The sequence below is a fragment of the Perca flavescens genome, chromosome 2, assembly GCF_004354835.1.
Source record: "Perca flavescens isolate YP-PL-M2 chromosome 2, PFLA_1.0, whole genome shotgun sequence".
NCBI classification, from domain to species: domain Eukaryota; kingdom Metazoa; phylum Chordata; class Actinopteri; order Perciformes; family Percidae; genus Perca; species Perca flavescens.
The window spans coordinates 42,046,612-42,169,322 of NC_041332.1; the positions used below are offsets into that span (position 1 = coordinate 42,046,612).

At 40.6% G+C, this 122,711-nt stretch overlaps 3 protein-coding genes across 5 annotated transcripts; all 3 read left to right on the forward strand.

Annotated features, from left to right (window-relative positions):
* Positions 1–1,621: 1,621 nt before the first annotated feature.
* LOC114547148 (ras and Rab interactor 2) lies at positions 1,622–67,672 on the forward strand. The gene is given in 14 exon segments (XM_028566384.1): positions 1,622–2,000; positions 21,100–21,271; positions 36,071–36,165; positions 37,029–37,227; positions 38,958–39,072; positions 42,973–43,045; positions 44,763–44,854; positions 51,044–51,585; positions 51,588–52,461; positions 57,393–57,475; positions 58,520–58,745; positions 58,991–59,122; positions 64,438–64,601; positions 66,306–67,672. Coding segments are annotated over 13 exon segments (2,991 nt in total). The 5' UTR covers positions 1,622–2,000; positions 21,100–21,202; the 3' UTR covers positions 66,633–67,672.
* Positions 67,673–89,272: 21,600 nt separating this feature from the next.
* Positions 89,273–97,151, forward strand: LOC114572880 (CD209 antigen-like protein E). 3 transcript variants are annotated; one of them, XM_028604663.1, is made up of 6 exons: positions 89,273–89,706; positions 93,407–93,490; positions 94,381–94,464; positions 95,523–95,665; positions 95,899–95,999; positions 96,723–97,151. In XM_028604663.1, exons 1-6 carry the CDS (start codon positions 89,595–89,597, stop codon positions 96,868–96,870), a joined length of 672 nt encoding a protein of 223 aa, XP_028460464.1. In that variant the 5' UTR covers positions 89,273–89,594; the 3' UTR covers positions 96,871–97,151. The 3 variants fall into 3 exon arrangements, with proteins under 3 accessions (XP_028460464.1, XP_028460471.1, XP_028460477.1); XM_028604670.1 differs by having other exon boundaries at positions 95,541–95,665; XM_028604676.1 differs by lacking the exon at positions 95,899–95,999 and having other exon boundaries at positions 96,723–96,846.
* A 10,392-nt stretch (positions 97,152–107,543) lies between these two features.
* Positions 107,544–116,810, forward strand: LOC114547614 (NACHT, LRR and PYD domains-containing protein 12). The gene is made up of 9 exons (XM_028566886.1): positions 107,544–107,854; positions 108,518–110,147; positions 110,531–110,875; positions 111,705–111,872; positions 111,967–112,137; positions 112,306–112,521; positions 114,008–114,181; positions 115,700–115,873; positions 116,350–116,810. The coding sequence occupies exons 2-9, from the start codon at positions 108,535–108,537 to the stop codon at positions 116,363–116,365; spliced, it is 2,877 nt and encodes a 958-aa protein (XP_028422687.1). The 5' UTR covers positions 107,544–107,854; positions 108,518–108,534; the 3' UTR covers positions 116,366–116,810.
* The last annotated feature ends 5,901 nt before the right edge of the window (positions 116,811–122,711 follow it).

Here is a 122,711-nt window from a genome sequence, read left to right on the forward strand (position 1 = left end):
ATTATGGCAAAGGGCAGGGGACATGCAGCTCGTCATATGTTTCCCCAACATATATGCGCCAATAAAAGAAAATAGAAATACATGAATCCATTTAGATTTCAAAAGCAATAATTGCATGAAAACATGTTGTTGACGAGTCTCGAAGATTGAGACCGAGTCAAGTCTGAAGTCTTTTGGGTCGAGTCACGAGTCAAGTCTGAAGTCAGCTGTTAGTGCGACTCGAGTCCGAGTCTCAGACTTGAGTCCCCATCTCTGCTTTACACACAAATCCCTTCACCACATCTTTATGAGCTGTTCGCTGGACTGACCACTTCATCATTCACTTCCTTATTTTGACAGAAAATGCCTTAAACTGATTAATCAATTATTAGTCTTGCTTTGCCAGACCTTCCTCCACAGCGTTGGACAGATAGTCTAGCTAGCTGTCTGGATTTACCCTGCAGAGATCTGAGGAGCAGTTAACCATAGTCCTCACAAATCCACCGGAGGTTAGAACGCCAACATAAAAGAAGAGAAATCCGGTCGAAAAAAAGGACATAGGCCTACCGCAGAATTTCCGGCGGCAACGGGGCAATCCCGGAAGGGGAACGTCGTGGATATAAACTAATCAATTATGAAAATAGTTGCCGATTAATTTAGTAGTTTACAACTAATCTATTAATCTTTGCAGCTCTAATTTACAGTGCCAATTATAATTTAAAATGACTGTGTCTGTAACATTCTGACAATCATGGGGTGCATGCGATAAAGTAGATATAGTCCATCAAGTCTGACGCGTGTTAATACTAATGTCTAATAGATCAGTTGACAACATTGCAGGCTCTTCTTAAGGTTCTAAAGAGACAAAACAAGTGCCATGCTGAAGGAGAAGAAATACCAACCATGGGGATTCTTCACAATATGGTGACCCAACACTGGACCTATCAATACTTTCAACAACAATGGGTCATTTGACCATAACAATGAACCCACAGATAATTATCAATCACCTCAGCAGTTTCCATAAAAGGCATGTTAGCACGATTCAGCTTTTTTTTGTCTTACTGCCAGCCCAGCAATATAACTGTGTTGGTTCACCCTATCGCTGCCAACACCACTGCAGGCAGGCCGCTACTTTCTGCTTTTTCTGACCCCAAGGGACCAAATACATCTATATGGCTATAATTACTTATATTTACCATTGATAAAGCCATTAGCTACAACTTAGAGACATAAGACATCATTTAATGTCTTATGCATTGTAGGCTACTTTTAGGTAACCTATTTTTGACGTTAGTTCATCAACCCACATCAATTAACAGGTAGGCCTATATCAATATTTATGTCATATTTAATAATACAATTATTTTATTTAGGCTTTATATAGGCTATTTAACATACTGTGCATTTCTGTAATATTTCTACAGCAGACCTATTATTAAACTTTCTATGCAATAATAGGTTAATTATAGGGCTACTTTAGCCAGTTTTAGCTAAACTAACTTTAACGTCAGCTAGTTTTAGCTAAACTAACTTTAGCTAGTTTTAGTTAGTGATTCCACCGCAGATCTATTTTTTTCTATGTGGCAACTCTGTAATAATAGGGCATGCATATTAGTTATTAGTTAGCCTAATTGCTTATGAACAGTGACAACACAAAAATGCTAATGAAAACTTCTAGTGTCGTCATTTGACGTTAATGGCTAAATGAAAAGTCAAGGTAAACATATCAGCCAATCAGGCAGAGGCGTCATATTACCGCTGCTCTCCTCCTCCGGGTCTGTCACAGCTCGGTGCTGCCGAGACCCAGTCCCGGTCTCTCTGTCTCTTAAAATCTGTTTCTGTCTCTGTCCGACATTAAACCATGTTACCGACCGAGTCCGGGGACAGTGAGGTTCCTCGGTACTACTCGAAAACCAAACTAAACGACGCAACGCAGCGGCCATGACGTTTCCCCGCGGAGCATAAGCAGACTACAACACCGATTTACTCTAGGCTACTGAAGAGGAAACGACTTTAAGGTGAGTAAAAGTAGTCTTTCTGCAGAGCTAGACTGGTTGACTCTTGACCATCATTTGTGGTTAACCAGCAGGAATGTCACGAAGTGTTTGTACTGACTCCAACTTTGATGAAAGTTTTCTGCAGGGTTTCTGTTGTCTGTCTGTATAGTCACGCAGTGGAATACCTGGCTAAAACTAATGTTACTGTTTGTTCTGGAATTGTAGGAAAGTGGAATATACTGATTTTATAATCCATAGTAGCAGGGACTACAAAACGTTGGAAAAGCTGCAAATTCCTAATTCCACTCCATGTAATGGATGATATAGCACATTGTTTTGATATCCAGATATAGTAGAATGTACAGCAACATACAGATGAATAAAAATGTCTGGTGTGAGGAAACTTTTCGTAAAACCAAACTCAGTTTTGCTTTCAGTAGCTACGTGTGGAGAGTCGTGGACAGGGCCGGCCCTGACCCATTTGGTGCCCTAGGCAAGATTTTAGATGGGGCCCCTTTGCATCGCAGCCATTTCTTTTTTTTTTTTAAAGAGCTTCATTATGTTTTTACAAATTACAAGTTATAAATTAGACCTACAGTAGGCTACATGTCAACATAATCAAAATATAATACAATTACAAAGATTTAACTAATGAAACAAAATGTGAAAACTGAGCTTAAGGTGTGTCCAGTGCATAGAGCCTCTCATAAAGCGCATAGAGTTTCCACCCCCAATCATTGTGTTCATACACTCCACAAAGAAAGCTTTATGTCTTTTAAGGTCGTTTTTATTTTAGAAACATACAGTCTTGACATGGGTACAGAGAGACCGAAACATTAGTATTTTCCAAAAAATAATTTTTTGTTGTTGGAAAAAAAAACCCACAAAAACAGTATTAAAGAAACAATGCTGTGTCTCCAGGCAACCCAGAAAATAGGGCCCGATATAGGCTATCTAGTTCTGTTGTTGTTGGAGTGCCCATGGTGCCCCTATATGGATGGATAGCGCCCACAGCACTTGCCTATTACTGCCTATGCTATGGGCCGGCCCTGGTCACGAAGCTGGAAGCTTTGGGAGTTTTCTGCATGTTGAGTTATACAGATGGAAAGTTACCCCCCCTCTTATCTGTAGCAAGCGTATTTATTTATTTAATGGTGCTTGCTTAAATGGTGGCTCCACTAGTCCTGCAGAAGCATTGCTGAACCTGCACATGGCAGCTGCATTTCTTTTAAAGTTCAGTTAAAGGTCAGGTAAGACTGTGCTACTTATTAAGCCCAAATACCGCAAGCATTTTCTGACAATATCAAGCTTCTCCTAAAAGTACATACAGGTGCATGGCTATACATCACACACATTTTAGACAGGGACTTCAAAGTATTTTCTCCTGGCAATACGACTTCCATGTGTCTCTAAAAACACCAGTTTTATATCAATTTAGGGACTGTACAAAAATGTGTGTGTGTGTGTGTGTGTGTGTGTGTGTGTGTGTGTGTGTGTGTGTGTGTGTGTGTGTGTGTGTGTGTGTGTGTGTGTGTGTGTGTGTGTGTGTGTGTGGAGATCTTTTAAATCTGTTATATTTTAAGTATTCCAAGACCCTCCCACGTTATACAATTGTTTTCATAGGTGTAACTGAAATAGGCAAAGCATAAATAATTACAAGACGCACCCCAACCTACATTATAAAAGAAATCTGTGCTGAAAATGAATGCATCAATAAAATACCATCCCTTGCTCTCCCAGAAATTCAGGCTATCCTCCGTTCAGCAAAAATACATACAGTCCCTTACTTGTTTATTTCCCAGGTATTACTCCACTATCAGGGCCCTAAGTTATAAGAACACAACATGTTGCAGCATCACTGATCACTGATAGCGGATCGTTTTTCCTTCAGAAGTATGTAATGCCCATCTGAACCCAAACAGAACACAACATGCTCTGCTGCAGCTCAGTTCTTATCCCTCTCTGTTCCTTCTAAATGAGCAGTGAGTTGAAGTTTATCAATGTAATAAAGGGGCCAATTTCCTCATTTAAGCTGCTTTGGAATCTGTTAAAGAGATTAGTTTAACTGCAAAACCGAGGATTCCTGGCACAAAGAGCCATGTTACACGCTGCTTTGTGGAAATGAATCAGCTGTAAGGGAGAAAAAGGGCCGTCCACACTAGGGGTGGGAGATATTGACAAAAATGAATATCTCGATATTTTTTTTCAATATCGATATTCAGACGATATTTTTTGAAATCCTTCTAGAAGTTTAAAGAAGCCCTGTTCGGAGGCTATTTCGGTGGTTCTCTTGGGAAAATGTACAAGCAAGATGAAATCGTAACAATAAACAAAGGGCTCTGTTCTGTAACATATTGCTCACAACCATGTCCTTATTGGAAGCAGTCCTGGAGCTGGGACAGGGCCGGGTCAGACTAGGTTCTGATAGTACTTCTACTGGGCTGTATAGTCCTTCTGACCGGGATGTATGCTGGGATCAGGAGTTGGATGTGACCTGACTGGCCCAGGTGAGGGAGAGGAGCAGTTGTGTATCTTTCTTGATGTTAGAGTAACATGGTCTAGTGTGTTCTTCCCTCTAGTAACACAATCTACATGCTGGGAGAAAGCTGGAGGGGAACAGACTTTAAGGACGCCTTGTTAAAGTCTCCTGTATCCCGTATCCAGGTGATTGCGCTGCAGTTTGTTCACTATGGTTAGCAGTGAACCAAACTTGTGCTAACGTTAGCATCGGGGGCTATGTAGACGGCAGTGTGCTGTTTTCATAGTAAATAAAATGGTCAGTATATTACCAATAGGGCTCCAGGTCAGGTGAGCCGTGCTGGGCAACGATCCTGCAGTTGGTACTCCATTCATTGTGCCCAAAAATGCAGTCCTCCGCCTCTGGTCTTGCCGGAGTTATTTTCTCATTCTGCCGGTAGACCGCCGACAACAACCTGGAGGGCTCCGTCAGGCTTTTTCCTCCGGGATGTTATGAGCCGCCTGGAAGCGCCGACAACAACCTGGTATCATGGTCCTGTATTGATTAGTTCAGTGTGTTTTCCTGGTCCTGGATGTTAGTTCAGTGTGTTGTATCGTGGTCCTGTATTGATTAGTTCAGTGTGTTGTATCGTGGTCCTGTATTGATTAGTTCAGTGTGTTGTATCGTGGTCCTGTATTGATTAGTTCAGTGTGTTGTATCGTGGTCCTGTATTGATTAGTTCAGTGTGGTTGTATTGATTAGGTCCTGTATTGATTAGTTCAGTGTGTTGTATCGTGGTCCTGTATTGATTAGTTCAGTGTGGCTGTACGTACTTGTATAAATATACACCGACAGGAGAGCCGCTGCACAATCGTGCACCGCCATCTTTGTTGACATGAGTGAACGTCATAACGCGCAAGGTAAGAACTAGTAGCAGCTTACTTTTGTGCGGGACGATCATGATTTTGTACAAAAAATACAGTCAAACAAACCCCTACAGTATTAAAATCACTACATACAATTGTTTAGAAGGTTATAGTGTGTGTTATTTGTTTTCTCTTTAACTTCCTTCAGCTCTTTTCATGTTTGGGGGGTCGGATTGTACAAATTATGAAATATTCAATATCCCAATTTTGCATATCGTCCAGACAACAATTTGGATATTATCGTCTAAACGATATATTGCCCACCTCTAGTCCACACCAACAACCATAAATATAATGATAACTATAAATCTATAGTTTTAAAACTCGTCCTAACTCAAGTGGATGGCGGAGTCCACACCACAACTATAACGACGACGACAGTGGAGAACGATATCGTTGGGATCACTTTCAAAACAATTTGAAACACTTGTCAACCGAATTATCTGAAGTTCGGTATAAAAACTCATGCGAATAAAGCTGAGTGTGAAAGTGTGTTTCCATCCAACAGCTTTAAAGCGAATAAAAACCTGTTGCGTAATGACGTCACATGCTGTTTTGCGATTAATTTGGTATATCGAATTGATTTGAGACATTTTAAGGTGTTTCCATTCATTTTCACACTGAATCGCACAACATTCAAGCAAACTTTTGCGAACAAAGTTTTGCTAGACAGAAGTAGTAGTTGTTAATATTAGAAGCCAAGGAAGCTCCGATGGGCCTTTGGCCGAGGATCTGATCCAGCTCATCAAAAAGGTGGAACTCTCCTTTTATTTTCACTCCGGCACCGCTGCGAGACAACTCTCTTTTTTGTATGTATCGCTGTTTGAGCACCTTCCATTTACTCCGGAGGATGTCCCACGGCTTGTCCTAACCTTTGTTGGCCATTTCCTTCGAGATAAATTATGGCATTTCTTAGATTTTTGCTATCTAAAATAGCCGTTATATTTTGCTCGTAAATTAAATTCAAAAAGTCTCTTGTGTCCTCGCTAGTCCGCTTACATCTGTCTTTGACACCTGTCATGTGTGCAAACAGAGTGGAAATACTGGGCGGAAATGGACTACAACTTCTTCTTCTTCGTTTTGTGGCGGGTTGCAACCATAAAATGACCTAAAACTTAATCGCAATTCATTAATTTATTCGGCAAATAACGTTTCCATCAGTGTTTATCGCATAAGCCGTATATCGATCAAGAGAAAATCCAATGAGACTGAACGTATTTCATTTGAGTCGATATTCATGAAATTCTATCGAATTTTACTGTTTCCATAAGGCATTTTTCAATCGATATCACTTAATTCGGATAAAACGTGTGGATGGAAACATAGCTATAGACAGCCAATCAAAATAAAAAAGTTTACAACGATGACACGGCGGAGAGAGACACTGCGGAGACATTTGTTTTTACACCGGTGAATACATTATTTATATATATATATATATTGAGACTGAAGCTTATAATAATGGATATTTAAATGCTAAATCACTTAACTTTGCAAATATGAAGAAAAAACCAAACGAGGAAAGGTTCTGCTAAGTTCAGAATGTTTAATATCTTTCAGAACAACAGCAGCAACAGTTTGGCTTATTTAGTCCTGCTGAAGGCTGCTGAAACGACTAGAAACTGTCTGACTTTAGAGCAGATTTTTGTCACCGTCCCCAGCTGCTGTCGCCTGCTCTCGTCTACTTTACAGGCGAGGAGCAGTTCATCTCCAACGAGCCGAGAGTTCAGTTCATCTCCAACGAGCCGAGAGTTCAGTTCATCTCCAACGAGCCGAGAGTTCAGTTCATCTCCAACGAGCCGAGAGTTCAGTCGGCGGCAGGGCAGTCGGGACTCACCCGGAAATGGCGAGCGGAGCGAGGTGACTAGAGTCTCAAAATCTGACGAAAATCTTCTAAACTGACCTTTGTTGAGCTGAAATGAAGACCGATTCAGCAACTGCATCACGGCCTATTTCTCGCTTAAAATGTTTTCAGAAACATGTTTCAGTGAACTATTTTAGTACAATATGAGATCGTATTATGAACGGCCGCCATGACAGTCTGGCTCTCAATATCCGGAGAAAACAAACCCATGTGACGCGTTCGTCCAATCAGCTGCCGGTGTTCATTACTTGGGCAACAATACAGAGTAGCGCCGCCTGCTGTTATGTAGACGTATTACGTTTCTCAGCCGCCACATGAAGTAAACAAACACAGCTGCGTTAATTTCTTTAATTTTTTTTAACGAGTTAAATATTAAAAAATTAACGCAAAAATTAACGTGTTAATGTTGACAGCCCTAATATATATATATATATATATATATATATATATATATATATATATATATATATATATATATATATATATATATTATAATATAATATAATATAATATAGTGGTTGTGACTTTTCCCTTCGGTGGGGCTACAATCCTAAAAGTATTTCTAGTGTCACAGAAACCACAGAGAGTGAATCTTGTATTTTAGGTGTGATTATCATTAGAGGTGTTGAAATTAATCAAATAATCGATGCATCACATCATAGACATGGACAATGCTGCATCAATAATCGGCCGGCTCATAATCGATTATTTCTGTTTACAATTTAATGTAGGCCTAACAACATTACTGTTTACATATTCTGTTATGTTTTGCACATTCAGGAAGTGCCATGTGCTCAGTGCTGTATAGTTTTATGTATCCAATTTATTTAGTATTAGAGCACTGCAGAATGTTTTGTTTTTGAAGCTATGAATTAAATATCCTATATGGCTTCAATAGAAAAATCTATTTCACGCATCGTGATGCACCGTGATGCATCGAGATATTGAATCGCTGACATGTTAATCGTAATCGAATCGGGAGATCCGTGAAGATTCAAACCTCTAATTATCATACTGTGGTGTTTTTGTTCCCGTGCTCAACTCAGATCTGACCCCGCCCGCCCGCTCTCATCCCCGGCTCTCTGCAGCGCTGTGCGCCTGGAGAAGGCAGCGGTGTCGGCGCCCCGGGGACCTCCGCTCAGACTTTTTTTGGCTTATAAAATGTACCCAAATTCACAAATATGTAGGTTATTACTACAGACATTCCTGTAATCGTACGCTGGAACGTCTGCTGTATGTATGTATGTATTATCAGCTGGAGCGTGCAGTGCGTGCTTGGCGTCGCTGTTTGCAGAACATTGTCGCTCAGCAGTGTGGATGCTCACATCTTCGTAGTTCTAGTCATGTTTACAGTTATCGCTCTTGGTGTGGATGGCCCTTAACTAAGCTGATAGTGTTTTTGGTCCACAGTGACCTAAAAAGACAGTTACTGTTGCCGTCTGCTTTCATTTAGGCGCTTTTTATGTTCTCGTCCTAGTGGGATGTTTCAGATTTTTCTGCTTTAAACGTCTGGGGTTTCTGTGATTTTTACAAACGTATGTTTTAAAGTAAACTCCCGTCAACCACTTCTCTCTCAACGTTCAAGGCAAAAGCGAAGAACTTCCCAGGTTTATGAGAAATGATGTCATCTCGGCTGGACAAGCAAGCAGCTACTCAGGTTACCGGTGTAAGAGTAAACTGTCCCTGTGGGGGATGTTAACACTGAATGCTTTCACAGGAGCAACACTGGTGTCTGCTGTAATCCTGCAGCAGGCCATGAAATCAAACACTCGGTTTAGCTGCAGAAACCTCCGACTGGAGCTCTGCTTTTCCTATTTCTGCTAGCTAAACTAAAAATCCGCTTTATGCGTTCATTCAGACCAAGTCGGTGAGCTATGTATCCGCCAAAAGCCTTATTGAAATTAATAGTGTAATTGGACAATATGGCTTCTTTCATCCCTGCCGCATGTCAGGATTTAGGGTGTGGGTTAGTTGCAGACGATGCCAGATTTACCACATATGGGGCCCTTGGGATAAAATGAGCTGCAAAAATGTTTTTTAAAATTTCAATTTCATATTTTTGTATAATTTTCTCACTTCTATTTTGAATGAACATGTTTTAAAGCTATAGTGCGTAGTTTCTGTCAATGGGGAATTCTAAGTAATGACAACAAAACTGTCCACATGATACAAGCCTTCCGTGATTGCGCACCGCCCCCACCCCTCCTCCACACAGTTGCTAGTAAACAAGGAGGACACAGAGGATTAAAAAAACATGATGGACTCTTCAGAAGAGGTCATTACGTATCTTAGCTCCTGCATTGCAGGTGCTATTCTTCCTGAGGTCCTTACAACTCACTTGAAAATGTGGCAATGCAATAATAAATACATATAAAATCATAAACAATAAAAAATAAAAATTGTAAGACAAAAACTAAACATACACATACACATAATTTCATGACACAACTCATATAAAATAACAAAATACACACACATAAGACAAGGACAGACACACACAGCTCCACCAGTGCAGTCATCAGGAATTCCTTACATTTAGGTTGAAAACATTTTTAAGACCGGTATATCCACGTACTACCGTCACATAACATCTCTTGTGTACCGTTTCATACCATTGGCGCTGCTTAAAATGTGCTATCTTTAGAGGATCTTTGATGTAACCATGGAGTCTGTGAGTTTGCTTCAGGCTACACCTTGAGCCCTGTTTTTTGCCTATTTGTTTACAGTTTGGCATTTGCTCCATGCTGCATTATCTACTATCAGTTCCTGTTTGCTCTGTAACCACGGAAACCAACAGCAATCACTGGATTACTTTTGATACTGAAGAATGCATCAAAACATGATTATAAGGAAAGATCTGATGCTAAAAAAAAGCATTCGTTTTTTTTAGAGATGCACCGATTACAACTTTCTAGACCGATTCAGATTTCCGATTTTCATTGAGTTAGGCCAGCCGATACCAATTTTAGCCGATTCCGATAAAATATTTTCTAACCACTTTACAGCACACACAAATATTTATTTATTTTCTATCTTTTCTTTAATAGAACATTTTGCATAAAACATTTTTTGAACAGATAATGGATCACTATAAAATAGAACTATTTATTCTACTTCGTTTAAGAATGCTTGATTCTGATTGGCTGGGAGGAGGGCATTAACCCGGCATATTGCCCGCTGTGTATTGCCCGCTGACTGAGCACAGCGTCATCAAATAGTAGATCAATACGCCGCTTGTATTTTTTTTCTATCACAGAAATTTCAAACATGAGGTCCATTGTAAAAATAAACCTTGTTTAAAAAAGTTTCTAAAACGTGTCTGAAATCTATCAGAGGGTCAGTCGATAGGCCTACATAGTTTTGCAAGCGAGATACAATGTAGCAACTACCTTATTAAACTAACGTTAGTGATCAGATGCAGCCTTGTGTGGTTGCTATAGAAACTATTAACGTTAGCTACAGTTGACCTACAGTTGAGCTAACATTATTCGCTGTAGGCTAGCTAGTTCTAAATATTACAATGTCTTTAAAATGGACAAATTCATTGTCAGTTTTAATATATTTGGAGTAGGGAAGACATTTGTGGACTAGTTGAAGAGCGACGAGGATGACATGACAAAAGAAAAAGACAAGGCCCAGGGTACCCGTTTCCGAGATCTGACAGATGAGGAGCTGCTTACAATTGAAGACGGGGCCCTGGAATCAAACACAAAAAAGGCAACTGCCTTTGCTATGAAGGTTTTCACCGAGTGGAAGAACCAGCAGAAGGATAGACTGACAGTGACAACTGACCCGGACACCTGCAGCGCAGAAGAACTAAACGATTTGTTAAGACGTTTTTATGCTACAGTTCAAAGCGTAGTAGGCAAGCCATACAGTGAGCCTCACTGAACCGTCTTTTCTCAAGGTTCAATTTCTATGCGGACAGTGAGTTTACCACCAGCAACAAGGTTTTCAAATCCATAATAAAAACACATCGAAAGAATGGCCAAGACAAGGCGAAACACCATCCCCACGTCACTGAGGCTGACCTGAAATGGCTGCGTGAATCCACAGCTCTCTCCCCGGACACCCCGTTAGGTTTCCAAAGTTTGGTTTGACCTCCAGCTTTGCTTGGCGAGGCAAGGCAGGGAGGGGCACTTGGGAACTGACTGCGTCCTCATTCGCCATAAAAGTGGATGACGCCGGGGACGAATACGTTAGTTTGTCGTTCAATCTGGAGACGAAGAACCACAAACATTCAAATGACCCAAACAAGGAAAACCTCCGAGGCGTAATGTACGCGGAGCCAGGCAACCCCAGATGTCCAGTCCTGAGTTTCAAAAAATATCTCGCCAGACGTCCGCCGGGTGTCACCGCCTTCTACCTCCATCCACTGAAGGATCCCAAACCACATCTCTGGTACTCCACACAGCCAAAGGGGAAGAACTACCTGGGGGACATGCTTCCACGATTGTCCAAAGCAGCTGGTCCGACCACCAGATACACCAACCACAGTCTTAGAAGCACGGCTGGAGTCCAGACAGATCAGGTCTGTTACGGGACACAGGTGAGCCTAAGCCTAGGTTATAAATTCATTGTGGTAATAATAACCTGAAGCCTACTGCAAATGTTCATTTTTTATTAGTTTTTTTGCAGGTGTGAATCCAGCCTCAAAAGCTACTGGGCCCCATCCAACACGGACAAAAAAGTTTGGAGTCGGGTGTTGTTCTCACCCCAGCAGGCCTCCACAGCAAGCATCTCTCCCCCTCAAGCTGTCAATCCTCTCAGCCTACCTCGTCCGATTCATCTTTCCCTATGCCCTTCAATATGTCCCATTTTACAATCAATGGGAATGTCCAGTTTATTACACATAAATGAATCAATAACGTCAGTGTACGGGCAGGATGTTATGAGCCTCCTGGAAGGCTCTCGTAACGCCTGTGTTGTATCGTGGTCCTGTATTGATTAGTTCAGCGTGGCTGTACTTGTATAAATAAACACCGACAGGAGAGCTAGTAGCCGCTGCACAATTGCACGCCGCCATCTTTGTTGACATTAGTGAATGTGTAGCGTTCCAGTGCGTGTTATGAAGTTTTTTTCCCAAGTAATTTAAATACTCAATAATGTCAATTTGCACATCGTTAACACAACAATGACGATATTATCGTAAATGATATATATCGGCCACCCCTATAACAGACGTTCATTAATCAAAAAGTTATGCACTAAAGCTTTAAGTGGCCGTTAGGTCTAGAAAAGCGCAATATAAATGCAGTACATTTACGTCTGTAAAACTGAGTTTCTCCACAGAGTCATGCAAAAGCACCACTTTAAATCTTGTATTTACCAGAAATGTGCCCGTAAGTTTCTCGGAAATAAATAAATTCAGAATGAGATGCACCGATAGACCGGCCAGTGACCAGAATTGGCCGGTTTTCATGTGCTCGGCCATTACCGGCGACCAGCAGGTCATATGCCGATTTCATGCCGGTCAATGCTACAATTAACTGACAACATAAGTTATACGAGTTACAGTTCTCAAGGACCCACAGCACTCAACTTTTCCGCCGTGTGTGGCGCGTACCCGCTCACAGTGTACGGCCTTATCTGCTAATGTTAGCTGCCGACCGTTACCTTGAAACCATTCAGCAAATAGACGGTACTGTAGGGTCATTTAACGTCACCGCTCATTTTACACACAGTTTAACAACAACACACTGAGTGAACATCGCTAGCTACGTTTTTCATGTTGGTTGGGAAACGGTTTTAAAACCGTAACGTTAATACAGCGTGTTGGAGGAATACAACGTTCTCCTGCAACGGGAGTCAGAGGCAGAGGGGCCGTCACAGCAGCGTTAGCTAACCTTAGCTTCTTGTCTCATCGGGGATCTGATAAACAGTAAATTCATCAAAGTCCGTGCGCCCAATACTATTTTCCATTAAACTGTAGCCGTCAAATTTCACGGGACCCACGTGAGTACGGATTTCATGTTGCGGCTTTCGTCGGTTTATCCATAGACAGTATATAAGAATGGACCAACAGACCTCGTTGCTCTGGACGGAGACCAGTGAAGGATATTAGAAGCACTTTTCCGGTGATCGGAAATGTGACGTGAGCATTGTGTCTGAAAGTTGTAAGTCTTCTGGTAGCTGTGCCAAGAGAAATCTCAATCATTCCCAATCTTACAGAGACGGAGAGCGTAGGTATATGCAAGGAGATAACATGGGCACAGGCTAATTATTGCTAACTAACATGCTAGTTAACATTAGTAATTAAACCTAAACAGCTTATGTAAATCGAAACTGACTGCAAGCTTATCCTGTACTATACGGTAGCCTAATTTCTCTACTATGTGACCCAATCGTTAGCCTATTTTTATAAAAGCGTCTGCTACGGAGCCATAATGTGAGATACAAGGTCATGGAGCCTTTTATACATTGTCGTGTTTCTTTAGAACTAAACAACGGACAAATAGTCTTTAAACGCTTCAGATGTAAAGTTATTCACTGTCAAGTGACGTCAAAATGAATGCTAGTCAGTGGAATGCTAACGGGAGGTGATGGCTCTGTAGCATCAAAATGGCGCCATAGGAGGTTTGAGTTCTGAAGCGAAGCTTACCCCCTTGGGTTTATCACTTATTTAGTGAAGTAGTACTCGCCCTGTTGTTTATTTGGTTGCCATGACTTCGCGAGTGATGACGTCCTGTCACTGTCCAGTTGCTCTGCTCACCCTAGGGGGAGAAAGAGCGGATTACAGTTTGCTTGAGTTCAGTAGACGGTTCTATGACTTTATTACTTTTCATAAACAGCCGAAGGAGCGGTGCGCGGTGTACATGGCGGAAACCCTGTTGTGCGTCTGCCCTATTTCTGATACCGTGGTGCTGGAAATTTTATTTTAAAAATGTGATTTTGGGTTTTTGGTGTTGTCACTCCACGTCCTACTTTTTCCTTGCAGGTGTTGCATATTGCAAACTTGTTATCTTCTGCACACACGCTGAAGAATTTCCAAACAGCTGACATGTTGCAGGTTAATTCACCAGGTTCCCTACATGTGCGAGAATAGCGCTAACACATGCTTCACACTGTGAGCGGGTACGCGCCACACACGGCGGAAAAGTTGAGTGCTGTGGGTCCTTGAGAACTGTAACTCGTATAACTTATGTTGTCAGTTAATTGTAGCATTGACCGGCATGAAATCTGCATATGACCTGCTGGTCGCCGGTAATGGCCGAGCACATGAAAACCGGCCAATTCTGGTCACTGGCCGGTCTATCGGTGCATCTCATTCTGAATTTATTTATTTCCGAGAAACTTACGGGCACATTTCTGGTAAATACAAGATTTAAAGTGGTGCTTTTGCATGACTCTGTGGAGAAACTCAGTTTTACAGACGCTCTCCTGTCGGTGTTTATTTATACAAGTACAGCCACGTTGAACTAATCAATACAGGACCACGATACAACACAGGCGTTACGAGAGCCTTCCAGGAGGGTCATAACATCCTGGAGGACATAGCCTGACCGCGCGCTCCAGGTTGTTGTCGGAGCTAGCCCGCCGAGCTAACTACCGGCAGGATGAGAAAATAATTCCAGAGGCGGAGCGGAGGACTGCATTTTTGTGCACAATGAATGGAGTACCGACCGTAGGATCGTTGCCCAGCACGGCTCACCTGATCTGGAGCCCTGTCGGTAATATACAGGTCATTTTATTTCCCACAAAAACAGCACACTGCCGTCTACATAGCCCCCGATGCTAACGTTAGCACAAGTTTGGCTCACTGCTAACCATAGTGAACAAACTGCAGCGCGATCACCTGGAGGGGATACATATTATAGCAGGGGACTTTAACTAGCATTTTCCAGCATGTAGATTGTGTTACTAGAGGGAAGAACACACAAGACCATGTAGCATACTCTAACATTAAGAAAGCACACAGAACTACGTCTCTCCCTCACCTGGGCCAGTCAGATCACATAAACTACTCCTGATCCCAGCATAAATCCCGGTCAGAAGGACTATCAGAACCTGACCTGATACTGCCTCATCTGTCTCATCTCCAGGACTGCTTCCACTAAGGACATGGTTGTGTGCAATATGTTACAGAACAGAGCCCTTTGTTATTATTATGATTTAATCTTGCTTGTATGCTGCACAATTTACATTACAGCAGAGGTGAACAAATGAATGTTTACTCAGAGTTCAATGTTCCTATACTACTTCAATTAGTATAGTATTAGTATTTTGTCTTTGAATTGTTTTTACTTGAATACTTAAATTTAAAGAATTATTTTAAAGAAAATAAATAAGAACTGTTTTCATTCAACATTGTGCCCATTATCATCATCAGTGATTAAGTAACTCAGACTTTTTAAAAACACATTTTTAAAGGATATCGTCTAATTATCGTTATTGTCAAAATCTGAAAAAATATTGAGATATTATTTTTTGTCCATATCGCCCACCCCTAGTCTGTTACATTCAAGCCGTTGCCAAATGAGTTGCTACAGAGCTAATTAAGACTATCAGCTCCACACAACTCTCTCTGGATTTCTCAGTATGGCTATGGTCAGAAGATTGTGGCATTTGGCGACTTTCCCGCGCAGAAACTCGAGTGAAGGTAATGACCTCTTCTGAAGAGTCCATCATGTTTTTTTAATCCTCCGTGTCCTCCTTGGCTAGTAGTAACATTGTGGAGGACGGTTGGGGGCGCATGCACGATCACAAAGGCTTGTATCATATGGACGTAGTTTTGTTGTCATTACTTAGAATTCCTCATGGGGGAAAGAGAAACAACGCACTATAGCTTTAAAGCGCACAGATCTGTCGATTAGTCGGGAAAAAAAATCAAATGAGGGTTAGTCGACTAAGAATTTCTTTAGTGGAGCACAGCCCTAGATTTGGTTGATTTTGTGCTTTAGTGGTGCATATTCACAGGGAGGGTTGGGGCTGCAGGGCATGTTGCCTGGTTGGTTATCCAGTCTCAGTTACAGCCAGGCTTGGGCCAAAGTCATTTAAATCCACTTACCGCTGTGTGTTTACCCTTTGCTTGTCTTTCATATCTCCTCCATGACTCAACAATAACAAGCACTGGTATAATCTTGGTAATCAGACTATTTTCTGTCCTTTTTGGAAGCTCCCACCCTATCAGCCTTTTAAATCTCAAAAACAAAAGTTATGTGGAGACATTTCCCACCTCCTCCCTGGGCTGGATCCACAGTCCTGGTACTCATTTAAAGGGGAGTAGCCCAGAGACAACAGCCCAGGCTTTTCTCAGTTGACCTTTTAGTGTGGAAAGTTGGTGCTGGGCGGTGCTGGTGCCTGTTTCTCACCATGATTTAGTCCAGTGGCACTGCTATTATAGACGAAGTTTGATTTGTTTGATGGTAGTTTTTGAGCGTTTTGCTACTGCAAGACTCCTGAAGCTGTGATTAGAGGTTAGGCTGGTGGTCAGGATGGTGTTTGACTGACAGACGGTTCATTAACATTTCATGGAAAAAAAAATTGAAGTAATCCTAACCTTCTGTCCTTGAGTGAAGAAAAGCCATGAGTTTGTAGATTCCTTCTCTAACCAGCACAACATGGGGCAGTCGGTTCAGCTGAACTTACAGAGAACCGCTGACCCAAATTCTGCTGCGCACACACACACACACACACACACACACACACACACACACACACACACACACACACACACACACGTGTGTAGCTGTTTTTAAGGAATAGCCTTGCTGCTTTAAGTAAGTAAAGTAAATAACCAAAGTGAGTGTATTCATATCAAATACACTCCTTTCATCCCTCCCTTTGTCCTGTGGACACACATACAGACGCATATGCACACACACACACACACACACACACACACACACACACACACGTGTGTAGCTGTTTTTAAGGAATAGCCTTGCTGCTTTAAGTAAGTAAAGTAAATAACCAAAGTGAGTGTATTCATATCAAATACACTCCTTTCATCCCTCCCTTTGTCCTGTGGACACACATACAGACGCATATGCACACACACACACACACACACACACACACACACACACACACACACACACACACACACACACACACACACACACACACACACACACACACACCATCATCTGGTTTGCCTCAGGGCAATAACATGACCCACGTGTGGGAGTTCTTTTCTGCAGCTGCCTGCAGCTCGCTCTTCTGACGGCAGCATGGAGCCCTGTTAGCCTAACAATCTTCACTGGATCTCAGAACAGACACATGAAGCACACATAGTTATCAGCAAAAGAAAAATACAGTTGTATCACTTTTTCAATTTGAGCATGATGCCTTCTCTCAGTAAATAAATAAAAGTCTAATTTGTGTGTGTTTTTAAGAAGCCCTTTTTATTAATTTTTGGCCATTTTAGGCCTTTATTTTTATAGGACAGCTGAAGGCATTAAAAAGGGAGAGAGAGGGGGAATGGCATGCAGTAAAGGACGGCAGGTCTGGGTCTAACCTGTAGCCACTATGTTGAGGAGCAAACCTCTACAGTATATACAGTATGGACTCCAGACAGGCTCATGAGGTCTGAAATAAAGCCAGGAGCTAGGCCGTGAAGAACCTTAAAGGTGATAACACCTACAGTACAGAGGCCATGGTTGGATGTGGTACCTTAAAGCCTGGCAGTTCAGCTTTTTCTGTTGAAGATGTAATATTAAATATTTCTTAGGTAATTTATGCATTATTGCCACAGCTTCCCATGAAAATAGACCATCGGTCTATGTAGCATGTGCAGCAAACATTGAACCACACAAATCTGCATGTGATGCCACCGATGCCACCATAATATGCTTGCCAACTGAGGACTGATTGCTGATTGGTTGAAAGTCTTATCATAGTGTGCCATCAACAGTCAAATAATGTTGTACGGACCAAAGTACGGAGTGTGGATTGGTAGCTGGAGGGATGCCAGTTCACCTCCTGGGCACTGCCAAGGTGCTCTTGAGCAAGGTACCATGCCTCATTTATGCATGAATAGTTCCTGAACGTGTGTGTGTATATTTCAGGTCTGTGTGTAATGATATCAAATAGTGTAAATTGTAATTCCCCAACTGGGGATCAATACAAAGTATAAATGAAATTAAATTAAAAGAGCCCTTACTTTTCAGGGTGCCTGGGTAGCTCACTTGGTAGAGCAGGCGCCCATATATAGAGGTTTACTCCTCAACGCAGCGGCCGCAGGTTCGACTCCGCCCTGCGGCCCTTTGCTGCATGTCATTCCCCCCTCTCTCTCCCCTTTCATGTCTCCAGCTGTCCTATATAAATAAAGGCCTGAAATGCCCCAAAAATAATCTTAAAAAAAAATAAGAGCCTTTACTTTTCTATTATGGTTGCTAATAGATTACATTAGTGCTAGAAACTAGTAAAATGTTTCTTGTGTGTGCAGTCCGCCCTTTAAATAAACATTAAAGGAATTGTTCACCATTTAAGGAGAAGTACTTAAGGAGGTTTTCTTGCCGAGATGGATGTCAATCTTCTCGTGTAACTCTCGGCAATTGAGCCAACAAGGAAATTTCCTAAAATGTTGAACTACTGCTTTAATTAGTGCCACTTTCTAAATACTGCAGGCACCCATTAGAAAGGGGTTGTAAAGCCTAATTACCTGTGAATTAGTAGTTAGTAAATCCTTTACTAAGGCTGGGTGAGTTGTAAGCCACTAAAAAGAAAAAGAAATATTGGAAATTGATCATAAATCAAAGCTAAATATAATGTTTTAATGATACCGAAGAAGTGCCAATAACAACTCCCATGTCTGTGTCCACTGCCATCAAACACTGAAGCTATTCATTAGCACTGCTAAAAGGACAGCACCGCCTCACAGCTAGCGTGACACCCACTGGGAGAAAACTAGGGTCCCACCATTAGAGAGGGCTTTAAAAACAACAATGTTACAAGGCTTAATGAAGTCCCGCTGTCGCTCTCTTTTATTATTATTATTGTTATTATTGTTATTATGCAAAACACAATGAGGTCTGTGTATGTATGTGGGGGCGGGGGTCTCCTACTGTGTCTCTTTTTGAGCTGGATAATTTATTAACACGTCTGCATGTCTTGACATTTAACTGTGGCTGTAAAATCTTTTATACTGTATGCTAGTTCATACCATTTGAATGTCTTCATAATGTTTGTCTGTGTTTTTAGCTTATGAACAGTCTCTGTGCTGCAGAGCCAGGGGGCCTGGTTGCGGCTGTAAGCAGTCCAAAAAAAGTGCTGCCGCGAGGGACTAAACACTGAGAGATTAATAACACGCTGTGACGCGCTGAAGATCCGGTTTCAGTGATTTTATTCCTTCAATAAAATACAACTAGTACTGCAGTTACCAAATGTAAAGTTACTTTGTGAATCATATAAGTGCGTTAGTGGGATAGTGCGGCCAACAGAAAGTGTTCGCTCCCAGGCTCGCCCCCCTCTCTGTCAAAACTCCCAAAAACCCAGGCGAACAGTTGAAGCAAACCAATATACAGTTATCACTTCCGCTCAAACCAATATGAACACCCCCACCTCCTACAATATCAGTGCATAATATAATAATAATATAAATGAGACCATAAACTAAAATACAGGAGAAACATGTGACTCCTACAGGCTTGTCTGTGGTTCTGTGAGGGAGGGGCGCATGCTCAGATTTGCCTTTGTTTACTTGCAGCTGAAGCACACACACACACACACACACATACACACACACTGGGGCCGCACAATTAATCGCAATTGTATCGAAATCGCAATATGGACTAGTGCTGCAGAGACGAAAGAAAGAAAACATCTTTGTTTGGTATAGATCCTCGCAAAAATCACACTATAATCATTTTCATTTCTTTCAATGTTTATTTTCAATGAAAATGACAATAATGATACAAAAACGATCATTCCCTCCAATATCGTGAATCATATCAGTCAAAATAATAATAATTAGATACTTTCCTCATATCGTGCAGCCCTAACACACACACACACACACACTTGACTTAATGACACTGACTAAGGAAAAAATTGTTACACTTTGATTTCAGTGTTTTGTGGTGGGTTTCAGGACATTCCCACAGTTGGTTTTGCCAAAGATTCTCTATAACATAAAATAGCACATGCCAAGGTCTTGTGGATGGATGAAAAGCTGTTTGTATAATTAAGTTTTATTTTCTTTTGCTAACATTAGATATTTACACGGCCAAAAGCCATATTTAGCATTCCGAAAATTGGTTTTGTTAGGGCGTTTGCAAGGACTGTGAACCCTTTGCCAGGAGCGGAAGGGTTGTCCTAATAGTTGTTGCCTGGCTGGAGAGAAAGGGGGGAGACAGTGACGCAAAAAAAGGAGGAGGAGGGTGGAGGGACAAATAGACACAGATAGAGGAATAGACCGAGAGATAAACCGAAGAGCCAAAGCCCTAAAACCTTCTTTTGTGGTGGGAAAGAAGGGCAGCTGTGCTGACAAACTGAGGACAAGATGGAAAATGAATTATGTACTGTATGTATGAGTACATGGGAACAAAATATAGCAAAAAGTGAGCGTGAAATGTGAGAAAAGGGAGGAAACCGGAGAGACAGGTAATGAGAGGACAGAGGTTCAGGCCAAAAATAAGCTGAGGATTGGACAGAGATAAAAAAAGGATTGAGGCAATTATCTGAAATGAAGGGGCAAGGGAAAAGGGGGGAGGGTGGGTTAAGACAGAGGAGGCAGGAAAACGAAAGGAGGAGAAGAAGAGGTGGTTGTGTAGAAAGAAAGAAGAGACGGAGGGAGAGGAGGAAGAGTCACAATGAAAGCATTCCAGCAGACCAGCACCTCCATATTACCGGCTGTGGCCAAAGCAGGAATTTCCTCTGGTCGCACCACAGCTGAAGTGTCTGGACTGAAACGTATTTTTTGACCCACAGAGCCCTGGCCCCTGCAGACGCTGTCCCAGACATTGGCACACACACACACACACACACACACCCAGACGTAAGAGTTACCCAGTCCTGTGGACAGGAAGACAACATGGCCTCCGGCTCCCCGCCCAGGAATCCTCCCAGCGGCCTCACAGACAGGAGCGGTAGCTTCTTTAAGGTAAGGACTGATAGATGGATGACTTAGCATGACTTTTCTAAACACCACTTAGAAATATATAAACCACGTCTCTTCCTGTGTACCAAATGTGTTTTTGTTGGGAAAGGCTGAAACAAAACTCACAAACGTTGGGTTGAATCACTGGCGTTACACTGCCACTAGTCCGGCATCGCCAGACCCGTCTCGCTGCGGGGCAAGGTCTGGCAACAGGAGCATACACTCGGTCAGGGGTTGTTTGCCCTTTTTATTTTTTTTTTTTTTTTTTTTTTGTTTATTTAAATAGGGACAGATACAAAAAACATAGATTATTACATAAATAACAATCCGATGCCTGTATCACAGTGTTTATAGCGATGGCTAATTGGCAACACCTGTCCCTTTTAAACCAATCACAATCGTCTTGGGCGATGCTAAGCTCTGGACGCAGTGGGCGGTGCTACAATATTAAATGAAGTTAACCATTGACACAATACAGTAACGTGAGCTATTTCAATTAGCTGGATACATGGTTAAACCTCATTTGCTCTTGCCAGTGTATCGCCATTGTATATTTTGTCAATAGGAAATTCATCCTCCCGATCGGTCCCAAAACGTCCCTGTTAGAGAGAAAAAGCCGTAAACGTATTCTTTGTAAATCTTTACGATCATTACCCGAAAGAACCAAGCAGGCCTGCCTTGTTGCACGATCCAGGTTTTCTTCAGAACTTGCCATTTTCAGCGTGTAGCGTTGCTCAGAGGTTCCGGTCAATGTTCCTCGATGCGACCGGAGTTTAACGTAAACACAAAGAAAGCGGAAGGTGATAATATGAATATTGACGAATGATAAACGGACCTAACGCCTTCATTTTCTTCACGTTTCAGTAGTTGCCTTTGCCCTTTTAACTCTGGGAGTATAGTTTTTATCAGTTGTTTGGTTAAACAAAAATGTTCCTGATTATACTGTACAGTGTGCTTAAATTACCAAAATGAAAATTTGAGGTCTGTGTCTCTCAGGAACTTTTTCTTACGCATTATAAAGAGAATTGATAGATAACTGCTCTCTGGACTATTTTATCCTGTTGGGGGTTTGTCCTTGCCTCAAATTCTCACATTATTAGTTCTGACTGAACACTTGTCTTTTATATTTTCAGGAAATGTTATATAGTATTGATTGATAAAAAAAACAACATAAAAGTGGAGTTGCGTTGCGACAGTTTTCCTTCTCTTTCTGCCATGTATTGAAGGAGTGCTGGACGCGAGGAAGGCCAGCTGCACTTGTTGGCAGCCTGACAAACCCACTCAGAGGAGTAATAAAACTCTCCTTTCTCGCTCTCTCTCTTTCTCTTTCTCTCTCTCTGGCTCAGTATCTCTCTGCCCCTTTTCATCTCTGTCTCTTTTGTTTCCTTTTCTTCCATGATCACTCACTAAACACATACTTACACATTGTCATCCCGCACAACATCCCCCGCTCACACGCCGAAATAATTAAAGCTATAGGGTGTAGTTTCTGTCTCCCCCATGAGGAATTCTAAGTAATGACAACAAAACTGTCGGCGCGTCCACATGATACAAGCCTTCCGTGATCGCGCACCGACCCCAACCCCTCCTCCACGCAGTTGCTAGTAGCCTAAAAGAACATGTAGGATTAAGAGAACGTGATGGACTCATCACATTATCTTCACTTGAGTTTCGCCGGACGCCACAATCTTCAGAACATAGCCATACTGAGAAATCCAGAGAGAGTTGTGTGGAGCTGATAGTCTTGATTAGCTCTGTAGCAACTCATTTGGCAATGCCTTGAATGTAACAGATGTTCATTAATGTAAAAAAGTTACGCACTAAAAGCTTTAACAATTAACCAGAACTTTTTTCATGCAGTCTGAGATGTTATATTCTTGATTCATTATGACACTCTGTTGCCTTAATTCTTGAAAAAGGTCTATTTCTAGGGAAGTAATGAGCTAAAGCTTTCTCTCTGGTGTGCTGCTTGAATCATGTCCTGGCAGGACTAAATAATGCATACACACCATAGTCTGAATCAGTGTGTGAGCCCTGTTCACTGTTGCCCTGAAGGGGAAGCTTACCGATAATAAGGTAGGGATAGACCGATTATCGGCCCTGGTCGATTATCTGCCTGTTTTTTGGCAATTTGCAGATTATCTGTAACGGCGTTGTATTTGCCTGATAACCGATGAAGTTAATGAATTAAAAACGTGCACTACTTGGGCTCGGCTACAGCTCTGTGTCTGTCCCTCTGCTTCAGTTTTCACTCACCACTGAGTCTGACTTAATGTCCCGCCCACAACACTCTGACTCTCTTTGACTGTGTGTTATGTTGAAAGTTTTTTAATTTATTAAATAATTGCTTAAAGCATTTAAACAAAGTTTTTTGTGTTGGACTTTTTAACATCATTCAAATCTTAATTTTTACTTACAGATTTTATTTTGACAGTAAATGCTAGAGCCTGACCGCTAAAGGATTTTTAAGGCCGATATCGATAAAAGTATTTGGTGATTTAAAAGTCTGATATATATATTATTTTATTTTATTTTTTTATCCAGAAATACGTAACAAAACATAAACAGATTTCCACAATAACAACAAAAAAATCAAAGAGTGCAGCCAACAGGGAGGTTGTAGAGCGCCCTCTGGTGGACAAGCTATGCAATGCCAACACTCATAACATGGTTGAAATGTGTTTAGTCCGTTTTTATTTTTTTAAATATTCATTTATCGGCCATTATAAATGCTGATACCGATAGTTTGGAAAATGCCTAATATCGGCCCGCCGATATATCAGTCTGGCTCTAGTAAATGCATATCAGTTCCAACCACGGTTATCGGTTCATTAACTACTTATAATTGGTATCGGCCTTGAAAAACCAGTATGAGTCGATCCCTATAATAAGGTAGACTGTTCACCTGGACTGACACTATTACATTTGACCTCTCAGCTGCTCAGCAGACTGCTGGCACTGAACAGATGGCTTTCAACTGCATGTACCAACAACCATTCTCTGCAGTTCATTGACAATTTTAACATTTTCTGGGACCGCAGACATCTTTTTAAAGCAGATGGCCTCTTCCTTAACAAGCCAGGAGTAAAGCTGTTCACCTCTAGCCTACTTCACTTTCTGCACCACCCATCTACTCCCTCGGTCAAGGGCACGAGACAAGATAAATCAACACAAACAAAACAAGAGGAAGACGCAACAAAGTGCGGCAGTAATCCACCACAGCCCCCACCTGAGCAAGGATTTGACCATGGGAGACCACAGAGCGGAGACAAGAAATCTCAACCCCCCCCTTTCACCTGTCCAACACTCCTCAAACCCCCTTACCAATCCCGACGAGGACCCATCGCCCTCCCCATTCCAAGGGACACCAAAGAGCGGAGATGAGAAATCCTAACCCCGCCTTCTCACCCGTCCAACACTCCTCAAACTCCTTTAACAACCATGACGCCTTTGAGGACGTCTTTGAGGATGAGTCGCTCTCCCCTCTTTCCCCCATCCCCATGTTGGAGTTCACTGACCAGATGAAGCAGCTGGTGAATGCTGGAACCAAGTATGCCCCCCTTCCTTCTCCCATCATTCGCCACCGGCCAAAAGTAAAATGCCAGGCACCTCTGCCCCCTCAAGGGCGGCAGCTAACTCCTTCTCCCCAAACTGATAAGGATGCTTGTGTGCAAAATGCAGTAAGCATTAACTGATATGGACCGGGTCCAGGCTGCATGACTCTTTCCAAGACAAGCCTGGGCCCTGCGTATTAGATTCTTCCACAATTTATGATGTGATAGGTAAGAGAAAAAGAATAACGAATAAGCACTTAACGGCAAACTTTGCAAACTTAGCATCCATTCATCGTCAGCCACAGTCTGTCACAAAAAATGAAAACACACTAACACTAGCCCTACTAAACGTTAGGTCTGTGGCAGGAAAATCATTTTTAATCAATGATTTTATTATTAAGCATAATCTTGATTTTATGTTTTTAACTGAAACCTGGTTGGACCATAATAACAGTGCTGCTGTTCTCATTGAGTCAGCCCCCCCTAACTTCAGTTGTATGAGTGAGAATAGAGTGAATAAGAAAGGAGGTGGAGTCGCCATTTTGTTTAATGACTCATTCCAATGTACGCAAATATCTTACGGAAGATTTTTTGAAGATGTGGCTCTTCAGCTAAGATCCTCCCCTCAAGCTCTACTTCTAAATATCTACATCTGTATTAACTTTGACCGTGTAATTATTGCTGGTGATTTTAACATTCATGTTGACAACCCCCAGGACCGAGGGACCAAAGAACTATGTTGTGTTTTTGAGAGCTATGGACTGACTCAGCATGTGACACAGCCCACGCACAATAAGGGGCACACTCTGGACTTGATTATCTCCAAGGGTCTGAACATTTCCAAGGTTGTGGTGACTGATGTTGCTCTCTCTGATCATTCCTGTGTTTTCTTTAACGGCACTATCTCTGTGCCCAAAAGTGTTCAAACAAAGTTAATCAGAAAACAGTATATCACTGAAAACACCAGTGAATCATTCATTCAGCTTTTCTCCTCTACACCCACTCTCACTGGGGCCTCAGTCACTGAGCTTGTAGATAATTTCAACTGTAAAATTACGAATGTTATTGATGCTATTGCTCCCACTAAGGTCAAAGCTGTCTCTGGTAAGGAAAGACCTCCATGGAGAAATTTTATAGTGGTGAGAACAGAAAAAAAGAGTCTCTGGTTGGCGAAAATCTAATCTCCAGGTCCATTATAACATCTATAAAGAGAGACTTTGCATTTATAATCTGGAACTAAGGAATGCAAGGCGGTCCTTTTTCTCTGACATCATCGCCAGAAACAATAATAATTCACATGCTTTGTTTGCTACTGTTGATAGATTAACCAACCCTCCAGTGCCAATAGCATCTGAACTGTTGTCTACCAAGCATGCAATGACTTTGCCTCCTTCTTCACAGACAAAATTCAGAAAATTAGACAAACAGTCAGTGCTTCCATATCAAGTACAGGATATGTGTTGTCACAGTGTGCACGCAAAACAAATTCCAATATGACACAATTTCATACGATCAACCATAACAACCTGGAAGACATTATACAACATCTGAAAACCTCCTCCTGTTGCCTTGATATTCTACCAACGGGTGTTTTCAAAAGTGTTTCGAATTGTTTGGCTTCTGATCTTCTACAGATTGTAAACACATCTCTGCTCTCAGGTATCTTCCCACAGGCCCTGAAAACTGCAGTCATCAAGCCACTCCTAAAAAGAACAATCTAGACACGACACTAATGAGCAACTATAGGCCGATATCAAACCTTCCATTTTTAAGTGAAATCATAGAAAAAGCGTTTTTCCAACAACTCAACCTTTTCTTATCACTAAACAACAGTTTTGATGCCTTCCAGTCAGGTTTTCGACCACACCACAGCACTGAGACGGCTCTTGTTAAAGTCTTTAATGACATCCACTTCAACACAGATAGTGGCAAAATTTCAGTCTTGTTATTACTTGATCTCATTGCTGCATTTGATAGGAGAATGAAGAAAAAACTGAGGTGGTGGTTTTTGGAGCAAAAGAGGAACGATTAAAGGTCAGCACTCAGCTTCAAACGACAATGTTAAAAACAGACAAAGCCAGAAATCTTGGTGTAGTCATGGACTCAGACTTGAATTTTAAAAGCCACATTAACATAATTACAAAATCAGCCTATTATCACCTTAAAAATATATCAAGGGTTAAAGGACTTATGTCTCAGCAGGATCTGGAAAAACTTGTCCATGCTTTTATCTTCAGTAGACTTGACTACTGTAACGGTGTCTTTACAGGTCTCCCTAAAAAATCAGGCAGCTGATTCAGAACGCTGCTGCTCGAGTCCTCACTAAAACCAAGAAAGTGGATCACATCACTCCAGTTCTGAAGTCTCTACACTGGCTTCCAATGCCTCAAAGAATTGATTTCAAAATACTTTTACTGGTTTATAAATCACTAAACGGTTTAGGAACAAAATACATTTCTGATCTGCTACTACATTATGACCCACCCAGACCTCTCAGGTGGTCCGGGACAGGTCTACTTGTTGTCCCCAGAGTCAGAACTAAACAGGGAGAAGCAGCGTTCAGTTTTTATGCTCCACATATCTGGAACAAACTCCCAGAAACCTGTAGGTCCGCTGCAACTCTGTTCTTTTAAATCCAGACTGAAGACATTTTTAATGTTGCCTTTCTTTAAATAACCTATTTTTAACTGCTCTTTCTTTACAATTCTTATACTGCACTGATTATTTTATTCTTGTCTTTTAATGATGTTAAATTGTTTTTAATTGTTTTCTAATTGTTTTTTAATATTTCATGTAAAGCACTTTGAATTGCCTTGTTGCTGAAATGTGCTATACAAATAAAGCTGCCTTGCCTTGCTCAAGATTCTATCTTTTATCATTTGCAAGTTCTTCATTCATGCCATTTAGAGGCTCCAGAAAAAGCAGAAACCATTCCAGCTCCTGCAGGGTTCAATAACAACACTTTTAGTCGAATAACACATCATGTTATTTCATCACTGCAATCGATCCTCATGGAAAGTACTTACACATTTTTTTTTCTGCTGCATGTTTTGTCTCACATCGCCAAAAAAAGGGTCTTATTGTTTTGAAAAATAATATCTGATGTTGAGCTGCACATGATTTGCAAGTTGCCATCACTATTACGCCATGAATAATTGGATTTACTGCATTTAAAGGTGACCTATTGTATAGCATTTTCAGGTTCATGCTTGTATTTTGTGTTTGTATTCGAACATGTTTACATGCTTTGATGTTCAGAAAACACTTGTACTGCCCATGGCTGCTGCACCTGTATTCACCCCATAGACTGTAAATATTCACTCTCTGTATGAGACGCTCCAGCCCCCTCCCGAAAAAACCAAGTCTGCTCTGATTGGTCAGATTCCATATCAGCGTTCCTGTTGTTGCTGCCTGTCTCCGTACAGTCGGTGGTTTACAGCAGCACTTTCTACCATGAAAAAAATCCAATAAAGGCTTATAAACCAAATATGACCTGACCGGACACGTTTCAGCAGCAGTGTGACCCGAAATTGGGGAGAAATTAACAACATAGGCAGCCAAGATTACAGGTTTCCCTGCCGTTAGCACGCAGCTACTATAAGTTTGCAGTGCACAGTAATAGAATATAGCAACACTTTTACTGTCAAAAATTGCAGATAAAGGCTTTTAAACCAAATACTACTACTACTACTACTACTACTACTACTATGACCAGAGATTGGGGAGAAATTAACAACACTGGGAGCCAAGATTACATATTTCACTGCAAAAACAAAACAAAAAACCTGTCCAGTCCTGCCTGGCTGGAGCAGATGAGGAATCCTAGCAGACCGGCTCGGTGTAACCTGGCACTGAGCCGAGAGTAGAAAAAACTGTTGTAACCAGAGCGTTCAGAACAGTTGAAATTCTGAACGTTTTAGCTCACAGAGATTTCTCTAAAATACATTTACCTCATTATTTGAAGCTCTGGCCACATTCAGCATCAAAATCTGACATAACATTATGGATGTGACAGAAAATACAGAAAAGCATAATAGTTCACCTTTAACTGCACACTGGGAAAAAAATACTATAACTCTGTCAATACAGTGCTCCTTACAAATCATTATTATTACTATTATTGTTAAATTAGCAGCCTAATCTTTTTCTGTCCATCTCTCCCTCATGACTAATGTGGATTACAAAGGCGCACAGAAGTCAATGTTATACTGTGGTACATATAGATTGCAGTACGTATGCAAAGCAGCTACAGCCTCGTTCATTGCCTGCCTCAGCAATGGACAAGAGATCTCATTTCAGAGTAAAATTCTTGCTCTTCTGTAAAAAGCAAGAGACCTAAAACCTTTGACGCACGCTATGCCTCGGTAGACGTTTACAGCTTTCACCTGGCTGCATCTTCTTAGTTCATTCAGGTTGTTTGACAAATTCAGTGTTCTGCTCAGATGAACAAATGAAACCCACTTTCAAAGCTAAAACACACCGACTTGGACCGATGTCAACAGTGAACTAAAAACAACCATTGAAAGTTGTCTCACTATTAATTTCCAGGTTTGTCGTTTTTTCCGTCCTCACTAACCCTGTGAAAGCGTTCAGTATGTGTCTGTGTGTAAAAAACCAAACACATAGTTTCCCATTGACTCCATCCATGGCTTTAACAGAAGTCCATGCAGATAATCACTTACAGCTTAAAGGAGCTGAATAAATAACCCCTCTGGTGTGTGTCTAGGCCTGCACAATTAATCACGATTTTATTGCAAAATGGACTAGTGCAATATCCAAATCACAGGGGGGGGGGCAATATTTGTTTAAGGCAAAATATGTGTCAAACCATTCTGAATTAAATATTGTGGTGCTGCAGAGACGTCCTCGCCTACAAATCCTATCTGACAGACTAAAGAAAACATCTTTGTTTGGTACAGATCCTCGCAAAAATCACTTTTTAAAATTTTTAAATTTTTCATTGCAAATGAGAATAATGATACAATAGTTATCATTCCCTCTAATATCCTCAATCATATCGCTATCACAATATCAGTCAAAAATAATCACAACTAGATATTTTCCTCATATTGTGCGGCTCCGTGTTATGCAGAGTGAGTGAAATTAATTGAATGGAAACTAACCAGATGGGTGAAGTAAGAGATCTTCATAAAAGTCAGTAAAGCCCAGTGTTTTGTTGTTGAGTGCTTCCCTGGATGTCCGTCATTTTTCCCTCTAAAAGTGATAAATAGTGTGAAAATAAGGCCTGCATGGGCGCCGCCATTGAAGCTCTGCAAGGCACTGTGGCCAGAGCCAGTCACTCAGCCACTCTGACCTTCATTTTATAGCTCAGGAATTTCCCATGTCTTCTCTTCTGGCTCCATTCCCCTATTTTCATTCATATAATCCATGGCCCATCTCTTAACAGAAGGTAATAACCAGTGGTGGAAGAAGTATTCAGACCCTTTACTTATGTAAAAGTACCAATACCACACTGTAAAAATACTCTGTTAGAGTAAAAGTCCCGCATTGAAAATGTTTCTTAAGTAAAAGTATGTAAGTGTCATCAGGAAAATGCATTTAAAGTATTACAAGTAAAAGTACTCAACGCAGAAAAATCACATTTTAGAAACTGGAAACGATCCAGTCAGTTGTGTCAATCAATTCAGTGTTTAATCTGCTAGTCATATCAGATAGACATGTAGGCCTATATATTTTTGAGTAGTGTATAATAAAACCATATTTTATAGGGCTGGACAATTAATCGAAAATTGATCGACATCAAAATTCTGAAGCTGTTACTGACGTATCTTTCTCATGACAATAATTTTGATAATTGATTTCTGTTGATAGGCCTACTTTCTCCTTAAAAACTTTCTACCGCGTGTCCGAAATGAACACTCGCCAGTCTGTTAACTTTCTAAAGCAGGCACAATCGCTTGTTTGCTAAGAGTCGGGTCGGTGATTGTGAATGACTGATTGTGTGAAGGTGTTCACGAGATAGATACCAACCTTTCGTGAACTTGTGAATTTCGCCAGCCGTCTTCTCTCCTTGATGGAGACAGACGCTGTGTGCAAAGTGGGATCGATGGTGTTTTAAGCCTCCACCATCGCCTTACAGGCACTAACCCTCACCGTAACCTTAAACATAACAATTGCAGCGGTGCCTGGAAGGTGATGTTTGTGGGCTAAAAACACCAAACACCGCATGGTGGGAGGAGCTGTGTGTGTGTGTGTATGTGAGCGAGACACAAGTGACAGAGCGACGGAGGAGAGCAGGGAAAGGAAATGCAGAAGAACGTATTTTAAATAGCGTTTAAAAAAAAATAAATAACGAAACGCAATGTGCGGCAGCCGGTGTTGATAGTGAGGCGGACCGCCACACAATAGTCTATGTGTGGGAAACACTGTAGCAAGTGACTGACCTATCTGGGCGCGTTTTGAGATGCCTGATGAAGTTCGACATTGTTGATCTGGCATCATTTATCTTGGTGCCACACACCTTGCATGTAGTTGTTAGCTTACTGCCACCGTTTACGAAGTTATTGTAAGCAAAACTTATGAAAAAAGGCACAACTCCGGGAGGACTTGTGTCGCCATCCTCAATGCATTTTTTGACACGTAGGCATAGCGCATGCGTTACGTTTAGGGTTGGGTATCGTTTTTTTTTTTTCGATTCCGGTGCTAAATCGATACTTTTAAAACGGTGCCGGTGCCTAAACGGTGCCTGAACCGGTACTTTTCAATAAAGTTAAAAAAAAAATAAGGGTAGTAAACAACAGTCAGTGACTTGTTTATTGCTAAGGCCATGGTCAAAATTAAAGATTTAATAATAATGTAATAACTATAACAATAACTTATCACCAGTAAATTGCTGTTGAACCCCAGATGGGAAAAGGGTATTTTACAATTACTGTGAATGCACCACGAGGCTACCTGTTTTAAGTGAATCTGTGTTGTTTAATTCCGACAATGGCAGCTGCAAGTGAACGCACCGTCTGTGTTGTTTAATTCCGACAACGGCAGCTGCGAGTGAACGCACCGTCTGTGTTGTTTAATTCCGACCATATAAACATACTGTATATCTATGAATTGCGACAACGGCAGCTGCTGCGCTGCAGAGCAGACTGTTACATCCCGCTGTTGAAGTCCTCCACAGTGAAATACAGTCACACTTTACACTGTTTAACGTTAGCTGTCAGCATTTTAACCGTGATTAATCCAGCTGCTAGCTAAAGGTAGGCTAACATTACATGCTGTCAGGTGTAGTGTAAAGTTGAGCACCAAAATGAGGCACCGAAACTTTTGTTCTTATTCGGTCTCGTTACTACCGTTTACGTCGGCACCGGTTCCCTATTGGCACCGAGTTTCGGTACCCAACCCTAGTTACGTTGCACATTATGGCAAAGGGCAGGGGTCACGCAGGTCATCATACCCCAACATTTATGCAGCAATAAAAGAAAACAGAAATACATGAATAAATGTAGATTTAAAAAGCAATAATTGCATGAACAGGTTGTTGACAAGTCTCGAAGCTCGAGTCCGAGTCAACTCTGAAGTCTTTTGGGTCGAGTCGCAAGTCAAATCTGAAGTCAGCTTTTTGTGCGACTTAAGTGCAACTCGAGTCTGAGTCTCATATATATCCCCATATTCTCCTACCATTCTAGGGCTGCAAGTAACAAGTATTTTCATTGTCGATTAATCAGTCTATTTTCTGGATTAATAGTTTAGTTGTTTGGTCTATAAAATGTCAGAAAATGGTGAAAAATGTGGACCAGTGTTTCCCAAAGCCCAAAATGACGTCCCCAAATTTTGTCCACCACTCAAAGATATTTAGTTTACTGTCACAGAGGAGTGAAGAAACTAGAGAAATATTCACATTTAAGAAGCTGGAATTAGAGAATTGTTACTTTTTTTAATAAGAAATGACTCAAATGGATTAGGCTAATCGATAATCAAAATAGTTGGTGATTAAATAGTTGGCAACTAATCTTTGCAGCTAGACTGGGTAAACCCAGCCCGATCTGCCGGCGATTTGATTTCTCCCTGCAGCTCAGGCTGGAAACCTGTACATTTATCTATCCTGCTTCCATTTTAAATTTGCGGGAACCAATCACAAACTGGCTTATCCACCTTGTGCGCTATTGGCGGGTTTAACACGATGACAATAGAGAAGCGACCAAGCAGCTTTTTGTTTACATTCAACATGGCGGCCACCGAGGCGCAGCACTCCATGGCAACAACCCGTTGATGACGTTGTCGCTGCCACGTCACCCAGATCTTTGGTCTGATTGGTTGAAGGACTATCCAATGGCATACAGAGTCATTTCAACTATGCCTGTTGATCACGCCTCTTGTGCAGTAGAAAATACAGAGCAGACTCCCCAGTCTAATGTTCAGGCTTAAAAGATTGAGCTTGGTCTGGACTACTTTGCAGCTCTATTCCATTTATCAAATTGTTACAAACATTAGTTAGCGGGGGTGGTTGCCTGTTTGCCTGATTGGTAATCCAGCTTTGCCTCTTTCTCTGTATGACTCGTGGAAGTCCAGCTGCGTAAATTTCAGTACCCACATGAGCACTTTAAAAACGTTTGTTCCAAATGGTACAATTAAATTAGCACTTTGTAACCCAAAAGCTAACCTCTCTCAACAGCTTGTAGGATCTCTGTAGTTAAAACTGACACTTTGGCTGATTGTAGCATCTAGGTTTAGACAAGGCAAGGCAGGGCAGCTTTATCTGTATAGCACATTTCAGCAACAGGACAATTCAAAGTGCTTTACATAAAATATTAAAGAGCAGTTAAATAAATAAATAAAATAAAACAAAAACATAAAATGCAACAATAAAAGTTATAGTGCAGTATAAGAAATGAACAATTGTTTAAAGAACGGCAGCATCAGAAAGAAAGGTCTTCAGCCTTTGATTTAAAAAGAACTGAGAGTTGCAGTGGACCTGCAGTTTTCTGGGAGTTTGTTTGCATTAAAACTGGCCGCTGCTTCCCCCTGTTTAGTTCTGACTCTGGGGACAGAAAGCAGACCTGACCCAGGCGAGGTCTGGGTGGTTCATAGTGTAGCAGCAGGTCAGAAATGTATTTTGGCCCTAAACTGTTCAGTGCTTTAATACACCAACACAAGTATTTTGAAATCAATTGTTTGAGGGACAGTAAGCGAGTGTAAAGTCGTCAGAACTGGAGTGATGTGGTCCACTTTCTTAGTGTCAGTGAGGACTGGATCAGCAGCGTTCTGAATCAGCTGCAGCTGTCTGATTGATTTTTGTTTTTTAGGGAGACCTGTAAAGACACTGTTAACGGTTCTTCGCTGCTTTTGACAGGAAGAATAACACTTACTCTGTCCCATCCGGTGCTGGTCAGTTGTCTGGACTCTAATAGCTATCCCTGTCTTCGCCACGGTTCAAATTGAGCATCCCCAGTCTGTGTTTGAACTGTGCAGTTTTCAGTTCTCCAGGAACACTGGAGCTAACTTGCCGACTTGTGTCATACGGTAGAGTTTGGATCTGACACAAAGCTATGGGGAGTCTGAGGCTTTAACTGAGCTTGCTCCACTTAGTCCTGCAGGGGGTGACTGTGGTCTGGCCTGGAGCCCAGCTGGTGGAGGAAAGTTTGGAAAAGGATGCCTCCTGCTGGTTAAAATGCATTGCTTCAGGTGCAGAAACTTTTTTTTTTTGGTTTACCGCCAAACAACTGTGATCATAAGAAATGGACATACTTTCCCTTGATTGCCTCAGATTTCTGCTCCTCATTGTGTTGTACTCTGTGGCCAAATGCAACAATATAAAGCTTAAAAAAGGGCCAAAGACACCATCTTGATTTTAAGATTGTTTGACCCAGATCATCAGAGTATAGCCTTCACAACATCTGCACAGGCACACATGTTGGAGGAGGCTCTAGATCCACAATGGGGAATGAGAGAATGTGGAAAATGGTGGGGAAAAAACAAAGCAACATGAAAGCAACTACTTGTTAAAAGTTGTCATGCAACTGAGCAGTTTTTCAATTATATTTTGAAGGTGTCCTTTTTTGGGGAGAATTACATATAACTGCTGATTTAGGAATCAATTCTGCCAGAATGCCTTCTTATATATTTCATTACTCTACATCAGAGGTTTCCAACTGTGAGTAGGAGAGTTGAAGAGGGAAGGGGCACAACAGTCAGAGAGGCAATGATGCTGCATGAGGGGAAAGGGACAGGCGCATGCAGGTGTTCTACAAACAACAGGAAGTTACTTATTGTAGTTTTGCCCACTGATTAGGCTCACTTACCAACACGGTCAGCAGTTTCCAGCAGCAGCAAAGACGGTGTGTCACACAGAGCTCATCGAGGCAATTAAGTTACTTGAACAAGATTGCTGCAATTTGTATGCAAAAACACAGTCCTTCTTTCATAACTCAGTCAAATTTGTATACACAGACAATCACACACATATTTTCAGATTCTGTGTGACTTGCACTTCCCGAGGATACCATGATCTCCATTGCGTACATTGGGGATAATCATCCATAAAGCCCCTTAGAAATTTTAGAAAAAAAGACACCTTAACTAACTTCAGAAGTTGCCTGAATTACCGTATTAAAGTACTCCAGTGACAGATGTCTGTACACTGCAAACAGGAACTTCTAATAGCTAATTTGGCATACTTTTTCTGTTGTTGATTTGCCAAAAAGTAAACAAATAGAGGCTAAAAAAAACTGGGCTCAAATTGTAGTCCACAGCTAACTAACCACAGTCATACTTCCTGTTCACGTTCTCCTTTTTTTTTTCTAAAATCAGAACCAAATGTTGAGCCATTGGGCATTTTTTTGGTATGCTTTGTGAGGTTGGTATGAGGGATTGTGAAACACATTCCATATCTGGGTCATCATTATTTCAGTCCCAAAATAGCTGTGGTCTAAAACTAAATATAGTACAAAGTTGTGTCTTGTTAGAAATTGCATTCTCAGCTGGGACTTGGGCAAAGAGTTATGTGAATCTAGTCTCTGCAGTACGACAGAAATTTTCATCTCACTCTGAATGTTGAGACATTTTTTGACAATGCTTTCCCTTCCGTGTTTCCTGCCTATAGGAAATCATGTTCACGCACAGGAAAACCATTATCCTGCCCTTTGTTGCAGCTGTGACCAGTACAGTCCCTTTGTCTCCCAGTTTCTTATGTTTAAGTAATGCTGTCGGTTTCGTTTACTGCCGTTCCCCCTCCTCTTCTCCTTTTTCTATTCCCTCACCAGTCAAAGCCTCTCATCCTGTCTTCTTCCAGCTGATTGACACATTTGCGTTGGAGATCGGGGAGCTGAAGAGAGAGATGGTCCAGACCTCTCCAACAGTCGACAAAGAGCCCATGGATCTACAAGGGTGAGACTGTTTTCCACACATGTTCTCAAAAGGTTCCTCAACCTGACTAGTCTAGTCTTTTGTTTCCTATCATTTCTTTAAATGCTATTTTGATGAGCGTCATGTATTTTTTTTTTTCCATCAGCTTGTTGCTGCATTGTATTTAAGGTTGGGCATTGCTTTATAAGAGGGCCAAATTTCCGCCTAGGTAGGTTTGGGTGGTGGATGGTTTAAACAAACACAAACAAAGGAGAGTGGGGTTCCAGTCCTGTTTTGAAAGTAAAAGTAAGGGCCGATCTCTAGCTCACCTAGTAGAGTGCGCGCCCCACGTAGGCTGATTTTAACAATTCAGATTCTAATTCCGACTCTTTCTTTTGATTCCGGTTCTTATCAATTCTGATTCTTTGAGGGGTGGGGTTGAAACTGTTCAAATGCTTATTTCACAGATAAAAGGAACATTTTATTTTGATTGTATGGTGATTTACAGTTTTACCGGGCTTCTTCAATGTTAAATAAAGCCACACTTTAGTGCGCCGCTTACCGTGCTCCATGGCTGCAACACAGCAAGCGCCTGGAAATATGGCGGTCGCAACGGAAACCAAAACTTGCGCAAAGTTTTCCAAACGATTCCAATAAAAGGATTCCATTGGAATCGTAATTATTATTATTTTTTTTTTTTTAAGATCAACTTTTTTGGAATCGTAATTTTTGAAATGATTCCAAGTTGGAACCGGTTCTCGATGCCCAATCCTAGTTGTATTACATTCTGTTACATCTGTTTCCTTTCAACAGTATTTATAAAACGGCTCCACACGTTGGCTCTGATTCTCACCAGCAGATGGCAAAAGTGTTTCACTCTCTGTCTTTCTGCACTTCTCTGCCAGGCTGGAGAGCGAAGTAGGTGGCGTTTACCTGCAGTCCCCCCACTGTGGCGGGGTGGGGGGGGAAAGGGATTCTGGATACGACTCTTTGCGAAGGAGGATGAGCGTGTTGGACAGGCTGACTCAAACTCACCCGGTGTGGCTGCTGCTGGCAGTCAGTGAAGAGGAGGCCTGTCGCATACTGCTCAAACAGCCTCCCGGGGTGAGGGTCGGGAAGACTTGTGTATAGGGCTGAACGATTTGGGGGGAGGGAATCTAATCGAGATTTTTCTGCCAGAAATTGCGATTGCGATTTGATTTGTGATATTTATAGCTATAGTTTAATAAACACTGTGTAACAGATAAAGCATGTCATGGAGCATTATAACATGAGACACCATCAAAACTGCTCTATGTTCTTATGCAAGGATGAGAACATAGATATGAGTTTCCAGCAATAAGTGTTTTTCTTTTAATAAGCGTAGAACATTGAACAGTCAAACACACAACATGTATCACCAAAGCTAAAGTTCCAATAAAAAACATATCAGTACTTTCCTGTAAACTAAAATTTGTGATATGCCTCAGTTCAACAGCAGCATCTACATATTGCACCTTCTACAATAATATTAAAGTGCTCATATTATGCTCATTTTCAGGTTCATAATTGTATTTGGAGGTTATATCAGAATAGGTTTATGTGGTTTAATTTTCAAAAAACACCATATTTTTGTTGTACTGCACATTGCTGCAGCTCCTCTTTTCACCCTGTGTGTTGAGCTCTCTGTTTTAGCTACAGAGTGAGACATCTCACTTTTGTTCCATCTTTGTTGGGAGTTGCACATGCGCAGTAGCTCGGTAAGGACTACTAGCCAGTCAGAAGCAGAGTATGAGGGCGTGCCATGCTAGCAGCTAGGCGAGCATTATAACGTGTGTTCCAAAGTGACCACGTTTGTCTCTGAAGTAAAGGCTGGACTACAATAGAGCTGTTTGGAGCAGTTGGTGAACAGTGTTTTCTGTTGGAGATGGGAAGTCCCTTTGGGGGGACTTTTCACTTTGTAAACCTACAACATGCACAAGACAGATATATAACACAATAAAGGAAAGGGCAAAAGCCAAAATGCATAATATGAGCACTTTAATAAAGTAATAAAAAAAAAAAATCCACTGAAAATAGGACATGTTACATATCACAATCTGTGGTATGTAACATTATTCCAGTCTTTTTCTTGTGAAAAAACATTAAATATAATAACAAAAAGAGAAATAATAAATGTTAAAACAAATGTTACACCAAACATTTAACTAAATATCGCACATTCGATTAATCGCGGTCTTCACGATTAGCTAATCGCATTCTTTCAAATCTCCATTTCGATTCAAAACGATTAATTGTTCAGCCCTACTTGTGTGTGAATGTGTCTTATTTAAATATTATCTATTGCAGTGGCTCTCAACCTGGAGGTCGGGACCCCATTGGGGTCGCGAGATAATTTCTGGGGGTCGCCAGATGGTGGGGGGGGGGGGGGGGGGCGGAGAACAAAAAGTTTGGTACATTTCATGTATTATATTCTGAGCTTCATTTGTAAATCAGGAGGTCCTGGAACACAGAAAGGGGTCAGGGGGGAGAGAAAAAGTCACAAAGGCAACACAAATCCACAGAGCCTGGAGCACATTGGACCAGGCTAGGTGTTAGCTGCTAAAAGTAAACTGTCATTAAAACTAAAGCATTCTTTGTTTACATGTATTAATCAGAGCATTTACAATATTCACTCAAAATCAGCAGGGGAAGGCGTGTAGAAACCGCTGGTTTGCAGCTTTTTCTCTCTTCGCCGAGGGAGGTGGGAGATTGCAAACACCAACCGCATTATTCTGGGGGGGTCGTGACTCGAAAAGGTTCAGAACCACTGATCTATTGTATGATATTTCATGACTTCCGATTCCATGGTGCAGGTGTTCCTGGTCAGGAAGTCAGGCGCTCTGCAGAGAAAGGTTCTGTGTGTGCGTCTGAAGGAGGATCAGTCAGGAACTCCCATCAGCCACTTCCCTGTCAGAGAGAGCCAGTACAGTAAGTAACGTTTGTTACTTGTTTTTTACTGACAGCACTCAGAGTGACAGTTGGGTGGGGTCCATCTAGACCAGGATATAATCATTTAGGAGACTGTCCTCCCTTAAAGGGAAATTTCACCGCTGGAAAGCTGAATATATCTTTAAATTGTGTCACTTATGTAGTAGAAATGTGAAAAGAAAATTGAAATTGGTGCATTTTAGGCCAAGATAAGCCAGAAAATGTGTTTTTGGCTCATATGAAAGGAAAGACACCAAATCCCAGAATGCACTTGCTTTGCTGCTGTATGAGGCCACTCCCAAGCCACGCCTACCCTTTACAGACAGACAGTGAGACTATCAACTCAACAAGTGTGTTTTATTGTCATAACCAGCAGTTAGCAGTTAGTTGGATACAAATCACCCCATTTCTGCAACAGGCAGTCCGGGGTAACACAGCCCACCTCCACTAGTAGTCTTACCCCGGCAGGCTGGATTGTTCACAGCAATATTTCCACAACAACAAAAACACAGCACAGCAGTCTCTGAACTCGCGTTGGGAGTTTGGTTGAAGTTGGATGTAGTCCAGTTTGTTTAATGAGCGGACACTTGCAAGCAGGATTGGTGGAACAGGTGGCCGACTAGCGTTAGCTTTCCACCGGCACACTCGTTCAACGCTCCCCACTGATGAGGTCTCCTCACCGGCCAGAGGAATCAAGCACCACCGCTGGTCTCCGTGCAGGCAAAGCTCACGTAGTGTGTCGAGTATTGCGTCCGTAATAAAGTGTCCTGCATATTCTCCGATGTGTTCCAATGTATCCCGGTGGTACACATGTGTGGTAGTTTGAATGCACATAATTGTTGTTCTAAAATTTCCGTCGGGATGAACAGTTTCTGCTCCTGCTGAGAAGCTAAGCGAGGATTCAAGATGGCTGACACTCGTTTTTTCCTCGGCAATCTCCGGAAAAAGCCGACAGTCCAACCCCCTCTGGGCTATGCGGAAGAGGCTCCTAATACAGGCATACAGACTGTAGTCTTTTGCCTCTGGGCAAAAAAGCCTCAGATGACGCAAAACTCGTCATTTTGCGTCATCTGAGGTTTTTTTCCAGACCCACAATACAGAAATCTCCCCTCTCAGGGGGACATGAGGGAGGGAAGCATGGTCATTCAAAAATACTACCAGGTTTCTACTGATACAAAGCTTAATGCTAATTGGTGTAGTTTCCCTTTAAGTTGTTTGCTCAAGCAGCAATTACGACCTATATTTACGTTTTATAGTGGCAGTAGTAGTTCTGACGGGAGCAAAGCAAGAAGTAAGGTGACGAAGTATAAGAGGGCCAAATTTCCGCCTAGGTAGGTTTGGATGGTGGATGGTTTAAACAAACACAAACAAAGGAGAGTGGGGTTCCAGTCCTGTTTTGAAAATAAAAGTAAGGGCCGATCTCTAGCTCACCTAGTAGAGTGTGCGCCCCACGTAGGTTGATAGTCTGAAGTCTGATTTTCCGAGGTCAAAGTCAGAAACACGCCCCCCTGACCTCGGCAACCACAGAGTACCCCAAGCTCAAAATCCAACATGGATGCTCCATGCATCAACAGTACTGAAAGCTGTAGTAACATACACTTATAAACACTTCTGTCTTATTTGTGTCTCACCAAATCAGTCGGACACACAGTTCTGTCCAACTTCTGTGGATCATATGTTGCGACGCTGTTTGTATCTCTATCTATTATATTTACTGTCTTGTCATAAGATAAATGCTGGAATACTTTTACATATCACAGATTGTTCAAAGAAATGTCCTATTTTCTGTCAATTTTCTTTTTTTTTACTTAATTTAACTTGATTGTAGAAGATGCAATATGTAGCTACAAAAAATAATTGCAAATCGAATCATATCTCAATATGTGGCAGAATTTTTTTTTATTTATTTCCCAAATTGTTCAGCCCTATCCTGCACTGTGCTGTGCTTCAGTATTGGGACTCGTTGTGGAGCTGTGACAGTGCCAAAGTGTGATGACACACCAGCTGTGGGTTTTCCCTGCTGAAATGACAGCACACATGGGAGGGAGGAAGGAAGGCAGCTAGGGAGGGGAGTGCCTTTGGCCTGCTTTGGCCTTTAGATGTGAATCAGCTGCTCTCCACTTGGCCTCTCATACTCACTGCTGTGTGTTAAGTAGCCTCGTGCACGAACAGTTTGATACAATACAAATCACCAGTCCTTAAGTCACATTGCTCATAAACAAGCACAACTCTGCCTAAATATTACATTTGGAAGGGTATATGGTCTTTGTGGTGGCTTTATGTAGAAACTAAAAGCTGAAAGAAAGTGCTGCAAATTCATATCCGACATCCTAGAAGTCTCAGATTAGCCAGCTCCAAAGTAAGGCAAAGGTATTGATACTGATAGTAAAGAGCAGTTGTTGATGTAACGGGGTTTAAAACCTGGTACTAATGTCTGTACCAAAATCTCACTGCAATACGTCCAATAGTAGTGTAGAATAATCTAACTCCGATGTCAAGGAGAGTGATGGTAGGCAGACTCAGCAGACATCTTGAGTTCCCAGAGGTGACCATTTACACACACAGTGCTCTCCATTACATGAAATCAGGACGAATGCTAAAACAAAATTCAAGGAACATATATCAGGAAACTTAACTGTGACAAATGAAACAAACAGCAAATTCTTTTGGCAGTGCGACCTTCTTCTCTCCTGGCATAAGGAGCAAATGACTTATACATGGTGTTTAATTCACACCTAGGCTGCTTCAGCCAGTACCATTACATCGAAGGTTGAACTACACAGTAACCTGAATACAAGGAATTCCACTGACATTCCCCGACTCATTTACAAGCTCATGCACACAACTAAATGGCTGTCTTGACTTGACTTACTTGACACTGAGCTTCCTTGGGTGCTGAGCAAAACACCTGTCATGACATAGTTGCATCCCGGAGCAATGCTAAAGTATACGCATCATTTGCTAACAGCTATCTATTTGGGATTAGGCTATTTCCAGCAACAAAAACATTTCCGGTCATTCGGAAAAGTCACATCGCTGAAGCTTATAACATCTCCGGTCTCTGCCGTCTCACGTTCTTCATCTCTTCTTGAATGTACTGCTGTACCCAGCATGCCCTACGGCAGTGTAAAAGATAAAAGGAGTCCCCTCTCAATGCATTACACAGTGTGATCATAACTCACTACTAATAAAAATGTCGTAGATCTCAAGAGCTCACACTCAACACTGCACTTCCTTGGGTCCTCAGCATCGAAATGAACGGTTGTCCAGAAAATCGAAGGACAGATAGACAGACAGAAAGAGACCCCTTTACTTTTAGTTTGAAAATTTGTGTAGTAAAAACGCTTTGGCCAGAAGGGCAGGAAGCCAGTAATATTACCCAATGGTGCTTGGGCCTGCCGTAAGTGGTGGTTGTAGCCCCACCCCTGAAAGTAGCAGGCCCAATCTCCAATGCAGTTATATTGTTACTTACCTTCTTTATTGATATATATAGCAAGTATATACAGTATCTTTGCTTGTGCTATAATATCTTGCTACTGTTTGAAAGTGTAGAAAGTTACTGATCAGTTGCTGAACAGCATTAAACAGGGGCTTATAAACTGTAGAAATCAAGAGATATAAACAGTATTGTATTTGTTCACTTTAAAAAGATGCACTGAATTTTTTTTGCGATCAAATTGTAACATATATGTTTACAAAGGTGACACTTTTCACTGCAGCTTGATTGAACAGACCCAACATTACTATTCATCGTGACTAAAATCAATAAAACGTCCTCATAAAATGACTTAAGTGACAGATTAAAAGTTCCAAATGCAAATGCCCTGTAAGCGACTACATCTAACTGAGTTGCAGTCTATGAAAGGTAATTTAGTCTGTACACCTTTCCTTTGTTCGCAGCCTTTTCTCTTGAGGAATCTGGGATCAGCTTTGCAGATCTGTTTCGCCTGGTGGCTTTCTACTGTATTAGCAGGTAAACAACCAAATTTGTTTTTCTCTTTATCCATCCATCCTTCACATCTGCAGCTTCTCCTGTGTTTTGTTCTGTAAAGAGAGTGTGATTCTAGAGTGGAAACTCCACGGATGCAAACAATGTTTGTTGAGTAAGCACTCCGCTCTCAGCGCCCAAGTCTCTCACTTCTTGTTTTATCTTGTGCCAGCTTGGGAGACCCAGACATACACAGGACTTAAAACAACAGACACAGGAAATAGATGGAAATTGTGCTGCAAGCAATACCCACCCCAACACTCATTCATCTAGAGAGATGACTGCAAATCAAACACTCCCCCTACATTTTTTGAGCTGAATAAAATTTTACATTCTCAATCTCAACCAGGGGCAATTTCAACCAAAAAAAAGGGCTTCATAGGTTTGGTACTACAAAATATATACATATTACAATAAACACAAGAATACTCATTCAGTTTTAACCTATATTTTATTGATCACTGCACATAAATAATATACCCTCTTTGGGGACAAAGGTTGAGTTAAAAATATATGAAAATATTTGCCACGATTAGGGGGGCCAGAGGGTGGTCGAGACTTCATATTTCGGGTGGCACGGTGATTTAATTTTCTGAATTAATTTTCTGAATTCACCAGACTTACTAGCTGTTTATTATTTGCCTTTACCCACTTAGTCATTGTATCCACATTATTTATCACAAATCTGAAGTTGCAAGTCATTCAAAATGCTGCCGCTAGAATACTGACAAAGGCCAAGAGGAGAGAACATATTTCTCCAATTCTGAGATCTGTGCACTGGCTTTTGGTTACATTTTAAAATTGATTTAAAGGCCCTATGTTACTATATTTTGTTTAAGTCATGTATTGGTCTGGCTAGCCTGGAAATCCAGACCCAAATCTGAAAGATTAAGGTTCTGGCATTGAGTAATGGAAATGGCCCAACTCGAGGGGCGGCACCAAGCATGCATTTGAAAATCTCACTGCACGCAATTGGATAACACTACGACCAATCACAACAATACATGGGGTGACGTATCCAGAGCCCCATACGCTTAGTTACCAGCAGAGCTAACTGTTAGATTAAACTGTCATCATCTGTTTAGCTCGCCTCTGGCCCGCCTATATCAGATACACCGATGTGATTGGTGCAGCTCGGCTACTGCTAACAGTTTACGTTTATTTCATATGTCATCAATGTATAATTTACAAGGGCATGGTTCATGAGCATCATTACTCAATGCCAGAGTGACTCGCTGAGCAAATTCATTCAGTTGTGCTCTCGCAAGAACTCTGGATTTCCAGGGTATGGTCTGGGCCCAAAATATGTTGCAAATATTTGCGGAGTACAAGCTGGGTAGGTTTCTCAGATCAGCAGGGACTGGTCAGTTAGTGGTGCCCAGAGTTCAATCCAAGTGTGGTGAAATGGCTTTTAGCCATTACGCTACCCACTGCTGGATACAGCTCCCCTTGGAACTACAGTAAATGCCCAAACTCAAAGTTAAAGACTGTTCTCTTTTCTTCAGCTTTTAATTAAATTAAATGGCCTCTGTGTGTGAGAAGGTGCTATATATAGATAAACTTGCCCTGCCTTATAACCCTGACCATAATTCATTTGATGACTATGGCAGCTCCTTTTTTTGCTTCTTGTTTTAACTCTTTCTCATGTTGTGTTTCTTATATATATTGTATCTCTAATGTTTATATCTGTTTCTTTACCTAGGGATGTCCTGCCTTTCACACTCAAACTCCCAGAGGCCATTGCATCTGCTAAGACTCAGAAAGAACTGGAGGAGGTGGCTCAGCTTGGAGCAGGTAACCTCATTTATTATTTTATTGTTTGTAGTTCTGTAGTAGCACACAGCTTAAATGACTATACTGGTGCTTTTGCAAGTTTGAACTATAAATCAGATATAAGTTACTGCTTAGCATTTTTCCAAGAATTCTACAGTTTGTAGATAGATTTCTCACCGTTGAGGCAGCTATTGTTTACATTAATTTTCACACTGGTAAAAGTGGGAAATGAAAGGTAATCCATCATAAGGAAAACATATTTTCTTTTGTCAAACTTCAAGGACTGGTTTAACATGTTAGGAATTTAGATCAGAAGATCATGAGATGAGAAGCTTAAGGTTGCTTGTGCCTTAACTACAGAGCTGGAGATAGGAGGTGATTAGCCTAGCTTAGCATTAAGACTTGAAGTAGGGGGACACAGCTAGCCTGGACCTTTAAAAAATATGCCTACCAGCACCTCTAAAGCTATAAATAACACTTTGTATTTTAGTTAGTTAATACCCAAAAGAAATAGTGGTTTTAGGGGGAGTTTGGTTGGTACCAATGTGTCTATACAGAAACCTATACTAAAACCTGCTCTCACTGACCTTATCTGGCAACCCACGCTATAGGAGACACTCAGTTATCAATAAATCATCATAGATCAATACATTTTTTCATCAAGAAATTGTTACAAATTGCCATTTGCAATGTTTTTGTACACAAATTAAACAACTTGTCAATAAGTAAGCTTCACAGGTGCTGGTAGGAGGATTTGTGAACAGCTCCAGCTCTGTAATGAAAACGTTGCCGCAGAAAAATTTGTGATATTGATCTTCTCAATAGACAGAGAGAGTGCAGCGGTGAGTGAGCAAGATAGAGAGTGAATGAAGAGAGGGAGCGCTGTACAAAGCATTAATCAGAGCAATAAAAGACTCTTTTGTCATTGTTTTGCAGCAATTATATTCTAAAACACAAATAAACACCCACACCGCAGAACAGTGCCACATTGTTGGATTCTGAGAGAATGCAGCGCTTCAACCTGTCTGTTTCTGTGTGAGTTAGACATGCGTTGATATGAGACGCTGAGGGGCAAAGCGGCGGTGGGGAATAAGAACGGGCTGCAAACCCTGCACGCTGTTATTGGCTGGCGGTTACAGACACACATGGGACCCAAAGGCTCTTTGTACCGGCCCATAAACGTCCCGCATACAGCAAAATATAAGAGAAAATGCAGGCAGAGGGCAGGGTCTGTGCAGATATAGACACTGCCACATTCCAATGGGTCATAAGTGATGATTGAGAGGGATTACTTTTGTATTAGTCTATACATAGTTTTTTTAGGAAACAACTGCATATTATACCTTTATACATTGTCATTAAGTAATGTAGTTATAGTATATTAAAGTACCACTACTTTAATATACTCCACTCTCTTTAACCTAGTGGTGCCACGGTGCAAGCAAATAGAGTTAAAAGGGGGCAGTAATTGTGTTCACAGGTTTTATTTATTTTTCTTTGCTGACTATTCAGTCAAGTTATTGTATTCTCAGCTCCTGTGAATCTGCATTGAGTCATCTTCCTTCAGTAGAAGCCTACGACATAGCTTAGTGCTTAGTGTCGGGAGAAGGGAGTGGCGAGTGGAAAGCTACAGTAGGTTGAGTGCTTTCTACTCGCATACCATCACACCACATTCAGATGTACTGTATAAAAAACACACAAGGCTGTTATATTTGCATGGTGGAATCCCTCTGAATGGGAGTGGGTGTGTGCCTTCAGTGTGATGGCTTTGATGCTTTTAGGAGAGATAGCCGGTTTGTTAGCCTCTCTAAGCTAACTTATACAGTCATTAGGGGAAACTCCCTTTCTCCACTGGAAAGCTTCTATTTAAAGACAAAAAGCAGATTCTCGTTGCGGAATCTGGGCACGCACATGTGAAACACAAACACATGTTACAACCAGCTCCAGAGACATTTGAATATTTGAAATTTGCAACTAATTTACCTTCCCAGAGGGTGTGGAGCGTTTATTATGCTAGAAAGGCACATGCTTACTTACTTATTAACTGCTGTTGTTGAACATAAAATCAATTTCTCATGAGAGTAAGATGAAACAGTTTCTTTAGCCAAACTAGCAGCGTGACTAGAGTATTGGATTGATTTTCATTAAATAGCATATTCTAGAGATATTCATGTAGCCCTCGGGATTTTGACTGATTCCTTAAAGGCAGGGTTGGTAATGTTGAAAAGCTAGCAAGATTTAAAAGTAGCATCTCCTCGGAGCTCCATCTAACCCCTCCCCCTGCCCTCGGCACTCCGACCCACACACAGGTCTACGTGCACGAGCACCGCTGCTTCAGAGCAGAGCGGAGAAAGGACCGCTGTTTCACTTCATGTCTCATTTACCGGTAGGCAATCACCTAATAGTATCATACACAGTGTTTAAAACAAACATGAAAAGGTGGAGACCACAGATGTTTGCTCAACCAAATCCAATTTATTGTAATAAACAAAGATAAACGTGCAATCAGTTAATCGGTAATGTGTGTAATGTATGGATGTGTGTAGTTGTATCAAGGCTAGAAGTAACTAAACCCAAAAGCCAAACAAACCAAGCAGCCTTGAGGAGGGAGAGAGCAAGAGTGACTGACCTGGCACTCCTATTTGTGGACATGCGAGCAATCAGTTGACCCAGGTGTCCATCATCCAACATGGCATCATGACTTTGCGTAAACATACACGCCACTTTCCTAAAGCCAAATGGCGTGTTATCTCTACAGTGCATTTTCACCACGTGTATGTCTACGCTGTATACAGCAGATGTAAACATACCCACCACGTGGTGTCGCCACGTTGCGTGTTATCGCGAGAACGCGACGTACTATCGCGAGAACGTCACACGCCTGTTAAAAAAAAAATTAAAAAATGGTTGGGTTTAGGAAAAGAACACAGGGAAAGGCTTTAGTGACAAAAATAAATGTAAGTTTATCTAGAATCAGATATGCTATAAAATACCAACATGAGATAATAATATAGAATGAGCTGAAAATGTTAGATAGTACTGAAATATATAAATGTATATGTGTGTATTTATATATGAATAAAAGCTAACATTATATAAGTAGGAGCTATTCATAAGTGCAGAAGTTGCGTTGTAGCATCAGGATACCTTATTGCCACATGGTTATATTGCACAGTAGAAATAAATAAGCCTCGACATTTGTATTGCACATTGCCCCCCTGATTATTGTTACATGCCATTTCCAGAGTTCAGTCTTTTAGTGCGTATTCTGGGTAATCTGTAGCGCCTGCCTGATGGGAGAAGCTCAAACAACCCATGTCCAGGGTGAGTAGTGTCCTTGACAATGTTCTTAGCCCTTTTCACACAGCGGGTCTAATTGAGGTGTTCAAGTGATGTGCCCACAATTTCCTCTGCTGTTTTCACGACACACTGCAGCGCTTTTTTGGTGGCTTTGGTACAGCTACTGTACCAGGCTGTCAGGCAGTTTGTCATGGTGCTCTCTGTCGTACACCTATAGAAGTTTACCAGCAGCTTCTGGGAGAGGTTAGCTCTTTTCAGCCGTCTCAGGAAGTAGAGGTGTTGTTGTGCTTTACCTACTGCTGCCGAGGCATTGTCAGCCCAGGAGAGGCCCTCTGTGACGGTAACTCCCAGAAACTTTAAGCTCTTTGGACATCAGCTGCCCTGATGGTTACAGGACTGTGAGTGGACTTTTTGGTGGTCCTAAAGTCCACGATGATCTCTTAGGTGTTTGTAGGTTTTTAGACCAGGTTGTTGATGTCGCACCGTTGTCAGGTTATGCACCTCCTCTCTGTATGCAGTTTCATTGTTGTTTGATATTAGCCTGATGATAGTCGTGTCGTCTGCAAATTTCACGATGATGTTCGATTTGTGGGTGGGTTGACAGTCATGGGTGACATGGGTGCATAGAGGAGGTGGCTCAGCACACAACCCTGCGGCACAGCGGTGCTCAGGGCGAGGATGGAAGATGTGTGCCTATTCATCCTGACATACTGTGGGCGGCTAGTGAGAAAATCCAGAATCCAGTTACATGTGGAAGCGGTTATTCCTAGTGTATGAAGTTTGCTGATCAGCTGGCTTGGTACGATGGTGTTCAATGCCGAGCTGTAGTCAACCAAGGGCATTGAGGACCAATGATTTTCACCCGGCCTGTAAGTGGCCGGCCTTTATTTGTTCGTGCTGGTCACAAACAATATGTATTATTTGAGACCAGCTTTGAGCTGAGAATTTATTGGATGATCTCTTTCAATCAAATATCAAAGACAAATGTTAACATCAAAGGGACCAGTACTCCTCTTTGTAGAATTAGAGTACCCTACAGTACCCTACAGTATGTTGAGGTCAGTCAGTATTAAATAAAGTGCTATTTGGAGGGGGGCTGCCTGCTGCAGTCTTGCTCTGCAGACAGACAGACAGTGTCAGGTGGCTCACATGGACCAGTAAGAATGCCACAGACACATTTCAGTCTCCAGACGCCGAGGTATTATAAGACATTTAAAACTGCTGGACCCGGCTCCTTTACTGCCCCAGGACTGCAAGAGGAACCTTTCCATCAGTCATCACTGGGCTTCTGCTGCAATCACTGCATAGATATTCTGAAGTGGCATGATTTGTTGCTTGTTACAGTTTGATTAAATCAGTGGTTCCCAACCTGGGGTCCGGGCACCCCTAGGGGGGCGGCAAAGATCACAGGGGGGGGCGCAAGTCTTTATCTGGTTTGAGGTTGAGGTAAAGAAAACTATATATTTTGTTGTATCCTCGTTTTTCCTGCCGCCAAGGCATCACTATTTTATGAATGAAACATGTAGGAGAAACGTAAAAGTGCTGATAACTCCTTTGTATCAAAAAAGAAAGTAAGGCTCTATCTCGAGAGTTACCTCAACTTCGGTTTCGGGGGGGCTCAGCTTTTCTTAGACATGAGTAGGGGGGGCGCCAAAGAAAAAAGGTTGGGAACCACTGGATTAAATCACATTCATAAACAAATTCATGGTATTTAGTATAGTAGAATCTTTCACTTTAAGTAGGTAATACAGCTGAGTGTGTTAGCATGAGGGCTGTATTGCCAAATAGCTGAAAACAATGGAATGATTTAGTAGAACAGCACACAGGAACATCAAAGTGGGAGCACATGTCCTCCACTGTTAAGGGACAATTGCACTTTCAATAAAAAAGAAGAGAGGCACAAAATCATAAATAAGGTTTGCCTTACTAAATAGCTTTATTTAACAACTGAAAATTGTCCTAAAACTACTCAGTTTGGGAAGTTACAGGACAGCACAATATAGAAGTAAGAGAGTGGACAACAGAGCAGGAAGGAGTGGAGGAACTGGAAATGCGTGCCGTGTGTTGTGTTTAGTGCCCTCCCACTCTGTGATTAGCATGGGCGACTCCCTCTCTGTGTCTCTGGGTGTGCGCCGGCACCCTGTGAACCAGAGCCTAAAGACACGGAGCTGGACTCACTGCGCTTCTGTCCCCAGCAAGAGAAAAGACACAACTAAGCAGAAAGAGGAAAACTTTGAAGAAACGCCTGAATTGTTGGTGAGATTGTAATTGAGAATGCTCTCTTTGTTCTTTTTCATCTATTCTTTAACTGTTATTTTTCATTTAAAGACTCGTAGTCTCGCATTACCAGACCTATCTAGCGCTGCAGTGTGGTCTGGCTACACAACCTATCTATTTTGGGATTGGGGGGGGGGACGCTCTGGCTTGTTTGTATTTCTTTAAACCAATCACAACTGCCCTAGGCGTTGCTAAGCTCCGATAGCAGAGCTAGTGAGAGGGGAAGAACATCGCACCGGATGTCAGGCTTTATCCCAGCAATGTCCATTCGTTGAGCCAGACTAGAAGAGTCGAGGACATGCCCTTTTTTGAAATGTCCAGGGAGGTTGTTGTTAAAAAGTTAATCTAACGGAGAAAAGGAGCGCTTCTTTTTGGTGGTTGTTGTAAAAAGTCTAACAAGGTGCTCTTTGGTGCAGGGGTGATCCAACCAGCCAGTAAGAACAGTGTGAGAACCAAGGCACTCTGTGTTGCAGAAAAAGTTTAGAAGCCTTTATTGAGGCAGTTTATGCGTAGCAAAATGTGTGTGTTGTGGCACACGGGCCTTCTTAAGGGTGACTACTTTTTTTATGCTTTTCTGATGCAATAAGTTAGTTAATGTTTGCCTCTGAATGTTTCTGTGTCTCTGTATTACAGGCTTCTGGGACTCTGCCCTTTGTAGCCAGCGTCGCTCTTCCCCCCGTCCCTGTCGCCCTCTGAGCCGTACCCTGAGCCCCCAGCCAACTAACAGGAACAGGAAGGCCGAGGGCTCAGAGCACAGACACCCCGGGGCTCACTGCGACAGCGCACCTCCAACTCTGCGGTCCCGCTCTCCTCCGGCTTCCTTCCATCAGGAGAGAAGACATTCGGGGGGCCGTCTGTGCTTCGTCAACCCCCTGTTCCTCCAGACTCATCATCACCACCACCACCGCCGCCGCCGCTGTGAGGGCCGCCCACCGTCTCCTAACAACCTAGAGAATGCCGGGAAATCGTCTGTGACGCCGTTAAACAGCAGCCAAGGTAGCGAGCAGCACGCGGACAAGATCAAACTGAGCGGCAAATTACGGCCCCCTCCCCTCGCCCTCCTCCCCCCCGCTCAATGCCGCGCCGGCGCCCTGCCCCACCTCCGCCTGGACCTCCAGCCGCCACCACCAGACCCAAGAGCATGCCAGAGGCCGCCACTGTGTCTACGAGGCAACAACAGCAGTCCCCCAGCAGGCGCCCAGCACCCGCTCGACCACCAATGGGTGCCAAGCATAGCAGCCCGTCCAAATCGGCCACCTCACCAATCCCTGTGCCTTCGAACCCGCCACCTCCAAGGCCTAAGAAGCCTGATCTTGAAGCTCACCGTTGCCACATTGCCCTGGACGACGAGACCATCGCCAAGGCTCTGTCCCGGGCCAAGCTTCCACCATGCCAGCCCCCGCCTGCTGTCCCCGCTGAAGCACTACTGGAGAACAACGCTGGGAGTCCGTCCACCCCCAAGGAGAGGGGACGCCAGCGGCTCAGTGACATGAGCATGTCTACCTCGTCCTCTGACTCATTGGAATATTCCCAGTCTCCTGGATTCTCCCTGGGCCTGGCCCAGAGCCCGTCCCGACACCTTAATCATCAGGACAGAGTGGAGGACAGCAGCGAAGACGATGAGGACGGGGAAGAAGATGAGGACGAAGACTACGGCGTAGGTTTGGAGACGGACCTAGAAATGCACCTTCGCCCGTCCTTAAAAGCGCGACGGCGAAGGGTTGGCGTGAGCCTCGGCGGCGGCTCTTTCATCCTCCCCAGGGCCCTGAAGGGACGCTTCCGCAAGATGAGCGGCATGCTCAGCTCCTTCATGACCCCGGAGAGACGGGCGGTGAAAAGGATCGCTGAGCTGTCCAGGGACAAAAGCTCATATTTTGGCTCCCTGGTGCAGGACTACATCAGCTTTGTTCAGGAGAACCGAGGCTGTCACACGTCAGGGGTGGATTTTCTGCAGACTCTCAGGCAGTTCATGACGCAGATGAAGGCGTACCTGCGCCAGAGCTCCGAACTGGACCCGCCTCTAGAGTCACTCATACCTGAGGACCAGATCGGTAAGTGGGCCAAAAAGCTTGCGAATCTTTAAAACCACGAAGTTGAATGCACTTTTTAAGATTTGTTGTTCGCACGGTGGGATTGCGTGCCTTGTGAAACCTCTGCTTGCATGTGTGGGCACGTGTTTGGGATGTTTTAGTCATATCCGATGTCCGACAGCATTCACGTCTCTAAATGGTGTTCTTCAAGCATAATTTGAGACGTAAAGCCGCTTTAGTGTGGCTCGAGAAATGGATTTCAAAATGACTTCATTCATTGACAATGTTCAGTGAGGGCCCAGGCTTGTCATTGTGTCTGGAATCAGACGTACCAGTTGGAGTTTTCCATATTAGCCTTCCTCATTACTAGTGTTGAGTTACAGAAATGCCAGTGTGCTGTGCTGTGAGTTATTCTTGGCTTCTGTTGGTTGGCATGAGCTCACAGTGCAGTTGAATCTTATTTTAAAAGGCAGAAATTTAATTTAATTGTATTAAATTAAATTTGTATTTAGGACTGCTTGGTATTTAACCACAGTTCGGTGCCTACCTAAATGTGTCCGTACCACTGAATACTGAGAGCTGGCAGCAAACATTTGGTCAGCTTCGTAATTGCGTAGTCTATCTGGCTATTTTATTGACTCATAATGCCTGTATGGCTGTTTGTGTTTGGACAACATTCAACATTTTAGAACTTTTGGCTTATTTATTTTATTTATTTATTTATAGCTTTTATTTTGAACATGTAAATACAATACAACATCCAAAGAAAATAGTAATGTAAAAAAAAGAACATTTAAAAAATAAAACATAATTTCTTGTACTTAAAGACCTATTTACACATTCAAAAAGGAGTAGGAAGAAGTAAAACGTATGTACTCCTACCCCTTTATACCCTTTCTTTCCTATTAAATGTGTTAATAATATAATATAATAATAATATTATAATAATAAGTCAACAGATATCAAAAAAAAATTTAATTAATGGAAATTCATATATTTACCTATAAACAATAATTATAATAAATACTACACATTGTTCAATGTAAGCCCAATATAGAATATGGAATATAGTTTCTTTGAACATCTTTTTAAATTGGAATATGTTTGGACATCGCTTTAATTCATTACTTAGTGTGTTCCACAATTTAGTGCCGCTGACAGATAGACAGAAACTTTTACATGAAAAAAAAGGTATTGTTTTGTTATTAGTTCTGAAAGTCAGGTAACTTATTGGCAGTAATATCACAAGCAATTCTAATGAGCCCTATTTATATTCATTGGATAGTATCACAGTTGTTTACATGCTCCATTAAGGTCATAATGGTTGTAAAAATAAAGTTTGCAGACATTAGCAGCTCTATCAAAGGGACGTTTTTTTCCAATCAGATTATTGTGGACTTGAGTGTTTGCATGAATATGTGAGTATGTCTTTGCACTCGTCTCCCGTCCCTTGTTCATTGTAAACAACAACAGCAAAGCCTTGTTCCGAGACAGAGAAGTGATCCATTCTGGTTGTGCTAACAGACCACAGATATGCACATAAAGCGTCTCACGCTCACAAATGTTCCCTTTGGAGAGGGGAACTGTGAAGAAATGTAAACGTGGTTTTTATACAGCGCTCGTGGAAGTAAACATAATGTTTAGATACGTATGTATGTAGATAAGATATGTATAGATTAGATAGATCGATTTAGCTGAGCTGGAATTCTGAGCTCTGTTACATTTTTAGACGGTGAGAGGGGTGTCCAAATTTCAGCTATTCCTTCTTCCCTGGAAAACAAAACAAAACTGAGAACTACCATGAGACAGTGTGGCTGACGTCATGCTACAATCCCACAGAATATGTGTGGTGACGTTATGGCTGAAGGTCTGACATCTTTGGAAAGAAATGTTGAACTTTTGCAGTAAAATGGAAGCTAGGTGTCCAAACTTTATGTATTTGTAGAAACTATGACAATTAACTGTTTGTATATGAGGTCAAGAGGTAGAATGATTAACAATTGGATGTTTGTAGAGGGAGGGTTTACAACTGGCAAAACACACCCTAACTTATTGCCGCCACTGATGTCTGGATAAGAACAAACACAGAGAGGAAGAGGAAAAGGCTGTCGTTTCTGGGATGTAAATCACAAAACGGCACATATTTAAAGATTGCTTTTGTGTACATTACTTTAAGGTTTTTCTCTTTAGTTTTTAGTGTATGTGCTTGCAGGTGTTTACTGTATGTTGTTGTCTGTGCGTATATGCTGTTTATCACAGACTCTCCTACAGAGTATTGCTTTTGAGGGAAGCGTTTGACCAGGCTGTAGTCTAGATAAAGCCCAATAACAAACATTGCTCAATATACAAAGGAAATGAGCCTTTCTGGAGGGAATCAGGAAGTTCGCAGTCAGAATGTGTGTGTGTGTGTGTGTGTGTGTGTGTGTGTGTGTGTGTGTGTGTGTGTGTGTGTGTGTGTGTGTGTGTGTGTGTGTGTGTGTGTGTGTGTGTGTCTCTCTATGTGCCTATGTGTAAGTAAGAAATGAAGTACTGTAAGAAAGTAAGTAAAATGTATTTATAAAGCACTTTTTACACTTAAAAATTACAAAGTGCTTTACATAAAACATGCAAGATGATTCATATTAAAACACAGTACACACATAAAAAATAAAGTGCTGACAGGTCAATCAAAAGTCTGCTTTAAGAGCAGACCGTAAGGGTGGGGCCAGAGCATTCCACTGTGTGGGTGCTGCATACTCAAAAGATCAATCCACATGGGTCTTAAGCCGGGTGGGGGGAATGGTCAATAGATTTAAGTTGGACACACTCCAGTGTGTCCAACTGTGTGCCATTAACAGCCTCTGTAGCTCTCCTTGTGTACTCCTTGTGTAAGGATCTATCTGATTCATCCAGTTTCGGGGAACACCTCAGGCCTTCCCTTGTTCTTGATTTCAGATTTATTAGTCTTAGCAGTGTGCGATATGGAACTGCCAAACCCTTACCTCAGACAACCCACAACACTGCAGTGAAAGTGCAACACATTCCCCCTGTGCTCCTCTGACTCACCATAAAGTCAGACATATTTCCACAAGATCAGGATTCTTGTATGTGCTTGCTAACTTGTTTAACGCTGCTAAACATGCATTGGGTTCTTCTGTGTAGCTCATTGCATAAGCACCGCCTGGGGGCTGGGGATGCCTGTGCATGAATAGATGTGCCAGTGCTGCCAGTGAACAATAAGACACAATTGTGTGAATGCAACATGCTGTACATATTTGAGGTAGGCAGGGAATTATTTGAAGCCTATGTACGTAGGTTCAAGGTACAGATGGAGCCATTGTAGAGGTCCAAGTGCAACCTTTTACAGCACGTTAGCTGAATGAATGGTGGACTTATGGATAGGGTTCCAAGTTGGATTTGCCGAGGTCAAACTTAAGGCTGAGACTCTAACAAATCTGTCACGCTTTAACTTTGACTTTAAAGATCACATGCTAAACATTCAGGTAGCCCATTATCTAAATAGCAAATATGTAATCTGGTAAGACCTCTTTGAATGTCAGATTTGAATGTTGAGGTTAGTTATTTATTACTTTTGTTGCTCAAAGTTGTTGAAAGCCAGGAGTCAGAAACAATTGCGATTTGATTCGTTGCATTTCAATGAAATACTGTACCATTCAGGAAACCTATGCAGGATAAATGGACACAGGAAACTCTCAGTGACTGCTACTGTTGGTCCTATGCAGGTTTGGTGTCTGGTGTCTGTGTTTGAGTTCCGTTTTCTCAATAATTACTTGGACCTATTTTAATCAAATGAAACTATATACTGTATGCAAATCCTTTTCAAGAATTTAGAGACACAGACAAGGTAGGGAAGTCCAAAAATATTAATAGATGGACTGACACATTGTTTGTTGTTGTTTTTTTCATTGACAATTGACGTTGGGTTTATTGACAGTAAGAAAAATATAAAAGAAAGCCTGCCTTATGTTTTAACAGGCACATGATCACTTTACTGATATGCTCTGTAAAGCTGCAAAGATTGATCGATTTGTCAACTATTATATTAATCAGCAACTATTTTGATAATTGATGAATTGGTCTGAGTAATCTTATTAATCTTTTCTTAAAACTCTGATTCCAGCTTCTTAAAAGTGAATATTTTCTAGTTTCTTCTCTCCTCTGTGACAGTAAACTGAATATCTTTGAGTTGTGGACAAAACAAGACATTTGAGGACGTTATCATGGGCTTTGGGAACTGATCAACGTTTTTTCACCATTTTCAAACATTTCATAGACCAAACAACCAATCTATTGATCGAGAAAACAATCGACAGATTAATTGACAATGAAAATAAATGTTAGTTGCAGCCCTAATGCTCTGTAACTGCATTTGCAGTGGCATAAAAAGGGACATGTTTAGGATTATTAAGTGCATTAAAGTGTACTTAATACACCTTGACCCCAGCAAAATCCAGTAGGGTTCATGATTGGCTGATGGGATTTAAATTCTCCGGAGTTTAATCTGGTCTGGGATGGCCTGTCAGCTGAATTTGTAAAACTATTGAATGTCATTTATTATGTGATAAAATTTCTAGATTCCCAAACTTTTTCATGTCAAGGACCCTGAAACTGACAAAATCTTTGACCCCAGACCCCCATCTGATCTGATCTGACCAAAATAGTCATACATTCTGTCATTGTGTTACTGAAGGATGGATTAATAGTGAAATTTATTATACCCCTTTTTGCTGGGGACCCCCTGAAAATCTTTCAAGGACCCATGGGGGTTCCCACACCACACTTTGAAAACCACTGCTCTAAAGATGACCAAACAGAGTGCTTTGACTTCCTTTATTTGCAGCGATTGTGCTATTAACACTTAGAGTAGCTGAAAGAATAGTTTCAGTTTTGTGTGATGTGTCCTGTCATTGGTCTTACACAGTAGGCAATGATGCCCTTTTCCTCTCCTACAGACCAGGTGCTAGAGAAGGCCATGCACAAGTGTGTCCTGAAGCCTCTGAAGAGTGTGATCGAGGTGGCTTTACATGACTTCCAGGTAAGAGATACGTTGAATCTTGTTATCCTGCAAGGTTACTGGTTGGATGTTAAAGATGGTCGACTGTGTCTCTGCCAGCGGTGGAAGAAGTATTCAGATCCTTTACTTAAAGCAACACCAAAGATTCTTTTGTACCTTAAAATAATGTTTCCAAAATCGTTTCAGTGGTTCATCAACTCGTAACAGGGTGAACGGCACTTCTGCATTCGCTTTGCGGCCCTCTATCGGCTATAACCGCAGTATGCAAGTTTGCTTCTTAAATGTGAATCTGTTCTAGTTTCTTCTCTCCTCTGTGACAGTAAACTAAATATCTTTGAGTTGTGGACAAAACAAGACATTTGAGGACGTCCTCTTGGGCTTTGGGAAACACTGATCAACATTTCTTACCATTTTCTGACATTTTATAGACCAAACAACTAATCCATTAATCGAGAAAATAATCCATTTATGAATCGACAATGAAAATAATCGTCAGTTTCAGCCCTAAATATTTGAATTTAAAAACAAGAAATCACATCCCTAGAAGAGGAGACAAGACACATTAAAGATAAAGACATAATCTGGTCTGTTATGATCTGGTCGACTGGGTAAATTAACCTTACCGTTAGTCTCACTTTGCCAGACCTTCCTCCACAGTGCTGCGGAGGAAGGTCTGCCTTCTCCACACAGCATTCCGTGATGGGAGAAAAACGTGCTCTGGTTTATTGGCATTTCTTTGAACCAATCACAATCGTCATGTGTACGTTTAAAAGTTGTTTTAGTCATACAACAGAAAATTCAGGTTGGACAGATAGTCTAGCTAGCTGTCTGGATTTACCCTGCAGAGATCTGAGGAGCAGTTAACCATAGTCCTCACCAATCCACCGGAGGTTAGAACGCCAACACAAAGAAAGCAGAAGGAAACGGACATCCGGCCAAAAAGAGGGACATCCGGTAGAACGAGAGCAATCCCAGGAGTGGAACGTGGTCGATACACAGTAGACTACGATCTGGTCGACTGGGTAAATTAACCTTAGCGTTAACTCTGTGTGTTGTTGTCTGCAGGTGAGCAGTGGAGCTCTGCAGCAGCTGAGAGAGAACCTGGCCCTGGCTAAGACCAAGAGGCCCCAGGAGTTAGGGGTGGACGGAGCTGTGCCTCCTGACCCCATGGCTATAGAGAAGATCCGCCACAAGTTCCTAAACATGAGGAAGATGTACTCCCCTGAGAAAAAGGTGTCATTGCTGCTGCGTGTGTGTAAACTCATCTACACCATCATGCAGGATAACTCAGGTATGGAGAAGTCTTTTGTTTACCCTGCATATGACAGGAAGCCTACAGCTTATATAGTTTATATATAAGCGAGGGTGTAAATTTCAATGGACACACACACACACAAATCCCGTTAGTAGTAAGTAGACCTTAGTCTAGGTTTTTCTTTTGGAATATAAGACGTTGAAACACATTCTTCAGTCTTAGTTTATGATTGTGACCTGTGTTACCATCACACCCACTGCTCTTTGTCTGCTTCCTACCAGGGAGGATGTACGGTGCCGATGACTTCCTGCCCATGCTGACTTATGTGGTGGCTCAGTGTGACATGCCTCAGCTGGACACAGACATCCAGTACATGATGGAGCTGCTGGACCCATCTCTGCTGCAAGGAGAGGGTAGGTCCTGTTGGTTTGCTCCTAGTCTCGCATTGCCAGACCTATCTCCACAGCGCTGTGGAGTAAGGTCTGGCCCCTCCACAGATACATTCCTCGATAAGAGAAAAAACGGTCAGGGGTCGTTTGTATTTCTTTAAATCAATCACAATTGGTCCGGAGACTTGCATCTCTGACTGACTGTAAAAAAAAAAAAAAAAAAAAAACCTTGGGATGCAAATAAGGTGGCTCTGAATAATAGTAAAACATTGCACCCCACAAAGGAAAACGCCACATAAAATATTAAATTAAGTTAACTGTTCACACAATACAGTAACGTGAACTATTTAAATTAGCTTGATACATGATGGCTAAACATCCTTTGGTCTTACCAGTGTATCGTTGTGTGTATTTTGTCCATATTCAGTCCCAAAACGTCCCAGTTAGAGAGTAAATGGTGTAAACATATTCTTTGTAAATCTTTACAATCATTCCCCGAAAGAACCAAGCAGGCCTGCCTTGTTGCACGATCCAATTTTCTTTCAAAACTTTCCATTTTTAGCGTTTAACGTTAGCTTGCTAGCGCTGAGGTTCCAGATGATGGTCCTCGGAGTGTCAGGAGTTTAGAACGGCAACACAACGAAAGCGGAAGGTGAGGGACATCCGCTGGAACCTCTGGCGGCGCTATCCGGTTAATAAACGGTTGTCGATCCAAAGTAATTAGCTCCATGTCAGTCTTCCATGGCCTTCTTGGTAAATAACATACTTGAAAAGAAAACATACGATATACAGTGAGAACAATATCACATCATTTGGCCTTTACCCCTCCTAACTGTGCATCAAGTACAGATATAGGCTTCTTTAGCTTAGCTTAACTTACCATACAGAGACTTTAGCAGGGGGAAACAGCTAGCCTGGTTTTCTATAAAGTTCACAAATAAGACTAATAAAAGCTCTCTAAGTTGTATCTTGTTTGTAACCTGTATGTTAAAAGTGTCAAAATGTCAATTTGTGATTTTAAGGTGAAATACATGCTGTACCTCTATTATTTAGCTATTATTTGATTGTGCGACATAGAATAGTGTAGAGTGCTGAAATAGTTTCACGACATAAAACCACAAATTGTTATTTTTACAAACACACAATATGTAAGTTAGTGAGCTTTAGAGGTGTTGGAAGGTGTGTTTTTGAACTAGCTTTTTCCAGTGTCTTTGCTAGGCTACGCTAACCACAAGCTAACTGCAGCTCCGTACTTTACACACAGACATGAGATCCACATTGATCTTCTAATCTCACTCTCAGAAAGACAGCGAATATGTGTATTTCCTAAAAATGTTGAACTATTCCCCCCTAAAACTTACAGTTAGGCCCAACCATAATAAGGAAATGGGACAAAGGGGAAACCCGACACTGTTCTTGTACCTGTATAGTTCATGTGAAACTGGAGGGGATAGACTCATTGTAAATACTGGAACAGACTCCTGAGCTGCAGACAAAGAAGTGGAAGCGCTGCTGGGTCTTTTGTTGTGTTTACCTACAGACAAAAATCCAAGGACTGCGTAGGAGTTGGGCAAAATTTAAATGCCTTTATGGCAATGCATTTTCAAATGACCAACGTGTTTCGACTCACGTCTTCATCAGGGTCATTGGCTATCTCAGGCTCCTGAGCTGTTTCGGTTTTCATATGGTGATTCCCTCCACAAGATACATAATGTTTGATATTTCCTTCATGAGGTTAGGCAGATTACAGTGTGCTGTGAGGTTTATGTGCATTCCAGCCTGTTATATAACTCGGTCAGTGGAAGGTCTGCCCAGGAGGAAGCACTTAACTCAACAGAAGGCACACCTCCAGTTGAATGGGGGGGTCACTTATTAGAAGTCTTTACCATTAGAGTAATTTCTTTCCAACAGTTGTAGTGATCAACACTGGGTAATGTAAATGATATATGGATGCACCATATTCCTTCTGTTGCTTCTTAAAACTCCTAAAATCACAATGTTTCTATAAAAAATAATAATAATTACTGTGTAATGTCAAAGGCACCGCTTGTCATGACAAATACACTGATAATTATCACCAAACTCGTGCGCAACTCCTTCCATTATTCAGTGTTTTCCCTAGGATTTTGGAATACTTATACTTATACGTATTTGGCATTTCCCCTTAAGAAAATGCTGTTATTTTCAATAAAAAAATAAAAATAAAATCATTTTGGACTATTATTATTACCATATCTGTGTCTAAAATGTTCAAAAAGGTAGATCGGATAATAAATAAATAACACTCAAAAAGCTTAAAGAGAGAGACCGAGACCAACTACAATCATTAGATCAGACAAAAGTCATTTGGTTAGTTTTGATGCTCACATTGATTTTACATTTATTTGGGTTAGGTGGTGCAAACCTGCTTGGGTGCTGTGCCTAAGCCTTACAATGTTAGAGAAACCCCTGACAGAGCATTCAAATTCCTATTTCATCAATTGCAATAGTCATTTGAACAAATTAATATTATTCTTGCTTGCTTGTCATCTCATTTCTGTCAGCCCAGTTTGAGCTTTTCCACTGGCTATGTGATCGTTTTGAGGCTTGCTTTGGAAGCAAAGCTACAAGTGGCACTTACAGCATAACAGCCCAAAGAGTCATAAAGTCAACTCAGTAATTTCAGTTTCACAGCAATTTCTATTTAAAGTTGGCTAACCTTGATCCCTATAAGCTGCTGGTCATATCAGACTAAGTAAAACCCCTGTATTGAGTGTATTGAATTGAGCACATTCTCTTGCTTCTTAATTCAACTTTTCATTTGTAAGAGGAAGAATGTTATTTCATAAATGAAAGTTACATAGTCTCACTCTCAGGATTTACTGAGCACGTACAGGTCAGTATGACACACAAACTAATGTGTGACTCACAAGACGTGATTACTACTGCAGTATTACGGTCCACATCCATTGTAAGATATTTCTACTAGCACATGCTGCTGAAAGAAATGCAAGATACAAGATTTCTTTTTTTATTTCTGGAAGTCATTTTCACCTGTCTTCAAGCATTCAGGAAGGTTCCGTGAGAGAAACCTAGACATAGGAAGTAATGTACTTTTGACATTGGTAGGAAATTCCAGTCAGTGTTTGATTTGAATGGGCTGGAGCAGGTTCAGAGGAAAAAGGAGGCTGCCCCCTCCCAGAATGAAATATTTTCCTTCCTTCAGCGTCAACCTGTCTGGCACGTACAGTTAGCTCATTGTGGATTGCTCAAATGTATGTAGTGTGTATCCTAGAGCTTCAGTTAATAATAAAAAATCCCATACGTCATCAGAGCCAAGCCTGTAACATTCTACATGTATTTGATTGTAATAGAGCATCTTTGTTAACACTAATTATTATATTTAGGAGGGCTAACGTTAGCCAGCTATCTCTATGTTTCCCATTGTTGTCAGGAGGTGTGTAACGTGAATGGTGTAGGTGGAGAGAGCTAGCAGTTAGCCGTTTAGCTCAGTCGACAGACAACTGAACGGAGATTCTAATCTACGCTGACCATCGACCATACAATGCCAGGTCTCCGCAGCGCTATATTTACTAATCATACATGAGCAGTAGTATATATAGCATAACCTGCATAATCTAGCTCACCCAGTAAGAGATGTCATCCCCCATCTCTCTCCCACCATTCCTGTCTATCCACTGTCATTATCTAATGAAGGAAAAAAGTCAGAAAAAATAATCTTTAAAAAAAATAACGTGCAGGGCGGCCTAAAGGTGATATACCTACATTTTAAGTGCATAGAATACAAAGCTATTAAAATAATAATTGTTGGCATGTTTTTATAAATCATCTTTTAATGTTAAACATACATATGTGGCACAGGGAATCCTTTGGATGAACTGTATCTGTGGGTGGCTACCTTAGTGACTACCTTACCTGTAGGCCTATCATTATTGCCCCCCAAATAGGCTGATATATGTTTGCTAATAATATGTAGGATTCATGTGAAGACATTTTAAATTTTGAAAAAAACTTAATGAAAAAATTGGTGGCCCCCACTGCACTAACTCTGAGGACCCCCTAGGGGTCCCGGACGCGTTATTATGGATCCCACATAACTTCTAGGTAAGACCCGCCTTACGAAGCAGCTCGATTGGTTGGTGTTGGGCATTGACCTCGAGTAGTTAAGGTTAGGATAGCCAATTGGTCAGGGGATAGGACCTGAACAAATCGAGTTACGTTACCTTGCGTAAGCATGGACGCCTGGCCAATAGTAGTGTGTGAATGCTATTGAAGGGTGGGTCTTGCTATAGCAGTTGCGTGGGTCCCATAATAACGCGTCCCAGACCCCCCTGTTGAAGATCTCTGCATTAGTGGCTACTGACTAGCTTACCTATAGGCCAGTAAGCCTATTTTGGGTCATATCTTTTTCACAAACAGGGATTTATCTTTGCTAATAATATGTTGGATTCATGGATTCATTTCCATTAAAAAAAAAAAAAAAAAAAAGACACTTTCTGAAAAATTATCAAATAATGATTGCAGTTGCAGTTTACCCCCCAGTGATGGTCAGTGATAGCTACTGTTAATGTTGCGGCTTTTATAGCTTAATCGTCATGATTTATGTGTCGGACCTGCCCCGTTTGGACGTGTATCAGGATGTAGCAGCTGTCTCGGACCAAACGGGGGCTTGAGTGGAGCTATGGCAGCTGATGGACAGAGCCATGATCCAATGGGAGAGCAGTAACAAGGAAAACTGATGCGCACCTTTTTAGATAAAAAACATCAGACAGTCAGCATTACGTAATGTGTTTTATTTTATTTTGTGGAAGATGGGTTATGGTGGGGTAGGTTGTGGCTCCCTCTGTTGGGATGTGTTTGGTGTGCTGGTTGTGGGTACCTATAATTAAACCCCACCGGTGTAGCTGTTTTGTTTGAAATTGCCTGAGAAACACGCTGAAGAAGGGCGTCCTGCCCCGAAATGTCCAAAAAAGTATTAATTGAAATGCTGTCCTCATTGCGTTTATTTATTATTATCCCATTAAGCACCCAGCACCCAAAGTCTCCAAAGTTTCAATGTGAGTTGAATGCATTAGGTCTAATTTTTTATAGTGGGATTTGCAATGCCCGCCCCATTACCCTAAATAGAACTGGCACCAAAAGTCTGACACCAACGCAAATGTGATGACGTATGATTTGTTCTTCTTTCGAAGATTCCTTGTTACAAAGAAGGAAGTGTTCACTTCTTGATATATACATGAGTAATGTCAGCTGCTTTCTTTTCTAGATAAGTAGCTCTGTTTCTGTTTCTTTTTCTTCATCCATCCTCAAACATCTCCCCCTGCTTTCTACCCCTCCAGGGGGCTACTACTTGACCAGCGCGTACGGAGCCATGTCCCTCATCAGGAACTTCCAGGAGGAGCAGGCGGCCCGGGTCCTGAGCTCTGAGGCCAGGAACACTCTGCACCAGTGGCACCAAAGGCGCACCACCCAGCGCACGGCGCCAACTGTGGACGACTTTCAGGTATCACGCCTGACCTGAACCCACCTTGAACATCCAGGCAGTGAGTCTAAGTGCTACCAATTCCAAATAAATCTCAACTTCTCCATTCAGCATTGGAAAGATGCATGAAAAGGAGCTGTGTCCCCGCCCCTCCCTCGTCAGAGAAAAGGACTACGTCTACAGTTTCTACTAACATCACAGCATGTTTTGGTAGAAAGCACCCTCTAGTGGAACATTTAAACACTGCATGCCATTTCTTGGTGGTTATAACTCAGTGATGTTGACAGGTATTCAGTGTAGTGAGTCACCTGGACCCACAGGTGGTCATTTGAATGGGTCCCAGTACTTACATTTTTCTTCCATCCTCTAAGAACTTGCCCGAAATACAATTTAAGCCGTCTTGAAATGAATGTGGAGCGTCCCACATTTCAAATCTTAGTTTAAAGCTACCTCGGCCTCTAAAGGCTTTGGTGACATTTGAAGAATAATGTATGATTGTTCAATGGTCCTAAAAGGCCAGATGGTCAGTTTAGCCCCAGATGGCTCAATTTATCAAATTCAGCCACATGAAGACTTTTTTTGCATTCTTACATTCTTACAAATTTAATTTGGAATGAGACGCAGGATCCTGAAATAGATAGATAGAAGCAGCTCCTGTGGGTAACATGCTAAGGCAATCAGCAACACAACTTCTAGAAACTTCATACAATTGAGACATACATGCATTTACGCTCTGTGCAGACTGAAGCAGCAGGTGGGAGACAGAGAGTGTCTCGGGTCTAGTGTGTGTGTGTGTGTGTGTGTGTGTGTGTGTGTGTGTGTGTGTGTGTGTGTGTGTGTGTGTGTGTGTGTGTGTGTGTGTGTGTGTGTGTGTGTGTGTGTGTGTGTGTGTGTGTGTGTGTGTGTGTGTGTGTGTGGCATTACAATTGCATGACATTGCCTTGGCTTATCTCTGCCCTGTGTTGAATTGAACCCTGTTCATTAACAAAGGAAACTGTATTAACCAGACTCTGCTGAACCTCACTGCATTGAGCAGGAATGGTGTTTCTCTAAGAGCTGAATGAGACAAAGACACTGGATCTGTGCTGTAAAACTAAAAGGAATACAAGACTTTATTCAGTTCAACCTCTAAACTGTTTAATACACAAAAAACCCATTCGGGAAACATGCCATCCTGTTTTCTCATCCATTGAGGAAGTCTAACCTCTAATTTGCCTGTATTTGTTGGAAATGTGCTTGGGGTAATCTATAATTCTGTTGCAGTTTCAACCTTCCTTCTTCTTTGTGGGCTGACTCGCGGATTTCCACTTTCTTTCTTTCTGTCATTAATGTCTTAGTGTGTGTGTGTGTGTGTAAGTTCCTTTTCACCTTTTGGGGACCTTTTTTAAGTGATTGTGTGTGTGTGTACGTTGTCAAGGAGGTATTTTTCTTGCGGTGTTGATGTTTCTTTTTTTGATTTCTATGATTTGATTTGTGAAATGTAGCATTATCAGAGGAAAAAATAGGGTGCGTGTGGGCGCATTGGAAAGTGAGTTTACAGCGTCTTTTTGGATTTAAAAGCGCCGGAGACGCAGGACGCGTACTTAGCAACATCACTGATAACTGCATGTTTTTTTTCTTTCTGCCTGCGTGCTTGACTCATCAGTAATGCCTCTTTGATTCATGGTGGACATTTCAGTCTGTGCTGCCAAATGCTAACACAGGGCTTTTTGTTTGCCTATGTAGAACTATCTCCGCGTAGCCCTGCAGGAAGTGGACACAGGCTGCACGGCCAAAACCCTGATCGTCCACCCTTACACGACCACAGAGGAGGTCTGCTCACTCTGCGCTTACAAGTTCAAGATCCCAGACCCCGACACCTACGCACTGTTTCTGGTCACTGGGGACACCCGGCAGCAGCTCGCCCCGGACACGCACCCTCAACGAATCAAAGCCGAGCTCCACAGCCGGCCCCGTGCACAGATCTTCCACTTTGTCTTCAGGAAGGTACCTAACCTTAACCTCTGTATCCCTGCCCTCATGAACAATGGGAACTGCCTTCAAGTTGAATAGAGCAGGAGAACGTGACAGCTTGCTGCACTCGATCCTAAACAACAGTTATGTTTCGTGGTAATCTGCTGATGCTCGTTTCTTAGAAAACATTTGACACTGTCTGAACGGAACAAAAAAACCAAGCTGTATGTTGATGCAGATGTAAAATGTCTTTGATCAAATATGATACCATGCAAATGATATATATATACATTTTTTTTATGAGGAACCATTAATTAATAATTGGCCCACCTATCTACAGCTAGGGGAGACCGTGATAAGCCCTATTTCAACAAACGGTGGCGTATCCCTTTAAGTCAAAAAGCCTAACGGGACAGCTACGTAGCATAACAACGTATGCAGAGCGGATGCTTCAACACTAAACTTTCAAAATAATCAATAAAACTTTCTTCACCAGGCATGAGAGCAGCGCGTAAGTGGTGCGTATGCATCGCGTAAATATATTTTTAAGTGTTTGCCCTTTTATACAAAATGACCTACAAAACTACCGATATAATGACTGTCAATAAGCATATTGTCAGTTTTGGTTTTTAGAGTTCTTTAATTTATATTTATTGTTCCTGTCACCTGCATCCTTTGAGAATAGCTGACGATAGATTGACGTTTCACAGCGCTGTGCCGGGTCCAAAAACTGGAGAAACAACCATCCCAAAGCAAAAGCTCCCGGTGTCTCCTGGGTGTAGCCAGTTAAAAGCAATGTTGTTATTATATTAGACGGCACACACGCTCCACGAACAGTCCGCATACTTGTGCAATGTAGCCAACACATAAAGAGTGGTAAGTTGTAAGTTTAGTTCAAGTTATCAACAGTTCAACCGTTTAGAGAATCCATTTGGCCCTTGTCTGGGTTTTTCTTAAGTGGTATGCTGAGCGGAAATTGTCAGGTATTGTATAGAGGCTGGTTTTGCAGGATTTGTATTAAGTTTTATATGGAAGTGAAAAGTTTTTCATATGGTTGGACATGTGTACCATCCTTAAAGTGCTCATATTATGCTCATTTTCAGTTTTAATTGTATTGTATTTAGAGGTTATATCAGAATAGGTTTACATGCTTTAATTTAAAAAAAAAAAAAAAAAACATTTTGTTGTACTGCACATTGTTGCAGCTCCTCTTTTCACCCCGTGTGTTGAGCTCTCTGTTTTAGCTACAGAGTGAGACATCTCACTTCTGTTCCATCTTTGTTGGGAGTCGCACATGCTCAGTACCTAGGTAAGGACTACTAGCCAGTCAGAAGCAGAGTATGAGAGCTTGTCCTGACAGTACCTAGGTAAGGACTACTAGCCAGTCAGAAGCAGAGTATGAGAGCTTGTCCTGACAGTACCTAGGTAAGGACTACTAGCCAGTCAGAAGCAGAGTATGAGAGCTTGTCCTGACAGTACCTAGGTAAGGACTACTAGCCAGTCAGAAGCAGAGTATGAGAGCTTGCCTTGACAGTACCTAGGTAAGGACTACTAGCCAGTCAGAAGCAGAGTATGAGGGCGTGCCATGCTAGCAGCTAGGTGAGCATTATAACGTGTGTTCCAAAGTGACCACGTTTGTCTCTGAAGTAAAGGCTGGACTACAATAGAGCTGTTTGGAGCAGTTTGTGAACAGTGTTTTCTGTTGGAGATGGTAAGGCCCTTTGGGGGGGACTTTGGGCTTTTTCACTTTTTAAACTTATAACATGCACAAAAAAGATATATAACACAATAAAGGAAAGGGAAAAAGCCAAAAAGCATAATATGAGCACTTTAAAGCAGTGGTCATACGGTTTAATATTGCCTTTAATGTAACTAATGTTTGCCTTAGTTGCTGTTATCCCAGGTGCCTTCCAAAGGAATTGAACATACTGTATGCTACTGAAAGTTTTCAGCTGTCATCCAGTGATTCACAGCTTTCATCAAAATGACCCAGAAAAGAACCTCATGCTCAAATGTTGATTTAATAAGTAAAATGAACTATTGTAAAATTTTAGATTGTTTTTATATTGCTCTTGTGTTTAATTTTCTACAATTGCTGGCCAATTGTAGCTTGTATGCCTGTGTAGAAATATTTTTGTATTCAAATGTTTCCTTTTTTCATCACTAAAGATTTGTATTCAGATTTAATATTTCTGTACTGGACTCAATAGTGGACTTGGATTTATGCCAGTTATTTCTGAAAAGTCAATTTAAAACAACACTGTTTCTATTATTTTTTATGGAAAGCTCAAAAACTGATGGTGGAAATATATATAATTCTCTCCAACTGACTCCGACATTATACTATTTTGCTACATTATTTTCTAAGACAAAGTGACATTTCTTAGGCCTAATATTAGATTTCTTTGTGGCACAATATTACCCTGGCAGCACAGGAACAGTAAGATTGTACTTGATCTCTAGATTGAATCCAGCAGCCCATAAAAAAAACAACTAGTCACAAATATTTCAATCCACAAACATACAAAATAAATTTAACATGATTTAACGGTTTTATCAGAACCTACTACAGGGGTCTAAACATAAGGTGGTAAGGGAATATTTGTGGAGCTTTTTGTGGTTTGATGTATAAAGTCAAATGAACTACTTGTTGTTGTGGGTTTTCTTCTTTTGGTTCGGCCTGCTATGAGTAACTCAATAACCACTTATAGGCTCGTAGGAGCCAAACACTGAGACACAGCAGACTAAACTTTGCTTTGACTGGTCAATAATAATAATAAAAAGAAATGGGAGTCCTTATAACAGTTGCTAAGTGAAACAGCTGTCCGTGTGAAGTTGCTGCTGGTGCAGAGATGCTCTCTGTATCTCTCTTGCAGTAAGAATCCTTCCAGTGCAGATCCTCCTGGCCGTGTGGCGCTTCAGTCGCGCCGCGCTCCACTTTATTCCTACGGGTGACATCAAGCGACTTTAACGCGCCCGCAAAGCATCCCGGGAAGGCAGTGCTGCATTTGAAAAAATGAAAAATGCAGCAGAGAAGCTGGATACAGCTTTGATATTATTGGTATTTTTAGCCCAATAATCGCTGTTTTAATCAACATTTATTCACCAGATCTTATCACGGTTTATATGTATTTCTTTTAATGATATTATTTCGGTCTATTTCGGCCAGGGAAGCTGGATTGCTTTGTTTTTTATTGATATTTTTAAAACTATAACGCTACATCTTTCAACATGTATTTAGCTGTTATCATGGTATGCATTTCTTTATTTTAATAATATTATTTCGGTCTTATTACCGGTGAAATATTACAGTAAATAAGACAGAACAGTAAGCTACGATATGAGCCGAGCTGGGCGCATTCAAAGCCGATGTCCCACGATGCAATGCGGGCATTCATTCACAGAATCAGACGGCGATCAGCGGGTCTATATCGCTTCAATGTAACGTAAGGGATCATGTAGAGGTTTGTTATAGCGACTACAACAACGACGGGGTGATCAGGACCCCGACGCCAATCTTCTTCTAGCGGATCGATTGATAGCTCTCCTCCGGAGGGAACAGAACTGCGTCCATGGCAACGCTCTGCTATGCATGGCAACGGTGTGTTATACATAGCAACGGTCTGTTATCAAGAAAATAACAGACCGCATTGTACATTAGAATATAAGCAAGCCATGTAATAAATATATATAATCAGTAGTTTTGTCCCCAGCAACAACACGTTGCTCAGTTTTGTTCCAGTAAGTTATGCATCGTAATAACGTTTAAAAAAAATCAGCTGAAGACTCCAGAAGTGACGTCGTAATTACTGCTCGGCGGATAGAAAAGATACAAATACATAATATTCGTAAAATTGATGTTTTTTTCTAACGTTGTATTTGAGGAGTTAAACAATAAAGATAGCATCAATAATAAAATACAGTTTCATGTATTTGTCTCATGTATTGTGTGCTCGGCCGGCCGGCCGGCGGCATCAATCTGAAACGGAATGAAGCCCAGTCACGGCAGACAGCAGAAAGAGGAGCCGAACACATCCTCCCACCCACCCCGGAAGAACTACAAGGGCTCAAGCTTTGTAACAGATTCTGGGACGTGTCTATAGTGGGAGTTGTAGTTTTTAAATATATTGATATATTTCTCATAAGTAGAAGTTGGAAGTGTAGAATTTCAGATACACCCTGGGTTTTTCTGGGATGGGGAACACACTGGTGTCATCAGATTTTAAAAATAGAATCGTTAAATAGGTGAAAATAGCTTATTACCATATTTGACAGTGCTCACAGTGGATAAACTTTGGTGACCATATCTACATGATAGCTGAGGTCCAGAGCTTTCTATAACAGCTGGTTTTATGTGTGTAGAACCTTCTGTTGCTAAATGACATCAGCTGAAGACTCCGGAAGTGACGTAGTAATTACCACTCAGCGGATAGAAAAGATTGCTGCACATAAAAAAATAAAACAAATTGCTGTACGTTGTATGTGAGAATTTATACAATAAAAATACCAATAATGAAAAAATTGTGTTTTATGCTAAGCACTTTGATTTGCCTTGTCGCAGAAAAATACTAGGCCTATATAAACAAACTACAGTTGAGTGTTTAGAACTACAGCCTAATGGCTTGTTTGACTAATGGGCATTTCATTTTTCATTTCATTTCTTTATTTATTTAAACAGGGACAATGTACAATATACATTAACCTTAGACAGGAGAAATGCATTATATCAGGTTGTAGCACATGTGCTAGTTTCCACCTGTAGTCCCTGGGCAGGCTGATGTCAACAAATTTAATTTAATAAACACATTTATCCTAAAACCAAAATTCAAATGAGCATTAAAATGATCCCACCCTTCATTAATCCTCAGCATTCATTTACTAATACACTCCCACATACACATCAATTACTATACATTATGTGAGCATGTTTGTTTTAAAAGAAGCCATTTTATGGCCCGATATGATTTGTTTTGACTTGTAGGCTACTGTTGTGAAAAACAAAAAATAAACTACTTACAAAGAGAAGCATTTTTCATTTGCATGCATAGTTATTTAAAAACGCAATTTTCTAATTTTGCAGTTGATGAATGTTAATAGCAAAGACTAAAGGTGAAAAAACAACATGAGGATATTTTGTGTGGGTGGGACTTAATTTGATTTAACATCACACTGCATTATTAGTTGTTTTAAATAACTGACTTTTTAAAAATAATTTATGGTAGGCCTATCATATTAATTATTATTCAGAAGATGATCCTCATATCAATCACCGTGGTTACAGCTTGTAGCTATAACCTTTGTAGCCTTTACTGAGACTACCTTTTCAAAATTAAGAAGGGGCTATGAAGCCTTTTAAGCAGATTTCTGCTGAGGTTTTTGTTCACAGAGATGTATAGCTTTGTATGGGTATGTGTACACAAACATGTGTTTTGGCATTTTTGGTACACTTCTACCTCAGCCTACTGCACACAGACACAAGTACTTTTGCATATTCCGCTAAAATAGAGATCAGAATGTGGTGCCATACCAACAATCTCATTCAACCATTTCACAAAATGAGGAGTTTCATTCATTCATTCATTAATTTCATTTATTTGTATAGCACAAGTAAACACAACAGAAGTTGACCACTGTGCTTCACATAACAAGAGTCAGGAAAGATAATAGAATAAAACATCCTTCATACAGCAGAAAACATAAATAAAAATAAGAATTTAGAGAAATGCACGCTCCAAGAGATAAAACTTTAGTTTGAGTTTAAACTCATATAAAGAGGACAGCGATCTCAAGGAGACGGGAGACTATTCCACAGCCTAGGACCAACAACAGCGAAGGCTCGGTCTCCTCTTGACTTTAGACGCGAGCGTGGCTGGGACAGATTATAGTTGCTCGTGGAGTTGGTGGTGACATGGGTCAGAGGGTATCAGAGGTCATAAATGATGAACCAATCAATCGGCTCTGCTCCTATAGGCAGCTTGGTGTGTGTATACAACACCTTTGGCTGGAAGGCCCGTGTTGAAAGTGTGTCTTATCATTTAGAGCAGACACTCACAGTGAATCAGAGGGTTTATGTTATACAAGGCTGCATTACAGAGCATTTTAATATGTCAGCAATATCTAAAAATATCTCATTTAAAGCTTACTATTCAGGGAGCACAGATATTATGGTCTGATCAATCTTTATTCTCCATGCCAAGCTCTTATCCTCTGGCAGAAGAAATGGGTATCCTAATGTAAACTAAATAATTCAAAACTATAGCCCTAATTGGGACCTACCTCAATTAAAACTTTAAATAATGTTGCTTGAGGCTGCAGGGAATAGCTTCATGATATGATGCATATAGGGTTGTGTGCTCACTGTTTGTGAAAGATGAGCAATAGATTGTGGCTGTGTGATGTGCTTCAATCTGACTACATATCACTTTGTTTATTTGTTTTATCGTAAGTATGTCATCTGTATGATAAAACAATATGTCAAGTATTATTTGTGAAGCATTTGAACTCAAGGCAAATATCCCTCTGGGGACAATAAAGTATAGCTTGCAAAATGGTCCCTATGATATGTGAAAATTAAAACCTTGTCATAGGACTATAGCAAACACATTGTTGTAAAGGTCTCAACCTGGAGAGGAACATATGTCAGTCTGAAGAGGATACATTACTCCTGCTTTGAAATATTGACCTCTGAACCTTGAACCCAGTCCATGTTTGAAGGCCTGTCATTTAGCAACAGAAGGTTCTACACACATAAAACCAGCTGTTATAGAAAGCTCTGGACCTCAGCTATCATGTAGATATGGTCACCAAAGTTTATCCACTGTGAGCACTGTCAAATATGGTAATAAGCTATTTTCACCTATTTAACGATTCTATTTTTAAAATCTGATGACACCAGTGTGTTCCCCATCCCAGAAAAACCCCATGGTGTATCCGAAATTCTACACTTCCAACTTCTACTTATGAGAAATATATCAATATATTTAAAAACTACAACTCCCACTATAGACACGTCCCAGAATCTGTTACAAAGCTTGAGCCCTTGTAGTTCTTCCGGGGTGGGTGGGAGGATGTGTTCGGCTCCTCTTTCTGCTGTCTGCCGTGACTGGGCTTCATTCCGTTTCAGATTGATGCCGCCGGCCGGCCGGCCGAGCACACAATACATGAGACAAATACATGAAACTGTATTTTATTATTGATGCTATCTTTATTGTTTAACTCCTCAAATACAACGTTAGAAAAAAACATCAATTTTACGAATATTATGTATTTGTATCTTTTCTATCCGCCGAGCAGTAATTACGACGTCACTTCTGGAGTCTTCAGCTGATTTTTTTAAACGTTATTACGATGCATAACTTACTGGAACAAAACTGAGCAACGTGTTGTTGCTGGGGACAAAACTACTGATTATATATATTTATTACATGGCTTGCTTATATTCTAATGTACAATGCGGTCTGTTATTTTCTTGATAACAGACCGTTGCTATGTATAACACACCGTTGCCATGCATAGCAGAGCGTTGCCATGGACGCAGTTCTGTTCCCTCCGGAGGAGAGCTATCAATCGATCCGCTAGAAGAAGATTGGCGTCGGGGTCCTGATCACCCCGTCGTTGTTGTAGTCGCTATAACAACGCTCTACATGATCCCTTACGTACATTGAAGCGATATAGACCCGCTGATCGCCGTCTGATTCTGTGAATGAATGCCCGCATTGCATCGTGGGACATCGGCTTTGAATGCGCCCAGCTCGGCTCATATCGTAGCTTACTGTTCTGTCTTATTTACTGTAATATTTCACCGGTAATAAGACCGAAATAATATTATTAAAATAAAGAAATGCATACCATGATAACAGCTAAATACATGTTGAAAGATGTAGCGTTATAGTTTTAAAAATATCAATAAAAAACAAAGCAATCCAGCTTCCCTGGCCGAAATAGACCGAAATAATATCATTAAAAGAAATACATATAAACCGTGATAAGATCTGGTGAATAAATGTTGATTAAAACAGCGATTATTGGGCTAAAAATACCAATAATATCAAAGCTGTATCCAGCTTCTCTGCTGCAGCCGAGTGGCAGAAAGTTTCGTGATGGGATTACGTAAGATGCTTCTCATTGAAATACATTAGTATAAAAAACGTGACCCCAACACGAAAATCTTCACAATTACGTAATGGTATCACGTTCTAATAGATTTAATTTCGTAATGCCATCACGAACTGACGTGAGACTGGGTTGCGTTATGACGCCACGACACCACGCTTCAGTCGTGTCGCAAAAATGGATCTTCACTGTTACACATACTTTGTGGCATGTACAGGGCAACACGGCTTATACTTTTGGATCATAAGTCCTATGTTTTCTTTAGTTCAAATTAACACTTAAAGGTTAAGGAAATAGCACAATTTCCTTCAACGTATTCCTGAGAGAGCCTCCTCTCAGAGCTGTGTATTAGGAATACTTCTTACTTCCTACTTCTTTGATTATAGCCATTTGAAAGTGGCCCAAACAATAAACTCACATATTTACAATAAGGTATTGTGTAATTTGCTATGTTCCAACTAGCTGAAAAGCTTCCTGGAACTGTCAGTGAGTTATTAAGCATCCAACTAGCCTTTCTGCAGTCCCTGTGATAAGTGATAATATATTTGACGGCATAATGGCGGGTTCTAAACACACCATGTCATAAATCTGTAGTGTTGAACTCCTACTGACCCCAGTTCACTATACTGCCTCTTGAGTCTTTCTCTAACTTGGGTTCATTTAAAGAGTTTTAGCTAAAGGCACAATGTGTGACCTGGTAAAGCATCTTAAATGAATTGCACAGTTTTAGGACAGCTCTAACCGTGTTGGATGAGGAAGTCAATAACAGTGAGACAAATTATTTAAAATATTAAAGCATTCTCAGTGCAACTTCTTATTCCAAGTATTTAGCATGCAAATTACAAATTAAATCCCTAAACCTGACTGAGATATACTTAGCCTATATAAGCATATAAGGGAGCTCCTCTATTGCTAAGTGTTCAGTTCATTACATTTGAGATGTTTTATATCTTACCAGGTGCAATTCAAAACAAACCATATCGCAACATATGACTCCAAATTTGTCACAGCCTTTGTTCAGACAGAAAATCCTAGTAACATACACAACGTAGTACAAAACATGGTGCGATACGTATCACCAATTGGTTTGCTGATACTTTGGGTCGATTTTGGAGGGGGAAAGTATGAAGGTCTTATGGTCTATATCTGGAATTAAGCAATGCTGTCCGAACACTCAAAGAGGCTATGGTTTGTATTATGAATTAATTTATGTTTTGCATGTTTACATTGATATGCTTTAAAGCAGGGGTCTTCAACATTTTTCAATCCGAGGACCTCTTAACTGAAAGAGAGACAGATCAGGGACCCCCTACTACATATATTGTATAAAATGAAGTTGCATATTAAACTGGGCATACAATAAAGTGTAGTGCAGCCTAAAGCCTTTATACATACATTTTACTGCATAAAATACTAAACTATTAAAATAGCCAATAATTGTTTGATTTTATAAATTATCTTTTAATGTTAAAACATACACAGTGTGGCACAGTGAATCCTTAGAGTGTATCTGTGGATGGCCTTAGTGACTACCTATCCTTACCTATAGCCCAGTAAGCAGTGGGGATTTATTTCAATCAGGAGAGACTTTGTTTGCAGATATGCAAAGATATTTATTGTACAACTGTATGATATTGAATGTACAAAGTCTTTTGGAGATTGGACTCCATTGAAATAATCTTCTTAAAGGGGTAGGGAATAGGAACATAACCCCCCGATGGAGCCCAGACACTGGTGGCGGCGGTGAAGAGACCAGAGACCGGACCGAAGAGGCAACGGAGCAGTCAGCCGGAGAAACACAACTACCGGAGGAGGCAGGGGAGGAGGCAGGGGAGGAGGCAGGGGAGGAGGCAGGGGAGGAGGAGGGTCGAGCGCTTTGCCTGAAACGACAGCTGACAGCACAAGGAGAGAACAGATTGAAAGCAGAGTTGTAAGGCTGTGATTGGCCCTTGAATCTCGTGGCCGAGTCTGATTGGTTTAACTGACACGTCACTTCTTGAACAGCTGATTTGATTTAAGAATGAGTAGTGATTGGGGTAATGACGTCATCCTGAAAGAATTTGCGCTGAGCTTCTTATTTGGTAGTACTATTTAGGATTCATGTTACTGTAAGACTTTTTAATTTTTGAAAAAACTTTCACAAATTAACAATAATTTGGAGGCCCCCTGCATTGACAACCTGAGGACTGAGATCCTTGCTGTATCGTATTGTGGGGGAGGCAGCATGTGAATGTGCCGGCCAGTAGTTATCTGTCTGTCAATCTGGGGGGCGGAGCTTCTGTAACTAACTTCCAATCATCAGAAAAGTGGAAAGACGACCCAAAACGGCTTATTATAGTTTTATTTTGTTTCTGTCGACTTTGAATGAAGTCTATTTTACGATGCTAAAATTACAGTTTATTTCTATGGAGGGTGGTGGGTTTAGCGAACGCAATTTCAATGTTTTTATGTTTTAAAAAAAAAAAAGGATCTTACTCTTTAACAGAAAGGTCAACTTCCTTAGAAATGCTTTCCATAATGTCTGTGAGACAAGCATCTAGCAACATTGTTGTGGATGCTCCTTGCAACCTCTCTGAACTTTTGAGAGGGCGGGGGAGACGACTCTCTCCAGTATTTTGAATTTCTACTGCAGTAACTATTTTAAACACTAGCTGTCAGTATTACATATTGCACCTTTAGAGCACAACACACACACACACACACACAAACTTAAATGGTGGCAGTTCATGACACCTTCATTTTCTTCTGCCTATAACTTCTACACAACTTGTAGAGGTCTATGATCCTTGGGTACCAGCACTGCTCCCAACTTGTATCCTGCCTACACCGCCAAATGTGCCGCATGTGCTTGGCACCACCCTGACCACACTCACATTATCGATGTTATCACGTGCGTCTGAGTTTCTGTCCACCTTCACACACCTATCTGAAACCTAACTTTCTTGGTGAGGGCTGGCTTGGCATATATATCCTCAGACATGCTGTTTTCTCACTTCATCTATTCTAACTCCATTCTGCTCGGACCAGTCCCACACGATTTTAGCATTTGTTTAACCATAGCCCTAGTGAACAGGGAAGTAACAGGAGGTCACGGAGTCACATGGGTTTTATTAAAGGGAAGAAAGGAAGGAAATCACTGGGCCATGACGCAGCATTATTTAATGAGGTGAAAATGCAAAGCACTAAGCCACCATAACACCCCATCATTTATCTGAAGTTCAAAGTTCAACTTCAAACACTTTATAGTCATTGTGTTGCACAATGAGATAACTTTGTGACAGCCCAAGGGTGCGCTAAAAGGGATAAAATACATGTTCGATAGTACTGGAACAATTAAATAAATATAAATAAGACTAATAATCTTTTTTTCATCTCACCCTTGTTCAACTCGTATTCACTGTATGTCCAACTACTTAAAATTGTGGCAGTGTAAAATCAGTATCTATTGTTGGATAATACACCAACTACACTGATAGGGTTAGTGTCTTTTTTCTGTCTTTTAGTAAATCAGAACAGAAACTGCATGTGGTCATACATTTTTACAAGACAACTTCCTTAAAGTGTGGGATCTATATATCTATATTTTATCTAATAGGATATAAAAAAGAACATTAACAGAGCAATATTATTAATAATAGAAAATGCAAGGGAGGCCAAAAGCCTAAAAGGCTTACCAAGGCTCCCCACGTTTTAGCGAAAAACATTTTCAAATAATAATTTCAAATACAACTAATTAGTTGTCAATCATTTTTTTGTTTCAATTAAAAAAACAGAAAAAGAAAAAAAATCTTTTTAATAAAATAGTAAATCCATATAAATGAAAATAAAAGAACAAAGACTAAACTTCAGTTTTCAGTTTAAAGGTGCACTTTGAGTTCCTGCAAGGTTTCAGTGCGATTTCATTTTTGTCTCAAATTGTAGGTATCTCTCCTTGATCCGCTAGCTGCCTGGCCCCTGAACACACCGTGAAACAGTGTTGTCTCGGGAGACCACACAGGGGTCCTAAAATGCACCAAAATACAACAAACCACGTTCCAGCCAATCACCAACAAGATGTTTGGGGGAGGGGGTGGGGGTTAGTGACAGTCAGTTAGTCATGACAGTTACGGAAACATGGAGGGGGCGAGCTTGCTCTGTTTTGTTTGAAATTTACTTGGAACGTCAACAGAAGTGACCGTGCAGGAACTCATAGTGCACCTTTAATTTTATTTATAGTGTCAAATCATAACATAATTTATCTTAGGACACTTTACAGATAGAGTAGGTCCAGACCACCCTTACAAAGACCCAACAATTCCCACAAGATCAAGCATTTGGTGTGAGAGTGGCGAGGAAAAATTCCTTCTAACTATCTATCCATCCATCCATCCATCCATCCATTGTTAGCAGTGATGGTTTAAGATATTTTGCAACATGTCACAAAACTGAATGGGAATCACCATCATGCAGCTGCAAGGCCTAACAGGTAAAAGTGGTCACCTAAAATAATTCATCCCACAAGCTCTCAGTTTCCTGTTAAACAGAGAATCACATGCATGAATATGTTGCCATGTGTGTTACTATTTTTGTTACTTTGTCTGAGTACAGTTCAGAGCGATACTTTTGGCACACTCACTCTCAAGACATTGGGACATTGAGGACCAAACTCTACAGACAATACAGCTGAACATCATGGATCAACAGATGGATATCTATGTCAATGAAGAGGGACCATTTGGTTATTCTGGCAAAAGGAAGAGTTTGGCAAAAAGTTCGGAAAATATTTATGAAAGTCTGGAGCCAAACAGAACTGGACCTGTACTCTCAGGTAAGGAACACATGCAATAATAGGATGTTGACTGCAGGTTCTTGCGAATGTGTGGACATTCTTTATACACAAATACAGAAAAGATCATATTTTCTAAAACAAAGACTAACCTCTTGGTACAATAATGTGGAGGGTCAAGAGAGTGGAGGAAAGTCTGGTTTGCTGCAGGGTTAGGGTTCAAAATTAACGTTTTCATCCACCAGCCAAATGGCTAGTAAATGTTCAATTTTTACCAGCCACTCAATAGATTACAATGTTTTTTTTGGCTGGTGAGTGAAGCAAATCGACCAGCCACTTGCATATTTTACCAGCATTTGGTTGGTAAATGGTGCTAATTTTGAATACTGCATGTTCAGCTCATACAGAAAATGAGCTGAACAAAGTTGTCACACATCTGGTGAGAGTGCAGTGCTTTTCTACGCTGTGACATGAGCCTGTAAATGAAAAATGAAGTTGTTCAATTTTATTAATTAAGTGGCCGGAACGCTGGCTAGCCGCTTAGCTAGCTTGCTTGCTAGGGGGCTCAGTTCTCAGTTCAGCATCATCTGTATTAGAGAAATAATCACTTTATCAGATGTTTAAAGTTTTTTGTGATTGTTGCGGGCAAAAAATCCTTGATTATGCGTCACGTTTTCTTAAAAAATGCGATGGAATATGCGGGATATTTATGCAATTTTATGCAATGAAATTGCGGGAACTTGCAAAAATTGTGTGAAGCATAATCACACAAGAGCAGCCATTTTCCCCTGTTGCCATGGGAACGTTATGAAGTAACGTAATTACGCGACATGAAAATCATCGAAAAGCAGGGTGTTGGTTGTTTTTTTTTCTCTTTTTCATCAAACCGCAATTTTTGCAAGTTCCCGCAATTTCATTGCATAAAATTGCATAAATATCCTGCATATTTCATCGCATTTTTCAACTTATTTTTCAAGATATATGTGACTTTTTTTGGAACGAAAATGTGGAGATCATGAAATGATGCAAGCCCCGCATGCAATTCATGTGGCGAAAGTGCGGCGTATTTGAAAAATGCGGCCACCGCATAAATATGCAGACTTTGGCTGATTATGCATTGAATTATGCGATCGCATAATCACGTTTTTCTGGAGGGACTGATATACAAGTACAACTATGTGTAACCCCTGTCCCCTTCAAAGATTGCTCTAGAGAATTGTTTTTTAATTTATTGTCCCCTCCCCCAACTGTTAAATTACGCCCATGGCTGTGACATAAAATGTCTATTGGGAAAAAGCTGTGTAGCAGTGCTTTGTGCTAAATGCTATAGTCAGCATGCAAATATGCTTAAAATTACTTAAAAATACTTCTCAGTTTAATGTGTTAGCATGCCAACACTTGCTATTTAGCATTAAACACAAAGTGCAGCTGAGGCTGATATGGGAATGGCAAAGTAATGGGAACTGTGGAACAAACACATGACAAATACCGACTTGTCCCTTCAGTTGCTGAAGATGTGAAGAAGAGTTCCTGCAGAGCTGCTGCTGTGTGTCTGGGTGTGCTGTGGCTTCTCCTTCTGACTGGACTCCTAACTCTGGTTGGCCTATGTGAGAGTACTATGTTAGCGTGTTGATTAAACACTAAGCAGGTGGTGCTGGTTGGTAGCGTTTCTTTATTTGATTGATTTCCCTATTTCAACGTGTGGCGTATCCCTTTAATCACCACCTAATCATCTTCTGCATGATTAAGCAACCCGACCGCCAACAGTTCAGTCAGTGTTTCAGGTGTGTTATGCTAGCACAGTTAAGCTCAGTGGCAGATCTAAGTGAAGCCAAACCATCTGGAACTCCCCCCCCCCCCGTTTGCTATTGCTGTCCGTAGTGTAGGTCATAAAGCCTGCCCCCTCCATGTTAGCCGATGGGATATAGGCCTAACTGAAAATCAAAGTACATCAAATACGTTGTTCCCAAAGATGTTTTCTGTCATTTTAGGTAGTAGTAGGTAGGTGTTATCACGCTGATGTTTGTTCAAGTTTTCATTTTTCTGCTAAGTTTGTATTTTATCTCATGATTGGTCGGGCGTGTCTATGGGCGGGACTTAGATACAGCTCCACCACCCAACCACCACCGCACAGACTCTGGCTCCAAAATTACAAAACAGCATGGATGGTTTTTTCCAAGTTTGTATCCGTGTGGAAGCACCAGAGACACAAAATAACACGATCAGATCCCAGAAAAAGTGATTTTTTTTTTTCACAAAATTGTCGCTGCGTTTTCACAAATTCAACAACACAGCCTTTTGAATTTGTTTTGATTTGTGCTTATGACTGGCTTCTTCTCCATGGCAGCAGTGGCTGCGGATCATTGGTACTGTAGCATTTAACCGTCGAGGCTCATGGGTATTGTAGTATTGTAGTATTTAGCGGCCGAGGTAACTTTATTGTAGAGTCTGCTGTAACACATTTATAACCTGTCTGCTACACTCTATAGAACATTTCCATCCAAACCAACCAAGATTATTTTTTCAAGATTTTTTCCATTTTGAAACAGATGAGTATAACAAACGAGGATGGGTGTATTTCAGTGGTAGTTTCTATCATGTTTCTTCTACCAAGAAATCCTGGCAAGGAAGCAGAGATGTCGTGTGAACAAAGGTGCAGACCTGGTGATTATCAACAGCAGAGAAGAACAGGTAACGTGTGTGTGTGTGTGTGTGTGTGTGTGTGTGTGTGTGTGTGTGTGTGTGTGTGTGTGTGTGTGTGTGTGTGTGTGAGACTCTGTGTTTAAGAGATGTAGTGAGAGAAAGATAAAAAAAAAATGATTGCAGTGTCAGGCAGAATGAAACTGTTGTCCTGCATTGCCAGACCTTCCTCCACAGCGCTGCAAAGGAAGGTCTGGCTAGTCCACACAGCATTCCGGGATAGGAGAAAAATGTGCTCTGGTTTTATTTATTACTCTCTAATTGTAATACTGCGAATGATTACAGTGTATTTAAATAGAAGCTTAAACCCTCCATTATTCAAATGATCACCAGTAGATAATACAAGAGAAATTTAGGACAAATAAAATGACTGACGTAACATTAGTCATTAAATAAAACACAGCAACATGTGGCTTTGTTCAGAATAGTGAACTGCAGTGGGGGTTGCTTATGTGATGATATCAGCCCTTTTGAGCCATTTAGACACGGAACAATATATCAACATATCAACAACTGTCACGACAATATATGCTATGTTGAAATGCAAAATGTCATCACTCTTGAGGTGATGAATCCAAATGTTCAGTAAGCTGGGACCACAAAGCAGAAGTGTACCACAACAAAGTAAAATGTCTTTTTCAAATAGTTACTTTAGATGATGGTTATCAGTTATGCTTAAGCTGTTGCCAAAACTCTTTTTGTCAGGTATTTTATCTCTTACACCAGTGCTTTTCCTCCCCTCCATCTGTCTCCTGCAAGGGTCAAACATTATAACCAAGACAAGGAGAAAGAAGAAGAAGATTTAAAACCTAATCTTCAACACCAAACACACCAAACTTTGATCTACCTATCTATCTATCTCGACAAAAGTCTCGCATTGACAGACCTTCCTCCACAGCACTGCCAAGGAGGGTCTGGCTAGTCCACACAGCATTCTGGGATGGGAGAAAAACGTGCTCTGGTTTATTGGCTTATTATCTGGTTTATTTCTTTAAACCAATCACAATTGTCTTGTGCGGCGCTAAGCCCCAGACACAATGACGGTGTCTCTGATAAATAGTCTCAGGAAGGAACTAGTTTTGGTGGAACATGTGTACGTTCAAAAGTAGTTTTAGTCGTGCAACAGAAAACTCAGATTGGACAGATAGTCTAGCTAGCTGTCTGGATTTACCCTGCAGAGATCTGAGGAGCAGTTAACCATAGTCCTCACAAATCCACCGGAGGTTAGAACGCCAACACAAAGGAAGAGGAAGGTAACAGACATCCGGCCAAAATGAGGAACATCCGGTGGAATTTCCAGCGGAAGTGGAACGTCGTGGATATACACTATAGTTATGTTGATGTCTTTTTCTCTGTTTCTCTTCCGTGTCAATAAGGAATTGATGAAACGGTTCCCAAAGCCCCTGTGGATTGGACTGACTGATGGAGAGACAGGGAGATGGAAATGGGTGGATGGGACTCTGCTGACCCAAAGGTTCACTAACTGTCATCATCATTAACTGTTCTGTTGTCATGCTGCACTGTTGACGCCCACTTTCCAATTCACTCCCTTTATTCAGCTTCCTTCCATAATTATGGATGTCTAACAATTAAAAACAGTTAAATATTGTGTTCACTTGTGTGTTATTAACCCACCAACCTCTCTAACCATTACAACATTTTAGGATCCCCTTGAAAACGAGACAATGCATCTCAAGAGTTAATCGTAAAATTAAAATGGATATTTTACTGATAAAGCCCATAAGACGTATAGCTTCTTTTACTCAAATCACGCACATGATTAAACCTTACATTTTTATTTCTTTCAATTGAAGGAAACATTTTTAGTCAATGTTAGGTTGAAATGTAATTTGCTATTACATTATAAAATGCTTAATTCAAATTAAATGTTTTGTTTTTGTTTTCAGCTACTGGATTTGTTCTGCACTAAATGGGCATATGATGAGAGACGAAGACTGTGCAGAAATATCTAACCATTTATTTAACATCTGGAATGATGACCTGTGTAACTCTGAAAAATTCTGGATTTGTGAGATGACATTGCTTCTATAACTCAGCATCCAAACCTACAAGACAAAGATATAAAAACAGGTAGATACTCTGCAGCTAAAACTGCCAAGACAGCCTAACATAATGCTATGCAAGCTACCATAACCCTAACCCTAACTGTACAGGGAAAGTGTCTCATTAACATACATGGACATAAATGTCCAGCTTAGTTCACTGCTATGAATGTTGAATTTGATGACTGATGAATAGGGATAATACACTCAACTCACAAATCAATAAATATGTTAATGAAATATTCTATGATTTGTTACTTTACTTTGCTCAAGAATGTATTGAATATGATAAAATCCATAATTCTTCCATCTCTAATACTTTTATAATCAATTTCCAGCATGCTAGAAACTGTGCTTAGAAATATAGGAAATATTGGATAGGATAGAACAACACAATGTAAGCCCGCTAAATAAATTAGTTTTGCTTGTTTTCATTTTAAACAAATTGTGTATATCCGAATACAATACACATTTTCTATAAGGCTCAGCCTGCCACTTTAAAAAAAAAAATGAATTCCATTGCTGGTTCCATGGTATCATAGCCTGGGAAAACCCTGACGAACTTAACTTAATTTTCCTTAGGTCATTTCACGTTGGATATTTAAAATGCTTAAATTGAAGACAAAAAAACCAACAAAGAAATAAAGTGAAATACAATACGCATGAACTGTCAGATCAGGTCTCTTTGAATAAGAAAATTAGTCTTGCATTGTCAGCCTTATCTCCACAGTGCTGTGGAGTAAAGGCCTTTTTATGCTTCTGCGTAGAATCGATGGCATACCCCCGCAGACCCCTCTGCGTCTACGCCGGACCCTACGCCGTAGCCTGACGTGCACCTCTCGAAAAATTTAACTACAGGTCTCGCGTCTCTCGGCCGTGTCTTGGTAGCGTTGCATTTCCCCCCCGACTCATTTCCTGGTTCTCCTTCTCCATAAACAAGATGAAATCAGCGAGATAGTTAACTTCTCCTGCTCCAGATCTCCCACCGTGGTCAGAAAAAACACAGGGGAGACACTTTGGTTCTCTCACTATGATTCTAGAGTTGCTACTCACTCCGAAGCTAATCGCCGTCACTCTCTCACTGCTTCCTCGCTCTAACACACTCCCCACACACACACACACACACACACACACACACACATATGCATGCCGGCTCGACCATAAAACAGCCTTAAGGTCTGGCAACACCACACACCAAGCATAGCGTAAATTCTGGCCGATCACGGAGTCAAGCTCGGCTATTATCTCAGCTCATAGCTGAAAGTTCCTAAGCCAGCACACCAGCTGATGGCTCAGCTGATTCCCTTTTTTGATTGGATTTCCAAATAGCGCGCTCTATTTAAACTGCTTTTCTTGCTCCGTGGGCTCGGGGGGCGGCCCAGTCCTGTCCGCCCTGTCTGGCATCCAGTCACAGCTCGCTGGCATTCATTCCAGGATCGAAATCTTGGAGTCCGGCGCGAAATCAGCCGCCCCGCTTCAGTCTACCTCCACCGCTGGACCTAATGGATGAAGTCAAGTCATTCCAGCGACGGGACCGCATTCCCTCGGAGAACGCTGGGAAGTGCAGTTCCAAAGCACAAGTAGACTTTTATATTTCGCAAATCGTTCTAGTTGACGACGTTTCCGACCACACTTGAAAGCAGCTTTATTTCACAGGAGAGAAAGAAAAGAGACGAGCGTGACATAGCGAATGCTTTGTTGTTTGCAGGAAACATTCAGCTGTTGCGCAGATTCCCGGGCAGTTCGGTGCATGTGTTTTGAAGTTCTCGTGTTAGCGATAAAGGCAGTGATGTTCTCTGTTCACTGTACGAGATTCTCACACCGCCTCATAATATAGCTGAAAACGCACCGTAATTCTAGCAGGGGGTTCCTGCCAAAGCCCCCAGGACCAGCATCGTGTCTTGAAGCAACCATGGGCTTAGCGGCCAGTGGTGTAATTGCACCTTCTGACAACCCGCTGGCCCAGAATGACTTTTCCCATAGAAAGTATTTCACGTTTTTTTTTTGGTGGAGGGGGGATGCATCTGCTTACCAGTCTTAGATCTTACTCTTGGATGGTCCTTTTTCAAACCATCATATTGTTTAAAATAAATAGATAAATAAAAACTGCTATGCAGGCTCATATGATGGTTCTCCTGAGTTCCTGTAGCTGTAATTATGGTTATAATGGCTTTGGATTATCATGTTTACTATGCATCCAAGCGCTGATGCATCATAAGATCCGGTGGATTTGTGAGGACTATGGTTAACTACTCCTCAGATCTTTGCAGGGTAAATCCAGACAGCTAGCTAGAATATCTGTCCAATCTGCATTTTCTGTTGCACGACTAAAACTACTTCTGAAGGTCCACATGTTCCACCAAAACAAGTTCCTTCCTGAGACTATTTAGCAGAGGCACCGTGGCTCCGTCCTGCGCTTAGCACCGGCAAAGATGATTGTGATTGGTTTAAAGAAATAAACCAGATAATAAGCCAATAAACCAGAGCACGTTTTTCTCCCATCCCAGAATGCTGTGTGGACTAGCCAGACCCTCCTTGGCAGTGCTGTGGAGGAAGGTCTGTCAATGCGAGACTTTTGTCGAGACAGATAGATAGATCAAAGTTTGGTGTGTTTGGTGTTGAAGATTAGGTTTTAAATCTTCTTCTTCTTTCTCCTTGTCTTGGTTATAATGTTTGACCCTTGCAGGAGACAGATGGAGGGGAGGAAAAGCACTGGTGTAAGAGATAAAATACCTGACAAAAAGAGTTTTGGCAACAGCTTAAGCATAACTGATAACCATCATCTAAAGTAACTATTTGAAAAAGACATTTTACTTTGTTGTGGTACACTTCTGCTTTGTGGTCCCAGCTTACTGAACATTTGGATTCATCACCTCAAGAGTGATGACATTTTGCATTTCAACATAGCATATATTGTCGTGACAGTTGTTGATATGTTGATATATTGTTCCGTGTCTAAATGGCTCAAAAGGGCTGATATCATCACATAAGCAACCCCCACTGCAGTTCACTATTCTGAACAAAGCCACATGTTGCTGCGTTTTTATTTAATGACTAATGTAATGTTACGTCAGTCATTTTATTTGTCCTAAATTTCTCTTGTATTATCTACTGGTGATCATTTGAATAATGGAGGGTTTAAGCTTCACACTGTGCCAGATGGAATTTCTATTTAAATACACTGTAATCATTCGCAGTATTACAATTAGAGAGTAATGCAGCAAGATTTACATATGTAGTTGTGTAGTATTTCCTGTGGCAACCCTCAGGACTCAGTATTGGGCCCAAAACTGTTCATCCTCTATCTTAATGACATTTGTAAAGTATCAAATTTACTAAAATGTATTGTTTTTGCAGATTTTTTTTGTTATGGGGATGACTTACAGCACATCTTCATTCGAATAAGTTATCTTTAAACTTGAACAAAACTAAAATTATGTTTTTTGGAAATTGCACAATAAAAACAGATGTAGTAATCCATAATGAAAAATTGTAAAGAGTCTATGAAAACAAGTCGTACTTGACCACAAGCTGTGCTGGAAGACCCACATTAAATATCTGTGCACTAAGATGGCCAAGAGCATTGGAATGTTCAGTAAAACTACATATATCTTGAACCCGAAATCATTACATACTCATTATGAGATACCGCATGCTTATTTTGTCATATCTGTTCTATTGTGTGGAAATTTGGGGAAATACCTACAAGAGCACCTTACAAAAGATTTTCACATTGCAAAAAAGAGCAATCCGGATAATAAATCACGCAGGGTATCATGGGCACACCAATCATATACTTTTAAATTCACAATCATTGGAATTTTTGGACATTGTCAAATTGGCCCGATAACATACAAACATGATTTAAGGAAAGAGACAGGGGACATCATCTAAGTGGTACATGTATGTTTAAACAACCTCTTGTGTAACTACTCTTAAAAGCATGTGTATTTCAGTTTGTGGGGTGACCTTGTGGAATGGACTGAACAGTGAAATCAAACAGAGCCATAATATTATTATTAGGGCTGTCAATCGATTAAAAAAAATTAACTAATTAATTGCACAATTTGCTGTAATTAATCGCGATTAATCGCTTTTTTAAATTGAGACTGAAGCTTATAATAATGGATATTGAAATGCTAAATCACTTAACTTTGCAAATATGAAGAAAAAACCAAACAAGGAAAGGTTCTGCTAAGTTCAGAATGTTTAATATCTTTCAGAACAACAGCAGCAACAGTTTGGCTTTTTTAGTCCTGCTGAAGGCTGCTGAAACGACTAGAAACTGTCTGACTTGAGAGCAGATTTTTGTCACCGTCGCCTGCTGCTGTCGCCTGAGGAGCAGTCTACTTTACAGGCGAGGAGCAGTTCATCTCCAACGAGCCGAGAGTTCAGTTCATCTCCAACGAGCCGAGAGTTCAGTTCATCTCCAACGAGCCGAGAGTTCAGTTCATCTCCAACGAGCCGAGAGTTCAGTCGGCGGCAGGACAGTCGGGACTCACCCGGAAATGGCGAGCGGAGCGAGGTGACTAGAGTCTCAAAATCTGACGAAAATCTTCTAAACTGACCTTTGTTGAGCTGAAATGAAGACCGATTCAGCAACTGCATCATTTGTGCCTATTCATGCCTATTTCTCGCTTAAAATGTTTTCAGAAACATGTTTCAGTGAACTATCTTAGTACAATATGAGATCGTATTCTGAACGGCCGCCATGACAGTCTGGCTTTGGATTTACGGAGAAAACAAACCCATGTGACGCGTTCGTCCAATCAGCTGCCGGTTTTCATTACTTGGGCAACAATACAGAGTAGCGCCGCCTGCTGTTATGGAGACGTATTACGTTTCTCAGCCGCCACATGAAGTAAACAAACACAGCTGCGTTAATTTCGTTAATTTTTTGTAACAAGTTAAATATTAAAAAATTAACGCCTTAATTTTGACAGCCCTAATTATTATATTACATAATATTATATAGTTCAAAAATGGATTAAAGAAAGCAGTACTTGACTAACACAGAAAGGAGAACTGAATATAGGAACTGAAATGTGATGTAAGTGTATAGTTGTATGTTGTCAGTATTGGGGTAAGTGTAAGTGTCGTATGACCTCACCATAAATAAAAAATCAAACATTGAAGAAGCAAAGGATGAAAGGATGGTTCTGCTCAGTTCATCTGTAGAAGTTCATTCATAATTCAAAACAAGAAGAAGAATTGCGTAAAATCTCTTGTTTCAAATGGGAAAGACTAAGAATATTTCAAAATGAAGTCTCAGTCAGGGGACAACGAGGAAGAGGAAGAAGAAGAAACTTGTGCAAAGAGACACATACAAAAGAAGAAGTGGATTACACATCCGTGTCCTTCTGAGAAAAAACTGGGGACTCACTATCACACAATTGTCATTGTTCAGTTAGTTGGTAAAACATGGCGAGGTTTGTCCATCGAGAGCAATTGGAGATTACTGACTATGTAAACCTTCCTGAACCATCAGCCAGGAGTGTTGGCCAGGACGGGGGAGAGACTGCTGCCGGGTCTGGTGAGACAGAGAACTCTAACATTTTAACGTTTACCCTAAAAAGCAATATGGATAAACATTTTAATTTCAAATGTACATTTTAGAGTTTCAAGAAAAAGTGTAAAAAGAAAAAAGCCACGGAAGAATACATTTCTCCATATTTGTTTGTTTGTTTAACCTTTATTTTACCAGGAATAATCCCACTGAGATTTAGAATCTTTGTTACAAGTTTGCCTAAAGAGTTTTACGTAAAAGACCAAACAACAGACGCCGCTTGATTAGTGCGTTCCTTTTGATAAAAGAAACCTAACCTCAACCCAGAGGCGCAGGAAGTCATTTTCAGCAGGGGGTGCGGGGTGCTGTCGGGGGGGGGGGGCGTACGCTACATACGGTGCGAACTAAATGGGCACTAAATCACATGCCAATCACTACTGGTCAAAAGATTCCATTGCAGCGCCCGGTGTTCTGTCGATCTATGCTACCTATCGAGATGTGCTACTTAGCGGTTCTGCGCATGCGCACGACCCACAAGCATGGTCCGATTCCCCGCCCATAAATCTATGCAACCTTGCGGTCGGACATACGGCCGATACTGTGGTTAATAGAGTAATATCTAATAAATAATTTATTCATTGTACCTTTTGATAGGGTATATTTGTCTATCAGAATACGCTACCACTGAAATATTCAATAAATATAATTTAATAGAATATCAAAATATGCTCCTTATCTCCTGACAGTGCACATGGAGTGAGTAGTGGTGCAATATATAATGATTCTGTTGGGGGAGCATTATTTGATAGGGTATATTTGTCTATCAGAATATGCTACCACTGAAATATTCAATAAAGATATAATGGAGTATCAAAATATTCTCAAATAAACATAAGATGTCAATACTGTTAGAGTTATACCTCTATGGGATTCAGCCTGCCTGCACATTTGGAAATATGCAGGCAAATAAATCACATAAGGAAGCACATTTCGATAGGGCAGCGCGACTCGATAGACTCTACTATCGATTTACGCTACGGTAGCATTTTTCGACAAGGCAGCATAGATCGTCAGAACACCGGGTTTAAATCCGACCTGCGGCCCTTTGCTGCGTGTCATTCCCTCTCTCCCCCTTTCCTGTCTATCCACTGTCACTATCGAATAAAAAATATATTTTTCCAGTTTCCAGTTCAATAAACCAAGTACTGCCATCTGACTCACACATCACAAGACAATGTTACAATTAATTAAATCATACCGAAGCATTGTATGGCTCAAGACTATGGCGGTTTAGTATTCACTAAAAATCACCCAAGCAGAAAGCACAACAGTAATTCTGAAACGTGATTGACTGAAGATACAACAATGCCATCACACAACACAGCTGAGTGCAGGTTGTAAGCTGCTACTTCACAAACTGCAAAAGCCAACATATAGGCTACTGCACTTGACAACTATCTCATACAGGCCTATAGCAGCATCACAAAATGATGATGCAATACGTCTGATATGCAAAATATAACAAAATATGTACATTATCTGGTCACACGGTCACAACAGATTATATTAACCTACTCAATTTACAGATAGCATAATAGCTCTTACCATTAGAAGTTCTAATTTCTTGTCTTTTTCTTTGCAAAGTCGCAGATCAAATCCTCCCTCAGCAGCTCGCTAACCCTACTACACATGCGCTGCTGTGTGTTGGGAGCACTTTACAGGCAACGCAACAAATGTCTCCGGTGGACAGTGATCTAGAATCCACTTCCGTGGTACCGTTTTACCGTTGTGAAGGTGTCGGGTCAGTGCCTCGTTAGCGAGAGAGCGGGTCTTTCTGCCGCCAGCCTCGTCCCCCCTCCGAGATGCTGGACATTTAGCCGCCGATTCTGAAAGGCTAATATCCCTCTGGGTATAACTTCCTCCCGGACGGTCTCTGTAATCGGTCCCCGTAGGGCAGGGCCTTCAGAGATGATGGTACCTGAGGGGCCATTACCTTGTTCTGTAATGCTGATGACCGGCCTCATCTCTGTCTTTTCCCACAACTTCGCTAAAGTTAACGTTAGCTGTGGCTGAGTGTAGCTGGTAGAAGGCAGCGATTCTTCCAAGCTAACGTTGGCTAGCTCCTCGACATCCTCCTCTTCGTCATTCCCAGCTCTTTTAAAAAAGCTATTTATTCGCGAGACATTTTTATAGCAGCCGCTTCTTTCTCTCCGTTTTCCACACTTTCACTCGCTGATGCAACCCAATCTGACCGGGGATCAGTTACTAATTAATTCCACTCTTTCAATCTCAACTTGTTCTTAGAAAGCTGATCTTGGATCAGTGCGATGTAAACAACCTGCTCTATGCCCACCCACCTTTATCTTTAGCCAATCTACACAGTGCATGCGGCCTTCTCCCAATCATTACATTAAACAACTTTTATTTTATTCTGATTGGATAATTATCACCATAATGATTAATGCCCATTGGGTAATACGGGCTTGATCGCAGTTTGCCAACAAGGGGTGCTGCCACCAACAGGACCCAGCACCCCTACTTCCCGCGCCTATGCCTCAACCTGAGTTTTTTTCTAAGACACTTGGTTTAATGTTAAAGCTTTAGTGCGTATTGCGTAACTTTTTGATATTAATTAACGTCCGTTACATTCAAGTAGGGCTGGGCAATAAATCAATATTATATAGACATTGATATATGAGACTAGATATCGTCTTAAATTATGTATATCGTAATATCGTCATATGACACAAGTGTTGTATTTTCCTAGTTTTAAAGGCTGTATTACAATAAGTGATGTAATTTTCTGAACTTACCAGACTGTTCTAGCTTTTTATTGTTTACCTTTACCCACTTAGTCATTGTATCTACATTATTGGTGATTATTTATCAAAACTCATTGTGTTAATATTTTGTGAAGGCACCAATAGTCAACCCTACAATATCGCCATAATATAGCCAACAATGTATTTGGTCACAATTTTTTCAATATTGCCCAGCTCTACATTCAAGCCATTGCCAAATGAGTTGCTACAGAGCTAATTAAGACTATCAGCTCCACACAACTCTCTCTGGATTTCTCAGTATGGCTACATTCAGAAACTAGTGTCGTCCGGCGACTTTCGCGCGCAGAAACTCAAGTGAAGATAATGACCTCTTCTGAAGAGTCCATCATGTTTTTTTAATCCTCCGTGTCCTCCTTGGCTACTAGTAACATTGTGGTGGAGGGGAGGGGGGGGTGAGCGATCACGGAAGGCTTGTATCATATGGACGCGCCAACAGTTTTGTTGTCATTACTTAGAATTCCTCATGGGGACGACAGAAACTACTTAGCTACTTAACTATAGCTTTAAAAAAGATAGTTTGTCTTCATAAATTGAGACTCGATCACCTTTCCTTTTTACAATTTGTTAGTTCACGTGAAAATATTATTGATCTGCTTTTATGTGAAGTCAGTGTATTAAGTAATTTACGCTGAAGGCCATTCACATTTCTTGTTTTATTCTGTTTAAATGACATGGTTCACTTTGACCATTAATAATGCTTTCCGGAGTTGGTCTCCACACATCCTCAAATTCCATAAACCCAGATACCAGGTCACTGGCCCACATACAGTCCCCCGAAAATGCCAACACAGCAAAGCTACCCCGATAACAGTAAACCTGCTTCTTGGAACAGTCTGCCAGGAATTTATTTTGTTTGCATGTTTCTGTCTGATTTTTGCACACAGGTGGAAAACTGTACAGAGTGGTTGCTGTGAGCTTTGGACTGCTGTGTATCCTACAAGCTGCTCTCAACATTTCGCTGCGTCTCTGTGAGTATTTTTTCAACTCTGTCTGTTCAGACTGAGGGGCAAAGAAAATCTGCTTAGAAATTTAGGGTACATTGGAAAGGATAGATCAACACAATATAATTCTAAACAAAAGAGTAATTTTTAATTGAACTTGTTTATATTTTAAACAAATAGTATATCCAAATACAATACACATTTTCTATAAGCTCAGTCTAACACTTTAAAAACTTATTTTGGATAGTTGTCATGGAAACATTAATTGGTCATGTGACAAGGGCTGGGAAGATTGGCAGAACAGGCAGCCAAGTGACAGTACTCTGATCCAATGGAAATCACAATTTTCAGATTGACAGCACTCTAGCCCAATTGATGGGGGGGCAATCATATTTCGGGGTCTCTACTTTTGCTCTGTATTTCCCTTGACTTTTCTTTTGAAATGTGCTTTGTCTTAAGACATTTTTAGAAAATCTGGTTGAATAATACAAAATATGACACTTTTGACAGGTTTCTATTTATTAAAATGTAAATTCATCAGTGTTTAGATCACTTGATGAATGATAACATAGCAACGCCTCAGTAATACTCAGTTACACAAGTTTGGGAAAGTTTAAAATCAGGAACGATCACGTGGCATAATTACGCCAGAAAGCAAACTTATTACTTTCAGATAAAGTAAGAAAGTGACAGGACTTTGCCGTTACTTTGCCCAAGTCAAAATTTTCCATCTGTATACTGTACATGCTTATAGTCCAGACATTAAATGACACATACTGTACAGACTTGCTTCACCGGTTGGTTCCCCAATCTCCTCCTGCCCATGTGTTACACCAAATTGCTATAAGTGCACATGGGCAAAATGTGATGTATTTCTTCACATATGACTTTTCAATGAAGTGTTTCTGCTCTTTCAGACACCTTTTACAGTAAGACACCGGACATAGAGCTCAGTTGCACAAACCTGACTGGTGATCTGAGGAGAGAACTCATTACCTTCGGTAAGTCTGAGGATGAAACTCATCATACCAATAATGAGCAATTCTATGACAGTTTAAAAAATGGAACATAGGCGTCATAAAAGTAGACTTTAGAGCTGAACAGTTGTATTTGATTGTACAGGAGTAATACGTGTAATAAGCAGAAACATTAGTGAACTTTTGTGACTTTTGGAATTATTATTATTATTATTATTATTATTATTATTGGTAGTAGTAGTAGTAGTAGTAGTAGTAGTAGTAGTAGTATTATAATTATTATTATAAATGCTCAATCCACAGAGAAATGCACACAGCCCGTATTCAGAAACTGCGCCTTTAAACGAGCCGTCAGGACTTCTTTACTGTTCTTTTTTTATAAATAATTTTTATTGGTGCAACAACAACATAGGAACAAGTTTAAAGTCTGTACAATTCACAGCTTTTCAATTTGTTTTCCCTCCCCATTTTCCCATCTATCCACCCGAGCAAATATTCCAACTTTAAAAAAAAAAAAATTCAATATATTCTGAGTTTATTTTCCCTGTAATATCCCAACCTTTATTCTCCAAATATTCCAGTTTTCCCAATGCACAACAACTCACGGACTTCCGTACTGATGTCACAACTATACTTTAATTAGGTAAAAATGTGCCGTTACAGTACTGTTACAGTCATTCCCCGGCTGAAATGGCGGTGCTAGGAACTGCTGACCAATCACAGCAGACTGGGTTTTTTCAGGAGGGCGGGCACAGACAGAGGGGGAATACAGGTATTTTCAGACAGACAGTATGTGAAAAATATTTTTTTTTATTAAGATATGTAAACATGTTCTAGTAGCAACCCAAAATACAAGTATGAACCTGAAAATTAGCATATTATGGGACCTTCAACTGCACTGACCTTTTCAATTCGGTTCTTTTTTACTTTGATAAAGCTTAAAGTGCATTTTGTGTCAAATTGAATGCATCATTTGCATTAAATTTGAATGAATCAATTCAAAATCGCTTTTAAAAACTAGTCAATTCATTGTAATCACATATGTTAATTTCTGAGATATTAAGCTCCTGTTTCCATAACAGATCGTTTTTCCCAACAAGGATGGGTGTATTTCCGTCGCAGTTTCTATTACATTTCCACTAATCAGACATCCTGGCACAAAGGCAGAGCTGACTGTCTGCAGAGAGAAGCAGACCTGGTGATTATCAACAGCAAACAAGAGCAGGTGTGTGTCTGAATGTGTGAATGAGTTTGAGTTAATGAGCGGTATTGTTGAGAGAAACAAAAAAAAACAAAGAGTGAAAAATAGATAGATAGATAGATAGATAGATAGATAGATAGATAGATAGATAGATAGATAGAAATAACGGTGTAATGAATGTGAGTTCACCTGGTGTTCAACTCAACTCAGTTGTATTTCCATTGATTTAGTGATTACTGTTTTTCTCTGCAAACAAGGATTTCACAAGACAATTCAATAAGGTCTTGTGGATTGGACTGACCCCCAAAGTAGCCAACAGGAAGTGGAAATGGGTGGATGACACTCCGCTGACCGAAAGGTTCACACATATGTTTATTCACAATACATAAATGCTGAACCTAAAGGCCAAAGGTCCCATATTGTATAAAGTGAGATTTTCATGTCTTTTTGGATTGGAAAGCAGGTGCTATATTTAACTGTGAAAGTATCAAAATGCTCAATCTACAAAACTGTGCCTTTAAACAAGCCGTCAGGACTTTGTACAGTTGTGATGTCACATAGAGTATACCAACGATATAGATAGAAATTGCCGCTACAGTGGCCCGTCATTCCCCGGCTGCAATGATGGTGCAGAGACTCTGTGAGTGTAGATGCGGAAGACCCAGAAACGCTGACCAATCAAAGCAGACTGGGCTTTTTCAGGAGGAGGCATTAAAGTGACAGGCGCTAAAACAAAGCCGTTTAGACAGAGGGTGAATACATGTGTTTTTTGAAGGTTAAATTATGTTAACATGTTCTAGTAGCAACCTAGTCTATATCCATGACGTTCCACTTCCGGGATTGTTCCGTGGCCACCGGAGATTCCGCTGGATGTTTTTTCTTTTCGACAAAATACAAGTATGAACCTGAAAATGAGCTAATATGGGACCTTTAAAGCCTCTTTTAGATTGTTCTGTTAGATGAATAAATCAATCAATCTATAATGAATCACAGGGAACATTTTCATTTTACTACTTAAACCTGTCCATCACATTCAATTTGTATGGTCTTTGTTAAAAGATTATTTGTTTTTTGGTTTCAGCTACTGGAGCCCTGGGGAGCCAAATGGTTTTGAAGGCAAAGATGAAGACTGTGTAGAAACAAGGTTCCTTGATATGGAGAACAGCTGGAATGATATACCATGTACTGATCAAAACTTCTGGATCTGTGAGAAGATGATAGCTTTATAACAAAACCCTGAAAAACTGAAATTCAATTCATGTTTAATCTGGATGCACAAATTCACATATCACACAACGATATAGGTCGTTTATTCCTACCCTTTTAAACGCAACACTCGCAGTTTGAAACTTGTCGTTATTATTGTAACACATTATTACCTCTAGCTCATCCGGTAAGAACGTGCGCCCCATGTAAGCTGAGTCCTTTGCATCGGCCTGGGTTTGAATCCAACCTGTGGCCCTTTGCTGCGTGTCATCCCCTGTCTTTCTCTCCCCCTTTCCTGTCTATCCACTGTCACTATCGAAAATAAAGGGAAAAGCCCCCCCAAAAAATAATAAAAAAAAAAACATTGTGACACATCACAATTTGGTTAGGTTTAGGCACCATAACTACTTAGTTAAGTTTAGAAAAGAACGTAGTTAGGGTTAAAATCAGTAGGCTTGTGTACATGTGTTGAAGGGGAGTGTAAGGATGGATGGTGTCCTGCTGATTGTGGAGGGCTGGTCTGGGTCTCAAAAGTCCAGGGCTGATTTTTTAACCCAGTCCAGGCCTGAGAGGGAGGGATGTTTTTTTGATCATGTACAACAAAACAAAACATGCAAGAATTAAACCCCCCTTTCAATACCATGGATATAGTGCCACTCAGCGAGGGATGCCAAAACACTTATTTATGAATTTTAGTATTCAATGGAAAAAAATCTCAAAATGAAATAGCAGAACGTGGTGTCAACAAAACACAGCGCTTTCAAGCCGGAGAGCGGAGTTCACTTCGCGGCGACAACAAAATACCTTAACCCAGGATACGCTTGTTTATTTCTCTGGAGGGATTTAACCACAATCTTTTTCCTAAACTAAACTAGTCATTTTGGTGCCTAAACATAATTATCATTGCCGAAGGAGGCTCACTTCTTCTGGCTAAACTCAACTACCATGGTCCCTTAAAGGAGCATCATATGGCGGTGGCTGTAGCCGGCTCACAGTCACCTATTGGTGGCTAAACAGAGGCGCCGATGCTCCGTTCGGACCAAGACGATTGTGATTGGTTTAAAGAAATGCCATTAAACCAGAGCATGTCTTTCTCCCATCCCTGAATGTTGTGTGGACTAGCCAGACCTTCCTCCGCAGCGCTGTGGAACACAGCCTTTACTTCTGTGACAAACGTGCGTCACTTTGTAACACACGTTATAATGCTTGCCTAGCTGCTAGCGTGGCACGCTCTCATACTCTGCAACTGACAAGCTAGCAGTACTTACTGAGCATGTGCGACCCCCAACAAAGACGGAAATGAAGTGAGATGTCTCACTCTGTAGCTAAAACAGAGAGCTCAACACACAGGGTGAAAAGAGGAGCTGCAGCAATGTGTAGTACAACAAATATATGGTGTTTTCTGAAACTTAAACCACGTAAACCTATTCTGGTACAACCTCTAGATACAATTATGAACCTGAAAATGAGCATAATATGAGCACTTTAAAGGTAACCTGTAGAGTTTTTGACTTCTACAGGGCTACGGAGGCATTTTTAAATGACTGGCTCCTTCGTTTATGTTTATTAGTGAACACGCACAAAGACACACATGCACAGATAAAAAAAACTCTGCAATGCGCCAACAAAGGCAGAAAAGAAGAAGAGTGGTTGCTAGTAAAACATGAATGCAAACATTGCAGGTTTCAAACTCTTGAGAAAAATCTGCTTTGCAAGTGTTATATAAGGAAGATAATGTACTCAACACATCTGTTAGACCTAATGATAGTGCCGTAATGTAAACATAACTTTTGTTTGCTTACAAGAACTCCACATGGCCCATTTAATTACAGTTCATGCATACCTTATTTTCTGGAAGTGCTGCTAAAAGGCTGTATTTGAATAAATAATTATGCTGGCCATTTGTATGTACAATGTTACTGATTACTGAAATTGAGCTAGATGTATGACGAAAGTGTTGATGCTCTGAACACCGCCTGATGATTAAACAACGGAATTCATTTCCCAACATTTTTACTGTCCACATCTAATAATGAACCCTTTGATTTTGATTTTAATAAGAATGAGATGATTCCTTGGCATAATGTCAGGGGATAAGATGAATCCCAATAAAATCTTATCTAGCCTCTGGCACAATAAATATATTGTTAAATTATTTTACTCAAATGAATAAATAATCTATTATGGATTAAGGTTAAGATGTGGGACAGTACATCTGCAGGAGTTTGGTACTGGAAAATAGTATTAAATATTGAGTTTTTTATTCAAATAAAAATACATTGACAGCCTCATGGACCTTTACCTCAAATTACTTCACTTTATTAACTTGTGTAACAGCTTCTGACCATATTTATCTTCAGTCTACAGACAGACAGACAGTTTTTAAGTTTCACATTCAAGAGATTTTACTACAGCACTAACCATAATGGAAATCACCCTCACAAAGCTGTAGCTTACAAGGTAAGTATTCAGATCCTTTACTTAAGTAAAATTACTAATACCACTGTAAAAATACTCTGCAAGTCCTGCATCGAAAATGTTCCTTAAGTAAAAGTATGTAAGTATCATTAGGAAAATGTACTTAAAGGGGGGCTATGCAGTTTTGGCAAAAATCGCTTTTTGCTTGCAGATTTCTCTATAGAGCTCCCCCTACAGCTTCAGAATAGATATTTTGGCAACACTGTTGTAAAAACTCACTCGGTCAGTCTGCCGTTTCCTCTTTCTCTGTTCCTCCGACAGTGCTTTCCTAGCTTTCTGCTTCTTTTTAGCCGGCTCAGCCATGACGATAGTGTGAAAAACTCCATCGCTACCTTGTTAGCCGGTTCCTGGATGGGGGTGTGTATGTGTGCAGTGCCGTGAAGCAATTCGTTAAATTGCGAGACCTAATATCACACGATACTTCCTGACGCTGAGGCCGCCGGCTTGCTGGCCAAAAGTTGCCAAGGTGGTTTTTCAGCTCACAGGCGCTAGGGGGGAGCGAGACGACCACCTTTCAACCCGAAAAAAAGTCATAGAACCATTCAAGCACTCAATGCAGAAAAGTCCTCACGTTTTAAAAACTGTAAAAGATTAAAACTGTTCTGTTCCACCAAATAGGTAAAAGTGGTCACCTAATTATACATTTAACATTTTTTCACACCACCAGTCAGTTTCCCGACGATGTGAGAGTCAAATGCATAAATAGAAAGCTACTGCCTCTTTTGGAAGTGAGAGTTCCTCTGTTCAGATCGATACATTTCAAAAGCACATTCTGCAGAGTCGAATGGCTTCGGGCACCACAGGACCAAACTGCAGGGCCAGTACCGCTGAACATGAAGGCTGAAGTATTATATATCTATGTTAGATGGACCATCAGGTAATACCAGCAAGAGAAAAAGGCAAACAGAAATATCTGAAAATGTATACTGTATGACCATGTGTTGATCCACACTCTGGGGTCAACCAAAACTCAACTTACACAATTTTTACACACAGGCACACACATAGAAGAAAAAAAAAGGTTAAGAAAAAGAAATCCAAAAAGTAAAAAGAAAAAAGTCAAGTCAATTAATAATTTGAGAGAGCCAAACAGAAGGGATTATTATTGCATTTCAATGGGTGACTTTTGCTCCTTTATTTTTTTTTTTTTTTTATTTTAAACTTTATTTTTATTCTTTTTCCTTTTGAAAATTAACAAAACCAACAACAAAAACAAAACAGCCATAACAACATACAATCACATCTAAACAAAACAGAACAAACGTTTGGTCACTTATACATTATTACATAAAACAAAATTGATGGAAATGTATATGTCAGATGATACATTGGCCAATAAACATGTCATGAAGTCGTAAACACAATCCATTTTTCCAATACTGCAAATACTTATCCATCTGTAGGTTTAAAGCGAAAGTCATCCTCTCCATCTCTTGGACACTGATCATAATGTCCAGCCATTCAGCCTTTGTTGGGGGTTCAAATTGTAGCCACTTTCGTGTTACAGCTTTCTTGCTGGTTGCTAATAATATCTTTAAAAGGTACTTGTCTTTCATCATCAAATGAGCTGCTAAGTTGCCCAGGTAAATTGTAGAAAATGAGCAGTCAATTCCATCACCGAAAATAAAATGTATTACTTGTATTACCTCCTGCCAATATGACTGAATGGCTGGGCAGCTCCAGAATACATGAAAATGGTCTGCCAACTGTTCCCCACATTTCCTCCAACATAGACCACTTCCCTTCTCGCAGGACTGAATAGATTTTAACTTGGGGGTTACAAAGTATCTAATAAGGTTCCGCCAGCTGGTAGAAGTCGCCTGTACCGAGCAAATATTCAGCCAGTCTTCCTCTGAAATACCTAGACCAGATTCTTTTTCCCATTTTAATCTAACCTTATTTGTTGATTGTTTCTTTATGGATTGAACGGCTAGATATAGTTTTGAGACAAGTTTCCTATTATCTTTATTTTTATACATGTCGATAAATAGATCAATTAAATTAGTATCATGCTTATCCATGTATCGTATCTCTTTATTAAAATAAATCCTAGTTTGTAAGTACCTAAAAAAATAAAGTTTTCCCAAACCATATTTATCAGAAATCTCCTGAAAGCTATCCAATTCTCCCTTTGATGAGATTGAACTAAAAGAGGTGATGCCAAGTCTATACCAGAGCTGAAACCTCCCATCAGCCCTTGCTGGTTTAAAGTCAGGATCGAAGGCAATCCATTTTAATAGTCTAGATTGTCTTTCAAGTAACGGAGATTTGCATTCTTTAAACCAGATTCTAACAGGAACCTTAGTCCATTGATTTAAACTTTTAGAATACTGTTCATATAAAGGTTTGCTACCCAGCACTGATTGCAATGGTACAGTCAGCTGCGAGATCTCCAAGTCCTTCCACTTTGCTGTATACTCTGGGTTACAGCAGCATGTTAAAGCAGTGATCTCCCAGCGAACCGAGTCAAGTGCCTTCTCGGCGTCTAAGCTAATTAATACTGATCTGATGTTTTCTTTAGTGACATGATCAATTACATGCAGCACCCGCCTAATATTATCTTGTGTCTGTCTGTCACGTACAAATCCTGTCTGGTCTGGATCCACTAATTCTGGTATTATATCTTCCAATCTTTTAGCTAATATCGATGCATATAATTTATAATCCATGTTTAATACAGAAATAGGCCTAAATGCACTACACTCCTTTTTGTCTTTACCCTCTTTGGGAATAACTGAAATTATTGCCTCACTCCATGTTCTTGGTGGTTCACCTCCTTTAAGTGTATAGTTAAAGCAATCAAAAAGTATAGGAACTAATGGATCTTTAAAAACCTTATACCACTCGGTTGGAAAGCCATCTGTTCCTGGTGCTTTATTAACTTTTAATCTAGAAATTGCTTTCACTATTTCTTCCTTTGTGATCTCTGCCATTAGGGCTTTATTTTGTACTTCACCTATGGAAGGTAAGTCAAGTGATTCTAAAAATAAATGTATTTCCTGTGATTTGGTTGTACTTGGTTCCTTGTATAGATTTTTATAGTAATTTTCAAAGATATTATGAATATTTTCCTGCTTATGGTAAATCTTTTTGGTTTTGGGATCCCTAATTTCATATATTGTATTCTCCATCTGTTGCTTCCTTAACCTCCATGCCAACAGCTTCAAAGCCTTAGGGCCATTTTCATATCTCTGTCTAGTGAATTTAGCTTTTTTTCTCTAGTTCTCCCTCATAAAATGTATTTATTTCCTTTTTAACATCGTTTATTTGATTTAATATATATGATTTCTTCTTCTCAACATGTTCTCTCTCTAAGAGGTTCAGATTTTCTTGTAGTTCAAGCAGCCTTTTACTTCTTTCCTTTTTTCTATGCGATGTGAGAGCTATGAGTTTTCCCCTCATCACTGATTTTAAGGCATCCCACAGGACACTCGTGATACTTCCCCGTTATCGTTGTTATCCATATAATCCCCCAGTTCTTTTTGGACATATTCCTTACATGTACTATCATTCAAAATGCTTGTATTAAGTCGCCACAACATATCCTTCTTTTTATTATCTAAATGCAGGGTCAAGTAGACAGCTGAGTGATCAGAAATATCTCTTACTCCTATCTTACAGTCTATAATTCTGTGCCTGTCCGATTTAAAAATTAAAAAATAATCAATTCTTGAGTAAACATCTTGACTTGCAGAGTAGAACGTGAATTGTTTGTCTGTTGGGTGGAGATCCCTCCACACATCAATCAGGCCCAACTCCATCAAAAGTTTTTTTGTTATTCTAGCTCTAGAAGTTAACCTCTTTAGTGCATTAGAAGAATCGAGTTTAGGCTGTATTTGAGTATTCCAGTCTCTTCCACATATTAAAACCCTGGAGGACTCAGAAGCAATCAACTGAAAAATGTCTTTAATACAGGAATTGTCCTGCTCAGGGGCTATATACACGTTAACTAGTGTAACTTCTTTTCGATCTAGAAATCCCTTAACTAAAACATAACGACCCTCTTTATCAGAGACCACTTGAACATTTACACTATTAGAAATTAGTATTGCTACCCCTCTTCTTTTTCCTTTCTTATAGGACGAGTAAAATACGTTCTTAAACCCTAGTTTTTTTTAATTTTTCATGTTTTGCACTGTTGAAATGAGTCTCCTGCCAAAACATGATATGTAACTTTTCCTTTTTCATCTTTGCAATAGCCTTGCTTCTCTTAATTGGATTGTGTAAACCATTTACGTTAAGGGAAATCACCCTATATTCCTGACATTGCATTTAAACCACAGTAAGACATTATTTGTAAACCACATTATTGGTGACCAAACCTGAACTATATTAGAACTGTATAACAAGATCAGAACATCAAAGCAACAAAAAATAGGGCAACAAATCAAAAAACACAGGTAGACCTCCATTGTGAAGTAATAACCACTTCGTAATGTGGGGGAAAAGTCCAGCAGCTACTCACCAGGGCCCCCCTTAGTGCGACCTATAGTACACTCAAGGATGTACTGTATGCACTTAGGAAAATCAAAAACAGATGTATAACCCGTACTTGTCGGTCAGCTACAATGCGGTTCCTTTTTTATTTTCATGACTATTTACATTGTAGATTCTCACTGAAGGCATCAAAACTATGAATGAACACATATGGAATTATGTACTTAACAAGAAAGTGTGAAATAACTGAAAACATGTCTTATATTTTAGATTCTTCAAAGTAGCCACCCTTTGCTTTTTTATTAATAAGGGAATAAATTCCACTAATGAACCCTGACAAAGCACACCTGTGAAGGTAAAACCATTTCAGGTGACTATCTCATGAAGCTCATTGAGAGAACACCAAGGGTTTGCAGAGTTATCAAAAAAAGCAAAGGGTGGCTACTTTGAAGAATCTAAAATATAAGACATGTTTTCAGTTATTTCACACTTTTTTGTTAAGTACATAATTCCATATGTGTTCATTCATAGTTGTGATGCCTTCAGTGAGAATCTACAATGTAAATAGTCAAGAAAATAAAGAAACACATTGAATGAGAAGGTGTGTCCAAACTTTTGGCTTGTACTGTATATTCTCATTAAAGGCTAAGGGTGATTCTAATCAGTTAAATTGGGTATTTAAACATCAAGAAGATATTTTCAATACAAAAAATATAACGAATAAAGAAAATAAAGAGTGGAGATGCTACGAACAACTTAAATGACTAAAGGTAACTTAATCTATAGTCTTTACTCCCACATTGAGGGCATTAAACCTTGTCCCTTGGTGCTAATTTCATTAAAGTATTAGTGTCCATAACCAGACAACTGCCTCGTTTGCTCGATATTTTTTACACTCATAATGCAGTCACTTAACGGTCTGTTGACGCCCGAATCCATTACATAATGGCTCTAACGTTAGATTTATCTTGGACGGTGAAAACTCCGTAGCTTCTCCTTGATCCGTTCCTGGCGGGTCTGCCGATTTGCCATGTTCGCGCGCGTTGATCGCTGCCAGGTGACGTTCCGTGTTTTTTCCGCAGCCTCAGCCTCAGCAGTTTTCTCCCACTCAATCGGGAGTCCCTTCTTCTTCAGGTCCTCTGCTGCCTCTGCTGCGTTTCCATAAGTAATCGGCCCACTGTCAAAAAAGACTCGCAGTTTTGCTGGCGGTGGTGTTTGAAACCTTATTCCTTTTTCTCTAAGAACCCTCCTGATCTGCATATACGCCTTCCTTTTTGCTAGCGTTTCCGCAGGGTAGTCATGATCAAAGTAGATCCTCCTGTCACTGTGGTAAATCTCCTTTTTCTTCCACGCAGAATGCAGGACCATCTCTTTAATTTTAAACTGCTGGAAGTAGACAATCACCGATCTGGCTTGCGCTTCTCTTGGCGGTTTGGGACCGAGCGCTCTGTGGCATCGTTGTATTCCAAGGTCAACATCAGCAAGGGGTTCCAGCTCTTTTCTAATAAAGTTCTCTATGAATTGGGAGATATTGTTTCCCTCAATTCCCTCCGGAATCCCGTAAATGCGAACATTGTTACGTCTTGAGCGTGCTTCCAAATCTGTTAGCTTTAACTGCAAACTTTCCTGAGCTTCTAGCGACTGGCTCAGTGCCTCTCTAAAGTCCACGGACCACTCTTCAGCTTCGGCTATCCGAGCCTCGGCCTCACTCACTCTGCCAGTAGTCGTTTTTAGATCGGTTGCAACCTCGTTAAAGCTTCTGGTGAATTTCCTCTCGAATGTTCGCTAGCTCCTTTTTCATGTCGTCTCTGATTCTATCTCGAAAGTTACTCAGCTCAGTCTTCATCTCTGTTGTCATCATCTTTATATCTGTGCGGATGGCGGCGATGTTAACTTCCATATTATCCACCACTGTTAATTTAGCATTTTGTCCATGCGCGCCATCACTCTCTCCTTGTTCGTCGGCCATGACGCCCTCAGTCGTTATTTTCTCACCCTTCTCACTTTTCCCAGACTGCTTTCCCTTGCCTTTCCTGTACTTTTCCCTTCCATCACTGATTATTAAAAAATTAAATCTTACTTATATTCAAATTGGGGAATAAACTCCGACCGAACGGGAGTGCGGGATTATGCGGCCATACGCTTTGGATTACCACCGGAAGTCTGACTTTTGCTCCTTTAAACATCAAATTGTTTTTCAGCAACCCCCACTCGCTTTGTATAAAACAGTGGTTGGCGTATTTGTCTGGACATAGTTCTGCTTGAGCTCTCTACAGCAAGGATTAACAAAGCTATATCATCTACTATACTACACAGGTATCAGACCTAATGACCTCAGCATCACAAGAATTAGAGACTAGTGACTAGGCAAGGTGTGATTTCTGTTTTTATTTTTGTTTATGTTTTTCTTTTCCTCGAGACCGTAGATGGGGGTTTGCGGCGACGCAGAGGGGTCTGCGGGGGTACGCCACTGATTCGACGCAGAAGCATAAATCAGCCTTTAGCCGTTTAGCTGTGAACCAGGGCTTATCATCGTCATACCCAGTGGTGGAATGTAACTAAGTACATTTACTCTGTACTTAAGTACAAATGTTGAGGTACTTGTACTTTACTGGAGTCTTTTTGTTTTCATGCCACTTTCTACTTCTACTCCGCCACATTTCAGAGACAAATATTGGACTTTTTACTCCACTACATTCATCTGTTACAGCTGTGTTAAGTGTTAAATATAAACATTTCGATTTATTCACACAAAACACATGTAGCTTATAAAATACAATGTTTTATCATAAATTAAACTACCAAACAATATAACGGCCTACAAGTCCAACTGAAATGATTAGACCATTAAACACTTAGCTGATTGACAGCACTCTTTGGATGGTTTCCAGTTTCTAAAATGTGAGGGTTTCTCTGCATTGAGTACTTTTACTTTTAATACTTTAAGTACATTTTCCTGATGATACTTACATACTTTTACTTAAGTAACATTTTCAATGAAGGACTTTTTTACAGTTTAAAGTACTTTTACTTAAGTAAAGGATCTGAGTACTTCTTCCAACACTGGTTATACCCATAGACTGTTAATATTAATAATAATGATAATAATATACAGTCTATGATTATACCTCACCGTGGTGCATGATGGTACGTATTATTTTTTTTTATTAGCAAAACTTTACAAACATGTTGTACAGTGTTTGAACAATTCGGCATCACACGTCATACAAAAAAATAAAATAAAGGGCGTGCATGGTCTTTCCAGAAGCTGATGTGTGACGTCACATCCTCTGTTTACTCATCCAGACTGTTGTTAGCAGTTCTGAAAACATCCCAGTCTGTACAGTCCCAACACTTCTTAGATGGCGTCGGGGTTAAAATCCTGTTTCTGGTGAACAAATGAATGAGCTTGGCTTTCAGTCTGGGGTTTATTTCGGACACCGCACACATTGTATACAAAATTTAAATTTATTCCACCAACTCTGCTCCGGTCGCAAAATTACGAATCCCACTATGGCCACGCCAAGACCCGCCCTACGAAGCAGCTTGATTGGTTGGGTTTAGGCATTTCACCTCGAGTGGTTAAGGTTAGGGTTAGGGGATTGGTCAGGGGATAGGACCTGTACATGTAAGCATGGACGCCTGGCCAATAGTAGTGTGTGAACGCTATTGAAGGGCGGGTCTTGGCGTGGCCATAGTGGGATTCGTAATATCGCGCTCCGGTCGCATCTACACGCCTGCTTCCTCTTTCTCTATCTCTCTTCTGCCCACTTTCAACACACACACGCACACACTGAGCTCTCTTAAAGGAGCCGCAGCACCATTTTACAACAAATGCCTTATCGCTCTGATGTGACCGAACCCGACCATAATTTCTAAATATCTGTCCGAACCCGGCCAGGCCCGTCGGGTACCGTCGGGGAAAAAAGTTTCAGGACAGGGAGTCAGGCGCCACTTTCGTGTATTTAAAGTGTTACACGGATTCTTCTGTGATTTCCCCCACCCCCCCGACTTTTTCACACATTAACGCTACTGTCTCGTCTCCGTTTTTTGCCTTACAGGAGGGGTGATGCGATGTACTCGTTTGTCTTGGTAAGTAGCGTTATGTTACATTAATAAATACATCGCAACTCCATCAGCAGCTAACGTTAACGTTACAACACTAACGTTAACACTCAACTGGCTAACGTTATCGGTGTTAGCTAAACTGGTTGAACTTTAAAGTCTACTCTACTACTACTCTAAGCAAGTTGAGTCCTAGATTAGCTACAAGCAGTTATCAGGAAAGGCCGTAACGTATCACTACATGACACTATCTATTTGTAAGTTTATTAGAGCAAACGTTATTATTATTTTAAATTAAATTGTGTGATTTTTATACATTATAACCTACAAGGCTATAGGTCTAGCTACAACCTATCCTACACTACATGTTATGCAACCTAAAAATAGTACATGTTTGCCTCTCTTTAGGTCATTTGTTGTGTTCTGGTTTCAGAATGATAAAGGACCGTTAAAGAACAATTAGATACAAAATAGGATGTAGGCTCTACAGGATGGTTTGTTTCTTGGCAACTATCATGTTTTCCCAAATTATATACAGATTTGTAGACATTCTCTTATCAAATGGCTTGAAAATAGTGTAAATGGGTCTAATGCCCAATTGTTTTCAACACCTGGCTCTACCCTGTGTGTAGCTGAACATTAAGTTATGGCTTTTGTTTTTTTACACTCACCATCTTTCCATCTTTTCAGGAACTACTGCCTCTGTGATGGATCTCCAAAAAGTCCTGAAAACTACGCTGAAGAACAAATATCTGAAACTGAACGGCGCATACTCTGAAAACTCATTACTTCCTTCAAGACTTTGCTTTCGGGAGCTCAAGAATGACAACACATTATCTAATTTGTACCAGCATGAGTTTAGATATGTTGACAAATCTGACCTTCATACTTGGCTTTTTTTTAAAACTGTCCCACTCGCAGATATTTTATCATGCGACTGCAAACATCACAGCAGCCAGAGAACAGTCCTCACTTTGGGAGTGTCTGGAGTTGGAAAAACCACAACAGTGCAGAGTTGTGCTCTTGAGTGGGCCGAGGGGAAAGGGTACTACAACATCAAGCTTCTATTTCCTCTCACGTTCTGGGAGTTGAACTTGCTTAAACTCGAAATGAGCCTAATTGAACTTCTCCAGACGTTTTACCCCGAATTGAACAAGCTCAATGTTTCCAGCCTAAATGAAAACAAGGTGTGGTTTGTGCTTGACGGACTGGATGAGTATCATCTCCCGCTAAACTTCAGCTGTCCAACTGTTAGGGATGTTTCTGAGGTATCCACAGTGGATACTCTAGTGACCAATCTGATCAGGGGGAATTTACTTCCCAGCGCTCACATATGGATAACGACCCGATTTGCAGCGGCAACCAAAATCCCTGAAAGCTTTTTGCTTAAGGAGACCGAAGTTCAAGGGTTCAGTGATGAACAGAAGGAGCAGCACTTCAGGACAGTTATCGGTAACAAGGATCTGTCCAACAAAGCCATCGACCATGTGAAAATATCAAGGAGCCTGGACTTCCTTTGCGAGATACCTCCAATCTGCACCATCATGGCAAATGTGTTGAAGAGTCATCTCAAATCAGATGATGGGTTGAAAATCAATCCCCTGAATTTAACCCAGATTTACACAAATCTGGTCAAAGCATCAAACTCAGACATTGTTGCCAAGCTGAAAAAGCTGGCACTCCCTCGGATGGGAGAGGGTAGTGTTATATATGAGCATGATCTTTCAGAAAGTGACATAAGTGTTGAGGAGGCGTCAACTTTCTCCAAAGAGTGTCCACTTGTGTTGAGAGAAGAGAAGGGGCTGCATAACACCACAGTGTTTCGCTTTGGCCACTTAAGCATTCAGGAGTTCTTGGCTGCGTCTGCTGAATTGGACGAGATTGAAGCAGGTTCTCTCCAGTCTGTTCGTTGTCGGTATCTGGTGGACCAGGCGCTCCAGAGTGATGAGGGACAATCCGATGTCTTCCTTCGCTTCCTCTTTGGCCTCATTAAGGAGCGTGGCACGTTGGAGCCCACCGATCCACTGTTTGACTACACCAAGAAGAAGATCCTGGAGAACATTTTGTCGTACACAGCTGTGGGTTTGTTCCACTGTCTGAGGGAATACGACAACCAGGCTTTACTGAAAGAAGTCAAGTTCTTTCTGAAGTTCGGCTCCTCTCCAATCCGTGATTTCTACCCAATGCACTGGGAATTTGTGAGGCAAAGGACCAGCAATTTTGAAGGGATGAGAGATTGTTTTGAGATGCAAGTTTCCAAGAGATCTGATGAAAGACTCCTCAGGCACCTGCCAGCTATTTTGAAATCCAGGAAAGCCATGTAAGTTTGTACTCATTGGATTCAGCCGCTTATCATTCATATTCATACATTACTAAAAGCTCAGTCTTTCGGTTCGGCAGCTTACAAAAAGGTTATTTACCTTGTTGGTAGGGCATCCCACCAAATAGATTATTAATTAATTAATCAAAGTGACTTCATAGTCATTGTTATATATCCTCATATATGCTAGAAGACAGTGCCAATACAAAATAAATATTTGCAGTGTTCATATTCTTATGGAGTGCACTGTTGTCCAGGGACAAGCCAGTAATAGAGAGGTGAAAACAAAGTTGCTGTTGTATGCTATAATTTGTGTTGGGTATTGTTATTAAAGGATAAGGCTGGTTTTCTCCCAAAGTTTTTTAAGTCCCATCTCCTTGCAGGCTGCGGTTCTCCAACCTGACCGATAAGTGTTGTCCAGCCTTAGCAGCAGTCCTGAGCACAAGAGAGTCATACCTGAGAGAGCTGGACCTGGGATACAACAGCATCAGTGACGATGGAGTCAGGAAACTTGTAGAGGGGCTGAGTGATCAAAACTGCAGACTGAAAACAATCAGATTGCAAGGCTGTGGAGTGACGTGGCTGGCCTGTGAATACCTGTCCCCTGCCCTGAGGCAGTCCCAGAAACTGCAAGAGTTGGATCTCAGCATGAATGAAATAGGAGATGACGGACTGAGACATCTTGCCAATGGTTTGAGATCTCCTAAATGCCAGTTAGAAACACTAAAGTAAGTGTTGGGAAATACATCTAACATGTCCTCTCCTTTCTCTTAAAGAGCCCCTATTATACTCATTTTCAGCATCCTATTTGTACTCTTGATGGTCTACTAGAATAGGTTTACATGCTTTGATGTTCAAAGAACATATTATTGTACTCATACTGCCCATTGCTGCAGCTCCTGAAACAGTCTTTGCCCGCCTTCTTCAAAAGCCCAGTCTGCTCTGATTGGTTAGCTGGCCCACTCTGTTGTGATTGGCCAACCAAATCAAACAAACCACTGGGCAGACTATGCTTGCTCAGGCAGCACCAATGGGCAGCACATATGAAAAACTAGGCTGACATTTTCAATTGCTGACATCACTCGTTGAGGAATTATAACAGGAAGGTGGGTGAGGCGTTTCAGTCTGTGGGAGAGAAAGCTCCATTAGCTTTTTTGTGCTTTATACATCTATTTCATATAGGGCTGGGCTTGATGTTGATTATATATACACAAACAAATCTAAAACACTGAAAGACTGGAAAAAAAGCAAAATAGGGGCTTTTTAATATGAATTTGTTATGAAAACATTGAAAATGAAGAATGTTCCTTATTTTGACAGCGTTGCATGTTTATATGCACATGCAATTACACAGATATGACCATTTGTCAAAGAAAAAGTTTATTTCAAAAGAATCACGGTGTTGGGCAATAAACAAAGTCTGCTCAAATTTTAACATTGAAAAAATAATGCAACTCAAACTAAATGTGTTGATTATAGACATGTAGCTTTTCCTTTTTCAATTGTGAACATTTAGCATTTCAGCATTTCTGTTCTGTTCTGTCATTTTTTTCATAGATTATCACAGTGCAACATTGAGCAAAAGGGCTGCTCTTGTCTGGCCTCGGCTCTGCAGAAGAACACTGGCCACCTGAAAGTGTTGGACCTGAGCATCAACATGGTCGGAGACGAAGGGGCCATTGAGCTCTTTCAAAAATGTGATATATCGCAGCTAACGAAGCTAGAGTGAGTACAACTTTGTATAAATGCATTCAGCTCTGCCTAACATAAATAAATAAGTAGATATCAATAACAGAACCACTTTGTATCTCTTTGGCAGGATGTACCACTGTGGCCTCACTGCGTTAAGCTGTAGAAGTATCGGAGAAGCTCTGAAAGTTGAAACCAGCACTCTGGTAGAACTCAATTTGAGCAACAACGACTTGAAAGATGAAGGTTTCGGGCTCATCTGCGAAGGCATGTATGCATGGTGTAGTCTGGAAAAACTCAAGTAAGGATGCCTTACTATTACATTTCTCTTTTGATTATTTCAGTCAGTAGACTGGTGATAGAATCATTTTATTCTTTTCCACAGTGTTCAGCAGAAAATGCTCATGTACCAATAACTTTAATGTTCCTAAACCATTGATTAAATACATTTCTTCTTATTTCCTGTCAGTGTTTCAAGATGTGGAATCACTGGTACGGGTTGCTGTAAGTTGGCAAAGGTCCTGTGTTGCGTCTCCCAGCTCTACGGGGTGCCGATGGCCAAAAGAGAATTGCATGCAGTGGAGCTGAAAGAGCTTGACCTCAGCATGAACTGCCTGAGAGACGAAGGAATCAAAGCCATTTCAGCTGGCCTGAAGAATCCGTACCTCAATCTGAAAACTCTCAAGTAAATCATTTTCCAACTGTTATTCTTCATTAAAGGAAGACGCCGTAGCCCCAGAGTTAGATAAGTCCATACATACCCTTCTCATCTCCGTGCGTGCTGTAACGCTGTCTGATGGCCTCAGCAGCAGCAGCTCATCACAGAAAATGCAGGTGAATGGTTCCAGTAATCCTACTGCTCCGAATTGTGACACAAGTGACAAAATAACTCCAACATGTTCCTATTTCCATGTTGTGATTTGTAGAGTCACAGCGTGTACAAAAAACAACGTAACATGAGACACAGCCGTCTTCTAACAGTAAACAAACCGGGAACTATATTCTCAGACAGGCTTGCTGCGAGCATATCACTCCGCGGAAGTAGCAGAGCTTCGCCTTCTGAGAATATAGTTCCCGGTTTGTTTACTGTTAGAAGACGGCTGTGTCTCATGTTACGTTGTTTTTTGTACACGCTGTGACTCTATAAATCACAACATGTAAATAGGAACATGTTGGTGTTATTTTGACAGCATTACAGCACGCACGGAGATGAGAAGGGTATGTATTGACTAACTCTGGGGGTTACGGTGAATAAGCTAAATTCCCAATAAGTCGGCGTGTTCCTTTAAACAAATGTTATGTTAAGCCAAGTTCAGAACAAAGAACCAAGTCGAAACTTGCAACTACTTGCAACGCGCAGGTCTGCAACGACTTGCAGACCTTTGCCATCTCAACCAGTTGAGTTTGTAGCTGACTTGACCAGCTTACTTTGCGTTTGGCTGTTGAAACAGGTAGACCAGTTCAGACCAAAGATTTGCGACGAGACCGCTTTTAGAAGGTCGCAGAGAAAGGTTTCAGCGGTCTGAATCGGCCCGTCTCAGCTCGACTCAAACCAGCTGATGGTGTTGCTGCGTTTTCGTTTTAGAACGACCGGGATGTCACCTGTTCCAATAGCGAAGTCATCTTCTCAAGTCAGTTACAATAAAATTATCCATAATCCGTTTTATTTCTGTTACAAACTGTTAACGGAGATGCCCACAAGCACGTACGGTCGAGCGAAGTGGAGAATGACTGAAGAGAGGGAGCGTCTAGGACAAAGCCGTGACTCAGAGAAATGAAACGTGTTTTCGCCGATTCATCACTAGAAATGCAACCGTAGCAAGCACTACTTAGTATCACTAGCGTTATCCACGTTCATATTTAGACGCAACAAATGATGTATCCAGCTACTAAAAGCCTCGTGTCGCGTTGGTGTGAACTGGAAGGTGTCCGAACGCTGCAGACCGGTGCGTTGCATGTAGTTACAAGTTTCAACTTGTCTCGTCGCAAATCTTCTGGGTCTGGGCTGGGCTTTACGTTTTAAAACCAGCCACTGGCGACTTGACAGTTCAGACCGTTGAAACTTTTCCATGCAACGTTCTAAAACCGGTCTCGTCTCTTTGCAAATCTTTGGTCTGAACTGCAGCTTTAGAAGAACGACATGCTATAACGTGATTTTTGTTCCATTTCAGCTTGAGTCACTGCAGGCTGACTGATGGCTGTTGTGCAGAGCTTGCATCGGGATTTGCATCACAGGGCTACGTCATCAGGGAGCTGGACCTGTCTGGCAATAACCTGCAAGATAAGGGAGTGAAGAAACTCTCTTTGGGACTCAGAAGCCCTCAAAGTAAACTTGAGAAATTGTCGTAAGTCTTTCTTCATTTGTTCATCTAGCTCCTAGGAAATTCCAATGAATACAAATTCACTAATTTATTGTCAGTCAAAACATGGGTCCAGCTAACTCAAAGCTATGCAATAAGTGCTGCTATTCAAAGTAGGAGTTACTTTTTCAGGGAACCCCCAGTGTTCTCCCAGTTAAATTGAAGGCTTTTTAAGACCTTTTTAATACTTAGAATACAATTCAATGGCTATATAACGGATATAATATAATAATTATGTTATATATGATAAGATAATATGTTATGTAATATAATGACAATGTAAATGCCAATTGCTCCTTTCTGCTTTTGCGTCTAAAGGCTGCTTGAAAACAGCGGAATAGGAATTTGTCTGTTATTTCCGGTTGATGCCGTCATATACGCGTCAGCATGTTGGATGTTTCCGTTCACATACCCTCAGCACCATTTCCTTCTGCCTTGTTGGCCTTGCTGGCTAGACCTTTAGACACTTGCCCATTCTGAGGCGACATGCTGTCCTTAGCTTGTTAGTAGCACTGCGCGAGGCGCTTTGTTTTCTTTCCTGGCATCTGACTGATTTGCTCCAGAGACGCGTCAACACTTGGGCTTCAACCCCACACAACGTTACTGCAGTGTTTAAAGTTAACGTAAACTCTCGGTTCTTCCCAATTTCGGATCACATTCCTGCTGGAATATGCTCGGTTGTGTAGTTTTTGGTTTAGAAGCCTAATTGCCGATTTCTTGCGCTAGAAGGTGCCGCTATACTCCGTTACGGTATTCAGCTGCAATGATGGACGGGAAGCCCAAGTGTTGATGCATGGGCAGTATGCTCAGGTTGACACGGGCGTCAGGTGCCATCCAGCATCTACCACAAAAGACCAACACTGAGCTAACGTTAGCTAGCTAGGCCTAGCGGTGAATCTGCAATATACTTCATCTGCTACCGCGAGCCAATCTCCTCCGGCACCACTTTCCGACAGTGATGATTTTGCACTTAGTGCATGATGCAAACGTTTATGTAAAACTCTTTTCTCTTTTATTTTTCTTCTCTGTCTTCTTGGTTTGTTATATTTCCGGTCCGGTGAAAAATAAACATTACCAGTCAAAATAAGGCCTCTCTCTCTCTCTCTCTCTCTCTCTCTCTCTCTCTCTCTCTCTCTCTCTCTCTCTCTCTCTCTCTGTCTCCCTCTCTCCAGTCTTGTCTAGTCTCCTTCGCATGAACCCAATCTCATGTCTCGTCTCGTGAGCTAAGTGTCTCGTCACACCCCTAGTGGCAACTGAAGGGTTTTATTCCGAGCATTCAAAACAAGCTGTATGTGGAAGAGGCTAAGCTGAGTCAGGGCTGTGGACCGTAGGCCTCTGCATGGACACTTGGACTGATCAGTCCAACTGTCTTTTCTGCCGACGGTCGCCCGCTGGGTTGGTGTGTCAGAGCCTTTAGGATATCTCCAGTTGTGTACGTGCTGTAGCGGTACATACAGGGAGCTGGTTTCTGGTCCAATCTCAAGTACCTGTGTTTCCTTCCAGACTGAGGTCCTGTTGCCTGAGCTCTAGGAGCATTCAGTTCCTGACCAATGCCCTGAAGTCAAACCCCCAACATCTGGAAGAGCTGCATCTGATGGGCAACAATCTGGAAGACTCAGGAATCCGAGTGCTTATGGAACTAACAAAGAACAAGAAATATGCCTTACACACAATAGAGTGAGTACTGCTAATGATGATATAAAAAACTGTGGGCCTTCCTTTCTCACTTTCCTTTACCCTAGTCATTATAAAGCGGTAAAATGTTTAATATGTATTCTTTATATATGTAAATTTTTCCTATCAAGTCTTAAATAACTAGTACAGTTCTGAGTGCAAATGAAGTGTGAAGCTGGCTACACATGACCCGCGGTAAACCGCGAGGTAGGACACAGCGCAGGTATACGTCGTTGTTGCTTCTGTAATTGATTGCTCCTTGAAAGGTCAGCGGCAACACAAAAAGTAATGTGGACTTCTGAGCGGTGCGCGACGCCTAGCGTAGTGCTTCCTCCGAGGTGTCTTCCCCGCTCTCCCCATTGGAAAACAATGGCACAGCCAGCTCAGAGTGGTTTTACCACAGTTTGTGTGTAGGCGGCTTCACTCACTTTTCAGACTTAATCCCAGAAGTATTCATGTGCCCTTTTTTTTCTTTTCAGTGTCTCAACAGATTGAGAAGACAGACAGAAAACAGACACAAGGACACAAGCTCCTCAAACGGGCTCCCATTTGTTAGACCATACTTACACCACTGACTCAATGGCCTTGCATTTCAGTGCATATTGTAGCTACAACATCAGATGATTTACCGTATCTACTCTGAATATTTTTAGAAATGATGTGATATACCCAAAATGTATTTTAAAGCAAAAGTCTGTCAGCAATTCAAGATATTTTTGTGATGCTACTTTGTATGAATAATTAGTTTTTTATACAGTGCCGTAGTTTTTAACTGTGTGTCTTTATCTTACAGTGCACAACACTTGAAATAAAGATAATTGGAGAAAAGTGAAGGAAGTGTATGATAATTGTTGTCTGCTCATGAAACATGTCTGATGCACGATTTGAAATAAGATGTAATCTCTGTAACCACAAAATAAACTCCCTTGTATTTGTTCAACGCTGGTTCATTTCTATGTTATAGCAGCACTCCCCTCTAGTGGCCAAACTTTGTAATTTCAGTATGTGTTTGACAGTTGAAATACTGTAGTAGGTACCATGGCTGCATCTCTTGTCAGTACAGCACAGCAGGCAGGATCAGCTGTGTCATCACAGTGAACCAGTGCAAGGCCACTGAAGGAGGTAGGATATGGGTCACTTCTCAATGCAACACAATAACAACTAACATGCATTTTGACAGCATCCAGGAACCGGCATGTTGCAAAGGGCTGGTGATTTCTTGGACGTTTGTAATTATTTTGGCACATTTTTAAGGGTAAAAACCGATCATTCAACCTGGACCCTATGTTCCTATGTTTTTGTGTCTAAGTGACTGATGGGAACAACAATCTTTGACATTGGTCCAGTATTAAGCGAGATTGCTGCAGTTGGCAGCGGAGAAACAAGCTACAATGTAAGTTAACAGGACAATTGTCCAGCTTGTAAATGTACGTTCACAAAAGTGCTCCTTTTACCGCTGACAGACTCAGATTAATATTCTAAGTGTCTGACAACATTATGGAAAGGATTTCTAAGGAGATTAACCTTTCTGTTAAAGAGTAAAATCCTTTTTTTAAACGTGACAGAAAAAAAAAAATATGTATAGTGCAGAATATTGTCAAAACGTAGATGTGCGTAACATAAACCTGTAAAACAAAAATGTTTTTCAATCAAAACTTGACTGTGTGATTGTTTTAAAGAAATGCCAATAAACCAGGGAACGTTTTTCTCCCATCCCGGAATGCTGTGTGGACTAGCAAGACCTTCCTGTGCAGCGCTGTGGAGATAGGTCTGACAATGCGAGATTATAAAGTTGCTGATCTTCCTCTGTGCAAGATAACTGGACCGTACGGTAGTCCTAAAACCTGCCAAGGTGATGACCTTTGCCCCTGTAAATGTGACCACTGCAGGTCAAATCTGTGGAGATGCACCACGAGGCCCTGAACAAGGTGCTGCCTGGTGACAATGTGGGCTTTTAAATCCTTGTGCCAGCCAGCTTCACCTCTCAGGTCAGCAAACAGGGGTTGATGCATCTGATCATGCTGATGTTTGTTGAGTGTTCATTTTTCTGATAAGTTTGGTTTTTATTAGTTATTTGATGCTATAAAAATGGGGTGAAACATAACAACTGACAGCTGTGATTGGGCATTGGGCAGTTTTATGGCCGGGACTTTGATACTGCGGCTCCATCCCAAATTACAATGGCAGCGGCAGTATCCGGAATATTTTGGCTTCACTTTTGTAAAGTGAGAGGAAATGTGTCGTCCATCCATCTTCTTTATTTTTTGTTTTTACAGTCTATGGTCATCATACAGGGATTAGCTTTAGAAGGATACTGACTTAAAGGTGGAGTCTGCGATTCTAATAAAATACACTTTTTTTTATCAAATTTAACAAATATCCGTTCTGTGTGTGCGCTGAAAAGAAAATCCGGTGTTCATAAACAGCCCTTGCTCTGTAAATGGGAAATGACCGAGCCACACAACACTATTCCACAGCTCATGTTCATGCACGGGACAGCAGGAGCAGGCCTGAAGGCCATGGATGTAGGGACGGTAAAAAAGGAGCACTATCCTCCACTTCTCCATACAGTAAGAATGTGCTTGTGAGAACTTCTCTTAGAATTTGGGCTCAATTCGAACGCTGTTTTGGTTTAAAATCTTTCTCCATCCAAACTCCAATAGCCACTTATCATATAAAATAACAAAAAATTGCCGGTGCAACACACATCTTCTTACTTAATAATTTTATTTCTTAAGATGCATAACAGTGACTAACATTTCGATGTAAGATTAAATCTTCAGTCAGAGTCATCTGTGTTGCACTGACAATTTTTTGTTATTTTATACTGTTGTGTCCTGCCTTGGTTGCACCGGATTGTTGTGGTCTGCAGAAGCGCAGAGAACTCTCTCTTTTTTACCAGCCACTAGATAGATAGATAGATAGATAGATAGATAGATAGATAGATAGTTTTATTGCCATTGCATATCTCTACACAATGAAATTAAGATGACATCAATCACTCACTTAGCAGCATAAAGGATAAAAAGTGACATTGTCAGCAACAGTTAATAGATAAATATATAGTATAAAAATAAAATAAAAATATTAAAACAAGAATAAGAAAACCAGTACATTTAAAAACAGTATGGTTCAAGTCCAGATTTGATTAATTTTTCAACCTTTCAGCAGCTCATTTATGGCCCTTGGTTTGTCCTCATGACCCCGAGCCTGCCTGAGGGTAGAGTGTCAAACAGGATATGGCCAGGGTGTGTAGGATCCACTCTGATGCTTGCTGCTCTTCTCTGCAGCCTATTGGAGTAGATGTCCTCAAGGCACATTGGGAGAGGTGCACCAATGATTCTCTGGGCTGTTTTAATTACCCGCTACATTTACATTTCCTAAAATCAATTATGATTTCTTTTGTTTTCTTTGTGTTGAGGATTAAGTTGTTTCTGCTGCACCATGATACCAGTGATTGGACCTCCTCCCTGCAGGTGGTCTCCTCATTGTTGGTTACCAGCCCCACCACAGCTGTGTCATCTGCAAATTTCAAAATGGAGTTTGAGTCATGAATGGGAGAACAGTCATATGTGAATAGTGAGTAGAGGAGCGGACTGAGAACACAGCCCTGGGGAGTGCCAGTGTTGAGGATGGTGGTGGATCACTAATCATACTTTCCCTCCATATCTTGTAGACAATGCTTTTTCAATTTGGTCCAATCAAGGCATAGTATCATTTCAGGATTTATACATTAACAACACCTTTGCGTCCTTCCAACAGCTCTCAGAGAAATTATCCCTCCCTAAATATCACTTTTTTAGATACCTACAAGTTTGTAGTTTTGCTCGCACAACCTTCCCATACTTGCCCAATTTGCCCAACGAGTCACCTCTTGATAGGTTTTTCAAACCTAGTTGTTCATTGAAAGGGTTAATTACAGATATTTATAATCAAATTCTCTCACTTCATCCAGATCCACTGGATCCCATAAGAGCCTTGTGGCAAGAGAATTTTAACTAAATTTTAACTAAATGGAAATTAAGATCCCCCTTGTCATGCAAGCTGGTTGGCGGATGTCCTTTCCTTCAATTAGAGCAAATTAGACTTTCTACTAGGAGTTCTTCTCAACAATTTTGGAAGGTATGGGGCCCATTTTTTTCATATTTTGAGAGTTCTAGTTTCTCACATATTCCTGACTAAGACTAGTTTGGCCTAAACCTGGCAATATGTCCTGTTTTGTACTCTGTTAGGGTGCTATTGTAATGTTTTGCTGAATTTGGATGCTGTATATGTGTCTGTATTTTTGTATTTAATCCTTATTACTGACTGTGGGGGGTTGTTATGTTTTGGTTTGCTTTGATTTGTTTATTTTATTTTGTGTATGTAAGCAAAAATAGGAAACTTGTTTTCATACATATATTTTTTCAACTGCTTTTGTATTGCTGTTTTGAAATTAATAAACACACCTGAAAAAAAAGAAGAGAACTGGCTGTTGAGCACTGTGTTGAGTTCAAATATTAACAAACTTTCTCCAGAATCACAAAAAAAGTGATAAAAGAAGTCTTAGTATAGTTGGAGAAAAAGGTAATACAAAAGTCATAGTATAGTATGTGGAAAAAAGTGATAAAAAAGACCTAGCATAGCATGTGGAAAAAGTGATAAAGACTGTGGTGGAAGTTTTCCTTGAAGCAGCAGCGTTAGTGATATTCATGATAAAATCAAAACGAATAACGACCATTTGAGAATTAAACCAAAGTTTGGTCTTTGAGTATTTATTTACATTTGCAAATGGAGAAAACAGTTTCAAAGGTAAATAAATACTCAAAGACCAGACTTTGGTTTAATTCTCAAATGGTCGTTATTCGTTTTGATTTCATCATGAATATCACTAACTCTGCTGCTTCATAGGAAAACTTCCACCACAAGACATACTGTAGTATAGTATGTCGAAAAACGTCATAGTATGACATATCAAAAAAAGTGATAAAAAGTCATAGTATAGTATGTAGAAAAAAAGTGATAAAAAAGACATAATATAGTATGTTGAAAAAAGTGATAAAAAAGTCCCAGTATGACATATCAAAAAAAGGGATAAAATTAGTAATAGTATATTATGTTGAAAAGATTATAAAAAAGTCATAGTGTAGCATGATGGAAAAGTCATAGTATGTACAAAAAAGTGACACAAAAGTCACAGTATAGTATGTAGAAAACAATTGATAAAAAAAGTAATGTAGAAAAAAGTGATAAAAAAGTAATGTCGCAAGAGAATTTGGGGGAGGAGTTGTGGCCCTTGGGTTAAATCGATACAAATATGAATCAAACATTTAAAGAGCAGAAGTTTTCATTCTCAATTCAGGTCAACAAACATCATCATGAGCAGTGATAGCCTCCGTGGCTAAACAGACACAGGAAGGAACACCGCCTAAAGAAACTCATCAGCTTTACATTTTTATTTATAAAAATACCAGATTTAAAACTTTAAATAATGTCTTTTTATCACTTTTTTCAACATGCTATACTAGGTCTTTTTTATCACTTTTTTTCTACATACTATACTATGACTTTTGTATCACCTTTTTCTACATACTATACTATAACGTTTTCAACATACTATGCTATGACTTTTTTATAATTTTTTCAACATACTATACTATGACTTTTTTTTTAATAATTTTTTCAACATACTATACTATGACTTTTTTTAATAATTTTTTTCAACATACTATACTAAGACTTCTTTTATCACTTTTTTCAACATATTATACTATGACATTTTTTAAATAGTATACTATGACTTTTTATCACTTTTTTCAACATGCTATACTATGACGTTTATCTATATGACTTTTTAATCACTTTTTTCTATATAGTATAGTAATGTAGATAAAAGTGATAAAAAGTCATAGTATAGTATGTCGAAAAAATTGATAAAAAGTCATAGTATAGCATTTCAAAAAATGTCATAGTATAATATGTTGAAAAAAGTGATAAAAGAAGCCTTTGATAACATGTATAAAAAAGTGATACTATGACGTTTTTCAACATACTATATTATGACTTTTTTATCACTTTTATCTACATTACTATACTATATAGAAAAAAGTGATTAAAAAGTCATATAGATAAAAGTGATAAAAAAAATAATAAAAATATTACTTTTCTTATACATTTTTTCTACATACTATACTATGACTTTTGTATCACCTTTTTCAACATACTATACTATGACTTTTTCAACATGCTATACTAAGCCTTCTTTTATCTATTTTTTTGACATACTATACTATGACTTCTTTTATCACTTCTTTTGATGTCATACTATGACTTTTTTCAACATACAATACTAGGACTTTTTTTATTACTTTTTTCAACATGCTATAGCATGTTGACATGCTATACTATGACTTTTGTATCACCTTTTTCTACATACTATACTATGACTTTTGTATCACCTTTTTCTACATACTATACTATGACTTTTTCAACATACAATACTTTGACTTTTTCAACATGCTATACTATGACTTTTTTCAACATGTTATACTATGAAATATCACTTTTTTTGATAGTGCTTTTTCATAAATTTTTTTGACTTTTTCATCACTCTTTTCAAAATAAGCCTTCTTTTATCACTTTTTTTGATATGCTATACTATACCTTTTTTTTCGACATACTATACTATGACTTTTTCAAAATGCTAGACTATGACTTCTTTTATCACTTCTTTTGAAATGTCATACTATAACTTTTTTCGACATACTATACTAGGACTTTTTTTATCACTTTTTTCTATATAGTATAGTAATGTAGATAAAAGTGATAAAACAGTCATAGTATAGTATGTCAAAAAAAGTGA

What these genes read in the sequence shown, in the direction of transcription:
- LOC114572880 (XM_028604663.1), top strand. Translation starts at nt 89,595, where the DNA reads ATGGCGAGGTTTGTCCATCGAGAGCAATTGGAGATTACTGACTATGTA. An exon ending in GAGAGAACTCATTACCTTCG is followed by an intron (nt 94,465 to 95,522) that starts GTAAGTCTGAGG and finishes TTTCCATAACAG; the next exon opens with ATCGTTTTTCCCAACAAGGA. An exon ending in GACACTCCGCTGACCGAAAG is followed by an intron (nt 96,000 to 96,722) that starts GTTCACACATAT and finishes TTTTGGTTTCAG; the next exon opens with CTACTGGAGCCCTGGGGAGC.
- LOC114547614 (XM_028566886.1), top strand. Translation starts at nt 108,535, where the DNA reads ATGGATCTCCAAAAAGTCCTGAAAACTACGCTGAAGAACAAATATCTG. An exon ending in TGTAGTCTGGAAAAACTCAA is followed by an intron (nt 112,138 to 112,305) that starts GTAAGGATGCCT and finishes ATTTCCTGTCAG; the next exon opens with TGTTTCAAGATGTGGAATCA. An exon ending in CTCAATCTGAAAACTCTCAA is followed by an intron (nt 112,522 to 114,007) that starts GTAAATCATTTT and finishes GTTCCATTTCAG; the next exon opens with CTTGAGTCACTGCAGGCTGA.